The sequence below is a fragment of the Photinus pyralis genome, unplaced genomic scaffold, assembly GCF_008802855.1.
Source record: "Photinus pyralis isolate 1611_PpyrPB1 unplaced genomic scaffold, Ppyr1.3 Ppyr1.4_LG1, whole genome shotgun sequence".
In the NCBI taxonomy this organism is placed as follows: Eukaryota; Metazoa; Arthropoda; class Insecta; order Coleoptera; family Lampyridae; genus Photinus; species Photinus pyralis.
Window position 1 is genome coordinate 28,032,302 of NW_022170249.1, and position 126,422 is coordinate 28,158,723.

The 126,422-nt window shown below is 35.8% G+C and overlaps 5 protein-coding genes and 1 long non-coding RNA gene across 10 annotated transcripts; 3 read left to right on the forward strand and 3 right to left on the reverse strand.

Moving 5' to 3' along the window:
* The first annotated feature begins 748 nt into the window (after positions 1 to 748).
* Positions 749 to 20,659, forward strand: LOC116159766. Its single transcript, XR_004143048.1, has 2 exons — positions 749 to 1,107; positions 20,449 to 20,659. It is a non-coding gene; the product is annotated as an uncharacterized LOC116159766 (long non-coding RNA).
* Positions 20,660 to 32,016: 11,357 nt separating this feature from the next.
* Positions 32,017 to 75,082, reverse strand: LOC116170554 (protein FAM214A-like). Of its 2 annotated transcripts, XM_031487031.1 has the most exons (9): positions 74,892 to 75,082; positions 58,865 to 58,930; positions 50,813 to 51,010; positions 40,697 to 40,905; positions 39,258 to 40,640; positions 34,069 to 34,214; positions 32,557 to 32,729; positions 32,264 to 32,502; positions 32,017 to 32,214 (listed from the first exon to the last, which is right to left on the reverse strand). In XM_031487031.1, exons 2-9 carry the CDS (start codon positions 58,907 to 58,909, stop codon positions 32,046 to 32,048), a joined length of 2,562 nt encoding a protein of 853 aa, XP_031342891.1. In that variant the 5' UTR covers positions 58,910 to 58,930; positions 74,892 to 75,082; the 3' UTR covers positions 32,017 to 32,045. The 2 variants fall into 2 exon arrangements, with proteins under 2 accessions (XP_031342891.1, XP_031342899.1); XM_031487039.1 differs by lacking the exon at positions 58,865 to 58,930.
* A 3,501-nt stretch (positions 75,083 to 78,583) lies between these two features.
* LOC116159465 (carnosine N-methyltransferase) lies at positions 78,584 to 79,907 on the reverse strand. The gene is made up of 3 exons (XM_031472434.1): positions 79,724 to 79,907; positions 79,078 to 79,674; positions 78,584 to 79,030 (listed from the first exon to the last, which is right to left on the reverse strand). Exons 1-3 carry the CDS (start codon positions 79,804 to 79,806, stop codon positions 78,589 to 78,591), a joined length of 1,122 nt encoding a protein of 373 aa, XP_031328294.1. The 5' UTR covers positions 79,807 to 79,907; the 3' UTR covers positions 78,584 to 78,588.
* Positions 79,908 to 83,050: 3,143 nt separating this feature from the next.
* On the forward strand, positions 83,051 to 105,313 carry LOC116176946 (pyruvate dehydrogenase (acetyl-transferring) kinase, mitochondrial). The gene is made up of 6 exons (XM_031495792.1): positions 83,051 to 83,420; positions 100,166 to 100,561; positions 100,608 to 100,793; positions 100,841 to 101,016; positions 104,631 to 104,855; positions 104,905 to 105,313. Exons 1-6 carry the CDS (start codon positions 83,318 to 83,320, stop codon positions 105,079 to 105,081), a joined length of 1,263 nt encoding a protein of 420 aa, XP_031351652.1. The 5' UTR covers positions 83,051 to 83,317; the 3' UTR covers positions 105,082 to 105,313.
* A 35-nt stretch (positions 105,314 to 105,348) lies between these two features.
* LOC116176953 (dihydrofolate reductase) lies at positions 105,349 to 106,436 on the reverse strand. Its single transcript, XM_031495805.1, has 4 exons — positions 106,255 to 106,436; positions 105,915 to 106,203; positions 105,509 to 105,615; positions 105,349 to 105,459 (listed from the first exon to the last, which is right to left on the reverse strand). Exons 1-4 carry the CDS (start codon positions 106,335 to 106,337, stop codon positions 105,366 to 105,368), a joined length of 573 nt encoding a protein of 190 aa, XP_031351665.1. The 5' UTR covers positions 106,338 to 106,436; the 3' UTR covers positions 105,349 to 105,365.
* Positions 106,437 to 109,606: 3,170 nt separating this feature from the next.
* Positions 109,607 to 119,514, forward strand: LOC116160292 (synaptic vesicle glycoprotein 2B-like). Of its 4 annotated transcripts, none has more exons than XM_031473466.1 (8): positions 109,607 to 109,883; positions 114,967 to 115,088; positions 115,599 to 115,826; positions 115,871 to 116,033; positions 117,689 to 118,157; positions 118,239 to 118,612; positions 118,660 to 119,037; positions 119,089 to 119,514. In XM_031473466.1, exons 2-8 carry the CDS (start codon positions 115,019 to 115,021, stop codon positions 119,267 to 119,269), a joined length of 1,863 nt encoding a protein of 620 aa, XP_031329326.1. In that variant the 5' UTR covers positions 109,607 to 109,883; positions 114,967 to 115,018; the 3' UTR covers positions 119,270 to 119,514. The 4 variants fall into 4 exon arrangements, with proteins under 4 accessions (XP_031329326.1, XP_031329327.1, XP_031329328.1 ...); XM_031473467.1 differs by lacking the exon at positions 109,607 to 109,883 and adding an exon at positions 110,072 to 110,183; XM_031473468.1 differs by lacking the exon at positions 109,607 to 109,883 and adding an exon at positions 110,266 to 110,284.
* Positions 119,515 to 126,422: the final 6,908 nt, after the last annotated feature.

Here is a 126,422-nt window from a genome sequence, read left to right on the forward strand (position 1 = left end):
TATATACCAATACCGCCATTGAATAATTATTATTCAATTATACCGCACTCCAACACATCAATACAAAATAAATTCGCTATTACGAATTTCACAGTAAACTTAAATATGCGGTAATAGTCAGTAATGAAAGCTACAAAGAAATGATGAAAACCTGTGCAAGAAAGACTTCCTAAGCTAAATTATGTTTCAACACCTTTTTCGCTTTCTCACTAAGGGATTATTTGTCCGGTTTATACAAGAATGTGCAAGCGCCAGTAAGTACCTAACTTCTGTATCCATCCTATATACGTTAGCTTTTCCTCAAAAGTTTACGAAACAAGCTGGAAAACTCCGGACTACGTTTTAATATTATTTGATTCTTGAGACATGAGTAGTGCAAATGAAAAGTAAGTAAGTAAGTAAAGATATGGAGCTAATCGTCTCTTTCATTAGAAAAGCCGGAAACCCTCTCAGTTTTTCGACATTCGAAGTGAAAGAACAAGAGCAAGATCTTTTTGACCTACTTTCAATTGAAAGGAGCTTACAAGGATTTGTTTCAGAGTTGGATACGTTAATGTCCCACATTTTCGAGAACGAAAGCCGCGAAGAGCACTTCCACGAAAGAATTGAGCTTCTGGGTTAGGTGAAAATGTGTTACGCTAATTTAATGTGACAGTAACTATTTATAGCGTAACATAGACGCTGAAATTATTCACATCTTTATTAACGAACCGTTTATACCCATAATACATCCTAAATTTGTAATTGTCTGATGGCATTATTTGCCTCGGCTATACGGACGCACCGGATGCAATCGTCGTGATTACCGCCTAATTCTGATTGAGCCGCGGCGATCCGTCAGAAAATCGCTTCTGCCTGCACTACCGATATGAAATGATCAAATGGATTTGGTGGTAGTTAATTAATAAATTAACTTGTTGCATCCTCCTGAGTGCGTCTCTGTTTTCTATTCGCGAGATCCGGTGGGACTGCAATTACGAATGCTGCAGAGATCCATTAGTTCTCGGGTGACTGTAGAGGGTATAGGAATAACGTGTGTGTCTTGTGGGCTTCCAACCTGAGGTTGTTATCGACACTTGGATTATCTATAGCTACCTGTTGAAGAGGGTGAGTAAATTCGCGCGAGACACCCTATAATGTCCATCCGCTGCATGGGGGTGTATTACATTATTCGGTGTGTATTGGTTTTTCAGCATGGAGTTTGATGTAATTTTTGATCTTCAATTGACACTAATTGAAAAGGGTAGGTTTCCATTATTAAATTGAGGTGGCACCGGATATTCCTTATTTTAATATTGATGCCAAGAGAGATAAATAGGAATTGCTTTTAAGTGATGTTGAGATTGACTTTTCACACTATTGCCTTCTTTGGAGAGTCATCAGGAAGAAAACTCAATGTTGATGACTATTCGTGTAATACCTAGCGCTGTTATTAGTAACTTATGACCACCTGTTTGCGCGCTCTTCACGCAGGGGTCCGAAGGATTATTTCTCTACAGATCATCAATATCGCAGCCCTAACCTTATAAGCTCCTTTGAGGAATATGATTAAAAGATATTAGCGATGGTCGCATTAATTATTGAATAATTTACAAAGATGTAATGCTCAAAGAAGCGAATGTGATTAAAATACCTTTTAAACTATAACTAAATTACACACCTAAATTTTCTTTGTAACCTAAAGTGCTTTTATGTAGACTTGTTTATTTTTTATAATAAAGTTCGGCCGATATTACGTGGGTTATTAACTTTATAGAAACCCCAGCTTAGTATCTTATGAAGTGGTGAATAGAGCACATAGCACATGCAGAAAGTTACTAGCCACAGCCACCATAAGGTTACTCCGATCACAACCAAAGAAATTCAACCCTTAGGGGTTTCTGAGGCGAGTTATACGAATACGTGACCGACGGAAGATTAATAGTGCTTGAGATTTACTACAGTATCATTTTCGATGCAACATTATCCTCAAACTTTACAATTATTTACACAAAATATGCACAAGAAAAAATAATAGTTGGCCATGGTTTAATTTATCCCATTTTTCCATTTGGAGTTGATATTTCGTCTCCTAGCGGTGAACATACGAAACTAAAAATGCATAATTTACAATTCGAACAGGAACACTACCAGGTTGTAGGGTAAATATGGGAACATTTGCACGAATTAAAGAAATTCGTTTTAGGAATGATTATCTATCTATTTTGACATGCTTTGATCAAAATGCATATGGCATTGAAATAATGCTCTTGGTCTATTTTCCAACGCCTTGGTGCTTGAATAACGATTTTGGTATGTTTTGACCAAAATACATTTGTCCTCAGAAAAAGAATTTAACATCTTTGAATCAAACACACGCGGTTATTAAATGTGCCTGTGGTATTTTTACAACTGAAATTCATGTATAAAGAATAATGTTCTGAGTACATTTTGCTCTAAAGCTGTGGACATATAGACCATAGAGAAGTATTAGGTACACATCTAAGAGCCGTACAGAATAAGCTAGGGAATGATTTCCTGCAGATTATACTGTCTCCGATTCACTCGAAGTCTCATAACTTTTATTCCTGTTGAGCCAGCAAATCAACAGCATTCTACCTTAAGGTCCAAAATACGCGCACACCAAATTTCAACACGATTTGCCACGTTTCGAAAGAGTTTTAGCGCATACGGATGGAGGGACGAACAACAATACAAAACTATAATAATAATTGGAGTACTAAATCGTTAGATTTCTGAATGTAAACTTATTTTCGCGATTGGGACCTTCTTCCGCAAAGATAATATGGGTTAGGTACTTTTACCAATTGCTGTCAAATTTAACTTGGTCTTTTTTAATCGTAAACTATTAGGACTCTTTACGGAAATAGAAAGAAGATATTACAAGGTAAGTAATGATGCTTTTAATGTGTACGACTTTTGAACAATAACGAAATAAAGTATGCACTTATTAAAGGTCAAAGGGGCAAGTCACGGTTTTATGACCTAAGCAATTTGTATTATACGGTAATTACTTTGATATTGAACATGTAATCTGTCGGTTTGATTTTCCTTAAGAAAATGCAAATATGTGACACGTATATACTTATTGAATACTTTAGCGCCTAATAACCTGGATAGTAGGGCCGAAAATCGCAATAAAAATCAAATGACAAGATATAGTCAAAAAAAGGTGCAAGAAAGGTTTATTGGTTTCAAAATTAAAAAAAAAATTAGTAGCGCCCTTCCCTCTAGGGCTATTGGGCAAATGCAGGCCCGTAGAAGAACGCGTGTAAAAAGACGAGTAGTGTACTTGTATCTACCGGGGCCATGTAATTAACAACTTTAGAGACGGGGCTACATGATGTGGGATCCGCGACATCTGGGCGCCATCCCCGAGCGTGTTATACAAACGGGGTGATTTTGGGTACGATCCTTTGCAAGTTGGTGTCATCGGAAAGATCTGTGTAAACGCGCACAACTCCTGCGTGACCGAGGTTTTTCTTTCTAGAGGCGAAATTAAATACTTTTTGCGTCTTCGAGAAGTAGTCGACTTTGGGCGCTCAAACGATGCTTAGAGCTCGAATAGCGGTCTCTCTTTCTTGTGCCCGTGGTATGAGAAGTGCCCCAAAAATTGTTTTCTATTATATGGAGGGTTTATGACGAAATCTTTAGTTTTTATAGTTTTATGTATCAGGTAAATATCCAACAATACTAAAATGTTGAGTATATAGCCGACTATTTTAGAATGTCTGCTCAAAAACACGGTTGGGGTTCGATCGGACCCGGCCTCCACTCGTTAACAGGTGTCTATAAAATTTTGATGTTGAATATTGTTGAAATTATTCATTCAATACGTTTTTGTTAATGTTTCCTTCGAGGTTTCCTTCATATTATCTTCTGATAACCTCATCGTAAAGATATATTCTCAAAAAATTCAAATTATAAGCGATTTTGCCAATGCAATTCTCTTTTGTAATTCCCTATGAGATCATGATTACTCAAAATCACATTGTTAGCTTTCATTCTATAATTTTCGACTCCAAATCACCAAAAGTAACATCCCTGCCGTATTGGAAACAGTTTGAAATAAAGTATAGGCTATAGGCACGCGAAAACCAGGAGAATTACGAAGCGCAAGAAAAGACAGATCAACCGAAAACGGAAGATGCCATTTGTGCCCGAGGAGCAAAAATCAAAAAGTTAAAGCACAATGTTCTCAGTGTAAAAACAATATGTGCCAATCACATGGAAGGACAGTTACTTGTGCAGTAATTCAGAAAATTTAATATGTATGACCCTATTCCCTTAGTTTTTCCATCAAATGGGATTGGGTCCGCGCGGACCCCACCCGGTATCAGGTGTTTTCAAAATCACCCGGTGTTATAGGAAGTAGATATCTCTTTAATGCCCCCAGTCTACATTATAGTTCCTAGTTGGAAACTGCAAATCTTCATTGGTTTTTTTTAAATTCCATTCTGTAATATTTATCACAGAACAGCCTGACAGCAAAATGTATTCCATTTTTGAGAATAACTTGCAGTTCCTTACTAGCTATGAGAGTTCTAAAAGAACTTGTTGATAATGAAAAATCTCGTTTTCCGCCAACAAAAAAATTATTAAAGGACAGACGATATTTGAAGTACAATTACAACTGACCTTGACCTGCAAAGGGAGCCTAGTGATTTATTAACACTTGGAGTCAAGTAACTGACCAGAGTTCTTATGTACAATTTCAATTCACTGATCAATTTGCTTAGCTCTTCTTAATTCACCTTATTACTATTCCACCCCATTTGCGCATCCATCGTCACAACTTCTCTTTTGCTGTTCGTAGTTATTTTCCACTGGTCACTTAGAATCTCATCTTCTAGTACATCCCAGTCCGATACACGTGTATTGAATCTAATACCACGATCAAAGCCATCACCTGTCTTTTGAGCGTCTACTAATTTCGCGGTGCGAAGGATGAAATTTAATTAGTTTCAAGATAAGCACGTGTTACCGCCGATAAGAAAAAAATCTGGTTTTGATTGACTGTTTTGCTATTAATTTACGAAATCTTAAAGGAGGAGGTTTTTAAGATGGAAAGGAGGCTTCTTTGATGATGGACATATGAAATGTGACACTTTTTTGGTGGTGGTGAATTAGTGCAAGTTTTAAACACTGTTTTGAGCAGTCAGCCTATTGGGTGCTACGACGGCGTTCGTCTTTTTGATAGTGAAGTTTTGTTTATTGAAGAAGGTTAGTTGATTTAATGCACGACCCCATCAAATTGATTAATTGTGTTCGTAAGCGTTCATAGCCTCTTTATCCGCACCCTGAAAAAATATTAGTTTCAGAGGCATTCACTTGACCGCCTCTCACCGAATGCGATACTGATACCTCTCGGTTATTACCCTCATTCCAGCTTTAAGGCTTTTGTCTATAAGCACTTTGCTTCGACCACACACTAACATAATATCCACTTTGTGCTCTTTGTTTTTTATATCGCTTTAGTGCGATACCCCTATTGTTTATATTAATTTGCATTACCTTCATACCAGAGATTGGACTATATCTGATTCACCTCGCACTTCTGAGTAAACCACACTCGCACTTCCTTTTTGTCCGATATTATACCGGTAGATCATATACAGTGATATTTATTAAAAAGTAGACGTAGTGATTTATGTGTATTGTTTTTCCCTATGCCTACTTTTAAAAGACAAAATATCTTCTGAAGGGCGCCTAATTTTATGCATCCAAAATAACTTTTTAAAACAAAGTGAGTTTGGGAAGCTAAAGCAACAATATTCAAATTTATTAATTTGACAGCCAGATCTTTATTTGTTTTAAGAAGTTATTTTAATTTCATAAAATTTGGCACCCTTCATTTAAAAGTAGACATAGGGAAAAACAATACACATAAATCCCTATGTCTACTTCTTAATAAATAGCAATGTCTTCTTTCATCTTTTATCGATACTAGTTCCGATTGCGAGGCTTCGGCACCCTGTGTAATAATCCCTTTCTTCACCTATCTTCTCGTATTTACAGTTTCGTGTGAACGTCGAACGTCCAAATCACTTCCCTTTGCCTAGCTTTTCGCAATTGCCACAGGTTTATTCTACTTTGCTTTCGCTGGCTTTATGTCCCACTCCGCAGCAATTAAAACATGGTAGCGTCGCCGACCTTCACTGGCCATCTCTTCCTCCTCACTACGTGATCAGTATCTGTCTTAGTTTGTGCCTCCACCAATTTAACGTTTTTTCTCGCGGCATTTATCATTTCGCATCTGTTATTCGCTCTTCTAAGTTTAGTATTCTTTCCCATATACACACGTGGCCTGGTCTGGCTCCCTCTTGGGATGCCCATAACCTCTTCATCGGAAACATAGTTGTCACCACTGGTAACCATAATATGTTTACGCCTATAAGGGACTTGTCTGGGTCACCTTACCCTTGGTCTCCTCCTTATACTTACCAGTTGAACTTATTTGTTCATCACACGCCAATTGGCCCCATATTTTGTGTTCCTTTCGGACCTCAATATTGTCCATTTTAATAGCCGTCTTGATTTCCTTCACATATTTCCCCACTTCGTATCAATAAGCTTGTCTTGTATAGAGCGATCATTAATCATTACCTGTGCCGCTCTTATGAAACGTGACATTTGCCGCAACACAAATGATACTGTAGCTATACTAAACATAATCTTAAAATGTTTAAAAGCAATCATGTGAATTAACATTTACTAGTTTCCAAATTATTTGAAATTTCATACCAAACATTATAAACTGAAACGTGATTCACTTTGATGAAGTCTTATAGCACTATTACTTTGTACGGGTAGAAATGCAACTTTTTGCTCGTTATTTTCTGACAGGAATGACAAACCAATTTGTTGGGATAGCTGTCGCAATGGTTTTTGCGGGCTCTGTTCTAGAGTTCGAGTTCTACTACCGCCTCGTTAGCAACTGTTGGGTGACCAGGGGATGTTCCACAAGCAACACCTCCTGTACCGTCAATTCGCTTAACTAGACGAAAAATGTGGCGGCTTAAGTTCTCGTAATCAACGAAATCTTGAAATTCCGCCATGCATTTTTTTTTCGTTTTTTGTTTATAACAATATGTTCCGGGCGTTTCCGGCCAGGGGGACTATGATTTTCGGATTCAGCGAATTTTTTTACATAGGATGCGCTTGGTGTCGTTGAGTGAAGTGACAACATCCACCCCAACCGTAATTTGACTGGACTATAGTATTGGTTCAGAATCATATATGCATTGCGGAAATGGTTACTAAAATCATGTCTCATAAGAGCGACACAGGCAAGGATTAATGATCGCACTGTACTTGCTTACCTCCAAAACTTCTTCTTAATCTTTCGCTCTCGTCATATCTCTCCCATTTTCCGGTTATTTTCCTTCACCACAGCCCCACGCGCCTCTTTTGCACTTGTAGTCCCCAACGGAAACTGGGTACCTATGTTCTTTTATTATTTATTAGTATTTAACCCAGAGGCGGATCCAGACTTCGATTTTGGGGGGGGGGGGGGTCATGGAGTGATTTTTCTTTTACTGGAATCGAAAATTTGAACAGTATACATATTTTTGTATGTATAAAAATAAAATAGGAATTGAAAAATCTTCCTTAAGTTGTCGCCGCCCTTTAGGCTTTAAGTCGGCCGCCTGCGTGGATTACACGCATCGCCCCACAAAATATTTGTTATCGGCTGTTTAATTATACATAATTTTAATAAAAATCAGAAATTTCGAGAATAAATAAATCAAACAATAGTTTTTAATCGATAATCATCTTAGAGTCTTATGGCCGTTTGCACCAACAAATTTAAGCAGAGCTTAGTTAGCTTAAGCATCACTTAAAATCCATGGCAGGATTATTGGAGACAATTGTTGCCATGGATTTTAAGCTATACTTAAGCTAAGTTCAACTTAAATTTGTTGGTGCAAACGGTCATTAGATTTTTAGATGGGCAATATTTTCAATTAATTTCTTATAACTTAATTCCACAATAAAGAAAGGTTAATGTTTAAGAGGGGGTCATGACCCCCATGCCCCCCCCCCCCCTTGGATCCGCCACTGATTTAACCCTCCAATTCTGGGTTAAAAATGCGTAGCATGAAAATCTGCTACCCAAATGCCCCTTTAAGAGGCTTCTTTACCTAAGCGCAACTTTTTTACATTATGGTATAGGACGAAGTTATACATACGCCTATCAAGCAGTATTTAGAGATCAAGTTAGTGCAGGATGAAAACGGAGCAATTTTCGGCAAATAATAATTTTATGGCTTTAAAGATCTACTAATGGACGTATAATTGGTACGACCGATTTCGTATTTAGTTAAAGGTATCTAAGCTTTACTGATGTTCCAGTTAGAATATATTTTAGTGATCTTCACTCATTAGAGATGACCATAATGAATATAGGGAACTGGAACGTTCAGCTAAAGGATGAACATCATTTGCACTTAAAATAAAAAGAAAAAAAACGAATGGTTGCTATAAATAATTCACGGGAACGGTCAACGTAATTTGACGTGCGCAATTTTGTCGGAGACAAAAATATTTAAAATTCTAATGAAACTTAGATAACGTTTTGGCAAAATGTCAACGAGCAAATGTAGGTTTATGTCGGGATCAAGTCAATAACCCTCCTTATTTACATTACTTAGCACTACAAGACCATCGAATTCAGATATTCGTTAAACATCAAATGCTACAAAGACCTGCCCTAAAATCTATTATTACGTCTGAGCGCCCCGACGTGAATAGAATTCGTGATTTAAGGAGTGTAGCCGAGCGTGTCAAAAGTTCACCCACACAAACACATTACAAATATAATTTTAAAAAGACACTTTTCTTGCCGGAAACGTTTTTGGTAGTTTTGGCATTCGTTTAAATCGGCACATGGCGTCTGGGCTCATGCCATCTATAAACATGCAAAGGTTAGTCAAACTAGACCTCTCGATTTGTAAAAATATGTCAGTGGTAATATGCAGAAGTAGTTTTATTTACATTAATAAAACGGATAAAGTGGGCCAGTGACAGGATGTTTAACGTTGTATAGGGGGATCAGATACACATATAGTAGATCTGTTAGAAGGGAATATAGTTCAATCCTCGCATACGATATAATGGATTTCCAATACTGTTTCATTCAGATATGCTGAAAACGGCAGATTTGTGTATATCCTCAATACACATATAATACCTAACGCTTATGGCCATTTAATGCAACCCCCTCATTATCGCAATAAACTTGTGACAGCTATTAGTCGATTTTATTGTTGATTAGCGTTGATTCCTTTAGTTATCAACATATTAATCATGGAGTAAGGTTTTTAATGAAAATATTCTGAGTAAATTTCAACAATTTTACTGCATATTATCAACAATGAAAGTTCTCTGTGGACAATATCGTGTCCAATCGAGCTCAAGAGCATTTCTGAATCTAACCCTCCTTATTACATCTACGTTCCATTTGCACATGAGGGTAGGTTCTACACTAGACAAATAAATAGGAACAACACGTCACGTGGATATAGTACGTCGGTTACATATGGCTAGAATAGGTAAAATACTGCACTTTTTGATTGGAATATCCCACTTTCTGTGATAATCGTTAATACCAAAAGGCAACTTTTGCAATAGGGAGCCACTCGAAAATCCGTGCAGGAAACCAAAATGGTGGCCGTCAAAATGGCGCCATTAGCCGCAATATATTTTTTTGTATCTCTGCTCCTAATAGTCCGATTTTAATTTTCTTTTTTTTGATTGAAAGCTCTTGTGACGAGGAAACTTTTTTGTCATATAACATTTATCTCTAAAACTTAAGGATTTAGTACAATTTTTAAAAAGTGTTTTTTTACGAATTTGAATCACAAGTGAGCTCTTAATTGTGCAATATCCCGGTCTTTTCGACAAAAAAGGCCATCGTTTATAAATTCAATCGATACAACCCCAAAACTCCTTGTATATACCCTGCAAGTTCGGAAAATTTCAATCCGCCATGTTTTTTTTGAAAAAATGCGCAATATTTGTTTCATCAGGCATTATGAAAATTGAAAGGAAAAGCCTCGTCAATTTTTTTCTCTGAAAAACAGAAAATACACTCTGCTTATAAAGTAATTAAAGAAATACTCGTATATCAACTTTAACTCTTACTCTCGCTCTTACTGATCCTATTTTATTGAACTAGTTGGTTTAAGATACGACGAATGTGAAATTTGGAGTGCTTATTTATCAGATCATGGGTTTTTTCGAGGGTTTTCTCTCGGGTTTTCTTTAAGAATATTAACGGAATATTATGATTTCCAAGTTTTAGATACCTATTCATATAAGTTGAATCATTTTTATTATACAGGGAATCCACCTTCTGTAAGCGGACGATAGAGCCTCAATGGTTGAGATTAATGGTAACGGTTTGTTGGTACGAGAAGCCTGATGGGAAGCCTAAAACGTATTTTTAGGTATATAGGGTGTTCTCGAGGGCAGCCTATACGTTTTGATATTTTTTATAGATATCCCCGGGTATCCCTTAACAAAAGGATTATTTTTGTAGGTCTTATCGGTTTTTTTTCGTAATGCTAACCGCGACGCTAACCGTTTTCCGGATATGCTTTTTATACAGGGTGAAAATTTTATCTTCAAAACATTTTTTAAAGAAGCTTTTTACGACATCCATAATTATAAAAAGTTTGCTACCAATCCACGTACATTCAATTTGGGGTCAGTAGCATACTTCTGCACGGTCAAAGGGGGCATACTGTTTTTAAATAGCAACCGCTATTTTCTTGACGTAGTGAATTATTTGTCGATACAAAATGATACAATAAAACTCGTTTTCAAATAATTGAATTTTAATATTTCTTTAGCTAATCGACTTCGAATCGAATAGACCGATTCATCATCAGACCTTAAGAGTCAGAATATTGTGCTGAATAATACAAATCCTTACATATTAACATTTGACGTGAACAAGTTACACATAAAAATCGGGTTGAGCTTACTTGTGATTCAAATTCGTAAAAAAAACACTTTTTTAAAATTGTGCTAAATCCTTAAGTTTTAGAGATAAATGTTATATAACAAAAAAGTTTCCTCGCCACAAGAGCTTTCAATCAAAAAAAAGAAAATTAAAATCGGACTATTAGGAGCAGAGATACAAAAAAATATATTGCGGCTAATGGCGCCATTTTGACGGCCACCATTTTGGTTTCCTGCGCGTATTTTCGAGTGGCTCCCTATCTCAAAAGTTGCCTTTTGGTATTAACTATTACCACAGAAAGTGGCATATTCCAATCAAAAAGTGCAGTTTTTTTTTGGCGTACCCAACGTACTAATACACTTTGGTGAGAAGAACTGTAATCTTTAGTAAATAAGTAAAATAAACTTCGGGTCAGTATAATTAAGAACGTTATTAATTGAAAATTAACATTGTAGATCTCATATCGTCTTGTTCAAGCGCAAATTCCAGAGGGTGAATTAATTCTATATGTTAGAATTTCATGTTCGATTAATTTTAGCAAGTTTCCACAACTCTCGCTTATTTGTTACTTTGGACGTATTGCTCTGATCAACAGATCGTGAATGCTGCCATACAATTTGAAACTTGTTTGATAATAATCATTTCTAGAATTTAATATTTTTAACGCCTTCTTGATTCTTTCACTAACTGTCCGCTGTTCGGACGTCTTTTTATAAATCAATCAAACAATTCTTACGATTCTCTAAAAGGAGAACAAAATATGAAGAGTCACATACGACTTAGGGTATTTTTTTACACTCGACTCGCATTCGGAAACACGACTTTTAATCCGGATCATATTCAAGTGCACTGATCCTCGTAGAAATCGATTGGGGAAGGTTTGACATCGTTGCCCCTTTTCGTTTTCGAGTTAGATGAGGACCAGACGGACAAAACCTCCAACTCCTATCTAAACGGGTCGGGTTTCAACCTTGTGCCATGCAGAATGAATTCGATCTACTACACCTCACGCCTCTTATTCACGTAGTGTTGATGGGGATGTACAATTCTAAAGAATTATCCAAATATCCAGATTTCCGTCTAAATAGCACCAGGCCTCATTCAAAAACAAATCGCAAGCTTTAAAAAAACATGTAGAGCACAAAGGAATACAATCACTGTATTTAAAATGCAGAATAAATTCCCACAAAGTTATTACCCCTTTATTTGTTAGTAGAGCTGGGAAATAACTACAGTTTAAGTTACATTCAAGTTACCTTTAGTAATTCAGTTGCATAACCTGGTTACTGTTGAAATAACACTAAAAGTTACTAACTTAGTTACTTCCTAAAAGTAACTTTCGTATTCAGAGGAGTGTGAAGTAACCGCTTTCTGTTAATAAAGTTATCTAAAGAGAACTTAATTACAACAAGTTAAAAAGTAATCGTAAACGATTTACATAAAGCGCATTTCCACTTGCATTCATTTCCCATTTGTAAGATGCAACTTCTGTTAAAATCGTAAAAATCCGTCCACAAATATGAAAGATAACGTTGCACATGAGCAATCCATTTTTGACATGCTATTTCAATTTCAGTTTATAAGAAGTATTTCATTTCGATGCTTTTCTAAATAAGAAAGATGGAACTGCGCATGCGCAAACCTAAATTTGGAAACTAATGTTAGATTTTCCTTTGTTCCAAGCGCCAAAGTATCAAATTTCATTTAAATGCTTCCATAAATAAAAAAGTTGACACTGCGCATGCGCAAAACCAAATTTTGAAACTGGCGTTAGATTTTCCTTTATTCCTAGTGCCTATGTATCACAATTCATTTAAATTCTTCCATAAATAAAAAGTTGGCACTGTGCATGCGCAAAAACAAATTTTGAAACTGGCATTTGATTTTCCTTTATTCCAAGCGCCTATGTATCAAATTTCATTTAAATTCTTCCATAAATAAAAAAGTTCGCACTGCGCATGCGCAAAACCAAATTTTGAAACTGGCGTTAGATTTTCCTTTATTTCAAGTGCCTATGTATCAAATTTCATTCAAATACTTTTATAAGAAAAAAAGTTTGCAATTCGGTTTATAAATGGTCGAGATGCGAAAAGGGCACTGTGAATTTTGAATCGATTCGACTCAACTTTTGGCATTGCGTATTATATGGCTAAGGCTATGCCCATATTGAATTTCATGCAATTCAGTTCATAATTAACGGAGATGTAAAAGCGATCGGACATTTCTAAACAAAATTATCGTTCACACGGACAGATAGAGGGACAGACAGGCACAGGAACAGACGGACAGACCAACAGACAGACCACAGACAACAATACAAAATTATAAATGATCTCTAGGATGGTTAATGAACGGCAAAAGTGTAAAATTATGGAACATGTAAAAAACGGTTTGTTGGTTTTTTTACAATAACTTTTTTAGCAATAAACGCAGAAAAAATCCCTTCCTTGGTACAAGACTCGACACCATAACGAACCAAATAGCAAAAAAAGTAGAACAATAGCTCTTAAGATAAAGAACTAGTAGCGTCGCAAAAGTAGCGGACGGACGGACGAACGGACGGACGGACAAAGTGGCCACAATAGCGCATTTTTTTTAATTTTTGTGGAAATGCGCTAAAAAGGTTACTTTTTGACCAAATTAAATTTGGGTGAATTTATTGGCAGACCTGCATCTTCATTATTGCTATTGCCTGCGGAAAGCTCATATTAGATGACGTTGGGTACCTAAAGATGCAGGGCTCACTTCATGTTAGGTGAATTTTATCGCGTTGTGAATATAATAAATATATTATAACCACTATTTTTGTATAGCTATTTTTTTCCTTCTTTGGTGCCATTATCCCTGTAGGTATGTTTTTATTTATTAAAAAGGTTATTAATATAAGGAATACATATACTATTTCCACTGTTTTTAATAAACTATTTCTCCTTTTTGGCGCAGGGTTTCCTTAATCTAAAGCTATTTAAAGTAATAAATGTATATAAAGAAATACTAAAAAGCACTCGCTCTCCATAGTCTTTTAAATAAACACGAGTACATGGATGAATAACAGGTAATATAAAATTCCTAAATTAAACACAAAATACTACATTCATGGCCTACATCATATACACGCCTACTACTGCGACATGTAACGGGAGGCTGCTTTGAAAATATGAACATTATTTTTTAAATTTGTATTTCATTCAAAATAAGGGACATTTACACATATACCGCTTCATAGCAAACGTAAACGAAAGTGTGTCGGGAGATAAGATCGATAAACGACGGCAAACTTTTTCATCCAATAAGGAAACTTTGTCGCTAGTCAGCTACTGAGGTATTCCAAATGAAGTACTGCTGTTGGCGCTCTCACAAATAGCAATAGGGGGAGCCTTGGAAGCGTAAGAGATTTCACTGCTTGAATGTTCATGCAGTTCTAGAGGAAGAATGTTGCTGATTTATAGCCTGGGTGACAGCGAGGACGAATTCCCGTGGGTCCACAATTTGTAGTAAGTGAGGAGGAATACCACTTCCAGATTCCAGACCAGGCTCATTTTGACAGGGAATCAGCAAGAGTCTATTCACTTTCGCAAAATCAATTTTCGACCACTTTAATTAACTTGTAGGTTATTTAGCTAATTTGACTGCGCCATGGAAAGATTAGTTATTATAATAGGAAGGTTCGGAAGCACTCGAAATTTATATCATGACCTCTCTTTTTCAAATAATAATTAATAATTAGCGTTACCCAAATCCCACAACCCCACAATTTCACACACCCTTAGCCCTGGGTGCCGAAAACCGAGTTCTGCGAAAAGTGACGGACAACAAAGTTCACAGAATCGCTAATTAACAAGTTGTTAATTTAAGGTAGTGACGCTGAAAACATTAACATATCTAAGAAATGAATACACGCAAAACGTAATTTACGTCGTTCGGTGGTAGGATTATACCAGTATGAATCGGGTACAATTGAAGTGTTTTCAATTCTTCTCTGCGTAACTCGTTTAAAATATCATAAACAACAAATAAGCCTATTGAAATTAATCACAGTTATGGGTAACAAAAAATAGTACGTCGAATTTACTCTTGAAAACACAATTTTGGCGGTCGTGGATTGTGTTTGCACTTAACATCCCGAAACCTCCATCGTTCCATTCTATACCTACGCGTGGGTAAAAGTTTAACAAGTTTAACTAAATTTGTATAATGAAGCTTAAGTGCTGTATAATTCAATAATGATGCTAAAGGTAGAAATTTACAATTACCACGAGCTGTAACAGAATGCAAACAAAGTATGCGTAGGTTTTGCACTGAACAGTTCATTGCTTTCGATTGCTAAATTTTACTTGTAATTTAATTATAGTGCGCTGCCTTTAATTGCTATAAATCACACTTTTGCCACGATAACTACGATTTTTTTTAATGGGCGTAATTAAGCTCAATTGTAATTCATCACATCTTTATGAAAATGCAACTGTTATAAATGGACGTGTTGTACATTTTAATTGAATTATGTTGCAGATGACATTCTCCATTGTAGTAGTTACAAATCGAATAGGAACAAACTATAGTTTTGTTAATTTTTAAATATCCCATCGATTTCAACTTTACAAGTCATCATCAGGTTGAGCTAAAACAATATTTACTATGCAGAAACAATATATTGGAAAATATGGTAAAATTACAGTCCAATTAGGTATGTTGGTTCAACACTGTCAATACTATTTTTGCTTTATGTAAAGTCGAAATCGATCACCAATAGAAAAATTAATAAAATCATTGTAAAATCACCAAAAGATGAACTTTTCATCAGCAGGTTACCTTACATGTCTCTAGTTTCTACATGACACAACAAAATTCTCATAATAAAAAACTATTTTCCAACATTTCCTTAGAATCCCGTCTTATTTTTTCAAAATATCAACTAATTTACTATGGCCGCGAAAGAGAAAATTCTTTTTGCTTCTTTTGATAGAATATAAAATACTAAAAAGGTAAAAAATGTTTGTTTAACTTTTAAGAAAACACTTCCAAAGCCTTTTTTCTTGGCTACTTCGATTTTTATGTCCGCTTTCCACCATCCTGTTAATTTAAACCAAAAACCACTACCAAGTTGAACTTAATAATGGTTACCGGCTCAACGACACACGAACCAGTTGAGAACAGCCAACGTCGATATATACCCCAATCGCCAGCCACCCTTGCAACCACCACAAACTACTTCGGATTCGGAATCACCTGAAATCAACCACCACCACGAAAAACCGGCGTCTCAGCTCGTATCAGCCAATCCTGGATCGGACGGCATTCCTAAAGACATGTAAAGTTAACTAATAGTCTGCAACCTCAAAAGACACAACATAAGCGTCCGTTTAAGTTGGATTACCCACATTATAATGCCTCTTGGTGCTTTCTTCTTCCCTACGGGAGCGTTGCTTATGACCAAAACCGCACATTTTTTGCACCATTCCTTCACATCTTGTTTACTGGGTAAATTACCCAGTAAAATCGTTCCTGCACCTTGACCAGCGGTTTCGTCACTCGATGAATAAAAGGAAATTGCGCATGCGCAAGTAAAAAAGTTGGGTGCGCAATTTTTTTAATTCATCTGCATAGTTACTTGAGGTTTAAGGAATATTTACTAACACAGAAAACAGTAAGTTTGTAAGAAGAATTATAAAAGAAGCCATTTTTGGAGGTTTGGGCAGTTTTTGGGCTGTAACTTTTTGGCCCGTTAGTCTACGTAGCCGAAAAACAATAGCGACCTTTCTTATATCCTGAAAAACATGACGTGTATCAATTATCAAAGCTATCGGACATTTCTAAACAAAGTTATCGTGCACACGGACAGACAGACAGCAGTACAAACAACTCCAAAAAATTCAATTTTATCCGAGTAACACAATCCAAGCAAAAAAGGCAGCAATAATTGCCTATTTCAACATTATAGATTAGTAGGTGGCCACATTTCATAACGCGTGTCCGATTTCCATAGTTTTGTGGCATGCAGCTGTTTGTGTATATTTTAGTAAGTTTTGCAAGAAAATCCTTGGTTTACGAAACTGCTTATTCCTCATCTTTACCCCACAAAAGTGGCGCATATGTATTGCTTTTGTCATCTCGTCCAACCACTTAGGATACTTCTAAAGAATGTATTAAAAGAGATCAATTTTGAAGTGAAAGAACTCGCATCAAATAAGAAAACATATTCGACCCTGAGAACAAGCAAAATTTTGGCAAAGAGCCCATTCGGTTAACGTTCGTTTTCAGCTGTTGAAATGCCTCAAGTAAAAATAAACGAGAAATCGTTGATCTTTCTAAACGGTTTCATCTCAATTGTAGGTGGACCACTTTGATTTGGATCCAGACATTCTATTTTACTTTTCTTCCGGACAAGTTTACATTTATTTTATTTTATAAGGTGACTAGGATAATACAGGGGCCTAATTAAAACAAAGATCACCGTGTCTTCTAAACCAAAGTAGGTACTTCACAGTTAAATTGACACTAAAGGTGCGGTTTAACAAAAGTATGTTCTTCTAGGGTGGAGGTAAATGTTAGTAATTTGAAAAATTCATCAGCCTTAACATTTTCGAAAATTCCGAAGAATTAATTAAAAAACTTTTAATTAACACCTGATGAAATTCTGGTTACGAAATAACAAAATCAAGAAGACTGGTCGTAATTTTGGGTTCAATTAATCACAAAACCAATACTATTAACAGATGACATAAATTTATTTGATGACAGCAAAACTAACTGTTTTGCAAATACATACCCTCAAATACAGTTGCGTTTGAGGGTATAAAAAATCGATTCAAGGCTTCTACCAAAAAAAAATCCCCACCAACAATCTTTTATCCAACAAAAAGAGTCGTTTAACCTCCAGTTCGCTTATTTAAAACCTTTTTCTTTCCTCACTTCCGTTTCCCCGTTTCTACTTGTCAACCAAGCTTGTATATATAATATATGAGCCAACTGGCTAAATTTAGGGAAATGGTATAACATAGGGGTACCAATTTTCCTTTTTACCACGGTTAGACACATATATTAGGATGTAGAAAAGCCATGATTGCCATCTCTTTTATAAAATCAACTATATCTCTAGAACTATTGGTTCCACTTTATCATTTTCGTAACATTTTATGAAAAATAAATCAACCCCTTCGTTACTTTCAAAAGTTTCATATACTACAGAGCTGGGCAGTATTCGATTTTGTAAATACTTTTTAGTATTCAAATCCTTTAAAGTATTCAAATACTTTGTAATTAAATACTTTTATGGCAGCAGTATTTGTATTTATAACTCAAATACTTTCACAAATATTTAGTATTTGAATACTTTGAGAAGTAAACGAATACTTTGTAGGTATAGTATTTGTATACTTTTTTTTCCGGGTCGATCTGAGACAATTTTTTCTTCGGGGCTCAAAAAAAGGCAGTGTATAACCTTCCTTTTTTACCAAAAATCGACTGCACCAAAATTTCTCGGGAAAACACTTTTTCTTATTAATTTTGGTGGGTAGAATCCAAAACAATTCGTACTTTTTCGATTAGACTTCTCAATCAAAAGTTATAGACTAGAAACCAATTTCGAAAAAAAATTCAAGGGGCTGTAACTTTTGAACTAGTAGCCCAATCTTGGAACTGTTTGAAATTATGGATTCTACAGGCCACATTCTATAAGGAAATTTTTTTTCCGGGTCGATCTGAGACAAATTTTTTTTCGGGGCTCAAAAAAAGGCAGTGTATAACCTTTCTTTTTTACCAAAAATCGACTACACCAAAATTTCTCGGGAAAACACTTTTTCTTATTAATTTTAGTGCGTAGAATCCAAAACAATTCGTACTTTTTCGATCAGACTTCTCAATAAAAAGTTATAGACTAGAAACCAATTTCGAAAAAAAAATTCAAAGGGCTGTAACTTTTGAACTAGTAGCCCAATCTTGGAACTGTTTGAAATTATGGATTCTACAGACCACATTCTATCAGAAAATTTTTTTCCCGGATCGATCTGAGACAATTTTTTTTCGGGGCTCAAAAAAGGGCAGTGTATAACCTTCCTTTTTTACCAAAAATCGACTGCACCAAAATTTCTCGGGAAAACACTTTTTCTTATTAATTTTGGTGCGTAGAATCCCAAACAATTCGTACTTTTTCGATCAGACTTCTCAATCAAAAGTTATAGACTAGAAACCAATTTCGAAAGAAAATTCAAAGGGCTGTAACTTTTGAAATAGTAGCCCAATCTTGGAACTGTTTCAAATTATGGATTCTACAGGCCACATTCTATAAGAAAATTAGTAATAGTAATAATAATCATAATGTTAAAATAACTATACCGTCTCCACGTTGAAGCAGCGTTGTACTAAATACCCTATTACCATATTACTTATATATTATATACGGGGTGTTTTATAATTGACTGTCAATATTTACGGGGCGAATTTTGTGTCCATTTTGAAAAGAAAGCTTCGTATGAACCTATGTCCTAAATGTCTTAACTTTTGAGATACAGGGTGGTAAAGTTTTCAAAAATAAATCATTTATTATTAATATCTGTAATACCACTTTAGATATTTTAATGAAATTTGGCATTAATTTTGGAAATTTCTGTAGAAATTGAGGCTCGAAATGAACGACATTAGGCGATACGTTCTGGATAATTCTTATTTAATACGACAGAGCAGGGTAAATTAGTACATATTGTAAAATGATGGGATGAGCGCTCAGAAACTTCCAGAAAACTTTGTTCACTTGGGAACTTTTTATAATGCAGTTCATTTCGAACCTAAAATTCTGTATAACACCGTCCGGGTAGAATGCAAAGTGCACACTTTGCCTCGCTATTAAAATGTAAAACTAAAATCAATACCGTTCAAATTACCACCGACAGCTTATTTTTTGCCAATATAATGTCGTTTCCATTGTGTACCCGTATTCAATAGTAACCATAGTAACTTGTGTTACTAGGATTCAAAATGGCGCACACTCGAGTTTTTTTATTAGTTCGAAGAATGGGTGAAATAATTGAAATCCATCACCAGCAGAAAACTTTGGAGATCATGTTTATGTCAGCTTCGTATATCTTTTATTCAAACCAGAAACAGAATACCTCATTGGTCTAACTTCTAATTAAATTTCAAAGGAAATTTTTGGCAAAAAATCGAGAATTGAAAATTCACAGTCGCGGTTTCGAATAACACAATTTTAAAATAAATGCATTCTTTAGCTTGTGTTCTTCGCCACAGGTTGCTCTCTGTCGCAATTTACCCCCCTTTCATTATTTAGGATATTTTGGTTAGAACGGTTTTATTTGCCGTCGCGTGCCATTTAAAATAGATTTCCTCGAGGAGCACAGTTAGCGAAGAATTAGATTTAAAATAGACAGATCTCTGAATTGGTGAAGAGCAATGCGCGGTTTCTCCGTCTTGAAGGTACCTCAACATTATTTTTGTCAGAGAATAATTCAGTTTTTTTTTAATTTCAGAAAGAAATGCCACTGCCGAAAATCAACTGTTTAACGCGGCATAGTCTTCTGACCATTTTAACGGTAGTTGGTGTCATTGGAGGAACGATAACTGGCCTGATACTTACCAACGTGAGTGACAGACCATGGTCCAAAAGGGAAGTTATGTATATCAAGTTTCCGGGGGACATATTTCTACGAATGCTGAAGGCGCTGATCATCCCTTTATTAACTTCATCCGTCATTTCTGCAATTGGAGCTCTCGATTTAAGTTTATCTAAGAAGATCGCGTTACGTTCGATTATTTTTTATGCGACTACAACTGTGTGCGCGGTAGTACTTGGAATAATTTTAGTGTGGACAATTAAACCGGGTGCCGGTGGAACGAAAGATATCAAGAAAGAAAAGACGGAGCCTCAGAAGGTTGTGCTTACATCGGATACACTTATGGATCTGGGCAGGTACGTCGTATTGAGTGCTTACATTACATTACATACATAATTTGCAATCAAATCTATTATCTCAGATGCGCCCATTGCAAAGTTTCTGACATGATGGTCGATTTAGAAAAACCAAAGGTCCAAAATGTATCGGTTTCTTATCTAGACGAAATTTGGTACGTGGATATCTTTAGACTTGAAACTAAAGCATCCAAAACAGCCTTCTCATAGGACTTTCATTTTCGGATTCACCTAAAAATATTTGACTAAATGCCCGACTGATCAAGAAGGGCTCGCGCATGCGCCAATCAAATATTGAGAAAAAGCAAGTTGGTATAATATTTTTTCTCTGGCACTTCATTGAATACTAGAGGGAAGCATTTTTCTTGTGGCGAGCCGTATTTAATTAGTAATTAACGATTTTTTCATAGTGCGCTTATTCCAAATGAAAATTTTTAAAGTATTCTATATTTTCATGTTCAAAGGTACCCAGGACCATCAGGACGTAGAGATTAGAATTTTTTCCGCACCCCCGCGTAGGGATGGTCTTGGAAAAATATTTGCAAAACTAGAAAGGGCAAATCCTTTAATGCTCTTCTCCTGTGTGCTATGGTTACTGAGAAAAAATGTAATAAACGGAAATTTATTAATTTTTGGAAGCGTGGAAGCTTTGGACCTTGATATTGGTTGGAGAAAATTGTTTGTTTTGGTTCCCACTAACACTCAGTTTTTTACATAGTACTTAATTCATTCACTTTGTACTATTAATACTGATCACAATTTTTACTTTACTTTAGATACATTTTTCTGACTTTTCCTGTATTTCTCGAGCTTTGAATTTTAATTTTAATAAAAATTCTGGAAGATTCTTAGTAATTGCCTACAGTTCGACATATTTTGTCCTTTTGCAAAATATCCTTTTCGTTGACGTAATGCAGGTGGTGAGTACATTTCTGATTCTTAATTTACATCAAATTTATTTGACGCAAGAATGGCAAAAACAATTAAACTATAACAACATAAACCTAAGGGTTCGCCTCTTCGGCCCTCTACATTTTCTTTCTTTTTCCCTCTCTCCTCACTTCCACATCTGAATCTCGCCAATATTTTAATACTTTTACTTCCCTCCGATAAGTGTTTTGGTGTCCTTTTGGTGCTTCCTTATTAGATCTTTAACTACTACTTGCTCATACGTTCTCTATCTTCAACCTCTGTTGTATTTGTGCACCCAAGTCACTTTTTGTCAGTTTCCATATTTTCTCCTATCCTTTCATCCGTGCGTCCTCAGCGCGTCCGTGTCCATTTATCCATTGGTAATTATTTTCATTGATATTTAACTTTTCTGACCTCCTCTATTTTTTCCTTTCTCCCTTTTCCTTCCACTCCCCTCCAAAATCTCATCATCTTCAACTTTTCCACATTTAGCTCCATTGCTTTCATTCCCCAATTAGACCTCTCCATTTTTCCCATAACTTCCTTCATGTGTTCTACCTCTTTTGCCATTATCACTGCGTCGTTCGCGTATACCAGGGATCGTATCTTCCTCCTTCCCATTACGATCCCTCATAATAATTTTCCCATGTTTCCCATGTAGAGATTAAATAAGTTAATAGGCCAAGTCGACATCCTTGTTTTAGTCTTTTACATGTCCAAATCATCCACTACCTTCTATTCTTACTTTCAATCTTGTCTGCCCATATTGTTCCTTGATTCTGTCCTTTAGCTTCTTGTCTATTTTTATCTTTTATACTTTTTCCATTTCCACTGTGTAAACGCTGCCTTTAGGTCCATAAAAAATCCAATTCCTTTTCCCCCAATCTGTGGATACAGTTGATTGGTTTCCCTCTCTTTTCTGAAGCTCATGTGTGTTTCCTCCAACATCCTCTTCTGTTCCATTTCTGTTTTTAGTCTTTCATTCAGTACCATCGCGTATATTCTCTACTACGCCGTCATCATTATCGTGATTCACCTATAATTTTACACACAATCTGTATCACCTTTTGAAAATCGGCACAATAACCCCTTCCTTACATTCTTCAGGTGGGTCCCCTCCTTTCCATATGCTATTTACCAAATTCTTCATCCTTTCCTTGACCCTATCCAAGCCTCGCTTCCTATTTCGTCTCTTCCTGCCGCTCCCCCTCTTTTCCTTCCACTTCCCCTCTCATTATTCTTTTGATTTGCTGCTCGATCTCCTCTCTTGTTATCCCATCTCCTCCAATCTCCTCTTTTCTAGTTCTCCTACATCTTTCTCTTGATTTCCTTATAGTACCTTGATATTCAATTTCTCTAAATGTATTTCCCTTCCACTGTTCTTTTACCATGCTAGATGTCGCCTTTTGAGACAATCCAATCTACCTAACTCTGGATAATGGTCAACTGCCCTTAAAATTTAACCTGGTATACCCTTTCTCTGTTTTTATTTTCCTGATTTGCTCTTCATACTCTTTCTGTTTCTCTTCTTTACATTTTCTTTTGTACTTTTTTCTGTTCTTTCAACTCTTTCTCCTCTATTTCCCCTGTTCTTTCCTTGTCCATCATTATCTATATCATATCTCTTCCGTACACTTTCTCCTCTCCTTTTTTCTTTCCCTTATCTTTGAATTGAGTTTGTGTCCACGTTATTGCTTTTTTTATAGTACTCTCTTTCATGTTTTTCCAATTCTCCTCTGTACTCCCCCTCACTTCTCTTTGTTCCTCTAGTCTCGCTATACAACTCCACATCATCTCCTTTACCTCCCTCCATATTTTTATTTAGAATTCTCCATCCCCTCTTTTCTGATAATACAAAATAATAACACTTTTCCCTCTTTGTTGCCCTCTTTATCTCCTTGATGTTCTTTCCTGTGTTCCTCTTCCCACCTCTACCCATAGTTGTCACCCCCCCCTCCCCATCGCTTTTTTTACTCCTTGTTAAGATATCTCCTTTTGCTGTTTCTTTTCTCTTCGCGAATTGGTTGGTTCTTCCAATGTATTTACTCTGTATCTTGCTCTTTGTTGTCCCCCAATCCTTTTCTTCTATCCATGATTCTACATTATCCTGTTACCAACTCGCATAATTGAGCATCTTTACTTGCACTTGCACATGCACGATTGTTCCCTTTTATGTCTAAGAATATGTACCTATACCAAATTTGGTTCCAATAGGTTCAGCCGTTTAGCCTGAAATGAGAGTACAAACGTACCGACAAACAGACAGACCGACAGACCAGGTACAGAGTTTGTTTCTAGAGTAGGTTATAGACGGACACGGACGCCCCGGGTCTGAAATTTTCGGCTCCGTACGCTTAGGCACTGAACACTGCGTAATCTCGGCGCCAAAACACTAAACAAAATTTGAATCGAACCAAAAGAATGGCACCACTGATGTTAAACACAAATTCCCAACTAATAAGAAATATAAGCAAAGACCTTTGTGTGTATCCGATTATTATCAACAAATACGACACACATCTGATTCATGCAATTGATTTTCGCAGGTCGGTTCCTTTAGGAATATAATGATTAGGTTAAACAAAAAATGCACAATTGTCTTTAAATTTTTACCGGTTGCCGCTGACAATAGAACTTTATAGCAAAGCGAGTCTCGGAATAACGTAATAATTAATTATTTTATGTAATACGAGTATGTATCTATTTCAATACTACCACCACTCGCCATCGCGCCCCTTTGATTAAATGTTCACGTGATGTAAGACACAAATTGATACTTAAATAACTTTAAAGTTTTAAAATCACCACTTATCACACCCCAAAGTAATATATGACTAAAAATGTTACCAGCTGAATTGGTAAATTCCATAATACTTCCTTTCTTCGACCTAAAATGTGAAAAAAGAAAAGCGTATAAAATTCTTTATTTTATAGCAGATGTTAAACTGGCATTTTAATAGGTTTAAATGAGTAGGCTGGGTCTCTCTTTAACAATAAGAGTAGATAAAGTGAAATTGTGCATTTTAATGACATCTGTCATTCTTATTAAAAATAGGACGCGGTCCAAGAGATAAAATAAAGTAAACTAAGAGCAGGAAACAATTTTTTATGGAAACTACGGCAGAACCTAAGCTTGCTATTTTTGGCGTCTAAATTAAATTTAGAGTGAAGGTTTGTAGGGTGAGTAGGCTCAAAAGTCAGAGTTCGTTTAGGTTTTTTATTTGGTAATCCAAATATTTCGGACGCAGTTTGAGCCTACTCACCCTACAAACTTTCACTTCAACACCACCCAAAGCCGAAGGAAAAAAACCTTTTTAATAAATTTAGAATTTTCAGAAGTTTTATAATGATTCATACTCGCTGTTGATTGAGAAATCTAATCCAAAAAGTACGAATTGTTTTGGATTCTACGCATCAAAATTAATAAGAAAAAGTGTTTTCCCGAGAAATTCTGGTGTAGTTGATTTTTGGTAAAAAAGGAAGGTTATACACTGCCTTTTTTTTGGCAAAAAAAAATTGTCTCAGATCGAGCGGGAAAAAACATTTTCTTATAGAATGTGGCCTGTAGAATCCATAATTTCGAACAGTTCCAAGAATGGGCTACTAGTTCAAAAGTTACAGCATTTTGAATTTTCTTTCGAAATTGGTTTCTAGCCTATAACTTTTGATACTGGGGGCATTCGGTCCGCATAATTAGGAATGGTAGGCAATCATTAGTTGGAACCAAATTGAGATGTTCCTAAGCTAAGTGCTCCAAGAGCTTTAGATGATGGAGGCTCCAGAACATAGATATCTCCGAGCTAAGATGTCTCAGAACCAAGCCGAGTGAATGGCACCATGTTTTAGGCATGTGGATGATATTGTTCTTTGAAGTTTTGACCCTTCCCTTTGATAGACCTTCTCGCCGCCTCACACCTTTCCTTTGATGGACCCCTCTTCCGACAATCCGCCGGCCGCAAATGTTCTTTGAAGTTTTGACCCTTCCCTTTGATAGACCTTCTCGCCGCCTCACACCTTTCCTTTGATGGACCCCTCTTCCGACAATCCGCCGAGCCGCAATGTTCTTTGAAGTTTTGACCCTTCCCTTTGATAGACCTTCTCGCCGCCTCACACCTTTCCTTTGATGGACCCCTCTTCCGACAATCCGCCGAGCCGCCAATGTTCTTTGAAGTTTTGACCCTTCCCTTTGATAGACCTTCTCGCCGCCTCACACCTTTCCTTTGATGGACCCCTCTTCCGACAATCCGCCGAGCCGCAAATGTTCTTTGAAGTTTTGACCCTTCCCTTTGATAGACCTTCTCGCCGCCTCACACCTTTCCTTTGATGGACCCCTCTTCCGACAATCCGCCGAGCCGCAAATGTTCTTTGAAGTTTTGACCCTTCCCTTTGATAGACCTTCTCGCCGCCTCACACCTTTCCTTTGATGGACCCCTCTTCCGACAATCCGCCGAGCCGCAAATGTTCTTTGAAGTTTTGACCCTTCCCTTTGATAGACCTTCTCGCCGCCTCACACCTTTCCTTTGATGGACCCCTCTTCCGACAATCCGCCGAGCCGCAAATGTTCTTTGAAGTTTTGACCCTTCCCTTTGATAGACCTTCTCGCCGCCTCACACCTTTCCTTTGATGGACCCCTCTTCCGACAATCCGCCGAGCCGCAAATGTTCTTTGAAGTTTTGACCCTTCCCTTTGATAGACCTTCTCGCCGCCTCACACCTTTTCCTTTGATGGACTTCCGCTCTTTCCGACACATCCGCCGAGCCGCAAATGTTCTTTGAAGTTTTGACCCTTCCCTTTGATAGACCTTCTCGCCGCCTCACACCTTTCCTTTGAATGACCCCTCTTCCGACATTTAAGACCCTGGGGAAATCTCGGTGAACTAAAAAGCGACGGTGGCGCCCTGTAAGACCCTGGGGCAATCTCGATGAACTAAAAAGCGACGGTGGCGCGCTATAAGACCCTGGGGAAATCTCGATGAACTAAAAAGCGACGGTGGCGCGCTATAAGACCCTGGGGAAATCTCGATTAACTAATAAGCGACGGTGGCGCCATTTAATACCCTGGGAAAATCTCGATTAACTAATAAGCGACGGTGGCGCCATTTAATACCTTGGGGAAATCTCGGTGAACTAAAAAGCGACGGTGGCGCCATTTAATACCCTGGGGAAATCTCGATGAATTAAAAAGTTACGGTGGCGCCCTTTAATACCCTGGGGAAATCTCGATAAACTAAAAAGCGACGGTGGCGCCATTTAAGACCCTGGGGAAATCTCGCTGAACAAAAAAGCGACGGTGGCGCCATTTAATACCCTGGAGAAATCTCGATGAACTAAAAAGCTACGGTGGCGCCCTTTAATACCCTGGGGAAATCTCGATAAACTAAAAAGCGACGGTGGCGCCATTTAAGACCCTGGGGAAATCTCGCTGAACAAAAAAGCGACGGTGGCGCCATTTAATACCCTGGAGAAATCTCGATGAACTAAAAAGCTACGGTGGCGCCCTTTAATACCCTGGGGAAATCTCGATAAACTAAAAAGCGACGTTGGCGCCATTTAAGACCCTGGGGAAATTTAGATGAACTAAAAAGCTACGGTGGTGCCCTTTAATACCCTGAGGAAATCTCTGTGAACTAAAAAGCGACGGTGGCGCCATTTAATACCCTGGGGAAATCTCGATAAACTAAAAAGCGACGGTGGCGCCCTTTAAGACCCTGGGGATACAGATCTAACCAGAAATTGCAAATTTTGAACTGCCGTTTAAGGAAAATTGAGTGGGACGTGACTATTAAGTGAATAAATTGAAATGTTCTTTAGAAGGTAATTACGCACGTGGCGTCATCTCATTGGAACTTGTTCAACCATTACCAGAAAATAATTTCGAAAAGTATAGCGATTACCAGTGAGGCCATCTCACGTGTACTAATTACATAAACAAAAGCCCAAAAATCGACTACACCAAAATTTCTCGGGAAAACACTTTTTCTTATTAATTTTGGTGCGTAGAATTCAAAACAATTCGTACTTTTTCGATTAGACTTCTCGATCAAAAGTTATAGACTAGAAACCAATTTCGAAAAAAAATTCAAGGGGCCTAATTCGTGCTTTTTATTTTTGTTAGTGTGAGAGCTTTCGATCACAGATCCAAGGATAGATTCTTTTGGAACACCTTTAGGGGTCTATTCTGTATATTGTCATTAACAAACGATATCGTAATCGTAATGGTAACGATTTGATCTTGAAGGACAGATATATGCCGTATCACTGTCATATGTTATATGTCATACCATTGAATAATAATTCAGATTTATTATTCAATGGTCATACAGAATAGAGAAAGTCGTTGCCGAACGATATTCGCTATGTAGCAACATCGTTATGCGTTAGAGAATAGGCCCCTTAGTTAGTACTTTTGTATCAAAATTCAAAACTGTGCATCAATGCATAGACCATTTCATACATCTACGGATCAACTCTATGTACGGCACTGGATTCATAAATTTTATACGCTCTTTCCCTCCGCATTCCTCTAACTTCTTGTTTTCTTTATGACACTTATTATAACCTTAAATAATAGATGATAGTTCAAAAAGTACACAGAATTTTACTTTTACTGTGAAAAAAGAAAATAGTTAAACCTTAAGACAACTTCTTTAAAAATCTAGACAATGAAGAAATGGACACCCCAACCAGAGACTCCGAAAAACCTGCTATAATTTTTAAACCGTCCACATTCACGCTGCACACTTTCCATGGTCAAGTAAACAATCGAAGAATAGTGTTCCAAGTTATTAAGATGAAAACTTCGACGTTTGTTTGCGTTAATTACGAAGACGAATTTCACTTCAGCAATTTATCTTTGGTATTAAATAGTAATAATAAACCGATAGGCACACAACTTGTTGGTAATCTATCAGAATATGACACCGAAACTATGGCTATGGGCCTGTGTAAGAAATTAAAAAAAAATGTTTACTTAAGTTGTAATTTAGATAATGACCGATTCACTTTACCTGTAGTATTAAAACAACTTATAAATGAAATTAATACTTTTCCTGAGAAATTTTAAATGTATCTCGCATAAATGTTCATGTTTTGATTAAATATAAATACACACATTACGATTTTGTTTATATGTTCAAAAAACTGCTTCCATCTGCTGTTTCCATCATGTGTAGGTAGTTTTAACATCATGAATAGATGTGTCTCATCCAGAATTTCCACTTGCCCTTTTTGAGTACTCGAGACCAATTCATTTTACCTCATTTTCGCCGATAAACCTTTTTCAAGATACAAATTCGACATTACCAATCGCCCTTTGTGAAACACTCTTCACGGTAAAGGGTGGAGGAAAAGTATGGGTCGTGAAATTAATTCCTTTCATTAGAGTACCATGAGAATAAAGTCACTGCCCCCTTTGCCCCCCAATTTTAATAAGGGAAGGAGAGAAGGGCGGTAGCAGGTAGAAAACAGTTGAAACCTTTAAATAAAGCAGGTACCTACTTACCCTAATAAAAGATAACAATTTATGACTTCCCCCTGTCGCCCTCTGATCTTGAAAAGGAGTCGCGAAAAACAGTTATAGTTTGTATAAACCAAATCCTTATTTCGAGGAGACCTTTCATTAGAATACCATGAAGAGTAGAAAGCCCCCCTCTCAATTTCAAAATCTTTACATGGCACTTGCACTGAGGCATGCGTATGCAAAATCTGAGACAAATTGGTTGTCCCCTAGATAAAAGTTATGCACGTACAGGATGCAGGACCATTCCCCTAAAAGTAGTCCGGACAGACGGACAAAACGCAAAAAGGGTTGCATATTTCTTAAACGATTGCCACAAATGCCGCTAGCGTAATTAACGCTGCAATTGATCCGCCCGCGGGTTGTAAAAAAAAGGCAGTGTACAACCTTACTTTTTTACCAAAAATCGACTACACCAAAATTTCTCGGGAAAACACTTTTGCATATTAATTTTGGTGCGTAGAATCTAAATCATTTCGTACTTTTTCGATCAGACTTCTCAATCAAAAGTTATAGACTAGAAACCAATTTCGAAAAAAAATTCAAAGGGCTGTAACTTTTGAACTAGTAGCCCAAACTTGGAACTGTTTGAAATTATGGATTCTACAGGCCACATTCTATAAGAAAATTTTTTTCCGGGTCGATCTGAGACAATTTTTATTTCGGGGTTCAAAAAAAGGCAGTGTATAACCTTCCTTTTTTACCAAAAATCGACTACACCAAAATTTCTCGGGAAAACACTTTTTCTTTTTAATTTGGGTGCGTAGAATCCAAATCAATTCGTACTTTTTCGAGCAGACTTCTCAATCAAAAGTTATAGACTAGAAACCAATTTGAAAAAAATTCAAAGGGCTGTAACTTTTGAACTAGTAGCCCAATCTTGGAACTGTTTGAAATTATGGATTCTACAGGCCACATTCCATAAGGAAATTTTTTTTCATGTTATATTTCCGACTAGAAACCAATTTCGAAAACGTAAAATTCAAAGGGCTGTAACTTTTGAACTAGTAGCCCAATCTTGGAACTGTTTGAAATTATGGATTCTACAGGCCACATTCTATAAGGAAATTTTTTTTCCGGCCGATCTGAGACAATTTTTATTTCCGGCCAAAAAAAAAGGCAGTATTATAACCTTCCTTTTTTACCAAAAATCGACTACACCAAAATTTCTCTGGAAAACACTTTTTCTTATTAATTTGGGTGCGTAGAATCCAAATCAATTCGTACTTTTTCGATCAGACTTCTCAATCAAAAGTTATAGACTAGAAACCAATTTAGAAAAAAAATTCAAAGGGCTGTAACTTTTGAACTAGTAGCCCAATCTTGGAACTGTTTGAAATTATGGATTCTACAGGCCACATTCTATAAGAAAATTTTTTTCCGGGCCGATCTGAGACAATTTTTATTTCGGGGCTCAAAAAAAGGCAGTGTATAACCTTCCTTTTTTACCAAAAATCGACTACACCAAAATTTCTCGGGAAAACACTTTTTCGTATTAATTTTGGTGCGTAGAATCCAAAACAATTCGTACTTTTTCGATTAGACTTCTCAATCAAAAGTTATGGACTAGAAACCAATTTCGAAAGAAAATTTAAAAGGGCTGTAACTTTTGATCTAGTAGCCCAATCTTGGAACTGTTTGAAATTATGGATTCTACAGGCCACATTCTATAAGGAAATTTTTTTTCCTGCCGATCTGAGACAATTTTTATTTCCGGCCAAAAAAAAAGGCACATGCAACACGTATTTTGTTGAAATTTAAATTGTTTCACAGTACCTAAAATTAGGAGAATACCTAAGAATAAATAAATGAAATAGTTTTATTTGGGAATCCTTGGAATGTCGAGATCTACTGTCGTCCTGTCCAAGTTTCTGTCTGCCTGCTCGTGCCACTTGATCGATTTTTCCACACACTAATTCATTATTAATAAATAATACATCTGAATAAAAAACTTATAAACAAAAATAAGTAAAATTAGGATCTTCATAAGAGTTGAACTTTTCCAACGGAAGATAATATGCGATCCCGTTATACAAATTTGAAATTTGCCAACCAGGCCGTAAACCAATACGCAATTTTAATTTTTGCACACCTTTACTGAATATGCTAATACAAAAATTACATTTTTATAGTGTATATAATAAATAGTTTTTACTGTAATTTGTTTGAAGTTTTCTAATCCTATATCAATAAAATATACTCCATTCAATTAAACAACAACATAAGGTTAGCACATCTTACAAACTAAGGCATAATATTCCAGCTAACGCTATTTCAAAATATAAACATCAACAGTTAAACAAAGAAGAATGTTTACCTTGTAACTGACAAAACAGAAAATTTTCTCGAACCAAAAACTCAATCGACATTATAAGCCAAATTCCGGTCACTTCTACAACTCTGCCAGTAATTAGGTAGTTCTAATGACGCAAAAAATACTCAAAAACTAAGGATAAATACGGCTGCAATTCGTTCACCGCACTAAACTAAAAATATACTCGTTTTCCATAAAATAAATTTGTGATACAGCGAGATTAAAAAACTAATTTTGTAATAGGTGAAGGAGCCAAATTGTGCAACTAAATAAAATGTCGCATATTAATGCCCTCACTCCAATACGTTACGTTCCAACGAATGCCTTGAAAAATAATTTCTTTCTGTACAAAGTAACAATTTTTATGAAAATATAAGTGCAAGTGCAAATAATATGCGTACATTTTATTCGTGTTTCTACTTTCTTGAAGAGAATCGAGGGTTCGAAGGTAAGTGGGTGAAGCTGCGTAATTCGTAGGACATATCAATACCATGTGCAGTTGCTGTATCGAGATCCGACTTTCGAAAAATTATCATCCGTATATCCGTATGTAGATAAATTCGACCCGATTTGGAGCTCATAAATCTGAAAAGTAAATATTAGAATCCCAGTTGAACGTTTTTAAAAAATAAACCTTAAGTGAATAAGGTAGCGTAACCACTTAGGTCCCCATTCCGAATTCTTATCCGTACAGCCAGTCGGCATGTATAAAGTACGCTGTCGAATGAATGTCTGCGAGTTCGGAGGCATTTCGTTCAAATCGTACATTATAACAAACATTTTCACGACAGTTCCCAAGGGATTAAACAGTGTCACTTGCAACGTGCCGGATTTGGGAACCTGATATCCCTTTCGTCCCAAATTTATGTGTCCCTGAAAAAGCATCACGGTTAAATAACGGGGTCAAAAGTACTTAGAGAATCTTACCAAATATGGCGAGGACACTTTCTCGTTATCTCCCAAATTGTAAAAGAACACAGTAACTGGAAGTACCAAATGCTCGGGAACGAATGCGCCGCTCGCACCCAATTCGGCGGTAAATCCGTGAACGGTGGAAACGGGCTCGAGGCGTCCATTTAAAACCGATTCCTCAAAAGTTCCTAAACAATTCAAAGTGTAAAATTAGACCGAGAGCCTCTTTGCGCGGTTTTGTACTTACTAAAGTTAATTATCTTAAATTTGAACATTTACAACACTTAATATAACATGAAATAGAACAAAGAAGGAGTTAAACATAGTAAAAGAAGATAAAAATGCATACATTTTCCCGTTTTTATTAATTATGTACCTGATGGGGTAACATTTAATAGCAAGTCGTTCCTAATTAGGACCGCCTCACAGTTAAATATACTCTAATTAAATTGAATGGTTCAGTTGAACCTTCTCTAACAATGCATTTGTTTCCCTGGAAATTAACTGTCTAATAAGTTTAACTGAACCATGAAAAATCAACCCTAAATTTATCCAATAGGTATAATTACTACTTAAAAATAGCAATTAGGACAAACTTCTAGATAAAAATTAACCTATGGCTCTTCCTTTAATAAGTGTTTAAATTCTGTTAATTAAATTTAGTTTGTATCATAAATTTAAAGCGGGTAACTTAGGGAACATCCATTCGAAATTTTTCGCAAGTTGTTATCGGACAAGATTAATTGGTTTTTCGACAAACAACGCCGCGTGCGAGATAAGCGATGCAAGTGTTTCATCAACTCTGGCGTCGTAGAGGAATTTCGAGTGTCGGCGGGTTAATAACGATGTTGAATTTCAAGTGGTTTTTGCCGAGAAGAATGAAGAATAAACGGGACTATCTCGGGTTATTTTAAAAGAGGGCGTAAATGTCTGCACCGTTAATTTTAGTACCGGAAGTCGAGCGGACTAGACAATTTTAAAAAAAGAAACGTAATCGTCTTCATGTTAGTAAAATAATCACTAATTTGGTCATCTTGAACACACAATTCAAAATGTGCTCTCTCACAATCCTTTGCCAGCTTGTTTTACTTTCCCGTTAATGTTACCAATAAGAAAGAATTATTTGTATAAGTACTTCCAAGGCCTTCCATGTATCCTATTATAATTATCTATTACATAGTCTACAATAAACAAATATTCGAAAGTGAAATAAATTTGTAAAATAAAGTAATGTGTTTGTGAGGAAAGTGCTTGGTATAATTGTAAATTTTTAAGCCTTCCATTAGAAGAACGTTTCGAATAAAAAGTCACATTGGAATTGAATCTGAAAGTGTGACCTTGTATTCGGAATTTTTTATGGAAAAAAAGTGGCGAATCTCATTTACGTACCCACTGTCCAAAACACTTTCGTCATATTTATTTGAAACTACGGAAAGTACGTACATTTACGGCAAGTCCTGCCAATGTGTACACTGATAATAAATCGCTGTTGATCGGCGACCGATAAGCCCTGAATCTATTACCAACCTAACAAGTTGTGAGGATGTCGTCTTCTGTAGCACTTGGGTGTCAGTGGCTCCCTCTTAGGAAGCAAATAGAAATCAGGGCTGCATGGCGAAACAATGCTACCGTCACTCTCACTATCCTCGTCGCTCGCCGATGAGAATAGGGCGCTGAAAATTAAATGGACATGTGATACTCGTACACATCCACTCAATTACAGAAAAAATTAGTGCTCATTTGTTTATGTATTCAAAAAATTTTTTTGCTCATGAAAGAACGGCAGTTGATTAAAAAAATGAAAAGAGGGTTTTATAACTATGCCAAGTAACAGACTATTTATGTGTACAGGGTGGCCAACTAAGAATGCGAGGTACTGTATCCGAGAATCTATCCATCGCAGAGGCTTGCGGTAAAAAAATTTATTACTAAAATGGCCAAGAGAAAAACCTGAAAAAAAAATTTTTAAGTTTCTGCAATGACCGCTAGGAGGCGTAACTGCAATCTGGAATTAAAAAAACTGATGTTTCTGTGAATTCCGCTATCATAACAAAAAAATGTCCGGTCTTTGAAGTTGACGATAATCTGAATAATTTTTGTTTGACAATTTTTCCTGTATCTCTAAAAATGAAGTGGTGGGGGGTATTCAAAGGTTTCCGTAAAGAACACTCTGTATATTCGAAATGGCTGAGCCGATTTAAACAAACTCGAGTTAGTTCAAAAGAGCTATTCTTCAGCTACAAATATTATACTATTTGAAGTTTTGTTAGTTTCACATATCACCGCTTGAGGGCTTTTTTCAACATTCCGACAAAAATGGTTAATTTTCTCAAAAAAATTAAATGCATTGGTTCGATTTTTATTCATGAAAAAGTATCTAAATGATGCCTAAACAAACTCGCGAAAACAGCATCTCGAAATCTTGAGATATATATATATATATATATTTATATCGTGGTGGCCAGCATTTCGGGCATTTACGGCGGCATTAAAAGCTTCCTTTTTTAAATCGATCCACCATAGGGCCACAAATTATATAATAAAAATAAAATTTTGAGGGTATCAAACTTTCTTTGGCCTAAATTTTAGGTTCGGAGCAAGATATCAGATGGGGTTTTCGCAAGCTTGTTTAGGCATCATTTAGCTACTTTTTCATGAAAAAAAAATCAAACCAACGCATTTAATTTTTTTGAGAAAATTAACCATTTCGGTCGGAATGTCGAAAAAAGCCCTCAAGCGGCGATATGTGAAACTAACAAAACTTCAAATATTATAATATTTATAGCCGAAGAATAACTCTTTTCAATTAACCCGAGTTTGTTGAAATCGGCTCAGTCGTTTCGAAGATACAGGGTGTTCTTTACGGGAACCTTTGAATACCCCCCCACGACTTCATTTTTAGAGATACAGGAAAAATTGTCAAACAAAAAAGATTCAGATTATCGTCAACTTCAAAGACAGGACATTTTTTTGTTAGGTTAATATAGCAGAATTCACAGAAAAATCATTTTTTTTTTATTCCAGATTGCAGTTACGCAACCTAGCGGCCATTGCAGAAACTTCAAAATATTTTCCAGGTTTTTCTCGTGGCCGTTTTAGTAATAAATTTTTTTACCGCAAGCCTCTACAATGGATAGGTTCCCAGATACAGTACCTCGCATTCTTATTTGGCCACCCTGTACAAAGGAAAATAAGTCATGGTATAAATATTCTTGTAAATAATAAACTTAATGTGCGCATGCTCATACATAATGTTTAAAATATGCGATATGGTCGCTTTTACTAGAAGTTAACATTTCCAAAAAAAAGACAAAAATAGTTCTAGGTCCCAGATATCTAGATATCTTCGAACTAATAAAATTGCTTTTGGGGGTGAAAAAGGGGGAGCGGAGTGAAATGTCGAGATCGTCGTCGCCCCCCCTTTAAATTTGAACTGTCGCGCACGTGGCTACCGCACGATAGACTCCATAATAACGTATCCTGATTGGTCCACGCGGTTTGGTCACTATCCTGCGAGTCCAAACGTTTAAATATCGCCCACAGGGTTGCCACAATTCAACTTTGATCTTCAGAACGTGCCGACATGTTACCAGCCCAGACGAGCACTCCAATCACGAACTTATAAATTTAATGGACTGCTGATCAAACAGTTGCATAGAGGTAGAAATGTCCCTAGCATGGGCGCGGCCATGATGTGCACGTTTTAGTTATTTTCTAGGGGAATTTTCCTAGTGCTCAACTTTTGAGACTATTGCAGCCTTGGAAAATGACATGTGCCATAGTAATTTATTTAGAAAACGTGAGATTAATGCTTGTTTATTAGCTGATTTGAATTTCGCGCCAAGTGAGTGCACATCATGGCTGCCCCCATGTAGGTGTCATTTGTCAATTCAGCATTAGCAGTCCATCTTAATTTATAAGTTCGTGACTCCAATACTGCACCGTCGTCGTTTCAATTTTCCGCCTACTTGATTTCTTCTGAAGAAAACTCACACAGAGGGACTCCACAGTGCTTTTGATCGAGAGCTTTTGGCCGAAATTTCATAATTCTCACTAATCGCCGACCCTTAATCTACGCCCTGTTAAAAAAGCGACAGTCGGACTGCACGACAATGTGAACCGACATACGCCACACCTCGGGCAAACTTATATTTATTTCTTCTACACGGGTGCTAACGTGCTATATCATTGAAAAGAGAAAAAAAATATGAAATGAGCCTAATGAAAATGTGCACTGCCATTAAAAAAAATTCAATTTTTTTTTCGTTACTCATTTGTTTTCTGAAATAAAAACAACTGAATGCTGCCTTAATTATGGAAAATAAAAGTTAAACAACTTTCATATAGAAAAATTTTGTATACATTTAATATTTACCGATATACAATGTGTCCCAGATCGGGTGGGATTTCACAGGTAACTTTCTTATTATTAAAGATATAGAATTGGTTAAATGGACAATGTTTTGCAGTTTTAGATGCTTATTTAAAATTTCCTTGTGGAAATTGAAAATGTCGAATAGGTTCGACGTAAATTCAAAAAAACTAAAATTGGTCATTTCCTTTAATGTCTTATATCATCGAAAGTATAAGAGATATAAAAAACAGTTTTATATAAAAGTTATTATCTTTAATACGCTTAATTTAGAATTGATGTCAAAAAAAATTCAAGATGACTACCTTCGAAGAACATTTACCAACTTCTTAAAGTTAAATAGGCGCCATATTGGATTTTTAGATTATTTGATAGATTTTTTAATTCTCTTTTCAACGGGCTATCATAGCATAAGATTGAAAATAAGATACCAGCTATATCAACGGTTTTTATATCTTAATCAAGTAGGCTATGGTGAATTTAAAAAAAAACAAAACAAAATCTATTCTAGGTAACAAAACGATGAAAGTAATTACATCAGATGTTTAAAATATCAGGGGCGCACTCATGGGAGGGGGGTTTGGGAGTTACAACTCCCTCCAAAATTTATATAAGTAGGCGTAGAAAAATGTTGACTTTTATGACGTCACTTATTGACCATTGTATCTAGGGTTGCCATCTCAAAACTCTGCCAACTAGGACAGGAAGCGTGAAAACCTCGGATTTAGGGATTATAAACCCGGACATATCAACTGAATTTTAGAAAAAATATTGTCTAAAAAAATAGTCTTTGAAATTCTACTTTATTTTTATCACTGACTAGACTGTTTCAATTTCAATAATAGTAAAAAGGAACAAGGGATTAAAAAGAGTTTTTGTTCCTGAGAGAATGGTTTAATATTTTTGTAATATTTTTAAGGGAACAAAAACTAGTTTAATCCAGTGTGGCTTATACTATTTTTTTCCAATACCGATCGATTTAAATCCATTTTTCCATGAATTGTTTACAGGAAAACAAAAATGAGGGATTAAAACTTTATTAATCTCTAGGGATTAAAATTACCTGTTAATGTACAAAAATTAGGAATTAAATTCAAGAAAACAATGTAGGTATTGGAAAAATTCCTTTCTTTGGTCCACTGTTATGCCACTAGTGAAAATATTCTTTCAATGTTGGTATTATGAGCAGGAATGCAAAAAAAGCACCAGACAATTTTCAATAACTCCAAGTTTAATGAGGATTCGGTGTTTTAAAAAATTGTAACCAAAGCTGATTGGCGCCTTAAAAGTTTATCTTGTTTTGACAGAAACTCATAGATATCTCAGTAGTCTAAAACCCGGACTACCGGAATAACTACAAACTATCCCCTCGAAAAAAATGCCATGCCATTATCCAGTTAAACACATTTAAAGACACTTCCACTAATAATGGCCAGTATTTTACACATCTGATGTAATTATTTTCATTGTTGTGTTGCCTCGAATAGATTATGTTTTGTTTTTTTTTAATTCATCATAGCCTACTTGATTAAAATATAAAAACCGTTGATATAACTGGTATCTTATTTTCAATCTTATGTTATGATAACTTGTTGAAAAGAGAATTAAAAAATCTATCAAATAATCTATATGGTGCCTATTTAACTTTAGGAAGTTTTTTTTAGAAGTTCCTCGAAGGTAGCCATCTTGAATTTTTTTGACATCAATTCTAAATTAGGCGTATTAAACACAGTAACTTGTATATAAAACTTTTTTTTATATCTCTTATACTTTCGATGATATAAATCATTAAAGGAAATGACCAATTTTAGTTTTTTTGAATTTAAGTCGAACCTATTCGACATTTTGAATTTCCACAAGGAAATTTTAAATAAGCATCTAAAACTGCAAAACATTGTCCATTTAACCAATTCTCTATCTTTAAGAAAGTTACCCATGCAATCCCACCCGATCTGGGACACACTGTATACTATATTCCATAGCCATACATAATGAGCACCCTGTATATAAAATTCTTCTCTATGTGTGTTTGTGACAGAACTCCTCCTGAACGGCTGGACGGATTTTGATGAAACTTTTTTGTGTCCCTGTCAACCTCCAGATGGTTTAGACTTTAGATTCACAGTTGGGCCTGATTATGGGAATTTCAGGGGGAGCACTTCAAGATATTGGTTCTTGGAGCCGAATCAAATTTCTTTTTCGCCATTTAGAATATTGTAAACAAAACTGAACACAACCCAAACGACAGTTTCACAATTATTTAACAACTTACTGATTTTGAATATATAAACAAATTATTAGCACTAATTTCTGAGATACAAGAACGTATTTAATAGGTACTTACTTTCCGATTGCAGACACGGAATTAATACTGGAATCGAAATCGAAGCAGGACTTCCCCCTTCGTACGGGTGCCGGGCTACTCGTCAACGGTAATCCCGTCCGAGAATGAAATACCATTGAAGTCGCATTGTCCAAGGATTTCTTGAACCTTGCCTGCTCGAAAGCGGATGGAACGTCGATGCTTAAACTATGGTTTTTTATTGTTTCGTTATGCGGTTCTTCGACGACACTGGAAGTACAAATTGTGTCGTCTAATAAAGATTCGTCCTCTCTGAGCGAAAGAGATCTGCTATTGCTGTCGTTATCGTCGGAAAATATAATTCTCTGTCTGGCTTTGAATTTAACCGAATTTAAGTGATTAGAAATATCTCTAATTTTTTTATATCTGATTTTTGGAATAGGGCTATCACAATGTTTATCAACATATATACTATACTTGACTTTGTCCTTAGTACTAAAAATATCACCACTTGCGCTCGAATTATCACATTTATTAATTTTATCACTTTCACACTTCTTCACACTTGCACATGAATGCGGACCATCCCGTCCACACTGTTGAACACATGAATAATCACATTTCTCCGCAACTTTGTCGCTGTTATGTGCACCGCTAGCGCCTTGTAAATGACAGCTACGTAAAATGGCATTTAATAAAATATCCCCCTTACTCTGCGTACTGAGATCACGTTCCTTGTCTTTTTGTTCTACTCTCGGCTTCTCATCCGACTCTTCCAAATCTAACTTAGGATTCTTCAGTTTTTGCTTTACATTCGAGTTCAAATACCGTTTATCGTTCGCGTTTAATTCCGAGTCAATACTGTTATGAAATTTACTCTTTGTATAGCTAAGGTCCGATGGCGAATCGGCAAATTTCGAAGTGGAAGGCTGACAACTGGCATAATTGCACATGCGCTTAAACTTTCCCAATTTTGATTCTTTTTTTGAGCTACAATCGATATCGTCGAAGTCCTCGCAGCGATGCTTCCCTTTCAAAGTGCAAGAGGTATACATCCGATCGTCGACCAAGTCCTTCTGCGGCTTATTTTTACTAATTTGAATCTTGTCGAACGATATGCTTAGGACAGGTTCACATTTATTGCATTTTGCAGTTGGCACCTTCGGTAGCCTCGGCAAGCTTAACAGAGACACTTGTACGAATAGGCCGCCGCCGATATCTGTGACCGGAAAATCGTGTTTCGTGGCCGAGGAGGTAAACTGCGAAACCTCGAACGTTTCACCGGGTACGCTCAGACGATATGTAATGTTATTCTTTAAATCGATGTCACTCGAAGATAACCATGCCGATATTTGTGAAAAATGTAACTGAGAACGAACGGCGTTCATCAGTTGTTGTAAGTTAACGTGAGTTTTATCGTGAATCCTGAAAGTAAACAGTGTAAGTACTCAAAGTGGTTAGTGCGAATAATAGACTCGTACCTGCGGTGACTGACAGTGAAAAACCATTGCTCTAAAAGAAGGCCAGAATTCGAAGAGTCAGCTTGTTCGAATACATTGTTGGAGCAGCATCCCTCATCTTCGTTTGGTTTGCAGGCGCAATTTGCGGTCAGTAGCACCTCGACACATAATGGAATACCCTTCTGCCACAGATCTAAGACCTCTTCTCGAACTTTTTCGTACTTGACACACTGAAAATTAAATCCCAACATTACAATAACATATCTTTGGGGGCACCACAAGATGAGAGTCTTGGACCACTTTAATTTTAGTTATTAAGGGGCAGTTCTCTACTTGATATATCAAGATGTGTAGCTGTTTTTCAGTTCCAGTTTGTTTTGCTTTGAAGAATTTACTCATACGAGTTTGTGTACATTGCTATTGAATATAAATTTAGTTGTATGTACTTTATATCATCTGAATACGAAGTGTAGTGATCTAATTGAATTTTTATATGCACTTTTCCCCCTAAATACAATGCGAAGCACTTAAATCAAAACATCCAAAACTATATGCCTCCTTTAAAATCGTAATAAACTTTTCGAATCTAGAAAAGGCAATGTGCGCGGATATATGGCCGGAAGGTGTTAGTATAACTCGGTTTTTTCTTCCGCGAACGACAACCGAAATAACGGGCTAAATTTCAAAAAGACTATGTGCAGCAGTTACGCAGACGGTCAAATTTTCGAGATTTAAACAGTAAAAACTTAATAAAATTTAATGTTTTTCACACCAATATTCAGAGTATCAGAAGCAAGGTACAGGGCCGGACTGGCACGGTGGGGCGGGTGGCGATTTTTTCCGGGTCGATCTGAGACAATTTTTTTTTCGGGACTCAAAAAAAGGCAGTTATTACCTTCCTTTTTTACCAAAAATCGACTACACCAAAATTTCTCGAGAAAACACTTTTTCTTATTAATTTGAGTGCGTAGAATCCAAATCAATTCGTACTTTTTCGATCAGACTTCTCAATCAAAAGTTATAGACTAGAAACCAATTTCGAAAAAATTTCAAAGGACTGTAACTTTTGAACTAGTAGCCCAATCTTGGAACTGTTTGAAATTATGGATTCTACAGGCCACATTCTATAAGAAAATTTTTTTTTCCGGGTCGATCTGAGACAATTTTTTTTTCGGGGCTCAAAAAAAGGCAGTGTATAACCTTCCTTTTTTACCAAAAATCGACTGCACCAAAATTTCTCGGGAAAACACTTTTTCTTATTAATTTTGGTGCGTAGAATCCAAAACAATTCGTACTTTTTCGATCAGACTTCTCAATCAAAAGTTATAGACTAGAAACCAATTTCGAAAAAAAATTCAAAGGGCTGTAACTTTTGAACTAGTAGCCCAATCTTGGAACTGTTTGAAATTATGGATTCTACAGGCCACATTCTATAAGAAAATTTTTTTTCCGGGTCGATCTGAGACAATTTTTTTTTCGGGGCTCAAAAAAAGGCAGTGTATAACCTTCCTTTTTTACCAAAAATCGACTACACCAAAATTTCTCGGGAAAACACTTTTTCTTATTAATTTTGGTGCGTAGAATCCAAAACAATTCGTACTTTTTCGATCAGACTTCTCAATCAAAAGTTATAGACTAGAAACCAATTTCGAAAGAAAATTCAAAGGGCTGTAACTTTTGAACTAGTAGCCCAATCTTGGAACTGTTTGAAATTATGGATTCTACAGGCCACATTCTATAAGAAAATTTTTTTCCGGGTCGATCTGAGACAATTTTTTTTTCGGGGCTCAAAAAAAGGCAGTGTATAACCTTCCTTTTTTACCAAAAATCGACTACACCAAAATTTCTCGGGAAAACACTTTTTCTTATCAATTTGAGTGCGTAGAATCCAAATCAATTCGTACTTTTTCGATCAGACTTCTCAATGAAGTTATATATACTATACTAAAAAGAAAATTCGAAAAAAATAGTGTCAATTCAATAAAATGGGAATAAGTCAGAAACTGTTAAAGATAGCTATAGGAACATGTATTGTCGAAATATGCCCATTTCGATCCTTTATCTAACGCAATATTAAGAAAATGGTGATTCCATTTAAAAAAACTGAGTTTTTAGTCTTTGAAGTTTCATAAATTTGGATCTCCATAGGGGCGGTCTTACGCAACTTAACTTTTTTTAAGTACACTAAAAGAAAGCTGTATTCATTCTATATGCACTGATAAAAATAGGATGCCATGACTACAACCGTTTTCAAGTAATCAATTATCAAGGTACCATCTGCATCCGCCATTTTTTTTCTTAAAGTCCAAATAACTTAAAAACCATAAATGACAGATATCGACATATGGGTATCCAAAGAACTGAAATTTCACGTAGAATCCAAAAACCCAATAAAAAATTGGGGTTGCTATTTAAAATAACGAAGTTACTATCTACTTCCGGTGTTTCCGGAAGTGCGGCCGTTTTGAAAATATTTTACATCGATTCGGCCTTCAGCGTAACTCCTAAGTACAAATTTTCAAAAACTTACCTATTTTACCTTCCCAGAAACAACTAAAGCTCCCAAAAAAACACCCTGTATATTCTTCCGAGTCGAACGCCTCAAAACAAAACCATAAAAGGAAAAATTTGTATAGTAAAAATAGCATAAAACTGAGGTACACATAGACTTCTAACGGCCAAACAGACATATTCCGCATGTAACAGCAGCTTGTACCTCAATGAATTGCATTCGTCCGTCTGAAGGTTTGAAATTTCAGCACTGGGGCAAGTAGAAAGTTGTTCTTTAAATGTAATATTTAAATACAGCAAAGTGTTCTTCTGCTCACATTATACAGGGTGTTTCAAAAAACAACTTGGAATGTTTTGGTTTGTAGAAACAGCGAACTTCTAGTACGCCAACAATTTATAAGTGGCCCAATTGTTTTGTTACATCACCCTGTATTTTCAATTTGTACACTTTGTCTTCGAGAAGGGGAACCATCGGCGTGAAATGTTCACCGAGAAAGTAGCTTTATACTTTCATCCGTTCAGTAAATGAAAGTATTCAAGGTTTGTTTCGTATTACCGCAATTAACTCGTTTTTTTTTTAAACGAAGGCGTGAATTGCACGTGTTTTATAGCGATTGTAATAATTGTACACTATACAGACTGATTTGCGTTGTCCCACTTTTTGCATAGGAAAATCTAGGTAAATTGAGCAATTTAACCCTACAATGTCAATGTAATAATGGTAGCGATTTTATGTCGACATTTTCACATTTTTGCGATTAATCTATTTCAAATTACAGCCCGTGCAATGTCGCAGTAAACGATAACTTTATTGCACAACTATCTTTACAAAGGTACCTACGAGGGCTTTCGCAACATTTTTAACTAGGTTTAAGTTCCATGAAATTGCTTATAAAGTGGATTTATGTGTGATTAATTACTTTTTTGGCACGTGTACCTACTCTACACACTTCGCTTGTAACATTAGATGTTTGCGTGATGGTCCAAGAGTCGAGATTCTTTTTTCTCTTGACCCAAGGACTTGGTAGATTTCCATTTTCGGGAATAGTCCAATTCAAAACCTGGGATATGCATTTTGTTTTTGTTTTTTTCTACTGGAAGTAATTTTAATTGAAGGTTACAACACTCCAGATAACCAGACAAAAATACTGAGCAAGTATGAAAATTGCGTTCCTTATCATTATATTTATAGCTCTTAAGTAAAACGTGTTTAATGAATATAGTAGGTACCCACCATCCGGCTTTTACTTTCTAATTTTGCGTTAGTTAAGTGGAATATGAATGTAGGTATGTGGGACATATTAGGTAAATTCAAAAAAATTCATTGTACTGTAACACTGCAGTCTAGTCTATTTGGCACTCTTTTTTATTAAATTAATTATGTACACGAATCAAATGGCACGCTAAGTACAAATGTGTACATAAAAATAATTCTGGATGAAAGCCATATGAGAACCAAACTGAAGGTTACCTATACAAGTAATATTTTGCATATTATAGTATTTTCTCCTCGACCTGCAGCGAGTTGAATATTTTAACCTTTGTATTGTTTTTGGAAAACACGGTTCACTTGAACAATGCATTTTAGCATAAATAAAGGCATTTTATTCTATCGAAAACCATAATAATTCAAAATAGAACGGGAGGTAAATCAGATTGCCTATCTACCCACACTTTCAATGTAAAAGATGGATCGATGGTAATTCCCAAATGAACCAATCAACGTGCTATTTCTCATTTTCAAAAGGTATTATATAACCAACTAGTACTTAGATTTTATGTGTTGATTGGGTGTATTAAATAGGAAATCACGATTTGGTGCGTTTATGGTTAACGAAAGTGCCTTCATTAATGTAATAGTTACCTGAATTACATTACATAATCGTTATCCTTTGAAGGGCTTGACGAGCTTTATTATTAATCTCCCTCCCCCCGCCGCAAATACAATTTGTTAAATTTACACGGTTTCTTTTTTATGATTTTGTTCTACTTATCGTATTGTAATATAACATCGCGACGCACGATTTGGAAAATAAATGTTTCCATCCGTACTGTTGGATCAATAATGTAGCCTTTATTGGATGCACCATCAGCAATGGGTCTAGCCTTAATTCATGATGGCTTTATGGGGGGGATTTGATGTTTTGCCCTCGCCGTTTGCTGAATTCCTTGTTCAGTCATTTGTTTATTGAAACCCAATTTTTCAATGCAGAGATCGAGATCGCGACAAAAAAGAAGGAATTTGTGTCTCTTTAATAAGGTCATGAAGCACGCCCAAGATAATCTGGAAACACCTCTCATATACCATTCGATATCCTATGTATCCCACATAGCATTCGATATCTTATGTATATACATAAATCCATAATGTACAGGGAATATCCTGTCCATCTTATGTATATACTATGTATATTCATTATAGGATAGGCATATGTATGTTATGTTCAGTATGGATATTCTATAAATATACAATTTGGATGTGCTATGTATATACATGGGATTATATGTTATGTATATGCGTTTTGGATTTGATACATGCGTGTTCTGTATTACCGACGTTACAAACGTTAGCGTCTCATTTTCTGTGAATTACGGCGATGAAGATAGTAAGGTGCTATTGCAAATACAGCTCATTTTTCTAAAATCAGGAGTGTTATTCTGCGAGTTATTAATGAGTTTGTTTGTCTAATTTTGACAGTGAAAGTAATGATTTTTATTTCGTGTGTGCATGATCTAAAGTTGCAAATATGTTCTAGTGAGATGTAAAGACTGGATGGGAATTAATATAAGGACAAGAATGGCAGGTATGTTAGCAACTTATTTGTTATGAACTCGCGCTGTTATAGTGTTGAACAAGAACATGATCAAAATGACTCAAGACTACAGTGTTAAATAAAACAATAATAATTCCTTAAGCACATTTTCCATTGTACACTAAGAGACTTAATAAACAAAAAGCTCCACTCCGTGAAAAGAATTTATTTATGAAGGTATAGACCAGAGCTGGGCAGAATATTTTCAAAAAGTATTTGAATACTAAATAGTAAATACTTTACACAAATCAAAAGTATTTGAATACTAAATACTTTTACGTCCAGCACAAGCAAATACTAGATACAGATACATTGAAAAGTATTCAAATACTTTAGAATGTATTCGAATACTTTCAAAAGTATTCGAATACTTTGAAAAGTAATTACTTTAAAAAGTAAAATCAAGTTATACTTTGTATGGGGTTAGCTTTTTTTATATTTCTATTGTTATATACAAATTTAAGGGGAGTAAAAGTAATAATTTCAAACACTTCCAAGATTGGGCTACTAGTTCAAAAGTTACAGCCCTTTGAATTTTCTTTCGAAATTGGTTTCTAGTCTATAACTTTTGATTGAGAAGTCTGATCGAAAAAGTACGAAATGATTTGGATTCTACGCACCAAAATTAATAAGAAAAAGTGTTTTCCCGAGAAATTTTGGTGTAGTCGATTTTTGGTAAAAAAGGAAGGTTGTACACTGCCTTTTTTGAGGCCCGAAAAAAAAAATTGTCTCAGAACGACTCGGAAAAAAAATTTTCTTATAGAATCTGGCCTGTATCACTAATTTCAAACAGTTCCAAGATTGGGCTACTAGTTCAAAAGTTACAGCCCTTTGAATTTTCTTTCGAAATTGACTAAATATTTGTGAATTACAAAGTATTTGAATACTTTAAAGGATTTGAATACTAAAAAGTATTTACAAAATCGAATACTGCCCAGCTCTGGTATGGACGCTAGTAAACTTCCCGAATGTTAGAGGAATCTCTATAGAACATCCATTCTGAATGTATACAACATACATAGAATATCCTATTGAACATCTTTTGCATATTACAGGAATATTCATGATATATCCAGTTGTCAGTATTCCAATGTACATAGCATGTCTGATGCATATACATAAGACGTCCAAAACGTATATACTATGTATTATGTGAAATCTTCCAAACTTATATCCCATGCACATACATCGGACATTTGCGACATACTTTTCCACATTCTATGGATATACAATATCCCACGTGGAATGTACATGGTATATGCAATGTATATAGGTCTGCTATGTGGGATGTGCCTTTTAAATCCAAAATGTGCATCTTATGTATACCGTGTGTCCCAGAACTCCCAGGTTGAACGCACATAGGTAAACTGAATTAATGTATTTTTTCGCGAAGCATCCACGAGGCCTTAGATATGTATTTGAAGTTAGCGTTCAACGTACGTTATTGCCCTTACCTGATGCTAGAAAGAAGAAACTGAATATTTACATACGCCTTGGAGAACTATTAAATAATTTTAATATTTATTTATTTCATTGTTTTGTTTACTTTAATTTTGTGTACCTGTGTAGTAGTATTTTTATTATTTATTTTTATTTTATTTTTTTAGTCATTTTTACCTTTACTTGTTGATATTTTATCTCTCTCTTTTTAACTACAATTTTAAATTGTTTATAATCTATATTATTCTGTTTTAGCCACATGGTTTGTCTATACTGTATTCATTTTAAGAAGGTAGCGGTAGAAAGCATAGGGAAACTTTGACTTTCAGTGTGATTGGTTAAAACACGAGTCAGTATTACACTGAAACATAAAACGAGTAGCGAATTTTGCAAGGTGGTAGTTTCTGTTGCCAACTAAACTGTTGAAATGTCATTAGCAAGATTTATTTCTGTTTGCAGTGCTGGATATTTCTACTTTACAATCATTTGGGGCCGTTTTATAATTTTCCTGTGTGTGTTTATCTTCAAACACAGCGCCATCTACTACCTTCTTATAATGAATGCAGTATACCTTTTATTTATTTGAAATTTTAAACTGTTTTTATTATTCTTTTTATATGCATTGTACTAATTTAATATTTACTATATTTACTGACGTGTCAAAACCTATTTATGGTATACGGACAAATAAAGATTGATTGATTGGAGTAGTACGTTGAACGCTAATTTCAAAGGCCTCGTGGATCCTAAAAACACATTGCCATTCCCCTATGGTACGTTCTACCTGGGACACCCTGTATAACTTCATAAGCATTTTATCCCTTCTTTAAATACAGGGTGCCCATTATGTATAGAATATAGTATATAGGTACATCGGTAAATATCAATTGTATACAAAATTTTTCTATATGAAAGTTGTTTAACATTTTATTACCCGTCATAAGGCAGCATTCAGTTGTTTTGATTTCAGAAAACAGATGAGTAACGAAAAACAATTGAATTTTTTTTAATGGCAGTATACCTTTTCATTAGGCTCATTCGATAGTTTTTTTTTCTCTTTTCGATGATGTAACATGTTAGTACCTCATTAGTCATTACCTTGGAGACTAAATCAAATTAGCAATATGGTTTCCATCGCGATAAGTGTTCAAAATATCTGTATTATTAACTGCAAGGCAGTGAACTAAGCGAAAGCTTGAAATGAATGTCTAACTAATAATTTTTTTTGAAAAATTTTCTTAAATAAGACAACAAAGACAGAAAAAATCTTTATCAAATGGGCCTAATGAAAAGATATACTGCCATATAAAAAAATTCAATTGTTTTCGTTGCTTATTTGTTTTGTGAAATAAAAACAACTGAATGCTGCCTTATGGGAAATAAAATGTTAAAAAACTTTCATATAGAAAAATATACCAGTACAGTACAGTCATTGACAAAAGTAATGATCGCCGAATAGGTAAATCCTGTAGCATACGCAACATTGTCGTATTTTCATAAGATACAGAGGCTGAAGAAACAGAAAAATTCACTCAGTAAAAAGAATTTGTTTATGTGCAGATGAAATGTACATTAGGGGAACCTCTATGGAACGTCCATTTTGAATGTATATGTATTCTACTGAACATATTTGCATATTATTGAGACATTCATGGTATATCCACTTCTCAGTATACCAATTTATGAAGCATGTACAAGAATTTATTTATTTATTTATTTATTTATTGTCTCTCTTGTTCTAGGCCCTCAATAGGCTTACGCCCAATTACAGAGTGACCCGCATAATGCTTTTTAGAGGTGCTCCTGCAGAAGGTCTTAAGTTGTTCTATACTACTCCGGTATTTACCTTACGAATTAGGAAAACTGCAGGAAAACCTAATTCGGAGTAGCCGGCAGAATGCTCGAAACTGATTTAAGGAAATTCCCATCTCTGTCTCAAACCAGGTTCGAACACCCGACCTCCGGATTTATAGCCCAACGCTCTGCCACTGAGCTATAAGACGGTATGAATGTTCATAAGACATCCAAGACGTGTATCTCCTGCACATTTTCACCAATAATCTACGTTCTATGAATATACAAAATCCCACGGAGAATGTGCATGTTATATTCAACGCACTCTATATATAAGAATGAACAGTATAGGGAAATCGGAAACCATAAGAAATACACCTCTCTAATAAAAAAAGGTGACTGCGCAGTTTGCGCCTGCGCAAATTAATAATTAATGATTTTGCTTGGCTCAGAATGCAAAAAGGATGAACTTCTGTGACCAAAAAGCGAACATATACAGCCTTGATGTTTCATACCCTAAGTTATGGCCACACTGTATATTTGTGGAGTCGATCCGCTCTGCTGCACGCGCGGTATCTAGAAGCGCTTTAAGTTGGGTTTCATACCCTAAGTTATGGCCACACTGTATATTTGTGGAGTCGTTACGCGCGGTATCTAGAAGAAGTTGGGCGCTTCGTTACAAAGATTTATTTCTGTGTAGGAGTTGGAAATTAGTGGACTAATTTGCAAAGCCGCCCGTTAATGAAGGTTTTCTGGAAATGGCAATCTGTTAAAGTATTAAGTAAAGGAATTCTACGGGAGCGAATTATTCTAGGCGCGAATTTTCCTGAAGTGAATTTTCCTGGGAGTGAATTGTCAGGAATTATCCGCACACCAATTTTTAGCGCATTTTTTGTGTTCTACTCCGAAACCGTTTTCTACCAACTACCGTCCTTCTTTCTGGCCCCTTATATCCCCCTCCTCGATTCCTTATCGTCATCGGATATATTCCCTTACATCTCCAGAACGGAAGAGGGTACTCACAAAGAGCGATTGGGACGTCTGGAAGAAATATTGGTGATGTCAAAGCTTTCAGTGCAAATATCTACAGAATGGAGTATCGGAGGATTTTGAATGTATGCTAGGGGGCCTTTAAATGTTTAGGTGTAAAAAGCCTCCTTCCCATTAATAATCTATCGTGTGAAAATCACGCTTTAACAGCCCGCGTGAGTGCGACGGTTTTACCACTTGTCTTGTCACAGTGTATTCTAGGATAATCTTAAACTGAGTACCTACTACAAGTTAATTTGCCACGGTAAGATTGATTTTCGTACGTCTAAGTACTAAGTTATTTACGCTACTTATTCAAATATTATTTCAATAATCAGCTACATAAATAACCAACTCTGAAATGTGTGAAGTAATCCAATCAAGTGCGTGTGCTCTTCCTTAAAAAGTCAACGTCCATTAAATCTTAAATTACTCAAACTATAATAAGCGCGTCGTGTAACTAGCGAGTGGTGACGCATTCGTTTAGGATCAAAGTAGTATAAGTACATATTAAAAAGGGGGCGAGAAACTTAATAAATCACGCACTTACCAAGGGATCGCTGGAATTACACACGTGCTCATCAGATGTCTTCTTGAGTACGCAGTGCGGTCCTTCGTGAAACCCGGCACCTTTAGCCGCCGCCAACTTGCCAGGAATCCGCCCTTCGGTTACCAGAGCCGCAATCGCAACCAATACTTCTCCCCCATCGAGACGGCTTCCCTCTATTTCGAAATTCGAACAGTGCATCTGCAACGAAATACGTAATGCATCAATATCAGGCGGATTGAATCCGAAGCAACGGAAGAAATCGAATTTAAATAAAGAATTCAGCTGCTTTCTTCGGTTTTTGTTGCTTACCAAGTTTAAAATGACAATTAATTAAGGAAGTTGTAACTTTTGGACGTTCTTATCTGAATACGCTGTGTCGGGTGGTAAAAGCGTCGACCCATCCATGGCATAACCAAATTTTATAAAAAGTAAAGCATTCATACCGTTTCATTTTTGCTTTTACATTAAATTTACCGCACTGTATCTACAGCTTTTGCTTTTTTTTTGCACAGAAATTTCTACCGCTCCAGTAAGCTTTTTGTTACTTTCCATTTCATTAATTATAAGGGCGGATATTGTTTAGATTTCCTGCATTTGCTTTCCCGTAGATACCGCTACCGAATCCGATCATTTGCTGTTCCCGCTTAGCGAAATTGCTGTGCGCTTAAATTTTGTTTTAGCATTCACCAGTAGCCGACCCGCTTGCCTTTTAGAATTTCTGCAACTGCCATTTACTCCGTTTGAGTTTTTACAAAACCAAAGACACGAAACGAAATTTATTCAAGGTACATTAACCAAATAGCGTTTCCGTAATAGGCCGGGTTAAGCTCGAGCTACGCTTTAAAGTGGCCCGATTATAATTACAACGATTGCGTGTAACGCGTCCTGCGCCGTGATGTAATCCGTTACCTACGTCTGTAATTGATAGGTAAAGGTGGCGAAAGTTGCGTCCTTATGAACTTGACATAATTCCATGCCGCCGCATTGCATTGATGGGCAGAATGTCAAGGGTTTTGTAAGCCTCCGCTAATCGATAACATAAATTTTTCAGTAAAAGGAGGTTGGGGAAAGTTTGCATAAAAAAGTAGAACTGCGGTTACCTAACGTTATTATAACATTGTAAATTTGCGCGTCATGGCTACATTCGTAAAGAAGGTGCGTGGATGTGCAATTAGCATTCACAATACGCGCAAATAGTATTCAGTGCAGATCGAGGGGGGATTCGTGTCGTAGTTTCCCTTTTTAAAAAAAAACTGTGAGGGATTAGGGATACAGGCCGCCTCAATTAAGCTCCGGTGTTATTGTCGTCCTCCTTTTGCTTTTACATAAATTATACGAAAAGTATAAGAGTTCCGCACTGCCTTAACTAACGTCTTGTGTCAAAGTTTCTTGATTTATTTGTGCATTATGCAAAATTGGAATCCTTTAACTCCTAAATGGTCCATTTCGAGCAAACATGGAGGTGGACCGCGACCGACTAATTTTTCAGAGTGAATGATTTCATTGCGGAATTAATCATAAATTATCCGTTTCGTTTTATTGTCCTAATCATTTTCCAATATCATCGCAATGTTTGAATGTTGAAATGTTTGTATCTTTATCGGGAGTAGAATATTGGTTAATTTACAAATCTAAAGTATGTTCTGACACAATACATGTTAACTTCTGACGTTCGTTAGATTTTTTAATTCTCTCTCCAACGAGCTATCATGCTCATGAAAATAATGCCACTGATATAAACGGCACCGCTCTGATACAGCAAGGGCGCGTCGCTAATAAATGAAGAAAATGGATCTTTAACTGATAAAGAAAGCGTTCAGTAGGTAGTCGTTGACCTTAAAGGTGCAACTTAAACCAGCAACTTTGTTAGTAAAAAAAGGGGTGAAATGTAAACTTACGAATAAGCTAATATCTTTTCATTTGTATTGAATAATTGAAATGAATACGTAATTTAATATCACTTTTGTTTATAAGTCACAAAACTCGAACTGGTCGAATTAAGGGGGGCGCAAATGCCGCCGTTGGGGGCGTGGTCCAAAAACCGACTTAATTACATTTAAATCGCGATAGACATCGAGGCGCCATGACAGATTAGTCGAACGGAGGCTGATGTGACACAATCTTTCCGGGAAATATGACATGTTTGTTCGAGAACATTCGAAATCGACCGGTATTTGCTATATAAGGAAATCGAATTACGATTCAGACAGTTCCAATTTCAACGCCGAAGTAATAAGTAGTTCGCGCTGTTATAAATTGTGTATATGTGAGTGATAAATAATCTTCTAATTGTTATAAATCAATTCATTTTAAGACCGTTAATTAATTATAAATCTCCCTTATTAAATTTACGTTACAAGATGAAGGTTAAACAGCAGGTACGAGCCTGATACTCCTGAATATCCCTAAGGCTTTTAATAATTTTTAAGAGCGTTTAATATACGAATTTTATTTAACAATTGAAGGATGTTCGAAACTCCTATTACGTTTTCGAAGGTGTTAACGGTCTACTAATAGCATTTAAAAATCTCAAGAGCGATCTCCCAACTATCCTTTGTACAAAAAAGACCCCTTTTAATGAATCTTGATGTTTGGTGAAGATACCTGTAGCCTGTAGTCTTTTAAAGACTAGAAATCTTCAAGAAATATTGTTGAATCTTTGCGAGACTTTGCACTAAAAGAACTTTTAGGACTGATTATTGGAATATTCTCATTCAAATCGCAAAAATATGAAAACTAATCTAAATTCCTTCTTACTAAACACGATACAATTTTAGTCCTTTCGGCCCATTTACGAAAAATCGTCTCCTTTAAGAATCAAAAAAAATTTAATGCAATTTCTTAAAGAAAACTGATCATTATTTTTTATATAAATCAAAAAAGATTACGTTACCTTAATTAGTGTTTTGAAAAATCAACGCTTTCCCTATGGTACAAACGGTACGGTCCTACTTTGAAAACATGGCACCTTACAGCTTGAATCTTCCTCGTACCTATTACCTTTTATTGTATGGAAATGATCTGTGGAGCACCTGTTCGAGCATATTTGCGAAAAATAACCTTCTCTGTCGGGATATTATACTTTTTGTCTAGAAAACAAGTTCTCTCCAGCGTAATTTTAAGAGGTGAGGGACCCTAAATAATGCATCGGTAAATACCTACTGATTTCGACGCATTTTTTTAATTAGCCGTAAATTGGTGTCGTGAACCACAACCAACACGGCAACACCTGCATCCCAATCGTTTCCTATCATGTCATATAAACAACTCGTTTTCATTAAAAAGTGAATTCTAATTAAATACAACATTTCTAGTGTTTATCCAAATACCAGCTTTTGAAGGTTTACAAATTGCCAATGAAGAAAAATCGAACGCGTTGCAAAACACTTATATAGAGCATCGAAAACGTTTCCCACAAATTTATGTAGATCATGCAAGAACAGATTCTTCCACTTCCGGGCTGAAACGGGGACATAGTAATATAAAGGTCCCCGGCTCGCTCGAAGCGTGTGTTCGTATAGCACCATTGCCAATAATAGATTCTACACGTGTTTTAGAATGATGCACATACACTTTTCACACGCAAAAGCTGGTCGAGTGCATCGCATTGGGCGAGCGCCAATATTGACACTTGCAGAAGATTCCCCAAAACTTCAATTTAATTCGAATCCCGTAATGTAACCATCGAGAATTTCTAATCTAATCGAAAATGCACTATACATGTCATAACGATATCCACACAAGTCTAACTGTCAAGCAATTTAGATTAAAAAGCCGTAGATTAAGTGGGTCGGACCGCTACCGGAATTTATCACATCCATTAGATGTGACAACATTATATTTTATGGAGAAATCTGACGATGTTCGTTCGCTATAATCAAAACAGAAGGGTCACCGTTCTTTAATTTCGCATTTCACAACATGCATTCGCCTACGTAATTCAAAATTACTATTTCTTAATGATTTTTGATAGTGAACTAATGATAATGATTGTAGCATCATCAATCGTGCAAGAAAACGAAAAAGACAGTCGATACAAACTCTTAGATCTTGTATAATGAATGGTACCTTTGAAAGTTCAATTAAGTCCATTCTTTTAGTTTTTGGGGTCATAGGATTTAGTTTCTTGCGTTTAAAATTTCCACTATTGTTCGTATTTACCGTAATAGTATGTAATTCGCAAGTTATTCCTTGGTCATCAAGCTTAAATTCGCGCGTTTGAAATTTTACGCGTTTGTTTTATATTCGCTATTGTATCAGCACGAAAGCTCTTCAAAACTAAAACACGCTGTCGATTATAATAGTCTAGGCGATAGAGACTGTAAAATTGGCAAACTGGACATTTTGAGGTGGAAAAGAAAAAAATAGTGGAATATGTTCAGTTAGGTGTCAGAAACAACATATTAAAAATCCCACCCCCCAGACCCTGTGCTAAAGGCTCCAGCCACCCCACCACCCCCCAAAAACCGTGTTTTGGCCCTTTTTGGCTGATATCTCGCGATCTATGAGGTCTATATGAAATATTTTTAGCTGAAAATATTTCTCGTGAAATTTCATACAAGGTAGATACTCAGAAGTTAGCCTAGATGTACCTCTTAGCCTAGGAAATTCATAAAATCATCAATTTTCGTGGCTTTTTGTGGTTTTTTGCAAATATATCGCGACCTTTAGGGCTAGATGAAATATTTTTATCTGAAAATGCTCCTCGTGAAATTTCTTACAAGGTAGATACTCAGAAGTTAGCCTAGGTATACCTCTTAGCCTATTGCCGAGTGCATTTTAAATCACGAAAGCGTTGGGGTCCCAGGTGCAACACGTTACATTGCGTTATATTTGGAGTGCGAAGTTGTGTTAAAAAACCAGTTCATTAATCAAAGTTGTGCACCTAATTTGTTTATATAAGGTGTTAATTAAAAAAACGGCAACCGGTAAAAACATTAAAGACTATTAATTCGTGCTTTTGTGGTCTGTCAAAACCCTTAGTTATAAGGGTAATTTCGAGGGTAATTTTGGACATTTCCATACTGCATTCCAGTAAATAAACCAAATTTAATTAGCGAGCAAATTAGGTTTTGGGGAAGAATATAACACCGGAGTCTCAGGAATACCCGCCAGGAAAATCCATTCGCGAAAAGACTATGATCTTTGTATATACTGGGGGGTCCTTCCACACCCCCCGGTGATAAGTTCGATGGTGTCTTGCCGCCAACTTTAATGACTGCTTCATGGGCCCTTTGTGTCTCTAAGACAGTTCGATCGATCGACAACTACACGTCGATACTGCAAACGTTCCCGCTCATGAAATGTATTCAACAAAAGTTTGGTTCCTCAAATTTAAATAAACAGTTCAAGGGAAGTTCGAATGTAGGTAGCAATGAAATAATCCTTGCGCCCGATTTCCGTCACTATTACACGAAATAGGCCAACTCATTCTCGGCAATTTCCTAATAGGGCTCCTTGTGCGTAACAACATTTTCCACTTCGCACAAACGTGCGAAAGGGTGCCTTTCCAGGCTTTTATTTCGCGGCGAGATTAATAAACGTGCAAGTTGCATAACGGCACGTGGCGCGTAAGTGCCGTTTTCCATTTCCAAATTACGGCATCTTACACTAAAGACAGTTTGGCCACTCAAAGGAAAAATTTTGCTCTCTATCTTAGTTTAAAGATAAAAAAGGGCAAGACCACGATATTTCCTTGTTATTAATACCAAAACCAAAACAAAGGAACTGTCCTTATCAGCACGGTTACTTCACAAGGTTATTTTACTGGTATTGATTACAATCGCAGGAAAGCTACCAAGTCAAAAAACGACAACACAAAGATCATTTGAATTTAAAACATTAACCCTCTGATTCAGTCCATTGCCTGATAAAATTACATACACGGCGACGTATTTATCGAGGTATTTATTAAACATGCATGTAGACTGTTCTAATCTAATCTAATTACTTTGGGTTTCGTCGAGTAATTTCGCGTAAATGACTTGCAAGGTGATGCCTTCAACAAGGAACGGTACATAGCCATTGCGAAGAACTTTCAAAGAAAACTTAGCGGTAACAGTAGGAGGAATATAACGGTCTGTTACCAATTAATAGTGCCCTTGTAACTTAAAAACGGCATCATTTCCGTAATTGCATATACGAGTTGCTTACTAATACTGGATGTATTTCAGCCATTAGTTTTCCGCAACAAAATTAGGACATTACCCCAATTCTTCCTTATGTCCACATATTTGCAAATGCGTAATGAAGTTACCATAGTGTAATCTTGCAAAACTAATGCTTCATATTTACTATTTCGTAGCCCCAGCAATAATAAAAAGGACACACTGTAGATAACCGCATCAACGTTTCAACGTCAAAATAAAGGACTTCGAAAGACCTTTCAAACGAGCTATTACTCGATACCACTTGTCATTTAAAATTGTTAAGGGAATTACCCTGGGGGGCAGAGGGTGAAAGGGGGTGAAGTAGTTTTTGGTTAAAAAGTTGTCCCCCTTGACTAATCCCTTGACGTGTCTCGGCGTTTTTTCCTTTAATCAGTGGTTTTCGATAAATCGGTGGTGGGAAGTTTTCAAATGAACACCCTGTATATAAAATCCGAACAAGTATAAATTGTGCCCAACAACTCCGCATTTTTTAAAACCGAACAAACTTACTAAATGGATAACGTCTATATTTATCGATGTTTTCTTTCTTTTTTTTATTTATTTTTTATTTTATTTATTTAAGAAAGTAGGGCGGTAGTGGGTAGAAAATAGTTTCTTTTGTTGACACCTTTAATTGGAATACCATGAAGATAACATTAATTTCTACCCCCTCCCTCTTCCCTCCGGGCATCTACTGATCTCGAAAAGGAGTAGCGCAGAAAAGTTCTAGTTTGTACGAACCAATTCATTTCAGTGAAACTGTTGATGAGAATACCATGAAGGGTAGAACGTATGGTCGATCTCCCCCCCCCCCTCCCATCTATCATTTTCAAAAATTTTACTTGGCACCACTAAAGGCATACGCACGCAAAGTCTGAGACCAGTTGGTTGTCGCATGAAAGATATGTACGTTTTACTTTCAAAATTGGGGGGGGGGGGGGGATGAGACACCGAAATTTGATGGCCGCCTGTAAGTTACGTATTGCCATAAATTCCAGACACTAGGACCATTCCCCTAACAGTAGGTCAAAACCGCAGAATTGAGTCCGGACGAACGGACAGACGGACGGACAAGACGCAAACAATAGCACATTTTTTTAAGAATTATAAAACATGTGCTTTTGTTTGCGTTTGTCCCTCCGTCCGGACCCACTTCTACGGTTTTGAACTACTTTTAGGGGAACGGTACTAGAATCCTGGAATGTTTAGCGCATTTTTTAAGAATTAAAAAATGTACATACGACAACCAATTGTCTCAGATTTTGCACACGCATTGCCTTTAGTGGTGCCACGTTAAACTTTGAAAATTGGAGGGAGGGGGGGATTAATTTCATCTTTCATGGTATTCTAATTAAAGGTTTCAAACGAAAGGAACTGCTGCCCTTCTTTCTGTCTTCTGATCAAAAGACGGGTTGGGGGTCGGAGGATTTTGGATGCATCCGAGTGTGATCTTTAAATGTTTGTGTGTAAAGGGCCTCCTCCCCTTATAACCAACCATTTACTAAGCTATTTCAGTTTTTAAAAAATTGCGCTTTATCTGCACAGAAGTTGTGCACACCTGTTTGCAATATGCAACAATGCACAAGCCCCCCCCCCCTCTCGAAATAATTTCCTGTGGTGCTATTTTTGAATCTAAAACGTGCATAGCCTTTACATGCGACAACCAACTGCTCTCAGATTTTGCATACACATGCCTTTAATGCTGCCAAGTACAATTTTTGAAAAAGAGGGGGGGGGGGTTTCGTAATAAAAATTTCTCATTGCCAATCAATTAACTGTGTGTTTATCCGAACCCATTGTACGACTCGGTTCTTCGGCCTGATACTTTTACAGAATGCCCAAAACGCTTTCAGATTTACATCCTGAGACAATTAATACCAACTAAAAAAAAACAATCACAAACCTCACTCAGAAAAACCATCGAGTTTTTTTGCCATTCTGATGCCATGTAGCTGAAGTATCCGCTTACCTGAAACAATAAATGAATTTAAAATCTGGGATTTATTAATAATCAAAATTCACTTCCAATTGTATCAAATGCCATACAAAAATAAATAAAATAAGCCTGCGCATGCGCAAACCCGAAACTGTATGGAGTCAAATGAGAGGTATACTATACAAGGTGAACCCATTTTTTTTAAGTTTTTTATGGAATTGAAAATTGTAAAAAAAAAATTGGGGGACGTACTTCTGCGTAGTTACGGGGGACATTTTTTTATGGCATCTGCTTATTTTCAATACATGTATTATTAAGGAGCACAATTTTTTCGATATAGCAGCATAAAAAGACTTATATTACATAATCAAATTTAAGGGAAAAACTCAAAATTTCGAAAATAGATGTGATTAATTTTATCATTTTACTAGTTTGATTATGTTTTTTTGTTGTCGTATTACAAAAGTTCATTCTTTAATAGTACCTCACGAAAAATAGTGCTTTCCATTGAATAGTCCAGTTCATCCACTATAAGTACATTTTAAGCTTATAGATTTACTTATGCATTTTTAATTACTTTTGATACAATTAATTCCTTTGACATTTCCCTTTTTAAAAAAAATGTCCCCTTTGACCATGCAGAAGTACGCCACTGGCCACAAATTTAAGGAACGAGGATTGGTAGTTTTGGATATTATAAGTTTCTTGAAAAAATCTTGTTTTGAAAATATATCCAGTGTTCCAGACAAAATGTTCACCCTGTATACTCATAATAGTAATAAATCATATTGACAGCGGCCTGTATCTACCTGGCAGAATATTATGCGTGCCCATATGTTTTATTAGTATTCCTAATTCTGGAATAAACTAAGATCCTGGATCAGTGAACTCTTGCATGCTTTAGAAACAGTCATAATTCAAATCAATATGACCCTCAGCTCAGCATTAATATACAAACAACTTAATCAATTAAAACTGGTCCAGGAAATTGTAGCGTTAGTTAATATTTAATCGGTGTTTTGAATGATATCTCACATACATTATGTATAGTGCAGATTTTGGTTCTAATTTTCTCGTCTCTTTCTTTCCTGTGCTTAACGTTAATTTAGAAAAAGCCACATATAGGTACCATTAAGTCACGACATGGTGTGGTTAATGGACCTTAATTAGACAATCGCTAATTCCACTTTCACTAGGAATGCCCGCCCGCATGTTTTGGACACTTCCAAAGGAATTTAACGAAGTAGGTGCGTCATCGCTAAGTCAAGTTTTCTAATTTAATTAAAGGAACCGTATCGACAACCGCAATCCCAATGTCGCGTCGTTGTAAAACATACAGGGTGTTCTATACAGGATCACGCAACAGTGCGTCGGTCTTTCCTAGCTCATACCTGGTAAAAAATATCATACAACCTTTTATGCAAATGTCAACCATAGATGGTTACGCATCTACGGTGTCAATAGACTACTGATTTTTTTTTAATGGAACACCCTGTATATTTTTAGTTGTATCGATGTCATTTTTTAACGTCTGGAAACCTATTCACTTTTAGCTTTTTGTCAATGTTACCAAATAATTATTTTGTTCCGTATAATTGCCCATAAGCAAGCCCCACTTAATTTTAAAATTTAAAAAACCTTTAATCAATAATGTTAATCGGAATAAAAGGAAACACTTTGGCAACGAGAAAAATGGATTTAGTGATACAGAGTGTTCACAAAAAAATAATAAAGTTTCGAAATTTCAAAGTGTCATAACCGAGGTCATAACTATTTTTTTTTCAAAGGAACTACCACTATTTTATTTCTCACATTAATCAATTACATGTTTATAAATCTGTGTAGACCGTGATAATAAAAAACAAAAGAATGTGAGAAAGTAAACAAGTGTCACAAATAAATCATGTGCTGCAAGTGTACTCCCTATTTCGTAGTAAAATAAGATTAATTAAAAAGGCGAATTTCGAAAAAGATGAACTAGTCCTTTTAAATAATCTTATTTTACTACGAAATAAGGAGTACCTACCCTTGCAGCAAATCAGAAAAATATGGCACTTGTTTACTGTCTGGCATTCTTTGTTTTTTTTATTTTCACGGCCTACTTCTGTTTATAAACATGTAATTAATTAATGTTAACTATTTTTGTGAAAAATATTGAATAACTTAAAAACTACGAGGTTTAATCACAGGACACCCCTTATAAAAATTAAAGAGCACACAAGACTATCGAATAGAGAAATAAAATAGTGGTAGTTCCATTTGAAAAAAAATAGTTATGATGCTTTGAAATTTGGAAATATTGTTATGTGAACACTTTCCAACTTTCTCATTACCAAAGTGTTTCCTTTTGTTCAGATTAAATGTATTTCTTAACTTTAAAAGCAAGGTCCCTACGATTTATCAAAGTGGTTGCTCATGGGCAAATATTCGGAAAAAATTAAAAATTTGATATTGCCAAAAAAACAAAAAGTGAATAGGTTTCTATGCAGAGGTTAAAAAATGACAATGAAACAACTAAAAATATACAGGGTGTTCCATTTAAAAAAAGTCTATTGACACCGTAAAAATGGAACATTCAAAAATAATTTCTGTGGATGCGCAACCATCTATAGTTGACATTTGCACAAAGGTTTTTTGATATTTTTTTACCAGGTATGAGCTAGGAAAGACCGGCGCAACAGTCCAAAGGTCATTTTTCGTTTTCTCTCAGATCTCCCTCGTTCCTCGTTTCTTCTTCAAATAGAAAGGAACCAATAGTTTTATCTAGAATTTTGGGTATCCCATTCATCTCTCCCCCTAAGTTTCTCTCAATTTATTCTCAAGTTCCCTTAATCTTTTCCCCAGTTGCTCTCCATTTCTCCCAACATTCTCAGCTCCCATCCAGTTTCCCTAGAGCGGGCGCAGATTATAAATCGCTCGCTATGCACTGCTTAATCTGAAAGTGACCGATCACCTGTTTTTTGAAATCGGGCATCAATTTCGTCGAGAAAACGTCCCCAATGCCGAAGAAGTACTTAATGAATTTTTTGGTGATCTGCGGTGTTAGTTCCAAGCTTTATTGCATCACGGTATGACAAAATATTTATATTTAACAATAATAATCATATGGTAAGTAGTCATATTTGCTTTTTAATTAAAAATCTCTCTCATCCTTATCGTTTTGTGCCAAATTGTTTTATTGTGTTGGTATTTCGATTTCATAAAGTTTTCCAAGACAAATTGATTGTATTACAGCTGCTAATGACACATTTTTCTTGTAAAGAAAATTTCCGACAGTCTACGCGAATATTTGGAATTAGAGTGAGTCACATACGGCAGCTATTTGCAGTTAATCAATATTGTAGAGTAGGTAGTCCGCGGCTTTAATGGACACATTGATTGTTTATTTAAAGGAAAAACAAAATGTGATCGAATTGTGGCGTGTATTGCGTTATTAGAGGTTATCGAATCGTTTGAGCCATGAGTAATTATAATTATTCCTCGATTTTCGAGGAGGAGGACGCATATTTATTAAATATTTGTGTCTAATGGGTTACCCCAGAATGAATTGAATTTACTAAAAGATTTTTAAAAAAAGAATGCAATAAGTAAAAACTTTTTGTACTTTTCCGAAAACAGCTGCTGTAACCTATTCACTATTTCAATTAAATTACGTAGGTACATACTTGCCTAATTAGCATTCGTGCCGCGAAACGGAAGTGGACACTGCCAAAAACTATTACGGTATAGATACATCGAAGTACGCACTTCCTTGCTTTATTAAATGCAATAGGTAATTTATGAAAATTTGGTCTGTTCCTCTGTCTGTCGTTACTCTTCCTTCATAGACCATTCTGATATATTGACTGTCTCTCCGGGGAATCCTTCGAAATATACATTTATTTAAGTTTGAAGTTCTTCTTCTTCCACAATTCTTCAGAACTTCTTCACATTTTCTTAAAGGTTTTAACCTCACCAATAAAAAACTGACCTCCATGTTGCAGTACAATATTAAATATCGAAAGTCTTCTAACTGAGTCAAATATGTAAATTATAAATTTTTAATTGTTTCCCTGTTCAAATTTTACCATTAAGGGGATTATTGGAGCAAACGGGATTTTTTCAATGAATCAAAGATGTATTTGTCTGAAGGATGATATCGACGACTGATCAAAATTTCAATATATGGTCATATTTTCATTTGGTGTAAACCCACGATTGAATTAATAATTAATTTAAGTGCTATAACACTAATAAAATCAATTTAACTACATCGTCGTGCCTTTGCTATCGAAAACAAAATGAGAGCGCATTAAGAATAAGTGCCGATCAGAGGTGTTGCGACGAGGGCAAATTAATATTTTCGCATTTCAGCTCCGTTAAGCCATTATTAGCAGGTTTTTGTTTCGTATGTTAATTTAAAACGAGCATTAACACTGCAAGGCATGCAGGTTCACGCCATTATCAGGTCGATAAGAGACCTTTATGATGACCTGAGAAATTCCAATTAACAATGAGCCATGATTCAATATTGGTTCAAAAAGATTTTAAAAACTTTTTGTAATTATTTTTTTTATTTTTTATATTTTAATATTTTTAATCTTTTTTGAATTTTTTGAATCACTTGAATTTTTTTTAATATCCTACTATGGTATATTTTTGAAAAGGGAATTAATATGCTATCTTTTTAGAAAAAGAAGGTGTTCCATTAATGAAAAATGAGGTTAGGCATGATCAGGGGCGGACTGGGTACTTACGGGCCAGGTGGAATTGCATAGGTTACGGGCCATTAAAGCTTCATTTTAGTACTCCTTTTTCGGAAATCAATTACAATACAGTTTTTTTTTAAATTGCAGCTGATAATTAAAACTTTTGATTGAGACATCCGATCGAAAAAGTACGATTTGTTTTGGATTCTACGCACCAAAATTAATAAGAAAAAGTGTTTTCCCGAGAAATTTTGGTGCAGTCGATTTTTGGTAAAAAAGAAAGGTTATACACTGCCTTTTTTTGAGCCCCGAAAAAAAATTGTCTCAGATCGACCCGGAAAAAAATTTTTCTTATAGAATGTGGCCTGTAGAATCCATAATTTCAAACAGTTCCTAGATTGGGCTACTAGTTCAAAAGTTACAGCCCTTTGAATTTTCTTTCGAAATTGGTTTCTAGTCTATAACTTTTGATTGAGAAGTCCGATCGAAAAAGTACGAATTGTTTTAGATTCTACGCACCAAAATTAATAAAAAAAAGTGTTTTCCCGAGAAATTTTGGTGCAGTCAATTTTTGGTAAAAAAGGAAGGTTATACACTGCCTTTTTTTGAGCCCCGGAAAAAAAAAATTGTCTCAGCTCGACCCGGAAAAAAATTTTCTTATAGAATGTGACCTGTAGAATCGATAATTTCAAACAGTTTCAAGATTGGGCCACTAGTTCAAAAGTTACAGCCCTTTGAATTTTCTTTCGAAATTGGTTTCTAGTCAGGGGCGGGCCAGGTGGAATTGCATAGGTTACGGGCCATTAAAGTATTAGTGTAGTAATGAAGGTGGCGGGGGGTAGCTCTGCGGTGCACCACAAAAACATTTTTTGCTTCATTTTAAAGTACTCCTTTTTCGGAAATCAATTACAATACAGGTTTTTTTTAAATTGCAGCTGATAATTAAAAGAAACAAAATATACAATCCACACGAGGTGCGTCGCCTATCATTGTATTTCATCACTTTCATGCTACGACCATAAATGATAAATTCATTGTAAAACGTACTTCAATTAAAACAGAATTTTTTAATTGTTTAACAACCTAACATCAACCCCAATTAGAGAAACGTGTTAATAACTTATTAATAGTGCAAGAAACTATAAATTTCCAACGGGCCAGGTGGCAATCGCCACCCGCCCCCCCCGTGCCAGTCCGCCCCTGGGCATGATAACGACACAGTATACATCTTTTGAAAACGTGTCGGACAACTTTTCTATTTTCATTTTCAAAAATAAAACACTAAAAAATTGGTTCAAAAAGATTTAAAAAATTGAAACGTCTTTTAAATTTTTTTAAACATATAAACCTTTTTTAATTTTTTAATTCTATTTTAATATTTTTGAATATTTATTGAAGCACTTGAATTTTTAATATCATGCCTACTGTGATATTTTTTGAAAAAGAAATTTAAATGCTATCTTTTTAGAATAGCAGGTGTTCCATTAAAGAAAAATGAGGTTAGGCCCGATAACGACCCAGGATACATCTTTTGAAAATGTATCGGACAAATTTTCCATTTTTATTTCATTTTAAAAATTCAAAAGATACAATATTGGTCCAAAAAATTTTAAAAATTCAAAGTTTTTTTGCAAAGAATCTCTGTACAGTTTAGCCTTGAGTTTAGCAGATTTAGCTTAGGTGACCGGTGAGATCCCCTCTAACGAACGACATTTCCAATTCCACGAAGTGCCAGAAATTCTCCTACACCTGGCCGTCAATCCTAAACCAAAACATGCTCACGTTCGATCTCAAATTGAACCAAAAATTGAAACGTTTCGTGACGTTTAAACGAGGGGAAAATAATAAACCACTTTTCACAGCTGTGAGTGAAGTGTCAGTTCGTATATGGTCGTCGAACTGAAACTTGACGTTATAAATACAGAAGGAAGGATGGACATAATAGAAAACGAAAACCTGTTCATCAGTTAGGTACTCCCAGATCAAGATGAGATGAGAACATAAGGTTACTGGCAGCACTAATTAATACTGGGATGTGGACGGCATCTGCAGAGAACTTCAGGAAATTGCCTTTTCTTTCGATGTCCACTTTGATCTAATTATCCAAGTGGCCAAACGCAATTCTAATTTATCGAGTATATCGCAACCGTAAAGGTGGAAAGCCCCCCCGAAATGAAATTCAGTGAATGCCCCTGCTGCTGTTGTGACCGTCTGAGAACGGGTTACAACGCCCTTCCAACGCAAATGTGGGCGCCGAGGGTAACGGCCCAGACATACGAAACCGTTGCTTTATAATGCACAGTTTCTTCCAATTTATTTAGGAGTACGACGAGTACTTCTACTTTCCACTCGCTAAATTAGAAATAGCCGTAGTTGTGATGATGATCTCTTATTTTAAGCCGTAACGACATTCTTTAGATGTTTTCATTTTTTTTTCTCATTTTGCTACTATACAATTATCCGTATTAGAATTTAGATACAGGATGCTGCCGGCGGGCAGGTTAAATCTGGGACGCTTTAAATATTAAGCGTTTTTTCATAAATATTTATGGGGTGCGCGACTCGAGGGAAAAAAGTTACGTTGATGAAGTGCGAATTTTTAAGAGTTCCCTCAAATATGAGAACACTCATTTATTTGTTAATTGAAAGCGAAATATGTTCTGTCGCGTCTTTTTGAACCAATTGACGCAAATATTTTGTTAAAAATTGAATTGAACCTACACTGTTATCAAACAGTTTTTGGTCACTTTCCTTTTCGGACAAAAAATCCGAAGGGGAGATGCTGGTTTACTAAAACACTAGAAATAGATCACAAAGAGCAAATTTGAAAAAATATTGACAAATCGCAAATCTTTTTTAATATTTCAGCCAGCCATTTCAAATCGCATCCGGGTCCAAGGAAGTTCAATTTAATTTATAACGAATTGAATGTTTCCCTTGTACCCCTGTCGTTTTCGAAAAATCCGAAAACTCACGGCCAACTTCATGTAACTTCTTCAAGATTTTTCCAAAAATAGTAAAAATACAATGAAAAAATACAAAAAAAATTAATATTTTGGGATTTATTCCAAATCGCATTCCAGATATTTTTAGTCTAGATTTTCCGAAAGCGGCAAAGATACAATGGAAACCAATCTTGGTACAGGGTGGTCCATTTTTAACACTTTTATAGGGTAAGTTTTGAAACTGAAAAAGATGCTACTTTTTCATGTCAGACGTTTCGTCTCCAGTTAACCATCATCAACTTTGTTTTTTCTTATAGAAGCATTTTAATTTTTTGTGTCATTTTATTTTTCCTGATTTTTTACCTGGCAAACTTTACATGTTACATGTTTACATTTTTGAAATAAAAAAAAATGCTCATCAAATGACACAAAATTAAAAATGACTTCCATAATAAAAAATAAATGTGCCCACAATATTGTGTCATTATTTTGAAATGTTTTTTTCATTTTTTTTAGAATATCTCCGAAAGTAGTCGACATTTTTTCAGTTTCAAAACGAAATCAAAACACGCAACTTTGCCAAATTTAAACTACCTACCTATCTCTTACAGATTCCGAGATCCCCATAGTGGCCTGATTTAAAAAAAAAAATTTGGAACGCTGCAAGGTACCGAACTTTTTTTTCAAACAAATGTTTGTTAAATTATAGAAAGACTTACTTTTCCTATGTTACAAACTTAAAAAAATTTATACTAGGTTTTATTACAAAAAAAAAACGAAGAAAGAAATTGCCAGTTAAAAAACAAAAATATGTTTTCGGAAAAACGGCTTTAGGCATAAAGGATGTAAAATTGTTAAACAGTTTTTTTAATATTTGGTTTGAGCTAGGCAGCTGTTTCGTCAAGAATTTGGCATCTGGTTTTACAAGGAACACTCTGTATATTTTAATATAAAACGGTAAGTGATTCAAAAAGACGTAACAAAATTCAAATGGTTTAAAAAGATTTCAGATTTTTGAATTTTTTAATAATTGTTTTTGATTTTTTCAGTGTTATATTTTTGAGTTTTTAAATTGAAATATACAGGGTGTTTCATGTACAAAAATTAGATTAGATCTCTGTATATTTTGAAAACCGCAGATTATTCAACAATCACTTTCACTTTCATGAAACATTTGTAATAAACATTTCTCTGTCACTTTTAACCTCGCTTTTAACTAAGAAAATATTTTTTTTCTTCTGTATCTCTTAAGCGAGCGAATATTTTCAAATTTTGATTCTACCCTGTTAAGTTTGACCAAAAAAGAGCAGATAACGCATATGTTAATTTTTTTTGATAGTACTAACAAGTCGAAAATGGGACACCCTGTAGATACATTGAATTCTGGCATTGCTTCACTTTTAACAATTTTTCGCGACCAATAATTACTGTTATAAATTAATCCATTTTAAGACTGTTATAAATTTATTGTTAATTAGACCCGGCCAGGAAGAATATGTGGAAAACCATTACGTGAAAAATTCAAATTTGAGAAATCTTACTTTTGAGAACCGTAGAACGGGTACATGATTATGGTATCTTAATTAAGACCTGAACTGAACGTTGATAACGTTTGTAATCTTGAGAACTGGTACATAAATTGTTAGATACTGTAGTAAATTTGTTGAAGTCTTGATTATTAATTAAAACAGTTTATTTCGCGATATTGTAGCGATCCTTCTAGAACATTCTTGAGGCGCCATCAGGTCGATAAAGGATTAGTAATCGGCGATAAGGAGTTAGAACTTAATCACTCATTCTTTCTGTGACATATGAAATACATCCTAGACTTTTCGAGGTTTATTGTTTGCTATATAAGCAAATCCGAATTGTTTACTTGTTTAGTCTTATGTCGTAATAATTGACAGTTATAGAGGAATAAATGACAGATGCTTGGTAAATCGCAGGCTGTGCAATGCCAACTTTCTTATTTATGAAGATATTTCTTTGATATTTTAACCATAGATCAATAGATGCAACATAGTTCAAATACCTATGCCCTTTGGCAAATACTGATCAATGCATGGAAGATCCGCTAAAGTACTCGCCTTTTGTTTAATTTTTAATTTTTGGTATCTATCTTTAAATGCCACATTTTAGCCCGTTGACAACAATATCGCGGATCTTTAACCTCATTCTCGTGCCAACTGTTCCCCCTTCCGATGAAACACGTCTTCAAAAATCCAATTCGACTCAAATATAGTAACTGGTTTTTAGCGCATTTCCACAAGAATAAAAAAAAATGCGCTATTGCGGCCACTTTAACCGTCCGTCCGGCTGTCCGTCCGTCCGTCCGTCCGCTCGTTTTGCGACGCTACTAGTTCTTTATCTTAAGAGCTATTGTTCTACTTTTTTCGCTATTTGGTTCGTTATGGTGTCGAGTCTTGTACCAAGGAAGGAATTTTTTCTGTACCGCTTACAAAAAAGTTATTGTAAAAAAAACAAAAAACCGTTTTTTACATGTTCCATAATTTTACACTTTTGCCGATTATTAACGATCCTGGAGATCGTTTATAATTTTGCATTGCTATCTGTCGCCTGCCGGTTGGTCTCTCCGTCTGTTCCTTTGTCTGTCTGTCCATCTATCTGTCCGTGTGAACGATACCTTTGTTTAGAAATGTTCGATCGCTTTTACATCTCCGTTAGTTATGAACTGAATTGCATGAAATTCAATATGGGCATAGCTTTAGCCATATAATACGCAATGCCAAAAGTTGAATCGAATCGTTCAAAACTCACAGTGCCCTTTTCGCATCTCGACCATTTATAAACCGAATTGCAAACTTTTTTACTTATAAAAGTATTTGAATGAAATTTGATACATAGGCGCTTGGAACAAAGGAAAATCTTAGTCTAACATTAGTTTTAAAATTTAGGTTTGCGCATGCGCAGTTCCAACTTTCTTATTTAGAAAAGCATTGAAATGAAATTCTTCTCATAAACTGAAATTGAAGTAGCACGTCAACAATGGATTGCCCATGTGCAACGCTATCTTTCATATTTGTGGCCGGATTTTTACGATTTTAACAGAAGTTGCATCCTCGGTTGCATCTTACAAATGGGAAATGAATGCAAGTGGAAATGCGCTTTATGTAAATCGTTTACGATTACTTTTTAACTTGTTACTCTTTAATGAGATGAGAATTGAAAGGACAGAGAAAGAGATAATGAATAGGTTACATCAATTGTTTTCTGAAAAGTGCACAAAGTTTTTACTTATTGTGGACTAACTCATTAGACCTAAAATATTTAAATAAAAAATATTCGTCCTCCTTCTCGAAAATCGAGAAATGATTATGATTACTCATAGTAAATTTCTATGGCTAAAACGAGTCTGTAACGCAACACACGCGACAATTCGATCACATTTTGTTTTTCCCGTAAATAAACAATCAATGCGTCCATTAAAGCCGCAGACTACCTACTCCACAATATTGATTAACTGTAAATAGCTGCCGTATGCAACGTATTCATTATGTGACTCACTCTAATTCCAAATATTCGCGTCGACTGTCGGAAATTTTCTTTACAAGAAAAATGTGTCATTAGCAGCTGTAACGCAATCAATTTGTCTTGGGAAACTTTATGAAATCGAAATACGAACACGATAAAACAATTTGGCACAAAACGATGCCTTACATAACGAGAGAGCTTTAAATTAAAAAGCAAATATTACAATACATTTTTGTGGCACATCAAAAAAGTTGGAACTAAGCACCACAAATCACAAAAAAATTCATTAAATACACTTCTTAGGCATTGGGGACGTTTTCTCGAGGAAATTGATGCTTGATTTTGTTTTTTACGTGTTATTTTCGCCAACGCCAACCATGGAACGTAAAAAACTCGCGCAATTATAATTAAATTATTTTCAATTAGCAATTGGTGCTTTCATTTGCCCTGACGTGTAATTACCTAAACTCTGTTCAGCGAGATCTGTATAGATAAAGTTAAATCGCACTATTGCATGTTCGTTTCTTGAATTTCTGAAAATGTAAACTTTTACCGTTTTTTTCAACTTACTTTTACTTGATTTGAAATAAAATTAAATTAGTGATTAATTATCCATGCGTTGTTCCATTTTGTACTCGGTACATCCTGTACTCGATCCTATATATTCCGATTAGATCAATTAACTTTTCCTCCTTGAATGACGTAATAATGACATGTATACTCAACTAAAACATAATGGCAACGTTGCCAATCTCGTTGCCAATATTTATATTAAGGGAAACTGGATTACTGAGAATTTTGGAGGAACTGGAGCGGAACTTGAGAAAAGCTTCGGGAAAAGCTTAAGGAATAACAAGTTACGAAGAAACTGAGAGAAGCTTAGGAGGGATATGAAGCCTGTGTGAAAATGCCCCCTCCCCCTAATTTTTGGAAGCAAAAAATGTCGTTATTGAAATGGATGGCGCTGGTTTTTCAGTTATTTCAAATACAAAATTCCATACTGCCCCCCTCCCATTTTTCAAATTTGACGTTTTTTTAAGGATCGCTTGCGCCCCCAATGCCTTCGTTTGCGCCCGCGGCCATTTCAAGTTATTCCAAATCCAAAATTCCATACTTCCCCCCTCCATTTTTCAAATTTGACGTTTTCGAGTCATCATTTGAGCTTGGTTTGCGCCCCGAATACCTCCGTTTGCACCCTCGCCGTTTTTCATTTATTCCAAATATAAAATCCTATCCTGTCGAATGCTTTTGTTTCCACCCAGGGCGATTTCCAGTTATTCCAAATACAAAATTCTATACTGCCCCTCCCTCGGCCCCTCCCCATTTTTCAAAACGTTTGTTCTAGTCCCCGTTTGCACTTGGTTTGCGCCTCGAATAAACTTTGTTTGCGCCCCCGCCGTTTTTCATTTATTCCAAATACAAAATTCCATACCGTCGTTTAATCATTTAGTCATAGTTACCGTTGATTGACTTTTCGGTACATTGACGTACACTGCTGATAACATACTTCTTAGATTCCTTCAGAACTAATTGCCCCCCCCCCCTTGTTATGCACGTTTGGTAATTAAAAAAAATTTCTTCATTACCCGCAATTTTAAGGGCGGTCGCCATCTTGAATTTTTGAAAATATCAAAATGGATTATTTAAATTTCTGTTTCATTCCGAAAATCAATATCTCGAACCATTGAGCGCCCCTACCGCCCCCCCCCCCCCGCTTGTAATCATCCAGTGCCCACTGGGCAGGCGGTACCACCCCCTTTGGGAACCTATGGTTTATAGTATAACGCATGCATATGTAAATGTACCCTCGAATGTACCTAGGTAGTATAGGCAGATGCATAGTGCCGTGTGTTCTATTTTGGCTGAGATGCAGTGTGTCTCAGCTGTTTTTAATGATAGAGACTTGTGGTTTGCGCGACGGGGATGTTATCTTATCTTACTACCCATGTAAGATAGAAAAAAAAGTAAACACTGTTGATTTTAGATATTTTTATGTAGAATCCATGGCGTAGTTAAAAAAATTTTTGGACCGTTTCTGAAAATTTACCAAATATTGGTATTTTTTAAATGCAACACCCTATAAATTTTAACGTTAATTTTTTGCAATCGTTTCCCTATTTACATTGATGTATCACAACCCATATTTTTTGTGTATATCTTATCACATTTTTCAAAATTTTGAAATGGCATGTTTCTATACTACCACCAGCCCTCGCACCAGCCATTTATTGATTGGTATCGGCTGCTATGGATACAATAAACAAAACAAAATCTCTATAAATCCATGGCCTACTATGTATTTAAAAACCCTAAAAAAATAAGGTTTTTATTTCTGGTTCATGGCTAAAATTTAAAAAATATACGTTGTGATACAGCAATCTCGACAGCAATGTAATCAATAAAAATAATGCAAAACGTTTACGTTAAGATATACAGGGTGTTGTATTTTACCAACTTTGGATCAAATCTCAACAACGGTGGAAAAATAAACCGTTTTTACCCTTTACCCGCAGAAATGGAGGGTAACATTTTTTTACTACGCCACTGGATTCTACGTAAAAATATTTAAAATAAACAATGGTGCATTAAATATTTTTGTAATGTATTTTATGTAAAATAATATACTCGTTTTGTAATAAAAAAACATAAACCGTTTATACTCTTTTCTATCTTACATGGGTACCTAGTAAAATATAACATTTCAAAAAGTCAAACTTTCCATTTTCACCCTGTATCTCTGAAACAAACGTAGCTAGACTGATTCTGTTTGTGGTATTAAAAGTTTCACCAAAAAAAATGGCACAGGGTCGCGAAAACCACAAGCCTCTATCATTAAAAACAGCTGGAATACACTGTAGTCTCAACCAAAATAGGACACACGGTACATACACTAGTAATCAAAACTTTCGAACGTAATCGCATCTTAGCGCTAGACCGCCCCAACGTTAAGGTGAAATGGCGCCCCTGATTGTGACACTATATCGAATATAAAAAGTATTACTTAATTTAAAGAATTTGAGAAGAATTTTATAAACGTTTTAGGAAAAATGAGAGAGCATGAGAAGAACTTGGTGCAAGGAAAAATGTTTCAATTGATAGCGTGATCTAGATTACAATTGTGAACCATAAGCAATTGTGGCTTTTTAGGGGAATTTTTCGAAAAAAAAAGTCCGTCTGTTCCTCGTCTAACTCGAGAACGAAAAGAGATAGGTACCGATGTCAAAACTTCGCGAATCGATGAGTTCAAGGATCAGTGCGAGGATCAGTGCTATTGAATATGAGCCGGATCAAAAGTCGGGTTTCAGAATACGAGCTGAGGGGCAAAAAATTCCCCTACTGAAAATCGTATATTGTTTACAGTTTGTACCATATTAGTAGTTTTAATAAGTTATTGTCTCGGTTATTGTTCCTTTATCTGAATTTTTCACGAAGGATATTTAGTATTTTTCCGAGTAATTTTCCTTGCATGTTTAATTTAATTAAACATTTTTTATTTAGAATGTTCTTTGAAAATACGTAAAAATATACAAGCTATTTACTTAATGAATGTTCCGATATTCTATTCATTTTTATAGTTTAGGTAATGAAGTTTTTCTTTTTCTTGGCATTGTACATTAACATCTTTTACATAAACTTTAAATACTCGCGAGCGCGACTTTCCATGTGACGTGAGTATTGTGTTCTCTCCAACCCTCAGAGGTACGGGCAGATGGACGGAATTCCTTCAGGTATGTCCCTATATCTACAGTCACAAAACAAACTATCGAGTGGAACAAAAGATAATCTTGCAAAACTATATAAACTGGGAAATATCCAAAACGTGATCATAGGAAGATATTTGAGCCGTAGTGGCAGTAAATCTAAAAATCGACAAACATAGCACTAACCAAGACACCTTGTGCCATTATTTTATTTTCTGCTAACTTCACGTGCCTCCAGAGTGAATCTCAAAATACAACCAACAACAAATATCTTCATTTAAAGACCAAAGTCCAAAATGCAACTTTTGGATGTGAATTTGATGACTTTAGTAAACAATAACTACTGTGGTCTTTGTTTTGATTGTCACCTTTGTTTACGCATACTTGATCGCTTATAAATGGCACAAAGTACAAAGGAAAAGCAGATCCTTTTCTATATTTGCATACCTACCATTTAAAGCTATTGCGCAAAATGAAAAACGTCATTATAGGGAATATCAAACTGTGTTGGCAATGAAGGTTAATTGAAAATGAGTCATGAAATGGAAGATTTTCTTTTCGTGGGTAGGTACCAAAATGCGAACTGGAAAGCAGGCACAATCAGAGTAGTAGCTGGAAGTCTTTCTTTATAGCACAAAAAATAGGAAATGTGCCCATTAATATTTTACGCAATATGCAATAATCCTTGAAGTATCTACTTATGTAGTTAAATATTTTGCATAATACTACAGAAAGGTCACCCCAACAATATACGCGATTTCTATCCTGAAAATGATATCCCCTGATTGTAGATTGATTAACTCCGACCCTGGTCAATTTTCTTTACACTTTCTCGACACGCTCATAAAATCGACTTTTACTTCTCAATTAGAAAGGAAATACTTTACGATTATGCAGGTTTTTTTTTCGGTATTTTTTATTTTAATACTTTAAAGGCATTACCCCCTAAACAAAAGAATTATAAGTAAATCAGCCACCTTTGTCACATTATTTCAGGTGAGCGAAAACAATCGACTGTTTTGGCGAATCATATGGTACAAATAGAAAACATATGATCAGGACATCAAACTGTGATTAACATTATTTATAGAATAACAGACAAAATGGCACCCAGATAAAAGCTGTTCGGTCTATATTTGGGAAAACGAAGCGAATTTCGTCGTCTTACCTTAATGATTCTCCTCGATTTTCACCAAAATGCGCCACTGCTATAAAACTCCTCCAATTACAGAATAATAAATATCCCTTTGATACATAATGACGGTAAAATAATTAGTTTTCTTGAAGACAATGTAAACGCAAATCGGCGAGTACACCTTCACCTCTCGAGCACACTCGTCAAACTAATCAGCTGTTTTCGTTTGTTGTTTCAGCAGGTCGGCCGTCCTTGTCTGTTTATGACGGAGTAGGGATTTATACGCTGCTGCGAACAGTGGCGCACGCATGACCACTTGAAGATCGCGCACGAGGACGTCACGATCTATTTTTGTACCTTCATCGACTTACATAATTGCATTTTTATTCGAAAAGGTAGGAGAATTTCTAATTGATTATGTTACCTTTTTACAAACGTACCGAGCGATATACGCAGTGGCGTGCGAAAAGTAAAGGAATCTGTAAATTAAATCGCGGCAACTTTAAACTTCATATATAAGAACACGGATCTTTTGTCACCCGCAAAGTGCACACCATCTCCCGTACCATATTTTGGTAATAATTCCATTTGAACCACCTACGAATGCAATGTTACCTAACTTAAGTACATACAAGGGAATTAGTTTCAAAGTAAGTTTTTATAAAGGCTACACAAGACAAAGAGTGTCTTCGCCAATGATTAACTACCAGAGTTTCCATGCCGTGTTCCAAGAACAACAGCGGTTGCTATTGATTTGATTTTAACCTTCCTCAAGGACCCTACAATAACTTTCCCAACCAAAAAGAAACTTGGTACCAAATAACAAATATTCAAAGAATATTCCTGAAAAATTCTACTTTACAACACCTTTACCACGAAAAAAATGAAAATTGCATCCATTGCAAATGATAAGGGAACTTCCAGGGGGCTACCAAAGAAAGGGGAGTTTTTATTTAACATGCATGGTAAACAATGCGATCAAAGATTTGTTTCACCTCACGAAATGTCAGAGTCGTTGTATGGAGGCGCTGGAGTGCAATATTCGCTACTCGCCTATACAACATTTTTCTGTTTAACATTTTACTTCCCATAATAAGGCAGCATTCAGTTGTTTTTATTTCAGAAAACAAATGAGTAAAGAAAAACAATTGAACTTTTTTAAATGGCAGTGCACCTTTTCATTAGGCTCATTTGATAGAGATTTTTTTTCTCTTTTCGAAGGTATAACATGAACCATTACTCAACAAGATTTTTTTAAAAAATGTATTATAGATCAAAAAAATTAATCCAGATACCCTACATGAAAATAAAACAAATGAACGTGTACTTTGAGAGGTTCCACCCTGTATATACAGCTTACGACGATACATACCTTTTTGAGAGTTGGCAACCATGCAATTTCTAGGTGGGAAAATAGCTGCCTGCGCCATCTAGAAAGCACGAACAGGAGTTACGTTTGGCATCTTGTTTTGAATGGCGGTCGTGAACGCGTCGCTCCATAAATGTTTGTTGTTATTTTGTGTTATTTAATGCAGGTAGTAATTTTTGCACATTTCTTTATATCGTACGTATTTGTGTTTTGTTTGCAGCATTTTATATTTTTTGTGTGTTTCAATATTTGTTTTTTTAATTTACTTGGTTTAACCGCAATGCAATCATATGTGGGATACCGTTATGCTATTGTTTGTAATTGTTTACATTTTTGGTGTAATTAATGTTTATTGATGTTGATTACTTGGTCTTGTCCCTGAAGTTTTCATCATTTTATTTTAATATGTGGAAATTACCGATTCGTTTAATGCATGTACTGACTTGTTGTTTGTTACTAACAATTTTCTCCGTGAATGAAGCAGTCACGAGGGTGAAAAAAAACTGTAGTCAATTTGTGTTACGACACCTAATTCCGTGATTGTCTTCGACATCCAACTGTAGGTTCGAAACTCCGAAACCAGGGGCGGACTACCCATCTTGCAGGAGCGAGATTACGCTAATCAAAGCTCTTCAGTTTAGAATCTATGTGCGATAAATGAGTGGCCAGTGGCGATTCAATAATTTCCACATATCTTCGTTTTTAGTCAAATTTGCCTACAAGGCCATGTAATTTTCCATCTTGCTTTCAACAAAAGGACTTTATTGCACCAAAGATGAGTCACATCCTGTGTATTTCACCCTTTCTCAGAATCTTGGTACCTGCTACTACCTGACCCATTGTCCCCAAAAACTTGCTTTTAACCTTGAGTGTAACCAACATTGTGTATATGCATTTACTATCTTTGTTAACTACTGCTTAAACTTTTACAAAATATTTTGTTAATTAACTTTTGAACTGTTTTAATCAAACTGCAAGGTTTTTCTTCGTCGTACTCTTTTTACCCTTGGCAGTGACTTTCGCGAGAATACGACACCTTTTGGCTTTGTTTGTTTTGTTTAATGTACATCAACTAAATTTCCGGGCTTTCACAATCATAATAATTACGATCATTATTAAACAAACTTTTCACAATTTCAGTGTTTTATTTAACGTTCCTTCCCTATTGTGCTTCAGGTCAAAGCGTTGTCTACAACTAACGTAAGGGGGCCCTGCCTTAGATGATTTATCACGTGCCACTTTTCAAATTTAAGCGGGTTCTTGTATAGTTTCGGAGGGAATAGTCATTCGGGTGGCCATTTTTAAACGTTGCCGGGTTGAGTTTATTTCCGTGTTCCTGTAGTGTGAAGTTAGCGTAGAACCTGGGGGTTAAGTACACTACAACGTTTCTCATTAAACCTTGAATCTATCTATCAACCTCTATCAAATGAGCCTAATGCTATTGCTATTTAACAAAATTCAATTGTTTTTCGTTATTCATTTGTTGTAAAACCAATGAAATGCTGCCTTATTATCGGAAATAAAATGTTAAACAACTTTCATATAGAAAAAATTTGTATAGTCGATATTTACCGAGATACATACTATATTCCATACATAATGGACACCCTGTATATACAACGGTACTGGTGAATGCGACTATTTTCAAAACGTATGATTCTCAAATAACCTCAAAAATCACTGCAAATTTGGAAATTTCCTCAAAAATTAAATCACGTAAGTGAAGTTCATTTTTACCTTTTGATTAATCAACAATCAATTCGTGCAGGTACTCATTTTTTTAATTATAAACTTATTTACGCAAATTCACGTGGGTTCAATATATTTCAGAATGAGCGGTAGAGAAGGCGGTAAAAAGAAACCTTTAAAACAACCAAAAAAAGCAGATAAGGAAATAGACGAGGAAGACATGGCCCATAAACAGAAAATGAAGGATCAGGCGAAAGCAATGGCCGATGCCAAGGCAAAAGCGGGACAAAAGGGTCCTCTGGTTACGGGCGGTATCAAAAAATCAGGGAAAAAGTAAAATAATTAACAGTGTGACATAATTTTTTAATAATTCAGTGCTAACAAGTAAAATATTTGTAACGAGTTTTTATTTATTTTCACTCATTCCACCCTTGTTAAATGTAGCGAAATAAAAAGTGCAACCTACTTTCCTAAAAGTAAATGTCAAATGGGAAGACAAATTTCATTTATTTACAACTTAAAAAATCTCGTGGTAGAAGTGGCACATTTAAGGCTTTAAAGAACTAAAATGTAATAACTTTGGTCAACAAAGGTTAAAAAGAACTAAACTAATGCATTTCATTTAAACAGAATTTTCTCTTGGCGAATTAAAAGTAGTAGGCATACGTAAGGTCAGTTTTGTACATCTTTATTACTATCACTGGACACGAGTTCCGGTTTCTTACAGACAAAGAAAACACTGTTATATTCATATTGCAACATTGACATTGGATTCTGGCAATACCTCGCTTTAACTCCAGTTTGACTTTTCTCCATTACGAAACCGACTTTTTGGATTACTTCGCACAAAACTTGAAAACTAGGTTCGATACTTTTCTCGTACTTTATATCGGAATAGTGGTATAACAACGGTCCCAGGTTAATCCATATACCGCCCGGTTTCAAAATGTGATAGATAAGTTCGATAAATTGCACAACATTGGCGGCGCAATCAATAAAAAAGCATGTCGCGACACAATCCCACTCGTCAGGATTCGTGTACACCTCCAGGAAATCGCCGGCGGTCATCGAAAATTTACTTTCCGGTGTCGGCATCGGGCGAACATCAGGAAATCTAAATGATACATTTTTAAACTGATCAAAAATTCGAGGAGAACTTACGTTACACTTGTCATTTGTTGTTCTGCAGTCAAATTATTACAGTACTGATGAATCCAAGGATAAATTGTGAACTCATCGACTTTCTTGCACAAATTTAAAACGTAAAACGAAACGATTAACATAAATAGATTAAATTCATTGCCCTGACAAGAGTATCCTCTTGTGGCAATTTCGAATGCCAACCTACCAAGCCCGGCTCCTGGCACGAGAACATTTACTTCACTAAGAGTGTACTTGTCCGAAGGAAAATAAAGCTCCACCTCTTCGATTATAGGATTGTAGCATTGTTCTCGTTCAGCCGCACCTAATGCGCTCCAATCGCGCATGAGCTGTTTGAATACCGACTGAACTTTATCCAGGCCTTCCGAAAGAGTGCCCACGTCTGTTTCGGAATGAGACGAACTATCATTGCAAAGAACGTTATCGAAGATTGTGTAGGCGTGTTGTACAATGATGGGGATAAATTCGGCATTTTTATATACACAACGCTTAAACGCGTCCAAATCTTCTTTGTACCTCGTTAGCCAGGACCGATGATCTGTAGGTAGTGATTGCAAACATTTTTCTCTGCGGTTGATTCGTATTATCGACTGTTCTCTAATACAAAAATGGATTAATTGGGAGCAAATTTGAAAGAGGCGCTTACTCGTAGCTTTCAAACGTCGATAGAACAGATAAGAAGTACCTTCTTTCTTCACTCGTATTATCTCCATTAGTTTGACTATACATTTTTTAAACTAAATTGATTAAAGCTAATAATTGTTATCACAAAATTCTAAAGTAAAAAATTTAACTGGGACAAACATAACCTACAATTAAGTGATTGGATTGCCGACTATTGCAATTGTCGTGGCTCCACTACCGCTACATCTACAGAGTGATCGCAAAACGGCGTAAATTCCAGATTCCGTTCTACCGTGAAAAGGTGCAATTGCTCTATTTATTACTACTTAATGATACTTAGATTTATTTATTTTAAATTTATTTTGTTGTAAAAAGTATGATAACCTTTAAAACTTTTCACGAGTCTCGAAAGGATTTCAAGTGTTTCCGAGGAGCTTGAGCTTTATATAGACTTTGAGAGCATTAAGGCCGTTGAAGGCACTTAACAGTTTTTAAAAATGCTTAAGACGGTTGAATAGTGTATAAAAAAATGGCTTTAGCCTTTAAGATTGTTAAGGTTAAGGGTATCTAAGAGCTTTTATTTTTATAAAATGCCCCGAAAGCACCAAACACGCCGCAAAATTTGTGTTGTAATGTATGCAAGGCGAGGAGCTTGAGCTTTATATAGACTTTGAGAGCATTAAGGCCGTTGAAGGCACTTAACAGTTTTTAAAAATGCTTAAGACGGTTGAATAGTGTATAAAAAAATGGCTTTAGCCTTTAAGATTGTTAAGGTTAAGGGTATCTAAGAGCTTTTATTTTTGTAAAATGCCCCGAAAGCACCAAACACGCCGCAAAATTTGTGTTGTAATGTATGCAAGGCGCGTTTGGTTTGTTCGGGACATTTTGTTGCAAATGAATACGTACAATACGTATAATTCTGTGAAAAGTGTGTTGTTTTCCATTTATCTCATCTATACGGGCGGTTTCCGACCAACAAAACTCGGATTATTACAACAAAATAGTGAGTACTTTTCAGCCTTGTTTTTTTTCTGTGTTCGATCTTTAGCAACAAGGTGAGATGTTAGCCTTCAGATTATTTGCTCGTTTTGTGGAAATGTTTATTTAATTTTGTATGTCGTTGTGTTATTATAAAGCGTGTGGTAAATTCAAATTTCTCTTGTATCGGGTTAATCGTTCAAGTGTTTCTTTTAGTGTTATTTCATTTGAGTTACGGATTTCCAAAACTTCAACTTTTGGATAAGTTAGTGTTGAGATTTTCCAGCGCGTCGGAATCCAGCTGGACCCTGAGATTAAAATTTTTCTTTAGTAATTAAAGATAAAGTTTACAGGAAGATGAGGGTTTGTTACGCGGTTTAATTGGTGTAAATTTGAGGTAGATAGGTAAGTATCATTTGAGTGGCGTAATGAATTCATGCCATTGCACACAGCATTAATTTTGGCGCCCAACGTGGAGCACGGCGTTTATTTTTTATGCGCCCGAAGGAATGAACCAATAACAACTACTTTAAGAAATGTTTCCTACACGAACAGAATCAAATTTTAAGAACAACAATATAAAACGGATTCCCTCCCACAAAACGCACCTTATCTACTATACCTGCAGAAAGGAGAAAACCGAAAAATACCAGTTCTTTGGTAGTGATATTACTGTACCGACCGGACCCGGTCACATTTTAAATCATTATCAAAGTCCATGTCAAGATGTTAGACTGGATTTATGCTTAGTGACGAAAGCGCACTGGGTACATTTTAAATCCTTGGTGATATTGATATTGTATGTTAATAAATGTGTATTATTTGAATTCAATTAACGGAAGGTGGAAACTGCCGTAATTAAGTTACTTTTTCATTCAGTAAAATGAAATGAATGTAAATTTAATTATCAAATCAGTGTTAAACTGCATTTATTATGTTTCTAATTTAAATTAAATAAAAAGAAATATTAGCTTCCTCCAAAGATTTAAAGTCATTAAATATAGAAAGTACCGCAATCCATTGGGCTCGTGTGTTAGAGAGAGAACGCATGATTTTTGCCCAAAAATGGCGGAAGTTACCAGATTCTAGTAACTTTAATGTTAGGGATTGTTCCACCTGTTTGGAGATATCTGTATATATTTTTATCATTGAACTATATACTCTGTAACTGGAACGGCATCGAGCGCCAAAATCGCGTGCCGCAATGATTTTAGGCAACCAGCATAACGTAGGTATTCTCATCCCTGTCTGGCACGTTGTTTTGTATTGCATATGCAGGAGCGATCACACGTATTTGGTTAAAAATACAGATAAGTAAATGAACTGGGAGGTTGGGGCCTTAGAAAGATAAAGATAAATGCTTGTACATGCTTTTATAAGTGCCAATATCTATTTGTTAATGGAATATCTTAAAATATATACTTAATAATGTGGTAAACTGCGCCATTTCTCACTCACACACTCACATACTTGATTCTTGAAGTTACAAATTAAAAATTAAATTAAAATTGGCAATGGCTGATTACGGGCGATGCCGTTCCAGTTACAGAGTATATAGTTCAATGTATTTTTATAAAACATGACAGTACTATGAAGTTAGGTTATAAAAAATGACAGGTATTCAGATTTTAATTGTCAATTTTTTTAAGTTGGCAGCAAATTTGCCCAAAAATGGCGGATGATTGCGGTACTTTCTATCATATATAATATATGCTTTCTATATCTAGTGACGTAATTCAAAGATTATTACATCCGCGCCATCTAGGTTGTATAGGCGTATTTATTTTCTCGCCTAGCCAGAAAAAGGAAATTTTCTCTCCTTACACCTGCAATTATCTTCCCTGATCCCTACCTTTACACCAATTGTGTCTTGTGTACCAAGTTTTTGTAATTCTACATGCAAACAATTTACAAATGGCGGTAATGAATGTGTTTACGGTTCAAATTTTTGTCGAGTTACTAAGAAGTTAAAAACATTGACTACATATCTGATGGTAGTGACATCTACGTTTTACAATCGAAAACCATCACAATTCGACAGTCATAACTCATAAATTCCAAGCCTAGTTCAGTCCTCCATTCAATGCCGTGTGTCGCCACAATAACAACACGGCCTTTTTAAATCAATTTAATTCGTTTCGGAATTTATTCTCTGAAAAATTTTGGCCGAGATTCCAATTAATTGCACTTCGACCGAGTAGTAAATTTAGTACAACTCGAATAAATATAAAAAGTAGTTTATATTAGAAAACTGGGAGACCCTGTCCTATTTGGAACTCCCCTCTCCAAGCTCCGCCACTGCGTACAACAGCTGATAGGGAGTCCCAGTCTAAGTTGAAAGTGATGTAATCTTCAAAGAAAATTACAATTCGGGATGAAATTCTTTGCTTTTAACATTTAACAGAGTTTTTCCTTGAGGAAAATTTCCGTGAAAGTTGAGAGAGCGCCACAACCTCGTGTATTCGTGCGCGCTTCGTTTCGGCGCCTTCCACTTTTCCGTTATCTCGTCGTGCTGTTCCAGGTCTGGGTCTGTGCATTCTCGCATTTCAACGCGAAGCTTCACAGTCGTTCGTTAATGTCTAGTTCAAGTCGTGTCAGAATTTCCCATTAACAACGTGCTCCACTTCAGTCGGTTAAAATGAAGTTGACGCCTAAAAATTACAAGAATTACGCAAAACTCCTGGACGCCTATTCCCAGTTCAGCCCTTCGCCGCTCTCCATAAAGAAGTTCATTGATTTTGGTAAGTGTGGGTAGATGTAATTAGTGTCGGCAGATCATTAAAATAAAATCATACAGGAAGCTATTGCTATTATGAGCAGAGATATCGTTGTCTGATCCAATGAATAAAACAATCGCGTAGAACGTTAACTGGTTATGATTATTATGTTGTTAAATGACCTTATTTTTATTATTCACTTGCATGTACATGTTAAGTGTTCAAATGAATTTTTTACGTTTAAGTACTTATGTTAGGTACATTTTTCGGTATTTTTTACTTAAAAAATGTCCCCATACTCGCTTCTTGCACTAATTTTTTCTAGAATTTTAGAAAACTTTACAAGTTATAACGAGGGAAAAAACTTTCTGGTTGATATGTTCGTGTTTGTAAAATTTTTTTGAATTTTGGAATTTAATTTTTTTAAATTTTTTTGAAATTGTTTATTTTTTTGAGTTTTTATACATAGATACCCTTATACTCTGCTCTGTATTGAACTGTACTGATATTTGGAATAAAAAAAACACTTTTAAATCCAAATTAACTATCCTAGCTCTATTGAGATACTCATCAAATTTCTTTAAATCTGTTATAAGTTTACTTCTTTTTTTTAAATGTGCAGATAATTAAATATTTTGCAAAAGCAATTTCGATATGTAATCGATGACAGGTTTGTTGTTGGTTCAGAAAAATTTGTTGTTGGGTTCAGAAAAATTTAATTAGATAATTAGTCGATTAATAATATAGTGCAACATTTGTTTTTTTAATATAATTATGTGTTTTGAAAATCTGCTAAAATGTTATAATTTTTTGAAGAATAATCTTCTGTCATTTTAGAAACATTCTTTGGATTTCGAAACATGACAAACCTTTTCTTCGGCCTTATTGTTATACGTATTCCTGCGTGGAAAACATTTGGGAATCTTCTTTCTTTTCTCCAAAGTACACGTATTTTCTTAAAAACGCTGTTTGAATGCTTTTTCCAAAAATTCTAATAGGTTCTGTCAGAAATCTTTTTGGCCCGTCTTAGAAACCCCCTTAAAGATTGTCTTAGGGGCTTTCTACCTTGATGGGAACCGAGGGGTATTTCAATGGGCAAACTTTTGTACACGGACTGCCGAAATTATTTTCTGAAACAAGTAACGCCCTTTATCCCACTTTCGTCCAAAGCTTTAAAACAATGGGAGGATCCCTCTCGGATCCCTGGATTGATTTCGGACTCGAACATAATTTTAGGTTGTAGTGAAACTCCGCCCACTTAAGAGGTTAAAATAGTAGTTATTTATTATACAAATACGATAAAGGGGTATTTTAACCATTGAGAGAAAGACTTTCACGAGATGTTAGTTTCCCTTTATTGTCGTGTATAATATAAAACTTTAAGAAGCTATATGAATCATTGTAAAGCTTAATTTAATTTAGAGGTCGCGGTCGTTTCCATAGGAACAGGATTGTATTATGTTCTGAACTTCATTTTACCTCGTACTCCGCGTCCCATTTGAAATAATAACGATAGTCGTTGCTTTTATTGAGATTAAAACCGTTTACAGCAGTTATCTTCATAAACATCAGGGAGAATGATACGAGTGTGTAATTACTAAGACATAATATGTCGCAAAGTAGACTCTCGTTAATACGAACTCAAAAAATTCCAGAGGGTTCATGTTTTAGAGATTGTTCGTTCACACTACCGAAGGCATATAAAATATTTACTTTTATAATATAACGGGCGATCAAAAATGAGTGGCAGTCTTTGGAACGATTTCCCATGGAAACAAAAATTCCAAAGGTGATTCCACAGCTACTCATTTTTGATCACATAGTACACTGTGTGCCATTTTGTAAATTATGAACACAAACACGTGCGCTCGCCTATGCACTTGCTATAAAAATGCATAAGCTACTAAAACAGTTGCAAGCAAGTCTAACCTGCAAAGTGTACTGTTCACATTACTGAGAGTATACGGTGTTCACACTACAGAGTGTTCACATTACTGAATGTTCATATAGGAGCATGTTCAATAAATGCGAGGCTACTATTATGTATTTTAAAGAAAAAATAAAACCAAAAACGGAAAAGACAGACAAATGGATGAACAGAGCGAGAATTTTGGTTTTTTTGAAATGCATCTATGTTTATCTACCAGCTCTAATAAGCCTAATTAGGACTTGGTTTGAGCTATAATTTTTACGAATCCAAGAATCAATGCTTGATTATATCAGACATTATTATTGATAGTTTACCCTTTTAACAAAACATATTGCATGCTTAAGTTGGAAATGGTTGCCATTATAAAAGATTGGTTACATAACCTTTTTTTCGGCTGTAATAGGAAAAATACCTAATATTCCCATTTAGGTAAATAAAATAGCTTAAATTGGCATAATTTGGAAAGTCATACATGAAACCAGTGAATAGGTTCTAATTGAGCTAAATTGCAGGTACGGATTATTCCCGATTATGTCGGTGTTTCTTTTGTTAAAGTGCATTTTTTCAGAAGTTTGCCATGTATCGCAATTGTTTCAAAAAACCGCTCGCTCTACTTTTTGTACAAATTGAACAGACGTCAACGGTGTTGATTTTTGAAATTTTTTTTGTAAAATTATTTTGTCAACTCTCATTTAAACTTTGTTCAATAAATGTTTTTCTGATCTCTATTAAATATCAACAAACGTCAACAATAACAAATCTTCTATGTAAAAAAATCTCTTTGCAAATCGCAAAAGTTAAACAATTGCAAGTTCCAACAACAAGCCGATTAAATTCTGAGAAAACGTTCAAAGGAAAAGTTCAAGCTTCAAAAGCAAACACATCTCCGATAATTTTGAGTAGATAAAAACGCCTTGTAACGTGATTGGTTTAATAAATGGGTGTAATAAAGGAAACAACTACGTCAAAGTGTGACCTTTAGCACTAACAATCTGTAATTATTTCGCGGTACCATACCCGAAAAAAAAACACGAAAATATTATTTTATATATCCAAAACACAATGATTTTCCTTCGGATGTTCCTATAGGTCGAATCTCCCCAAAATATATTTTCAAATTATCAGTCACTTGTTAAATTGAGCATACAGCACAATGTAATAATGACCATACATCATCATTAAGCATAGTAAACAATATATAACGGTGAAAAACATAGCGTAATCATTTCGATAACAATAGTGACGTCAATAACGGATTTTTCGTTTTATTTTCTGATAGTGCGCGCAATCGCTAAGTGCAAAGCTAATTTTAATTAAATCCTTTTATTAATAATCTCCGAGAATGACTCGTTACTTTTAGAATTTTAATCGATAGCACATCACGTACTCAAAAATTGCAACACAATCGTGATAGGATACTGAAATCTAAATAATCGCCTCTTGGTCAAAAGGTACGTGACCAACGAGACGTATCTTGAAAATGGCACTTCTGCACGCCTCGTATTTTTTCGAAAAAAAACCAAAATGTTTCGTTTGGGACGATTTTGGAATTGAAATTAAACACGATTCCATTTCCTATACAATAGGGATGTTACGGAAGTGGTTATACAGGGTGGGCCATTAGTGTGTGAGTGGAAGATTGTGGGTTTATTAATGCCCATATTTAAAATTTATTGTCGGTGCATGTTCGTAAAAATAGTTTCAGTGAAATTACAATTGTTATACAGGGTGATTTGCTGGAGGTTGCAAGACCCGCAAAACTCCATACAATTACACAAACCCAGATCCTGCATTTCTCATAAAAATTTTTCGTTGGGACTTGCATTTTTTTCCCAAAAAAAGAATGACTTAAAAATCTGCAATTCTTCCAGCATCTAATAGTCTAATTTCCCCGGACTGTATAACGAGCATTCTACTTTGTACCGTTACTAGACAAAGGCGTTGAGTGAATACGACAAAGGCATAATTTACGAAAGTCATACCCTCGTCAGTTCAAAGGACAAAAGTTAGGATGAGAAAGAATATAAAAACAGTATGATCGACTACGACATTTTTCAAAATGAGAGGCAGAAATACCGGCCAATATACACACACCTACAGTTTGGCAACAATAAAGGAAACAATGGAAGATGAAATTTGAATAATATTGGCCCATATTACGCCTCTTTTCGCATTTATCAAATTGAAGCTACATACAGGTATTCAAAATAGAATTAAAAGCTTTATTTTAAAGCTTTGTTTATAATCAACACACGTGCTGACGATTTTGCAATTAAATGTAGTTCATTTTCCAAAATTGGATACTATTTTTACGCCAAAATGTTGGAAGCCTCTGGTTTTTTTCGAATTGACTTGAGCTTTTTTTCCGATTTATGCCACTTACACGCGGAGAGGTTCATCTTTTATTTATTTATTGCTGGGAAAAGAACCACAGTCCTTTGTAATCATTGAATAAATTTGTAATGTAATATAATAATTTAAGCGGAAAAAACCGGTGCAATTATCTCGACAAAAAACGTACAGAGACGCTGACAGATGTAACCGAATAAACTGAAGTTTCATTTTCCTAACCGAGGCCTGAAACATTAATGTACGCATGGCAACACTGTAACGTTTTTTTTTTCGAAAATATAAATTAGCAATTTTCACTTTTTTTTTAAAACGACAGTCCGTTTTGAAAATAATCCGAGAAATAATCATTTAATTATGGTGTTGACTTTATCACAATGCAAATATTAATAAAAAACATCAGGTAAAAAACATTGATATTAGGAGGGCGTTTTTTAAAATAATCTCCTGAGCTATGATAACGACCTCCCACAAACAAAATGCTTGGCTATCAAATAACTGCTAGTGTAGTAGATGTAATTTGTATTTTTTGTGAGCAAACTTTACTAACACTAAAAAGGGAAACGATCACATGCGACAAAAAGTGGGTGTTTTACTGGGACCTTCCCACAGAATAGGAATTAATGCAGTGGGTCCCAGTGGCGTATTTACGGGGGGGGGGGCTATTAGGTATTTAGGTAATACTCCGCTATCCACTCCGCCCACTTTAAAATAAAGGCAATAATATATAGGTATGTATATATAGAGAGCAATTTTGGTTTTGGTTAAAGTCTAAAGTCACTAAAATCTAAATATTCTGTAGTATTCAGTATTCACTATTCAGTGAGTGATCAGTGTTGGCAGTCAACGATTTGGCTATTCGGCATCGATCGGCAATTCGCTACATTGATGCCCAAAATAACAAATAGGTATCAGGTACTTAGTACTGCTACTGAGGTGAGGTGAGAATTTTAAATTTTAAAAACAGGAATTTATTTTGCCCATAACTTTTGATTGAGACGTCTAATCGAAAAAGTGCGAATCGTTTTGGATTCTACGCACCCAAATTAATAAGAAAAAGTTTTTTCCGGAGAAATTTTGGTGCAGTCGATTTTTGGTAAAAAAGGAAGGTAAATAACTGCCTTTTTTTTGCCCAGAAAAAAAATTGTCTCAGATCGACCGGAAAAAAATATTTTCTTATAGAATGTGGCCTGTAGAATCCATAATTTCAAACAGTTCCAAGATCGGACTACTAGATCAAAAGTTACAGCCCTTTGAATTTTTTGTCGAAATTGGTTTTTTGCCCATAAATATACCTATTATTCAAAGTTTTCGTTGACTAATTAAAGCAAAAGCAATAAAGGGGACTGTCAGCAGTAAGAAATAAAATACCGTTCTAATCTAATCTTTTTCGCTTGTGCAACCCAATTTCTATTTCTTACCCCCCTCCCCCTTCCAGTACGCACTGGGTGACTGTCAGTGCCCACGAACTTGTTTAATCCCCCCCCCCAGAATAAATTTCTACGTACGCCACTGGTGGGTCCATCTCCATAAGAGCTCTCCACCCACAAGCATGCCAAAAGGGGCCACTGTTAATGGAAGCAGGACTTGTTTTTGTGTAAACATCTAAAAAATAGATAATGACATATTCATTCTTTCAATCGTTTACATTGTAACCTATAACGTTTGCATCATAAACAAAGCAGACGATGTATTTGCATTTGACAGTATTTATTGATTTGAAGATATCATTCAGGTAACGTATTAATTTTGATGGGATAGTCAAAATTGGCTCTACCGGACGTTTCAATATGCGATCGAATAGATTGTAATGTCACATAGAAAATTGTAATTGACAAAATTTTCGTAAAATCATAATTAAAGTTGGTGTACACTTTTTATCTGTCGAGAAAATTTCCGGGAAATATGTATGACAACCTTTTTAATAAGGTCGACATGTTTTTTTTTTGCTTAGAAGTTATGCGATTGAACATCGGCCAAATGGCATGGTCGCTTTTCAAAACAGTCCAAAATTCGAAATAAACAGGTAGAGGGACAGATTTTATCGAAAAATTCTAGGTTTTGTATGGCTTAATTTATAAGGAAGTTAACTGTTCTATTAATAAAAGGTCAAAGACGACATAAACAACATTAACTAAGTCTGGTTTTTGAAAGGCAAAAAAGCGATCATCGATTTGAACAAATCCGGTACGTCACTAGATTACACGCCCCCTCATTCGTATCATCTTCGATTATTAGCCTTGTTTCATTATCACGCGATTTAGAAAACGATTATATTTCGCGTGATTATGAAACTGGAAAAAAATGGGTAACTCGTCGAACTGAAAATAAATGAAAATCGAATGTGGGTAGAGAAATAACCTTGTAATTAATTTCGTCACCGGGTTCTGTCATAATAATTAATTACAAAAATTAATGTTTCATGTCACAATGCATTTTACAGATCTCGAATTCGTACTTTTCGTGTTTGGCTTACGTCAATCGCATACTTGATGTTTCATTTTCGATCGAAACATGAAAATGACTATTTTAAGAGGGTACTTAGTGCGTCAGAAGTTTATTTAATTTTTAAATTTCTATGTCAAACTTCCAATTTGATTTATAAGGCACGAAAATTCATAGGATAGAATTGTGTACTCAATATTTTATGATGTTCGAGAATCGAGTTCAAGGATCAGTGCTATTGAATATGAGCCGAATCAAAAGTCTGGTTTCCGAATACGAACCGAGTGGCAAAAAATTCCCCTACTAAAAATCGTACGCGATTCTTCGTATCTTGTATTTTTCTGAGTAATTTAGTAGAGGCGCAACATCACATTTGCTTCATTCACTAATGATCGCACTGTACAAACAAATATTTGAAAAACACGAGAAAAACCGTACAATTAACGATAGAGCTACCTAACTAAGCAATTTGGTACTCTTAATTGCTGTGTACTAGGAAGGTAATAACGCTAATTACGAATTTATTTAAATAACGTGTCCTTGTGGCAGTTTACTAGTGAAATAAAACCATTGTATTGACTAGCAATTATTAAAGTAACACGAAAAGCGTGACTAAACAATTTTACTGAAAGGTTTTGTTTTGTAAAGTAAATCGTGGACGGGATGCGCATTATTTATTCATTTATTAGAACAATAGGTGGATTGACTTAATGATATGTAAAATGGTGCTGCTACTAGTGCCGTTTTTGACAAAATTACTTTTCTTCCCATTTTCTAGAACCGCAAAGGAACCTTGTAAATGTGACCAAATAAATAGAGGTCATTTTAAAAACGCGATGACAAAGTTACTAATTGAAAAATAATTTTCTCGGAATATTTAGAGCACATTGTTCGTTCAATTGTTTTGTTATTTGTTTTTACTTGTCTTTGTATTGTAATGACTTATCCCACAGCGCGCAAGTTCAAGAGACGAATGAAAATTATTAAAAAATTTATAAAAGGCAATTCATTTTGTGAAGGGAGATATCTCGAAAAAAAAACGAAAATAATTCAAAACCGTTCCAGTTAGGTTCGAACACCCGACCTCCGGCAATGAAGCCCAACACTCTGCCACTGAGCTACATAGTTGGTATAGACAGGGTGTTACTTAATTGAGTGCCGATAATACAGGGTGTGAATGTTTTGCATTATTTTTCCTGATTACATAAATACGTACATACAGGGTGCTGAATCAAAAAATACTTTTGGGTCAAATCACAGGGAAAGTGGTCCAAACATTTTTTTGACTACGCCACTGAATTCTACGTAAAAATATCTAAAATAGGCAGTTTTTACCTGTTTTCCTCGCGTTTTTCTATCTTACATCGGTAGTAAGATATGATCACATCCCAAAAAATCAAACTTTTCGTTTTCATCTTGTATCTCAAAAACAAACGTAGCTAGATTGATTCTGTTGTGGTATTAAAAGTTTCACAAAAAAGTGGAACAGGGTCGCGAAAAGTCTATCTTTAAAAAACAACTGAGATACACTGCTATCTCAACCAAAATCAGGCGCATTGTACAGGGTGGCCAAATAAGAATGCGAGGTACCGTATCTGGGAACCTGTCCATCGTAGAGGCTAGCGGTAAAAAATTTATTACTAAAACGGCCACGAGAAAAACCTGGAAAATATTTTTAAGTTTCTGCAATGGCCGCTAGGGGGCGTAACTGCAATCTGGAATTTAAAAAAGTGATTTTTCTGTGAATTCTGCTATATTAACCTAACAAAAAAATGTCCGGTCCTTGAAGACGACGATAATCTGAACCTTTTTTGTTTGACAATTTTTTCTGTATCTCTAAAAATGAAGTGGTGGGGGGTCTTCAAAGGTTTCCGTAAAGAACACCCTGTATCTTCGAAACGACTTAGCCGATTTTAACAAACTCGGGTTAATTGAAAAGGGTTATTTTTCGGCTACAAGTATTATAATATTTGAAGTTTTGTTAGTTTCACATATCGCCGCTTGAGGGCTTTTTTCGACATTCCGACAGAAATGGTTAATTTTCTCAAAAAACGCGTTGGTTTGATTTTTTTTCGTGAAAAAGTAATTAAATGATGCCTGAACAAGCTCGCGAAAACCGCACCTCGATATCTTGTTCCTAGCCTAAAATTTAGGCCAAAGAAAATTTTATACCCTCAAAATTTTATTTTTTTAAGCTAATTTTTCCGGAATTATTTTTATTATAGTTTGTGTCCCTAAGGTGGATCGATTTAAAAAAGGAAGCTTTTAATGCCGCCGTAAATGCTCGAAATGCTGGCCATCACGATATAAAAAATATATAACTCAAGATATCGAGATGGTGTTTTCGCGAACTTGTTTATCGAACCAATGCATTTAATTTTTTTGAGAAAATTAACCATTTCTGTCGGAATGTCGAAAAAAGCTCCTTTGAATACCCCCCACCACTTCATTTTTAGAGATACAGGAAAAATTGTCAAACAAAAATTGTTCAGATTACCATAAACTTCAAAGACCGGACATTTTTTTGTTAAGTTAATACAGCGGAATTCACAGAAACATCCCTTTTTTAGATTCCAGATTGCAGTTACGCCCCCTGGCGGCCATTGCAGAAACTTACAAATATTTTCCAGGTTTTTCTCGTGGCCGTTTTAGTAATAAATTTCGCAAGCCTCTACGACGGATAGATTCTCAGATACAGTACCTCGCATTCTTAGTTGGCCACCCTGTACAATGTCCTCAGCCGTTTTTGACCTATTTAGAAATAACGTTTCCAGCCCAAACTATGATTGTCTATTTTTTTTATAATAGAACTGTTATTATTTAATTGAGGCTCGTTTCCTTTTACGAGAGGTTCTGCTTTAGTAGGCTATGTTGATGTTTTGTTTTTTTTTTATTTTTTTTTAGTGGGCAATGTTTCAGCCAAGGCTGCTCTACCGACCCAACCCACTATACATTTACAAATATCCATGCCATGAATTTGGGGGGGGGGGGGGGGCATTTAAAATGCTTCGGAGTCTTATGTATTAATAGGTGGCGTTCAAAATAGTCTTTATAACAGCTTTTTTTAACATTTTCTATATTGTATTGCTATCCTGCATCAGGATAAATTCAGCATTGCAGCGGAACCTTTGGCAACGGGATTCCTGTTTCGAAATTGTATACACGAGTTAAATAAGACTTTAGGCGTATAAATAAGATATATTTATAAATGAAGTCGAATATACATATTGCACATTCCCATATCGTAGGTAGTATTTTATCGATATAATCGGAAAGGAAACCGCATAATTGTTTATTTTTTTTAATTATGACTCGTTCAATTATCGATTGCATAGCTTTATTTAGTAATAAATCTGTACCTCATTCTTCGTGGTGGTCTCTACGAAGCACCAAGTAAGGAAGGTTCGAAAACCGAATGTCGAAAATGTTTTTTTTTTAATTTTTTCTTAGCGCCAACAATTTTGCAAAAACTTTCCCCAAGGTTTTGGACTGCTACGAAAACAAATTGTGACCTGGACCAAATGTGGTTGTTTAGGTGTTTTTCAGCAGTGAAGCTTGGACACCAGTTATCGGAATCCTGGGTCAAAAAGCTTAATTTTTATCGCTTGTATTAAAAAAAAGAAACACGACGTCCAAGGATAAAAAACTTATCACTTGTCTGCGACCTTATTTCGGCCACTTATATTCAATTAAATTCAAAATTGCTACTCTTACCGACGTTCGCATTTCGCACGCTTAAATAGAATAATAGGACAATTATCTCGATCTAATTTGATTTAGAATGATCCGAGTCGAGTAGAGTGCATGTCACTCAGTTTAAAATGGATATCGATTGTAAAATCCATTAATATTACAGTTCAAGGTGTTTCGGATCCATTCCAGTGACTAATAACCAATTTTTCCTCTCTCACCGGCACAGAATCACTCTACTGTGGATTACTGATCCGGCAGTTTGTTTAGGAACTGCTGTTGTGTAAATAAAATTTATTATTTATCAAGGTGACTTTGTCGACACGTATCTCAGAAATAATTTTGGACTTCGTACTTTACGTCAGCGTTGTTGACTACGAAAGGAAATCCTAAACAAACGTCGAGTTGAAAGTCTACTTTATTTTTATTGTACTTTTACTTTTTTTAATTCCTGTTTATCGGCGGAACATCTGTTTGCTCGATTCATAAACTGGGACTGGTTTTTTTTCCTTCCCCTCCTTCCGTAGAGCCAAAGGACACCTTGGGAGCGAATTGTGGTACTCCAACCCCAATGGGTGATTTAAGGGATTTTTTATTTCTCGGTACGCTACGTTCTTGGCAATATTAGTTAGGAGGCCAAAGGGAATTTCCCACACGAATGACGCGGTTTCTAAAATTTGTCGGGCAAAGGTCCATGGCTAACTAGGGAAGTCGGGAGCTGTTCCAATTTTAGAATCACAACAGTGCTAAGGTCGAGAATCTATTTTCAAACACTTTTACTCTATTTTGAAAACGTACCTGCATCAAACAACCACTACTACTACCAAAGCTAGAACCACCCCTAGTTTCAGAATTGCGTTTTTTGAAAAGCTTGATTTCACATTTATTTAAGGGAAGGAACAGAAACTGAAACCGTTTCCCCGGACTTGCAACCGTTAGATCTTTTTGACCCCCCCCATTCGATTTAAAATTTTGGGGGGGCTTGTCACCTCCGCTACGGCTTTTTCCTCAGTGGGGCGAATCAAACAAAAAAAAAGGTTCCCCCTTCAACCAAAAATTGACGGGTCAGAGGATTTTTTCGTTAATGCTTTGAGGTCCCCAAAATAGGCTCTGTTTCGTTTGCAAATGGCCACCCTGTATAGTGTACATGTATGATGAAAGGAAACCTTGAACTGGTCAGTATCCATTCTTAAATGGATTTAGGGGCGTGAGGAGGGGGGGGCAAGGGGCCCGTGCACCTCCCCATATAAATATTTAAATACAGGGTGTAGCATCTAAGACCCCTCGGATCATAATTCCTTTACTATACAAGACACCGAAAAAAGTACAAAATTTGTACACAATTACCGTCGCCATATTTCCAAAATATTTTTGATCGCAGTTTTTTTAATGGAATACCCCATATTTTATAACAGATTTAGAAAGTACATGAAAAGTATTTAATTTTTTATGTAACATGTTCCTTTTTTCATTAAAATTTGACAGTTTTTCGAATTTTTTTAGAGAAACTAAATCGCGCCGGGGTTTTGAATTGAGGTACAGATTAGGACCTCTTTCACTGTCACATAAATTTTTTTAGGATCGAAAAAATAGAATGTTTGATCGACCTTTGCCAAATCTCATAGTTTTTAAAATTTGAAAATGGCACCCTCCTAAATAAATTATACTTCTGGATAGCCGAGACTACAACATTTCCACTGATATAAACAAAACCACACATTCCATAGAAAACAATTGAACATCTTTTGTGCACCATGGCAGATTTGGGTTCGGAAAAGGTTTTTTTTACAAATTGGCGTTTCGACTTGTATTTTCTATTAAATTTTGTTACAGAATGTGTGGTTTTGTTTATATCAGTGGAAAATTTGTAGTTTCGCCTATCCAGAAGTATAATTTATTTAGGAGGGGGGGGGGGGCATAAATGCATTTGTTAATTTGTTTTTTTTTAATATATGCGATGGGTTTGCCTTTACAAGAAGCATCTGAGGTTAACATTTAAAAAATTCTTTACATATTTACTGGGTGCAGCACCATAATTATTTTACAACAAAATGGTAAATACATTTTTTGTAGATTGTAAAATTTTATTCATGTGTCCATTTGTAATTTTTTGTTGTGGGAAATCGGAGAAATTAAGGAAATTATAAATTAACATCAGTATCAGCCGTGAAATTATTGAAACAAAAATTCGATTTACACAAATACTGAATTCTAATTTATTTAATTTTTTCCGTTTCCCCAATTGATAAATAATAGATGAGGACATGAGCAGACGGGAAAAATTCTCAAACTACAAGAAACCTATTTGCGACTTTGCTCTAAAGTCTAAATGAATTATGGGAGAAAATATTTCGATAAAGAAATTAGCATTGAAATCTCTATTGTTTCTATACCCTGTATACACTGTGTCCAAGATAACGATGGGTTAAATTAGAGAAAAGTTGCGTTTATCATGCTTTAAATAAAACCAGAAAATTTCGAAAAATTGGGTACTGTTGGTTTCAACAGGATGGTGCACCGGCGCACAACACCGTAACAAGCGTATAATTTATAGCCACAATAACCGACAAAAGTTAAAATTGTGAACAATGAAAAAAATAGATTTTTGGATATAACATTTTTCGTAAGTAGTACAGGAAAAGTTTGTTTTTTGGTGCAAGCTTCGACACCATTTTCTGGAAAATGGAAAATTTGTCCGATAGTCGATAGTTTGGACGTTGTGCGCAGGTGCACCAGCCTGTTGAAACCAACAATTTCATCTTTTGTTTTTGTTTTCACATTTTTGGTCTACTTTTCCAAGAAACTTTGGTTTCTTTTTATATATTGTGTTTTTTTATTTTTTAACCTCGGCGATTTTTTTAATCTTTAAATTATGAAAGTTGAAATTGCGATCGCATGCGCACATTAATCGCAAAGATTTTTCTGGCGTCAAGTGCGCATCCAACTTTGTTGAAAAATGGGATAAAAATGTGACAATTTTCGTTTCAGTTCTCGTTTTCCAAAAAAAAAACTCTTCATTTTGAATGGTTGGAGAGAAAAAGTTTTTAAGTTTTCGCATGTCCAAAACTGCGCAGAGTTTGACATGAATTCCTTCTCGCTTGCTTTATAATAAAAGGAAAATATTTACTAAAGGAATATACTTATTTTTGAAAAAATTCAAAAACCGATGGCTCTATCAAAATTTGAATAGATTAAAGAAATGCATCAAGATTTTAAGACTGTTAATTAAACCAAGAATTCCAGAAGCTTCTCTGGGAACTACGTCCCCAACAGTTCCATAATTTTTCTTCATTTGTCCGTAGAAGTTCACTCAGTGGAGTCATTTTCTTACGATATCTTATGTCATTATTCGCATTGTAATCAATCTCACCTTTAATTAGACTAATATTTCTAAAGTGGTTGATATGCATTTCTCGGAAATCGCCACTCATGAGTGCTAAAGGAGCTGCAGTAATCTCCCAAAAATGATATGAATCATCGATCCGATGCTAGGTGGGGTGATAACTGCGCGGTCACCCAAATTTGCTAATCTTCCACGTAACCAGAAGATCGCAGAATCTGTTGCTTATCAGGAATTTTTTAAAAAAAGGCAATCGAATTATTTATCTTGCCAAGATAGTACCGATATCGTTAAACCCAGTGGATTTGCGTTTCGTTGATTCATTACTTTTTTAAAACTGTTTCCGAGGGAGGAAATCGCAGGTGAAATTTTGTTTACCACACATACATTTAGTGTGTACATCCATCGGACATCCTCTGAATATCCTTGGATATCAGCGGATCTCGCATTACAGTTTTTTTGTAAGTTTTTTAAATTTGCGAAAAGTAAGCACCATAGCGAAAGAAAATGTGTCTTGATGAGCTCTACGAAAAAGTCTTACACTTTTTGAATTTGTTCTAAAAGTACTTCACGAAATTTGAGAAGAAGAAAGAAGGTAAAAAAGAGCGCAATATCCAGGAAGACACCGCAAACGATTGCTGAGAGAATTCAAAAAAGGGTTTCTAAAGAGACGCTCTGTTTCTGGAAACGTTCCCAATAAAAGATTCGCTAAAAGATTATTCCTAGTAATTTTTTAACGTTGATTAACGTCTTCACGTTCTCCAAGAAGATTCTTAGGATGCATAATAAGTTCTTGAGATTCCTGAGGTTTGTTCCAAAAGATTCATTATTTAATGGGCGTTGAATAATAAAATTATCAACAATACTCACGTACGACCAAAAAACCAGAAAATCACTTTGAAAAAAAAAGATTTTAATTTGCAAAAATGCACAGAAGTTGCCGGAAAAAGAGCGTAAGTTGACATGTGTTTTCTATTGTATTAATTCATAACTTTTATTGTATGCACTTCTCTCCGAAGAGACTATTACGCAAACAAAACCTGCAAGTACGCCGTGGATTTTTATCAAATTAGGTTAAAGAACAAGAGATTGTATGAGTTTCGTAATTTGCTATACGGAAATGTAGTGATTACTCCCACACATGATAATATAAGCAAATTTAATAACCGAAATAATGAGACATTGCAAAACAAATGGTTGATACAAGAAATGGACTAACAATTAATTCTCATGCAATGAAATGTTCGAGTGCTGTGAAAACGACCATCAAAACTTTTTTTTTTCTTAATTATTTTTGCTAATTTGGGCACCTCAATATATTAAACAAAAAAAATATGGAAAGTCAATTAGACTGACGTTATACAATTGTAAATAATTGCACTGTAGTGACAAACAAAACATTTCTGAGAAAAACAAACATATAAACAATTATTTACACCGTTGTTAAGTATATACTAATTTTCCGTATGTGGAAGTACTAATTAATGCGAATAATATACTGTTATTGTTACGTAGAACTGGGAATGGTTTAGTCACCAGAATTAGTTACCTAATCAGATGTTCATAAATTTGCATTATTGAATCATATTTATGCATATAAATTGCTTTGATTGAGACGTCCGATCGAAAAAGGACGAATTGTTTTGGATTGTACGCCCCAAAATTAATAAGAAAAAGTGTTTTCGCAAGAAATTTTGGTGAAAAAAGGAAGGTTATACACTGCCTTTTTTTGAGCCCCGAAAAAAAAATTGTCTCAGATTGACCCGGAAAAAAAATTTTCTTATAGAATGTGGCCTGTAGAATCCATAACTTCAAACAGTTCCAAGATTGGGCTACTAGTTCAAAAGTTACAGCCCTTTCAATTTTCTTTCGAAATTGGTTTCTAGTCTATAACTTTTGATTGAGAAGTCTGATCGAAAAAGTACGAATTGTTTTGGATTTTACGCACCAAAATTAATAAGAAAAAGTGTTTTCCCGAGAAATTTTGGTGCAGTCGATTTTTGGTGAAAAAGGAAGGTATTACACTGCCTTTTTTTGAGCCCCGAAAAAAAAATTGTCTCAGATCGATCCGGAAAAAAAATTTCTTATAGAATGTGGCCTGTAGAATCCATAATTTCAAACAGTTCCAAGATTGGGCCACTAGTTCAAAAGTTACAGCCCTTTGAATTTTCTTTCGAAATTGGTTTCTAGTCAGGGGCGGGCCAGGTGGAATTGCATAGGTTACGGGCCATTAAAGTATTAGTGTAGTAATGAAGGTGGCGGGGGGGTAGCTCTGCGGTGCACCACAAAAACATTTTTTGCTTCATTTTAAGGTACTCCTTTTTCGGAAATCAATTACAATACAGTTTTTTTTTAAATTGCAGCTGATAATTAAAAGTAACAAAATATACAATCCACACGAGGTGCGTCGCCTATCATTGTATTTCAGCACTTTCAAAATACTACGACAAAAAATGATAAATTCATTGCAAAACACTAGCTTCAATTAAAACAGAATTTTTTAACAACCTAACATCAACCCCAATTAGAGAAACGTGTTAATAATTTATTAATAGTGCAAGAAACTAAATACAGCACATAGGTACTTATAAATTTCCAACGGCTCATTATGACGTACAGGCCAGGTGGCAATCGCCCCCCGGGCCAGTCCGCCCCTGTTGTTTACTATTATTGTCTTCTGAATTATAAATTTAAAAGGGGATCATCACATCGTGTGTGTGTGATTTTAAATCCACATCTTGAGGCCTTCAACATATTCTAGCCACATATCAAAATAGAGTGATGAAAGGAATGTTGCTGGTTTTTTTGATTTTGTTCTTCTACTTATGCAAGCGGCGGACTGAAGCTAGCGGGTGACGAAAAAAATAATTTGAAAAACGCGTTATCGCGCAAATATGGACAGATGGGCAGACAAAAAGAAGCTTTTTACTGTCTAATAGAGATGTTATTATCATTGTCATCAGATGGCGCTTTACAAAAAGGAAAGATAGTACTAAGTATCTTCTTTTGTTTCAGGATTAAATGCGTGCGAAACGAAATCCTACATTTTCCTACGCAAGGAACTGCCGGTACGTCTCGCGAACATAATGAAAGAGATAGCGCTTCTTCCGGAAAACCTTCTAAGGATGCCATCCGTACATGCGGTACACGAATGGTACATGACAAGTTTTAAGGAAATCTTGGAGTTTGAAAAGATGGACGAGGTCTCGCCGCGGAACCTACGGCACTTTTGCGACAGCATAGTGAAAATACGCAACCGACATTCGGACGTTGTCGAAACGATGGCGCAGGGCGTCATCGAGTTAAAGGAATCGCACGACGTCGATCAACAGACCGAGCACAGTATCCAGTATTTTCTGGACCGATTTTATATGTCCAGAATATCGATTCGTATGCTCATCAACCAACACAGTAAGTTACATTGCGATTTATCAAATTTTTTATTGCGCTTTTCTAGCGTTGTTGTTCGGGGGACAATTGGAACGAGCACCCGGCCCTACCCAGAGCAAGTATATAGGATGCATAGATCCCCATTGTAATCTAGTTAGTGTAATTAAAGACGCGTACGAAAACGCGAGATTTTTATGTGATCAATACTATCTCGACTCGCCGGAGTTGGTCATCGAGCAGCATGAGATAAACGGTAAATGACACAGTCGGTCGTATCTAACTACAACGATTTTATTGTAGAATTAAAGCCGGAGTCTGATATAAGAATTGTCTACGTTCCCTCCCATTTGTATCACATGTTATTCGAGCTGTTCAAAAATTCGATGCGAGCAGTTATGGAATATCATGGGCAAGAACAACAGTATCCGCCTATTCATCTTACGATCAGCAAGGGAAATGAAGATGTGTGTTTAAAAGTAAGTGCCAGTTCATCTGCAGGGTGAACATGGTGATTTTTCAGGGTAAAACCTAATCATTCTTTAAAAAAAAACTTGCTCGATATACAGGGTGTTTTTTGGGAAAGTAAAATAGGTAGGTTTTTGAAAATTTGTACTTAGGAGTTACGCTGAAGGCCGAATCGATGTAAAAATGGCCACACTTCCGGAAACACCGGAAGTAGATAGTAACTTCGTTATTTTAAATAGCAACCCCAATTTTTTATTGGGTTTTTGGAGTCTACGTGAAATTTCAGTTCTTTGAATACCCATATGTCGATATCTGCCATTTATGGTTTTTAAGTTACTTTGACTTTAAGAAAAAAAATGGCGGATGCAGATGGTAGCTTGATAATGAAATTACTTGAAAACGGTTGTAGTCATGGCAACCTATTTTTATCAGTGCATATAGAATGAATACAGCTTTCTTTTAGTGTACTTAAAAAAAAGTTAAGTTACGTAAGACCGCCCCTATGGAGATCCAAATTTATGAAACTTCAAAGACTAAAAACTCAGTTTTTTTTAATGGAATCACCATTTTTTTTTACTTATTCCCATTTTATTGAATTGACACTACTTTTTTCCAATTTTCTTTTTAGTAGTCGGCCTGATTTTATAACAATTGAATTTTAAACATTTCTAGTGACACTAATTCGGTTAACATAAGTTTTTCAAAAATCAAAAAATGACTCGCAGTGGTTTCAGCTATTTTTGAATTTAATTGTTATTTATGGTGAAATGGACAGAATCGCGGCAGGTGCTTGCTGTACATTCATTCGAACACTGGAACGAAATTGTATGAATTTTGGAAATATTGTATCCCCAAATGCACTACATACCGTTGAAGCACAAATGATACAAAGCTCTACAAGAGATTATTTCAGAAAATGAATTGAATTGCAAATGCAAGATTAACAAAATAAATTCAATGTACAATATAAACATTTTTTGTATGGAATTGTTGCTAGAACAGATATCGCATTACCTCTCTGAATTTTTAGACTTATACATTGTTTAAGAAATTCAGTTGAACGACTCTGTCTAGATTTCTCAAAAATTTTCCGTCCTATATCCTTAATAAATGACTTATTTAGACTAGAATCAATGGTATTAAAGAATCCTTTTCTTGATTTGCTTAAAATTCGATTGTTATAAAATCATGGCCAACTACTAAAATGAAAATGCAAAAAAATGGCATCAATTCAATGAAATAGGACTAAATCAGAAAATGTTAAAGATCAAAATATGTCAATTTCGATTCTCTATCTCATGCAATAGGAAGAACATGGTCATTCCATTTAAAAAAACTGAGTTTTTGGACATTTTTAAGTTTCTTAAATTTGGATCTCCATAGGTGCGGTTGTACACAACTTAATTTTTTTTAAGTACACTAAAAGAAAGCCCCATTCATTCTCTATGCAATGATAAAAATGGGTTGCCATGACTATAACCGTTTTCAAGTAATCAATTATCAAGGTACCATCTGCATCCGCCATTTTTTTTTCTTAAAGTCAAACTAACTTAAAAACCATAAATGGCAGATATGGATATGTGGGTATCAAAAGAACTGAAATTTTACGTAGAATCCAAAAATGAAATAAAAAATAGGGGTTGCCATTTAAAATAACGAAGTTACTATCTACTTCCGGTGTTTCCGGAAGTGCGGCCATTTTGAAAATATTTTACATCGATTCGGTCTTCAGAGTAACTCCTAAGTACACATTTTCAAAAATCTACCTATTTTACTTTCCCAGAAACGTTTAACTAAAGCTCCCAAAAAAACACCCTGTATACAGGGTGTTAATTAGTCTTTTGACAGGGCGAGTGGTGCTACAAAAAAGGTTTAAAATCGAAAATTGTTTGTATAATGAAAAAATATGTACAGGGCGTTCCATAGATTCCTCTTATTGGCGTTAGTATTTTGAAAATATTCTCTTTTTCGAGATGTAGATAGCCGCCATTCCTGGTGGGACACCCTGTGCATGTTTGCAGTAGTATTATCATTGAATTTTTAACCATCAGCGACGGCGCGGGAGCGAGGGGCCAGATTTTATTGGCTTTGTATGCCATTTTATGTTTTCCGGTCACTAAACCTGGATACCTAGGAGTTGTTGAGTGTGAGACCAGACGTGGCGGGGTATACCTACTTCTTTTTCATTGACTGAGACCCTTAATTTCCGATTCGCTTACGTGCGAGCGCATAAATGGCACTACTCGGCACCGATTGGCCACGGAATCGCGAACGGGTATTACAGCAGGAATGTACTGCGGTCTGTCAAAACGAATCTAAACCAGTAGAACTTTCTTTGAAACACTTTAAATGAAGTGATAAAATTAAAATATAGGTCAATTATAAGAGAATCAGCCGAAGGATCCTTTCAGATATGTTAATATAATTAATTCTGTTAGTGTGTGTATTTCATCGTGAACTATGGGCATGACCTTTATAAATATTAGCAATATAGAGCAACTAAAAGTCCTGGAAGTACTACAAGTTCGTTATTTCGATTTTAAAATTCCTGTTAAAGATAAAGATTCGTATTGCTTAATTATGAATTAATCAAGCTGCCTCCCTCAGACACTCGATTTTTGAGATATTCACACTTAACTTTTCACGTCGTCATTAAATGTTTGGTCTAGACGTTACAATCGCCCTTTGAAAGTACCCTCCTGCGCAACTCCGTTCGGTAGATATTTGTACTGAAAGTTTTGACATGTAGATGTGTCTCTCCCAGACCTTTCACTTGCGCTTTATGAGTATCCTCTACCTACACTTCGTTTTCGAGGTATTCGCTACTAAGGTTTTGCCATCACAAATGATGTTTGTGTATATCTGTGATATTATCTTGGTACAAAGTTACAGTAGTAAAATATGCAATATTGAAATAATTATAGATTTTTTTCCCAATTTGACAACAACAATTTATTAACAAACGGCAAATTTGGATGCCTAAATGGTACGATTATTGACAAAAGTAATGATCGCATATCATTACTTTTGTCAATGACTGTACATTTTTTGTGGTGATGGTAAAATGATACGCTTCATTATCTCAATCAGCCATCAGCCTATATACCACAATATTATTGCAACGATTACGCCCCCGTTTGTCGTCAGTAAATTGTAAAACTAAAATAAGGATTATTTAAAGCCACAATTAAAGTCACTAGATATAGAAAGTACCGCAATCATCCGCCATTTTTGGGCAAATTTACTGCCAACTTAAAAAAATTGACAAATAAAATCTGAATAGCTGTCATTTTTTATAACCTAACTTCATAGTACTGTCATGTTTTATAAAAATATATACAGATATCTCCAAACAGGTGGAACAATCCCTAACATTTAAGTTACTAGAATCTGGTAACTTCCGCCATTTTTGGGCAAAAATCATGCGTTCTCTCTCTAACACACGAGCCCAATGGATTGCGGTACTTTCTATATTTAGTGACTTTAGCCACAATTTACCAAACACGCCCTCTGTACTTGACCCAAAGTACTAACTGTCGCGGCGGTGAAATAACTAATTAATAAATAAACAATGGTGTAATTACCAATTATGGTTAGATAAATATTAAGCTAAATCAATTTTCAGTTATCCGATAGAGGAGGTGGCATACCGCGGTCTTTACACGATCAGCTCTTCAAGTACATGTATTCCACAGCACCGCAACCCAGCAAGTCGGACGCCCACACCGTGCCGCTGGCAGGTTACGGCTATGGACTGCCCATATCGCGTCTGTACGCCCGTTATTTTCACGGTGATCTGGTAATTATGTCGTGTGAAGGCTACGGGACGGACGCGGTTATATACATGAAGGTAAATTCTTTTGCTTCTGTTCAATGAATCTAATTCACTGTCGTAACAGGCCTTGTCAAATGAAGCGAACGAACTATTGCCGATCTTCAACAAGACCACATCGAAGTTCTATCGGGCCGGGTATCCGATCGGCGATTGGACGAATCAGGCGACGACTTTAAACACCCGACAAATTAGCATACAGTGCAGAAAGCATCAGCTTCCTCAGTCGGTTCAAGCTTTATAGCTAGACGATTCGGAGGAGGAAGATGAGAGGGCTTGATCCGATTTTTTGCATTTTTTTTTCCAAAAGGATTGCCACATATCCTTGAATTTTAGCAATTTTGGCAAGTTGTTACACGAGTCCAGATGGAGCACATCTGCTGTATATAGTATCTAATTTAGGATAATTGAAGAATATTTATTTTTATGTGATATTTTACTTATTACAATTGAGGAATAAAGTTAGTATATACTGATTGTTGGTTTTTTTAAGGAATATTAAAGAGACAGAGAATTCTGAAAGTTTATTTATGCGCATTCTTCAAATAATTCGTTTTGGTACACTTTAAACTCGTATTGTACTCCACTTTCTTCGTGGATCCCTGCAGGTACTTCAGGATCGCTAAAGTCAAGAGTTTCAAAAATTACACCCGCTTATTATTAACACATACCTCACTTCCATTAAGTTACTAAAAGTTGGAAAGAAAACGTCACAGTCGAATTCCTGTTTTATGTCTGTTAAATACAATCGATAGAAATATTTTGATTTCAAAGCATGCTGAAAGGAACGGAGATAATAAATAATTAGTGAGAGATCATTTGTTTCACTGAAGAGCAGAAAAATTAGGTGAAAATTATTATGACACCCTAATGATGCAGTAGTTCTCATGGGTTAGCAGTCACATAGTCAAGGGTGACTCAACTAGACTAACAGAAATCACTGGGACATGTCCAGATATTTTCTGGATTTTGCAAATACCTACTTAGACAAACAGTTCCAGACGAATGAAAGGGAAAAAACATAATAAGCCCAAATGAAAAAGAAACAGATTCTCCTTCAACACAACTTACTCTCACCTTATAAATACCACCTCCACCAATAATCCAAATTTGTTCATATTCCTCCTTAAACTTCTCATCATTTAGCTTATCGTACAATTCGTCCCAAGAGTTGAACCCGTACACATCCGGTGCCTTTTCAGAGTCTAACTTTGAGGTAGATAAAACGAAATTAATACGATTCGGCAAAGGCCGAAACTTTGCCGGTATACTCTCCCACGTCTTTCTGCCCATTATGACAATATTTTTTTTGGAATTCAATTGAGCTGTGCCCTTTGTCAGTTTGGTAAAGTGAGCCATTTCCTTCCTAGAAACTTCCCGCCATAATAAATGAGGTTAAGAAAAATAGTTACCCCACTTTAGACTTGGCCAAGGAAACGTGCCATTTTTTCCTATACCGAGCTTCTCGGTGGCCGCAACGATTAAATTGAATTTAAGCATTTTATGAGAAGTATTTTCTATGAACAATAAAGAACAAGGTAGTTGAAGTTTGAACTAAAAGTAGGTCGTTTGTTTATCAAATTCGGACGGAGTAAGCAGAACTACTACTGGATGTATTAACTACGTCTTTTTATTTGACCTACAAAGCATGGGGGGGCTTGTATCACGTGATCAAAAATGAGTTGCTGTCGAGTGACCTTTGGAATTTTTGTTTACATGGGAAATCGTACTTAACTTAAACTTCCAAAGGTGACTCGACAGCAACTCATTTTTGATCTCCCGGTATACCGGGTGGGTGGAACAGGACCATGATACATACACCTCGCTTATCTCCTTTCGTTTTGAAGACTGTAATACATTTAATTACGTGATTTAAAACGATGCACTTATTGCACTACTGTCAGATGTTCTTTTCTGACATAAGCTTTCAATTATTTCAACTTCAACGCCTACAACAAACATTTAAAACGGCTCTGCAAATCCATTTAAATCGAGTTTTCTCTGGAACTTCTGATCGGATTTGAAAAATAAAAATAGTTCCGAAAACATAATGAACATTCCTTTCGACCTATCTAACATTTACTACCCCTTCCCATTTTTGGGGGTGCAATTCACCCCCTTCTCAGGGTTAAAGTTATGTAAATAGTATTACTTAATTTATGTGCCCCACTCAAAAGTAAAATTGACATGTTCGAGCGTTTCTGGTAAAACTGTCATTAAGTGGGCAAATTTGGCATTGACTGTTTTCAGTGGGCCACCCTGTATGTATTAAATCGGATTTATGGCTCAGTGGTAGAGCATTGGGTTATAAATCCGGAGGTCGGGTGTTCGAACCTGGGTTGAGGTGAAACGGAGATGGAAATTACCTTAGACCAGTTCCGAGCATTCTACCGGCTACTCCGAATTAGGTTTTCCTGCAGTTTTCCTAATTCGTAAGGTAAATACAGGAGTAGTATAGACCAACTTAAGACCTTCTGCAGAGGCACCTCTAAATAGCATTATGCGGGTCACTCTGTAATTGGGCGCATGCCTGTTGAGGGCCCAAAAACAAGAGAGGGATAATAATAATATATAAACAAATACTAGACTTCCAAGATGGATTGCGAACTATTCAAAATGCTGTGCGGAAAATTCGCTCCCAGAAAATCGCTCCCGAAAAAAATGTATCAAGTATTTTATTCCCTTTTAGCTCTGCAGACCAGAAAAAGGATCTCTTAGTCTGCCTTGTTTCTCCTTTTTGGTACGTATTTCCTTCTTCTCTCTCGACATTTACTGTATACTAAGTGGCGCCTATTCAAATTACGCGCAGCCGCCGAAGCAGAGCGAAGTGTCTTTTTTCGTTCGGAGAGGGTAAGTTTTTGAAAAGTCTTCGATCGGAATCTTTTCTTCGACGTCCGTTACGTACCCCGGCACCAATCCGTTAACCCCCCCCCCCCCCAAACCTTTAAACGTACTTTGTTCGAAAACCGCGAGGGTTAGAACGATGCGGTTTTTTACGTATCGGTACTCTTCTACTTTACGTCCGACACTTCCGCCCTCTCTCCTCCATCCCTTTTCGTCGACAAATTTCCAATTTTAAAGGTTTTTCGGGAACGCCGAGGGCCAGAACGATGCGGTTTTCGATGTCGATCTCTTCCGTATCGATCGGTGTGCGTTCCAGAATCGACGACGAATCGAGCAAACACGCGAGGCGAGGCGGCGAATCGAAATTTTCCAAAAATTTATCGCTTAATCGACATTCCCGAGTGCGCAACTCGAAAAATCAAAAACGTCCCCGATTTGAGCGATCGACACGTCGGACGTTGCATTTTACCTCAAAGGACACGTTACAAAAGGTTTCGTCGAAATACGAGCCCTACTTCGAAAGTTATGCGAAAAAATTAAAAACGAAAAAATTTCCATACTATCCCCTTCCTTCGAAAAAATCGAAAAAAAAATTGTCAAAAATCGTCGCTTTTTCGCCGTCATCTTATGTGTTTTGGCACGGACATTGCAAAAACGGAAAAAAATTCTAATAAAAGATTTACGGTTTCGGCGGTAGAGGGCGCCCTTTGTTTTCGAATTTACTAAAAAGTAAAAACCAAAAATTTCCACAAAAATAAAAAGAAATGCGCTCTTGTGACCACTTTGTCCGTCCGTCCATCCGTTGAGACGCTACTAGTTCTTTATCTTAAGAGCTATTGTTCCACTTTTTTCGCTATTTGGTTCGTTATGGTGTCGAGGCTTGCACCAAGGGAGGAATTTTTTTCTGGGTTTATTGCTAAAAAAGTTATTGTAAAAAAACCATAAAACCATGTTCCATAATTTTACACTTTTTCCGTTTATTAACGATCCTAGAGATCGTTTATAATTTTGTACTGCTGTCTGTCGTCTGTCTGTTGGTCTGTCCCTCTGTTCCTTTGTCGGTCTGTCCATCTATCTGTCTGTGTGAACGATAACTTTGTCTAATGCCAGTTTCAAAATTTGTTTTTGCGCATGCTCAGTGCCAACTTTTTTATTTATGGAAGCATTTAAATCAAATTTGATACATAACCACTTGGAACAAAGGTAAATCTAACGTTAGTTTCAAAATTTAGGGTTGCGCATGCGCAGTGCCAACTTTCTTATTTATGAAAGCATTGAAATGAAATTTTTTTTCTTATAAACTGAAATTAAAGTACACGTCAAAAATGGATTGCACCTATGCAACGCTATCTTTCATATTGTGACCGGATTTTTACGATTTTAACCTCGATTTTAACAAAAGTAACAAATGGGAAATGAATGCAAGTGGAAATCCGCTTTTTGTAAGTCGTTTACGATTACTTTTTTAGCTTGTTCCATTTTGCTTGTAAATAACCCCAATATTCACTATTTTGCCTGAGCACACCGTGTGCTTATTGAAGGCAATTTTGCTACTTTTGCCCAAAGTGAACGTAAAAAAATGGTCGAAAACTGTCCAGTGTCCTTGTTCATTTCCCTATCTGGATGATTTGTTTTTGAAGCAAAAATTAAAGATGCTCGGGATGATCGAGTAATAAAACCATATATAGATAGGTAATAATTTTTATTCAAATAATCAATTGATCCTTTTGAAGTAGATTTACATTAATAACATTATTCCATTCGTGTTGTTCTCTCATTAACAAAGGGCATACAAGCATAAAATAATTATTTATTTTTAGCCTTGCACGCTTTGTTCTTAGACTGACGAGGGGAGTTTTTTTACTATGCGACACATGTTCAACATTAATTTTTGATTCTAAATTGAAATTAGTATCCTTCACTACTTCGTACGCTAAAGAAGTAGTAAGCAAATCGTTTTTTTGCCGGCTTTTCTAAATAAACAAAATGAAAAAGAACGGTGGTGTGGCGCCCTCGGCTTTTACAGATTGAGCGGCCAGTGTCGAGGAAGCTACGCAGAGGCGTAGGGTATACCTTTTATTGATTAAGGACGTCGGGGGTTGTAAAATCAATATCAGTAACGAAACCGGTAGCGTGATTATAAACGGGTAAACCTTTTAATACAATTCTATCGACTTTTATTAGTCTGTGAATCTCGTCCAGGTAAGTTCGTGTATATAGAAAGGTGTGCTAGTGAAATAATCGATTTCGTTTCTGTAAATTTTAAGAAATTTGGGTGAGTTTTCGAAATTAAGCCAAGTCGAAAGCATCATATTTTCTTCCGTTTAAAAATTGTTTCAGCTATTAATGTTTTATATGATAATTACCGTAAAGTGGTCTACTCTATTAACTTCCTTGGTAGTTACTCCTTGTTTTGTTCGTATAAACAGCGCGCTTTGTATCTGTTTTAAGTTTTAAATGATTCAAAATTACGAGTTTCAAAGTATATTTCTGCACGTTAAGGTAAGAAATAATTCGAGTTTATCAAAGTTCGAAAATAAGGCACCCTTTTTAGGCCGGCATAGCGAAATTTTGAGTTTCAGGTACTTTTGAAACTTGTCTAGGTACGTATGGCAATGTTCTTTATACAAAAAAGCTAATTTTCTTTTGCTGCGCCTATTTTTTACTCGCTATAGATTAATCGAAAGGCGATACTTAAATACTATTTTCAAAACGGAGACACTTACAAATTACTAACATTCAACAAAGTAAATTGGTTAAATTCAAGGAGAAATTAGAAATCAATATTGCGCTATTATTATTATTGGGCATAGTACCTAAGCACGAAAGAATAAACACGTTTACTTTAGTCTGTTATTGAGTTTAGTTCACCACAACTTTAAATTTTGATAAAAAAACTATGAATGTAATTAAAAAATAATTTTAGATGACACCAGGGTAAATATCATTCCGTGCGTAGATAATTTTTGAATTTTGGTCGATCAAGTTTCTTCAATCTGAAAAAACTAGGGTCCCGTTCACTTAGCCCCCCCCCCTCATCCACATGTTCCCAAAAATGAAGTAAATTTTTTTGTATCTACTGTGCCTTAATTGTGCTCAATTGTGCATTTATGCTCACGGTTGGTGCTTTTTTGGTTTTAGAAATATTTCGAAAATTTAAATGAGGAGAACGCTTATCCCTCCCTCCCCAAACTAATTTTTTTTTCATACTAAAATGACAAGTATAAATTAGTATAAATTGGGCAAAATATAAGCATAAACCATGTGTAGGCAAAAAACGACACGTAGTTTTCCCCATAAAAGTACAACATGCTGTACAGGGTGTCCCATTAATAATGGTCACAGGCTATATCTATGGAACCGTTAATTGCACAGCTTCGGGAAAAAAAACTTATCAACAAAAGAGGCCAAGAGAAATCGCTGGAAATTATTTTCAAGTTTCTAATTTCGCCGCTAGAGGGCGTATGATTCATGGTTAGGTAGAAAAATGACTTTTTTCCTAAAATATACCCAACAAACATGCATAAAAAATACATGCATAGTAATCTTGTATCAATTTTGCATCATTTTGATGGAGCACAAATTGCTCTAGCTCATAAAATATGAGGAGTGGGGGAAGGGGAACATCTCTTTAAGGAATTGATTGTAACTTCGGATTAGGTTAACAGATTTTCACAAAATAGGTCTTGTTGGAAGGAGCTCTCTTCGCGGAATCAGATTTTATTAAATAGAGTCTTTTTAGTAAATGTGATGAGAGGGCGCGATGTGACATTAACATAAACTTTGCAGGTTTTTTTGATAATTTCAAATGGAATGATATTATTATTATATGATATTATCAAATAAGGTGAAATAGTGAGAATATCAGTGAAAACCGGATTTTGATATCTGTTTTCTAACCATAGATCTGGCGAAAATACGAATACATTCACAAATTTTAATTGCAATATTGATGCTCATTCAAGTTGGCTTTGAAACAAAAGAAAACAGAACAAAAGAAAGTTTATCAGTCCTTTCATTAAACGTATTCGTGCGAATTATCACCACGATGGATGCCCGGCACATTTCTTGGTAAGCGGGAGTCGAGGCGAGAGTGTTTGAATTTGAGTTATCCTGGCAAATGGATAGAAAAAGGAAGTATTTTTTCATGACCAGCTAGGTCACTCGACTTAACTTGCTTAGACTTAAATTTGTTTGAAGGGATAAAAGACGCACAGTCTTTCTAACAAGGCCAACTACAAGAAACGATATGGTGACGAGAATTAGAAATGTAATTCATAGTCATGGCTGAAGTTAAAGCAACTGTTCTCGCTACACAGCAGAGACTCGTCTTTGTGTCGAAAATAATGGCAGACATTGAACATTTCGTTAATTATAATTATTATTTCTTTTATTATTTACTTAATTCATATTTCTCTGATTTAAAGTTTGAATCATTATTTTGTTGCTCATAATTAAAAAACTTAGATTGAGTGTTAATTTTGACCTGCCATCGCCTCATTCACTTTGACAATAATCGGTTGCTATGCGTTCATTTGTTTCAAATCCAACTTGGATGAATATAAATATTGCAATTAAAATTTGTGAATGTTCGTATTTTCCCCATATCTCTGCTTAGAAAACAGATATCAAAATGCGGTTTCACTGATATTCTCACTTTTTCATCTTATTTGATAATATAATATAATAATTATATCGTTCCATTTGAAATTTTCAAAAAAACTTGCAAAGTTTATGTTAATGTCACATCGCGCCCTCTACCACTCATTACGTTTACTAAAAAGACTATATTCGTGTAAAATCTGATTCCACGAAGAGAGCTCTTTCCAACAAGACCTATTATGTGAAAATCTGTTAACTTAATCCGAAGTTACAATCAATTCCTTAAAGAGATATTCCTCTTCCCCCACTCCTCATATTTTATGAGCTAGAGCAATTTACGCTCCATCAAAATGATGCAAAATTGATACAAGATTACTATGCATGTATTTTTTATGCATGTTTGTTGGGTATATTTTAGGAAAAAATTCATTTGTCTACTTAACCATGAATCGTACGCCCTCTAGCGGCGAAGTTAGAAACTTGAAAATAATTTCCAGCGATTTCTCTTGGCCCCTTTTGTTAACAAAATTTTTTCCCCGAAGCTGCGTGCAATTAACGGTTCCATAGATATGGCCTGTGACCATTATTAATGGGACACCCTGTACATTTTCCGTTCATTTTCAATTTCTCAATCAATTAGTTGTAAATTTGTCATTTACTATTTGACAGGTAACAAATGACTGTAGAAGTATATTTTTCAAGAATCGCAGTACGCCAACATTTGCGTCTTTCATAAATTCAATTACAGTTGCGTGTGCTAGTAACTAACATAAATACAGTTGATTACTAATTTAGTTCGAGACAATCTAAAATTATAATTAACTCGAAGTCGGCAGATGTCTTTGACACTGAAATATCATTATAATGAGTAATGCAGATGCACATATTGGATTCCTCGAAAGTTCACGAACAAAAATTAATTTACTTTTATTAACGTATTTACCTACCAAAAAGCAACCCGTATTAAAATTCGGGCTCTTTTCAAAAACAGAAATTCCTTAAAAAAGCTCTGAATAAGTTTTTGACAATATGCCATATGCTATAAAACAAAAAAATCATATCAAAAAATGGTCAAAACCGTTGCTAGGGCGAGCTAAAATGACAACGCATCCCACCGACCCCACAAGGTCCCAACTACCCTAACTAAAAAAATTATATAGTTAACCCCTACTTGTGACAGACCGCTGAAAAGCTTGTAACAATACTTTTTCATGGTGTAAGTAATAATTGTACAGGGTGTATATAAAATAATTGTAAAATCTGGATTTAAGAAAAACTGTAGGTATGTTTACATTTTAGTGTTTTGCAAAAACGGGAAATTAAAGTTTTTAACCCTGTTATGTATGGTATGTTAAATAAATAAAAACCTATGAGCCGATTTTAATTAATAATGTGCCATTGAACTCGGCTAGAGTGGCAGATGTGCCTTCGAATATTTATATAGCAAAAATCGAGTGATATCATCGTAGTGAAGGATGAGTTTACATTATACAGGAGGGGGAGGGGGGAGGGGCATTTGGTCTCGAAGACTGACTATACCTTCAAAACAACATTTTTTTTTAAATATGCCTTTATTCAAAATGTTAAAAAGTCTGTCTGCGGGTTAGTTCACGATTTTGTTCGAATTTAGTGTAAGTACGAATCTCTAAACTTCAATTGTGAGTGGGATGACGCGGAGTGTCGAATGAGGGTACTTACAAAGGAAAGTTCGCGGGTCTGTTAGACCAAATGCGAATACGTACGCATGGGCCTTCGTCAAAGTTAGAATCTTTTGTTTTAGGGGTCGAACAGATAAAAATTTAGTTTAATAAGGGAACTCGCCTGATCCAGTTAATTAAATTAGTCACTAAAGTGCGTTTCCTAGTATGTAAATTCGTTAAATGGCGGTTTACTGCTAATTAATTCTACCGCACTGATTTGTGACTGCTTCGCTAGTCGATTATAGCGCGAACCGCGAACCCAAGTTCGTTTGCAAACTATCGATCGCAAACTTCCTTTCAGAATGTCTCTGCCGTCCTTTGCACCACGAACAATCTTTTGCTAGAATTCAACCTGTTTTCACTTCCTTAAACATTTTTTTTATATTTTATTATATTCCATATATTATATTTATATCTATTTTTTACTGGACAGACGGTACTAGCGTGACTCCGCGGGCTATGCCTACTCCTCTTGCATTGTAATCCAACTATAGTACCTTTTTTCTCACTAGGCTTCTCCGCAGATCATGGCTTGGACTCCAAATGTAAAGGAGGCCCTGAGAAGGCATTAAATTATAATTATTAATTTGACTGTCTAAGTGTCGCGCAGAAGAAAACGGGTAGTTCACTTGAAAAAATTAATTTTACGTTACGAGTGAATGAACAATTCATATACGATTCAACCAGTATGAAGTTTTTCTTCCTGTTTTGTGTCTACGATTTAGAAGTAAAATTGAGACACCACCAAGTAGTACACGAGTTTAAAATCATGATCCTTGGCTGCGCAGTGAGCTAAAGCAAGGTGAAACACAGTTCGATTTGCTTATACAGCAAACGAGTTCTCAAGGACGCTTCAGACTGTTCTAGAACAAACACGTCATATTTTCCTGAAAGAAAGCGACAATGACTAATTTTATGGTGCCTCAATGCCCATCGGGATTTCTGGAATATTCGCTACTATATGAATGTAATTTTTGTTTCAGATGATTTACAACATTCGCCCAATCAATTATTTTACGCGAATCAAGAGACAAAATGTGTGAAGAATCCGCATGTTTAGTTCCCCCACTGGAGCAATCACAGAACGGAATCCCCGAACCTCGGCGTAAGCTATTTTCTTTAATTTAAAAAACCGTCGATCAAAATTCAAATTTAAATTCTATGGCTCTATTTTTTTTCCTGTCAGGGTTTGTTGTTACAGTTCTCCCCAATGTTATTTAAGCGTTACCTACATACCGAAAATATCGATTTGCTTCCGTGTACATGTTGAAAGGTCATGCATAAAGAAATAGATCTATCCGAAGCTATGTTTGTTATTCATTCATTTTAGAACAGTTAAACATAAAAGAAACCTGGCCGAAGGCCGAAGGGCAACTTGCTCACGTGTATACAATGTAAATTTTAGTATCTTATCTGTTCAATGTGAAAATGTAAATGGGTAAAACAATTGGAATTTATCGTTACGCTAGGATGGCAACACGAGTCAGTTGCCAACAAAGCCATGACTAAGACACCATGAAGGTAGGGCCCCGTAGCGAAAACATTTCAAAAGATGCCTCCGGTAACTTTCGACTGTTTGTCGGTATGTTTAATATGTTTGCTTTTTGATCCGCAGTGTCGTCGACGGGCAGTGGGGTAGGGGTCGGAATTGGCGGCGAGGCGCTCGTTGGGTTTCACGAGGATGCAATTTCTCAAGCTGCGGTTGGAAGAGCACAGCTACTGCTAACGTTGGTCCTGGGACTGGGACTGGCGGCGGAGTGTTCCGAACTGTCCATTCTGTCTTTTATTTTACCGTCGACGGAGTTGCAACTGTGCATTGATGAACATCGGAAAGGATGGCTAAGTAAGCGAGAAAACCTTTAGGGCTGATAACGAATGTGCTTTTAGTATCGATCACGTTGTTAGCCTTGGCCGCGGGATCGTTGGCATGGGGAATTTTGGGCGACCGATTGGGACGAAGAAGGGCTCTGGTAAGCGCGTTGTCTGTTGCGGCGTTGTTTTCGGCCGTTGCTGCAGTTATGCCCACCTATGGGACGTTCATGACGGCTAGGTATGTGCGATGTACCTACTCTAAACCCAAGCAGCAAAAGTTCTTAACCTATTCATTGTTTTGTGCCTCAATTAGCTCGTTTTTTTTCTACCTAACTTTGAAAGAAACCATACACGTTCCAAGAAAACGACGCTACTGTGCTTTTCAGAAGTACGAAGGTTTTCGCATGAAAATTACCCAATTTTCCAGTTTCTTCAGGTCATACCTATTATAAAATTTCCAAAATGCGGAAGGAACTAGGTCACTAATAACAAAGTACTCAACAATTAAACCTTTCTGGTCATCATAAAAATCTGGGACTAGTCTTAAAATTCATGATTAATTAGCGCGCTTCCAATGACACTAGACGCAATCTGATTTGCTACAACAATCCATGCCATACCATACGAAAATCTCTATGATAGTTGTAGAGAAATCAACGTGGAGCTTTTCCTTGGTTCCTAGGGGGTGTTTCATACTCCCCAGACCTCTCGGTTGTATATTATTTTCAAAACGTTTAGAGCCCTTATCACGTACACAATAATTTTTGGAAAGAAGAATTTTAGGGCTGAACGTTTTGATGGTGAAAAGTAGAGAAATGAACATTGGATTTTTCTTTTGTTCCTGGAGGGTACAGAATACTCCCCCAAACTCCTTGCTCCTAAATCATTTTCAAAACTTTTGAAGTCCTTGGCACTTAGGCAGTCATTTCTGGAACGGGGTTTTAGAGCTGAAGGTTTTGATGCTGGAAAGAACACCGGAGGGGGGGGGGTATGAAATACCCGATCTCGAAAAAGAATAGAGATGGAAATGAGAGAACATTTCAGGTTTGCAACCTTAATTTCATTTAAAAAAATTCATGGTTAACTAGATATCTACAACGCTTCAGATAAACTCTGAAAAGAATCTAGAGCATTCTGGAAAGGATAAAGAAATCTGAAGAATGCTCTAGCAAGGCCATAAAAAGCACATGTCACTGGAATTCCCTCGGTTTTCAGAATATTTTGTTAGTGTTTTCTAGATCGTTACTAGAGTACGTTGTCTGAGGCGATCAGAAAAAAACGCTCGGAGTCTCTTTCTATTTGTTTTAGAATCTGGAACAATGTTTTAGAGCTTAAAGTCCGGAGCCTTTTAACGCCCTTTGAAAGCATCCTTGCAAAAAATTGTCCTTTACACAGCGTTGTAGGTCCCTTCCCGAGCTTGCCACTATAGAGAAACGACGAAAGCTTTACATATTGCTTAAAAAGTCCCTGTCAATTACTGTAGAAGCCGCGAACCTCTTTAAAATGTATCCCATCGCATTCGAACAGTTTTTTGAACACTTTCCAGAGCTGTATCCTCCTTTGTAGGTACACCTTTCTAGGTTTGTCTAGATTTAAAAAACAAACAAAGCTCGGCAAAGAGCCTGAAATGCTCTGGAAAGAATCTTAGATGGCCGTGTAAAGGGCCTAGGCCCTAGGTAGTTCTGAAAAAGGTTTTTTCTTTAACTAGGTTTTTGGATTCTTCCAATTTTGCAAAATTGACCCAAAATTCTTGTTCCAAGATGGCGCAAAAACAGCACAAAATTAAAATTTCCGAACCTTCTCGAACGTTGAGGCACAAATCAATGTTTAAGGAACTTTTCAGTTCTTGGGTATGAAGAAAAGGATTGAGTGAGTCAGCGGTTAACGTTTCAGATTTTGCTCGGGCCTTGGAGTTGCCGGCGCCGTTCCCTTAACGTTCAGTTACCTATCAGAAACTTGCCCAAGAGCGACGCGCACAAGATACACGGGATTGTTGCACTCATTTTGGCCGTTAGGCGCATTATTTACTTCGACAATTGCACATTTAACCTTGCCAAGCGATGGAGCAGAAGTAGTTTTAGATAATCGCGAACATTGGAGTTCTTGGCACAAATGCCTTATATTAAATATCCTTCCGACCATTGCATGTATAGTAGGTTTAGTTTGGGCTTCAGAATCTCCAAGATATCTTTTAGAAGCTTCGAGAGAGGTAGAAGCTTTAGCTGTGTATCAAAGGCTACATAGATTAAATAAGGCGAGAACGCAGTATGGATTAACGGAGCTTGAGTTACCCGGTCGAAGCGCGTACAGAGATAGGCCCGTTAGTCCATCGAGAAATGTTATCTCGCACGGATTAAGTACGGTAAGTTTCAATGTTTCAATAATTTACGTGAAGAACGCGAGACTGCTGGTCGAATTTTCAACGATTTGTTTCCCGTTTCAGTTCCGCGAGGCATTTCAAAGAATCTACTCGCCATCACATTTCAAAACGACACTTCTATTAGCAACGCTACATTTACTACTTGGATTCTGCTACATGGGAATATCAACGTTTTCCTACTCAAGAATACGAGAAACCAACGATCTGCACTATTTCTCGATGAAAAAGTACATAAGTAATCAAAACTACACCGATGTAATGTTTAACTCGACCGTTGAAAACGTCCAATACAAAGAGTGTAACTTTGAAAACGTTACGTTTACGCATTTACATTTTAATCACGTGGAATTTGTCAATTGCATGTTTGAAGAAACGGAATTCAACAACGTTAAATCGTCCATCACGTATTTTGAAAATAGCACCATCAAAGATTCGAGGTAAGATTTTTGCAAAATAATTAATCACTCATTCTCGTTTTTTGTAGATTTATCGATACTGATTTAACCGAGCAGCACTTTTTGAATTGTAACTTAATAAATAACACAGTTTTATCTTTGCTGACGGATTGTGTCGTCGATTTTGACTACAACATCTACCTGAATGATCTGTTTAAAGAGACAATCGCGTGGGCTGGACCCATGGTTCCTGCCCTTCTGGTATTGGGATTCGTTCTGGAAGCAACATCAAGACCACCTGTTCTAGTACTTCTTTTAGTATTAGCAAGTGTAGTCAGCATTGGAATTTTCTTCTTGGTCAACTTTGTGTCTACCGTCATAGTAGAAGCTATCTTTAAAGTACTTCTCATTTGTGCTGTTAATGTCTTAACCATGGTCGTTATTGAAGGATATCCGTGCCACCTTAGGTAAATATAAAGATCGAATAATACCATAATCACTTTTTCAAATTCTTTTAGATGTACTGCCCACGGAATGATGCGAAGTGTATACCACCTAGCGTCCCTTTGTGCTATTCCTATCTATGGTACGTTAGTGCATACCATCTTGTTGTTTCCCGCCGTGACAACCGTAGCCCTTGCACTTCTCGCCGCCATGTTGTCTACAAGAATCCAAGATAACAGTAAAGTACTTTTATAAACCGATTAATAATAGTTATTTTTTTATTTCTTATATATTTTTACCTAGTATCTGTGATATTATTTACTTAACGGTAAGATTAAAAATAAATGTACCTCCTAAATGTCCTTAGATGTGTAATTTGAACCTATAGTTTCGTTAGCAATACATAGATCATTTAATAATGTACCTATAACTACTACATCTGCATATCATACAGCCTCAAGCACAAGAAATCATGTCAAATTATAAACGATAATTCTGAATGTTCCAATAATTAAGGTAACATATCGTATTTTATGGTTAGTGATTTCCTACTGTATTTTGTTTTCTATGACCAAATAAATCCTGCTTGGTTAGTTATAGAAGACTTTACTAACTGAAAACATTTTATGAAATAAATGTACCTTCTTCCATTGTATATTTAATACATATACAATGCTTCTTCTTTTTATTATGTATTTAGTTATTAAGTGTAAATTGGGAACCGATTATACCTTTTTAGTATGAGTTAAATTATCAAACGCAAGCGCAAAAAATTGTAATTTTCAGCTAATAGGCTGAAGTGTGCAAAAATCTCGTACTAACACCGTTACAGAACCCAAGAAATTATTACCTCAATGTATGTATATGGGCGTTGGTCAAAGAGAAATCAACTGAAAACCTCTTATGAAATAAATGTACCTTCTCCTTTTAATTATGTATTTGGTTATTAACTGTAAATTGGGAACCGATTATACCTTTTGGTTATGAGTTAAATTATCAAACGCAAGCGTAAAAAAATTTTAATTTTCAGCTAACTTGAAGTCCGCCATTTTTTTTCATTTGTAAATACGGAAAATTCCCGGTTGGTCATCAACAAATCTAGACGGCTGAAGTGTGCAAAAATCTCGTATTAACACCGTTCCAGAAGTTAAGAAATTATTAACTCAATGTATATGGACGTTGGTCAAAGAGAAATCAACTGAAAACCTCTTATGAAATTAATGTACCTTCTCCTTTTAATTACGTATTCGGTTAGTAATTGTAAATTGGGAACCGATTAAACCTTTTTAGTATGAGTTAAATTATCAAACGCAAGCGCAAAAATTGTAATTTTCAGCTAACTTTTATGTCCGCCATAAATTTTTTTCATTTGTAAATACGGAAAATTCCCCGTTGGTCATCTAGAAGTGTAGATGGCTTAAATGTGCAAAAATCTCGCATTAACACCGTTACAGAAGCCAAGCAATTATTACGTCACTGTATATGGGCGTCGATCAAAGAGAAATCAACTGAAAACCTCTTATGAAATTAATGTACCTTCTCCTTTTAATTACGTATTCGGTTATTAAATGTAAATTGGGAGCCGATTATACCTTTTTGGTATGAGTTAAATTATCAACGCAAGCGTAAAAAATTTCAATTTTCGGCTAACTTTAAGTCCGCCGTAAATTTTTTTCATCTGTAAATACGGAAAATGCCCCGTTGGTCATCTTAGAAGTGTAGATGGCTTAAATGTGCAAAAATCTCGCATTAACACCGTTACAGAAGCCAAGCAATTATTACGTCACTGTATATGGGCGTTGATCAAAGAGAAATCAACTGAAAACCTCTTATGAAATTAATGTACCTTCTCCTTTTAATTACGTATTCGGTTATTAAATGTAAATTGGGAGCCGATTATACCTTTTTGGTATGAGTTAAATTATCAACGCAAGCGTAAAAAATTTCAATTTTCAGCTAACTTTAAGTCCGCCGTAAATTTTTTTCATCTGTAAATACGGAAAATTCCCCGTTGGTCATCTAGAAGTGTAGATGGCAAAAAAATCTCGCATTAACACCGTTACAGAAGCCAAGAAATTAATACCTCACTGTATATGGGCGTTGATCAAAGAGAAATCAACTGAAAACCTCTTATCAAATTAATGTACCTTCTTTTAATTACGTATTCGGTTATTAAATGTAAATTGGGACCCGATTATACCTTTTTGGTATGAGTTAAATTATCAACGTAAACGTAAAAAATTTCAATTTTCAGCTAACTTGAAGTCCGCCATAAATTTTTTTCATTTGTAAATACGGAAAATTCCCCGCTGGTCATCTAGAAATCTAGATGGCTGAAGTGTGCAAAAATTTCGCATTAACACCGTTAAAGAAGCCAAGAAATTATTACCTCAATGTATACGGGCGTTGGTCAAAGAGAAGTTAACTGGTTTCACACACTTCAAAGAAAAAAATTCTTGCGTGTACGTACCCCAGTAATTAAGAGCATGTTGCGACCCAAGTCATTATAGAAATTTCTATTTTATAAACCCTTTTCTACTGTTGAGTGGACCATTGTATATGGTCAGACTTTCTAACATGAACTTAACTGATTGCCGCAAAGAAGACCATCGACAAATCATTGCCGTGGCAATGGATGCTTTATAAAAAAAAAGAAATCCTACCTTTGTAAGACTGCCTCTCTGGAATCTAAAACAAAGAAAAAATGTACATTAAAAAGGAGACAAAAATTAGTTTCATTTAAAAATTACTCAAAATGGTTAGTATCGTCATACCCCTTAGAAATTACCGGACGGTGCGTAAGCAATGCGAGAAGGGGATCCTTTAAACATTTTTTCTATTTATGTGGTTTTGCCTAAATTGAACTGTAGATGTGTGTAATGTGTTTGTTTTGTACTTGATTTGAATTGTCCACTTGTATTCTGTCGTTTGTGTTTTGTTCCTGTTGATTTACTGTATTTGACTCGATTCCGATTTTTATTGTATGATTTGAGATGTTTGATTTGTATATTTTCCTCTTTTACATTTTGTTGTCCAAGTTGATTTAATTTTACCACCTGCATGTGAGTAACGAGGTATTGCGTTGGGGCAAAAAATGACCCCCCACTTCTTAAACGGAAAAAAAACCATTTTAAGCACCAGGAATCCAAATCAAAACAATCTCGATGATGTCGATCTGTAGGTCCGTTTCCAGCTGAACGGCTGAACCGATTGGAACCAAATTTTGTACACATATTTTTAGACACAAAAGGCAGAATAGAGCATGCACAAGTAATAAAAAAACTGTCGAGATTCAAAAGTGTCCTGAAACATCCGTTGTTTGTGACTTTATTCGTAGTTTTTCCCCTCGAATTGCCAACTGTAAGTATAGGGTAAGTCAAGATTGCAGATCCGGCTTGGCGGATCCCTAGGATAATTACGTAACCTAGCTCTCATTTAATTGGTGGTACAGAAACGAAGAAAAAGAATCAGCGATTAAATATGGCCGCGCTTATGAATAAGAAGCCATTTTGTGGGTGGTGGTAAATCAGAAAGGATAGTAATAATTACGGGGAGATTTGGCAGGCATTCGTTCTTGGGTTACGAGATAGTTTAGTACGTGGTCCAAGATATTAGTATATTATTAGCTTTGAGGAGAGAACTAAATGTGTCATAAAGAATGATTGTGCAATCGGACGAAATAAAGACTACCGTCAAATACGTGCGTCTCAGTAAAATAAATTAATTAATTGCGCCGGGATATATCTTTTCCGTTACAATGAACAATAAGCTAGCAGAAAAAATCCATATTTAAGTTACAAAGTCTTTATTGAACAAAAAGAGATTGAACTTTGCTTGTGGAATTCATAACCATAAAAAACATTACCAAAAATTTAACATGTAAAAAAATGTTTCCCTTTGTGTGAATATACATAACAAAAGTGTTATTAGCAAATTCTCATGTGAAAAAGGATCCTGGAAACACAGAAGTAAATCGTTCAAAAAAACTACGCCCAAAGAACTTTTGTTTCACCGGGAATTTAATCGAGAGACGCTTCTCGACGGGGAAGTTCCAATTTACAACAACATTCATGCATTGAATTTTTATAGGGATTCCAAAGATAGATGAAATTTTATAATTCGTCCGTGGCGACATCTAATAACCCCTACTTTAAAACGGTTTTGGTATTCGTGAAAAGTGTTCATGATTAACACCACTTACAGCCCTCTTTTAGATCACTTCAAACGCACCCCTCTGAAGGAGTTCTTTGACCACCTAGATGTCGCCAGTCTGCAGAATAGCGTACTATCCTCCCCGATTTTAAAGATAACAAGCAGTCTTGGTTGGTTGTTATTAATATCATAAGGGAATAAGCTGCTGTTATTGCGCAGCCCAAAGCAATTTTCTGCTCCAATCTCACGAGACATCTAAACGCTGCATAATTGTTTAATTATTGAGTATAATCTAGAGGTAGCAAAAAGCACGGTTTACACCGTAGTACAAGTTCAAAATTACATATAAAACGTCTTAAATTATCGTACGTTTTTCAAATTACCGACACGATAAAAATACAATTTCGTTTTTATAGTTATTAGATCGGATTCTCCCTCAGAATACAATGTATCTCAATGTTGGCGCGATCATAAGGGATTTTTTTTTGATGGTCCTATACAGATGTTTCTTCTAACATAAATGGTTCTCAAATAAAAATCCAATTAAGTTAAACGACAACACAAGCTTAAAATCTTCGGCTATAAAGTCATAATAAACCTATATACGCCACATCTAAAAACAGCCCCGCTAATAAATAAAACAGATAAAATCGTGTATCCCTATTTTTGGCCCTATTAACTCCCCTCGTGTTTTGACTACTTTAAATTGACTTATAATTTGTGATAAAAAAGAACTTCATCGTGTAAGTTGGGGTTTTAATGAACAGAACTCACTTAAAAACGTTTACAAGTTAGAAGGGTGATTATTCATAGACGTCTCAATATCAAAGCTATTTTTTTCTCGGGCGACTAATTGTAGTTTAAGGCTGTGAAATGAGAAACTAAGTGCGAACGTAGTTTTTATCAATTAAACTCGATATACCGGAGTGATAAATTGAAGTTTCTTTTATTTTTTCGACGGGGATTTACACTTTTAATAGGGTTTATTCCCCAATGTGCTATTTAGCAGGTTTCCCATCTGGACGTGATGAACTCGGATAAATCCGTAGGGTTAAGTGTTGATTATTTCATTGTATTTATACACTATAATATAATTATCATCGCGTATGTAAACCTATTTAATTACATTTCCGATTTCGCTATTACATAGTTAATGGAAATCGGTAAGGGCGGCGTCCTAATTTTGAGGGTGATTGGTGAGAGGGTGGCGCACCAAAATGTCTTAATATTGAACTACTTACTAAACAGTAGATGATACAATATCCACCTGCAGCCGGAATTATTCAATATTCACCTTCATCTGATGACAGGGCTGAACCGTGCATCTTATGGGGTTTGGGTCAATAATATTGTGAGATTTGCCTAAATATGAGAATAAGTGGCGAAAGATTTGCCAAAGAAACATCTTTTGTATAAATTGATAACAGTAATTATTATTTATCACTCACTGCTAAATTTATGACATAACTCAAGTGCGTCGATGTTGGAACTGAACTCGAAACACAATTCGATTTGCTTATATAGCAAATAATATTCTTTCGGGATGTTCTCGAGGGCTCAAGGGCGCTTCAGAATATTCTCGAGCAAACACGTCATATTTCTCAGAAAGATTACGTCACATCCGCCTTCGTTCTTTATCGCCGATGGCTAATCTTTCATGGCGCCTCGATATCTATCGGAATTTCTCGAATATTTGCTACAGTAATTTTTACACAAGAACATTTGCTGGAAGCCGTGGTTGTTCCTTGCGGTCATTACTTATTATGTACACGTGTTAAAATTAGATTACGCATGCGCAGACTTTTTCGGAAATTTTAATTGGACGCTTCTTATAAAAAGAAATAAAAACACACTGTGTAACCCGTTTTCGGCCCTGAAGTTTAATAGTTATGACCACATCGTATATTTGTGGAGTCTTTGCAGAGCACCCAGTATCTAGAGCTCGTTTAGGCATCATTTAGCTACTTTTTCATGAAAAAAAATCAAATCAACGCAACGCATTTAATTTTTTTGAGAAAATTAACCATTTGTGTCGGAATGTCGAAAAAAGCCCTCAAGCGGCAATATGTGAAACTAATAAAACTTTAAATATTATAATATTTGGAGCTGAAAAATAACGCTTTTCAATTAACCCGAGTTAGTTAAAATCGGCTCAGCTGTTTCGAAGATACAGGGTGTTCTTTACGGAAACCTTTGAATGCGCTTTAATCAGGGGCGGACTGGGTAACTGCGGGCCAGGTGGAATTGCATAGGTTACGGGCCATTAAAGTATTATTGTAGTAATGATGGGGGGGTTAGCTCTGAGGTGCACCACAAAAACATTTTAAAGTACTCGAAAATAAATTACCATACAGTTTTTTTTTAAATTGCAGCTGATAATTAAAAGTAACAAAATATACAATCCACACGAGGTGCGTCGCCTATCATTGTATTTCAGCACTTTCATGCTACGACAAAAAATGATAAATTCATTGTAAAACACTTCAATTAAAACAGAATTTTTTAACAACCTAACATCAACCCCAATTAGAGAAACGTGTTAATAATTTATTAATAGTGCAAGAAACTAAATACAGCACATAGTTATAAATTTCCAACGGGCCATTATGATCTACAGGCTAGGTGGCAATCGCCACCCGCCCCCCGGGCCAGTGCGCCCCTGGTTATAAGTCTGATCGAAACAGTACGAATTGTTTTGGATTCTACGCACCCAAATTAATAAGAAAAGGTGTTTTCCCGAGAAATTTTGGTGTAGTCGATTTTTGGTAAAAAAGGAAGGTATTATACCATTGAATTTAAATTCAATGATTATACACTGCCTTTTTTTGAGCCTAGAAAAAAAATTGTCTCAGATAGACCCGGAAAAAAGATTTCCCTTATAGGATGTGGCCTGTAGAATCCATAATTTCAAACAGTTCCAAGATTGGGCTACTAGTTCAAAAGTTACAGCCCTTTGAATTTTTTTTCGAAATTGGTTTCTAGTCTGTAACTTTTGATTGAGAAGTCTGATCGAAAAAGTACGAATTGATTTGGATTCTACGCACCCAAATTAATAAGAAAAAGTGTTTTCCCGAGAAATTTTGGTGTAGTCGAATTTTGGTAAAAAAGGAAGGTTATACACAGGGGCGGACTGGGTACTTACGGGCCATTAAGCCATTAAAGTATTAGTGTAGTAATGAAGGTGCCGGGGGGGGGGGGGGGTAGCTCTTAGGTGCACCACAAAAACATTTTAAAGTACTCCTTTCTCGAAAATCAA

Coding starts and splice junctions, on each gene's coding strand:
- LOC116176946 (XM_031495792.1), top strand. CDS start 83,318: ATGAAGTTGACGCCTAAAAATTACAAGAATTACGCAAAACTCCTGGAC. Junction 83,421..100,165: donor AAAGAAGTTCATTGATTTTG/GTAAGTGTGGGT, acceptor CTTTTGTTTCAG/GATTAAATGCGTGCGAAACG. Junction 100,562..100,607: donor TATGCTCATCAACCAACACA/GTAAGTTACATT, acceptor GCGCTTTTCTAG/CGTTGTTGTTCGGGGGACAA.
- LOC116160292 (XM_031473466.1), top strand. CDS start 115,019: ATGTGTGAAGAATCCGCATGTTTAGTTCCCCCACTGGAGCAATCACAG. Junction 115,089..115,598: donor CGGAATCCCCGAACCTCGGC/GTAAGCTATTTT, acceptor TTTGATCCGCAG/TGTCGTCGACGGGCAGTGGG. Junction 119,038..119,088: donor GGATATCCGTGCCACCTTAG/GTAAATATAAAG, acceptor AAATTCTTTTAG/ATGTACTGCCCACGGAATGA.
- LOC116159465 (XM_031472434.1), bottom strand. CDS start 79,806: ATGTATAGTCAAACTAATGGAGATAATACGAGTGAAGAAAGAAGGTAC. Junction 79,675..79,723: donor TCGACGTTTGAAAGCTACGA/GTAAGCGCCTCT, acceptor TTTTTGTATTAG/AGAACAGTCGATAATACGAA. Junction 79,031..79,077: donor CAACAAATGACAAGTGTAAC/GTAAGTTCTCCT, acceptor TGTATCATTTAG/ATTTCCTGATGTTCGCCCGA.
- LOC116170554 (XM_031487031.1), bottom strand. CDS start 58,909: ATGGCATCAGAATGGCAAAAAAACTCGATGGTTTTTCTGAGTGAG. Junction 32,503..32,556: donor AAGTGTCCTCGCCATATTTG/GTAAGATTCTCT, acceptor ATGCTTTTTCAG/GGACACATAAATTTGGGACG. Junction 32,215..32,263: donor CGCTACCTTATTCACTTAAG/GTTTATTTTTTA, acceptor TTTACTTTTCAG/ATTTATGAGCTCCAAATCGG.
- LOC116176953 (XM_031495805.1), bottom strand. CDS start 106,337: ATGCTTAAATTCAATTTAATCGTTGCGGCCACCGAGAAGCTCGGTATA. Junction 106,204..106,254: donor TTTCCTTGGCCAAGTCTAAA/GTGGGGTAACTA, acceptor GGAAGTTTCTAG/GAAGGAAATGGCTCACTTTA. Junction 105,616..105,914: donor GTGGAGGTGGTATTTATAAG/GTGAGAGTAAGT, acceptor CGTTCCTTTCAG/CATGCTTTGAAATCAAAATA.